This window comes from Mustela lutreola, chromosome 4 (assembly GCF_030435805.1).
Source record: "Mustela lutreola isolate mMusLut2 chromosome 4, mMusLut2.pri, whole genome shotgun sequence".
In the NCBI taxonomy this organism is placed as follows: domain Eukaryota; kingdom Metazoa; phylum Chordata; class Mammalia; order Carnivora; family Mustelidae; genus Mustela; species Mustela lutreola.
The window spans coordinates 112848281-112992459 of record NC_081293.1 but is presented as its reverse complement, the minus strand read 5'-3'; the positions used below and the strand labels follow the sequence as shown (position 1 = coordinate 112992459).

General features: G+C 42.1%; 1 protein-coding gene, 1 long non-coding RNA gene and 2 pseudogenes across 9 annotated transcripts; 1 reads left to right on the top strand and 3 right to left on the bottom strand.

Annotated features, from left to right (window-relative positions):
* Positions 1–81994: 81994 nt before the first annotated feature.
* LOC131830376 (large ribosomal subunit protein uL23-like) lies at positions 81995–82498 on the bottom strand (annotated as a pseudogene).
* Positions 82499–91261: 8763 nt separating this feature from the next.
* On the bottom strand, positions 91262–93425 carry LOC131830375 (WW domain-binding protein 11-like; annotated as a pseudogene).
* Positions 93426–99648: 6223 nt separating this feature from the next.
* On the top strand, positions 99649–132478 carry PIK3CG (phosphatidylinositol-4,5-bisphosphate 3-kinase catalytic subunit gamma). Of its 8 annotated transcripts, none has more exons than XM_059170820.1 (12): positions 99649–99800; positions 101939–103945; positions 107026–107091; positions 107197–107422; positions 109057–109160; positions 112138–112284; positions 113783–113873; positions 114681–114811; positions 115798–115909; positions 117134–117291; positions 124138–124469; positions 129225–129352. In XM_059170820.1, the coding sequence occupies exons 2-11, from the start codon at positions 101951–101953 to the stop codon at positions 124462–124464; spliced, it is 3357 nt and encodes a 1118-aa protein (XP_059026803.1). In that variant the 5' UTR covers positions 99649–99800; positions 101939–101950; the 3' UTR covers positions 124465–124469; positions 129225–129352. The 8 variants fall into 8 exon arrangements, with proteins under 8 accessions (XP_059026803.1, XP_059026806.1, XP_059026805.1 ...); XM_059170823.1 differs by having other exon boundaries at positions 99655–99800; positions 101698–103945; XM_059170822.1 differs by having other exon boundaries at positions 99666–99800; positions 101606–103945.
* On the bottom strand, positions 128381–141994 carry LOC131829251 (uncharacterized). The gene is made up of 2 exons (XR_009352791.1): positions 141861–141994; positions 128381–129577 (listed from the first exon to the last, which is right to left on the bottom strand). It is a non-coding gene; the product is annotated as an uncharacterized LOC131829251 (long non-coding RNA).
* Positions 141995–144179: the final 2185 nt, after the last annotated feature.

Here is a 144179-nt window from a genome sequence, read left to right as displayed (position 1 = left end):
TTTTCTCCTTGGTCACTGATGTGGACACCTGATCTCCACTCAAGCTCAATTCTGTTTACTCTCAGGCCCAACATCTATGCAAAAAGCACTCCCATCTCCCGACCAGTCCCTCACCCAGCTGCATCTGTGGGCTGGCCGTACTCCTAGCCATTCCTATGAACTGTTTGAGGAAGCTCTGGAATTGTCGATCCTGTGTTCCTGTTGCCCTCTTAGTACCAGTTCATTGCCCTGTTCATTACTTTACAAGCTATCCCTGGTTTTCATATTCACTGATTCTGACCAAAGAGCTTCCTGGTATTCCCTGGAAAGAACATATCTTTGGTGTTTTGGCTCTTGTGTTTTTGATGTTGTTGTTCTGGTTTTCTCTATTAATTTATATATTAATCCTATCTAATTTTTATCTTCTAGGAGTTTCCTAAATTTTCTGTTCTGCCAAAGGCATGTTTAATACTGGGCCTTTCAAATACTCTGCAGTAATTGAAAGACCCAGACAAATCTGCATGGCATGTTCTCTTGTTTTATAATGCTATTTGATTTTGTTCCTTTTAAAAAATTATTTTTCTATCCTTTTAATAGTGCCTAGAGAGAAAAGGATGGTCGACGAATATTCTCAGTCTGCCATCTTGATTTCAATATTATAACCTATTGAGTTTTTTAGTTTTATCTTAAAAATGTATACTTAATATATGAATGTTCTTATTGTACAAGTATTTAAACATGTTGTTAGGTAGACTAAAATATGAACTTATTCGTTTGCCCACCCATCCTCAGTCCCAAACCCTTCTTAGGAGAGTACTACTTTTGAACTTAGTAGGGAGTCTTTTAGTTCTTCTCGGTACATACATGTAATGCATTTATATGTTGTAAGACGGAACACATTAGAAGGACTGTTCTGTGACAAACTTTCTTCACTGACAGTACTTCCTACAGATACTTTCATTCATTGCATGTGTGTTTATCTCATTCTTTAAAACAGCTGCATTGGTCTCCATATTATAAATTTCCCACACCTACGTTTATTAGTTATTTTCAGTTATTTTGTTATTAAAGTAAAACAATGGTACAGCACATATCCTTGCACATATGTCTTTGTGCGCATTTTTCCATAGGATAAATTTCTAGAGATGTAAGGCTGACTCCATAGGATAAATTTCTAGAGATGTAATGCTGACTCAGAATTACTCACATTTAAAATTTTAATGGATCTTACCAAACTATCTTCCAAAAAGATCCTACTAAGATATATCCCTCCAGTAACAGGAATGTTCATTTCCCTATATCTTGATCATATCCATGTATTAAATTTTTGTCATTCTTAGAAGTAAAATCATCTCCTTTTAAGGATGTATTGCCCTGATTGATAATGAAACACGTCTTTTTTTGTTTAAAGATTTATTTATTTATTTATTTATTTGAAGGGGGAAGAGCAAAAGGAGAGGGAGAGAGAGTCTTAAGCAGACTCCACACCAAGCACAAAGCCCAGTGCAGGGCTCAATCCCATTGATACTGAGGTCACAACAAGACTTTGGTTTTGAGCCAAAACCAAGAGTATGATGCTTAACTCACTGTGCTACCCATGTAATTTCTGTTCATTTGCCATTTATAGTTCTTCTTCCACAAATTGTATTGTTTACATTCTTTGCTGGTTTTATTAATAATATTGTCCTTCTACTTTATCGATTATGGGAGCTACCTATATATTCTGGGCAATATGTTTTGTGTAAATTGTATGTTAACTATTTTTTCCACAGCTTTCCATTTTTAATTTGTTTGTTCTGTACGAACAGATTATTATTTGTTTCTTTGGGGTTTTGCTTGTTGTTACTACAATGAATATATATATATATATATATATATATATATATATAATGTCAGTATGTTGTCTTAAAACTTGTGATTTTGGGGGGTGCCTGGGTGGCGCCCTGCTTTCAGCTCAGGTCATGATCTCAGGGTCCTGGGATTTGAGCCCCACATCAGGCTCTCTGCTTAGCAAAGAGGCTACTTCCCTTCCTTTCTCTCTGCCTGCCTCTCTGCCTACTTGCGATCTCTGTCTGTCAAATAAATAAATAAATAGAACAACAACAACAAAAAAAACCTTGTGATTTTTTGAACATTATTTTTGGAAAGTCACATCCCCACCTTTAGCTGATTAAAAATATTCTCTTGTATTTGTTTCAAATACATATGTATGTGCTTTTTTGGCTCCTTTTCTGAAATTTACCTGAGAGTATCATATGAAGTGTGAGTCTAATGTGATCCTTTTTTAAAACAGATGGTGAATTTCATAACATGGTGTATTGAATGGTCAGTTCTTTCCCTCACCGATTTAAATTTATCCTTTTAATATAAACTAAATTCACAGGTTGGTTTCTGAGTCTCTGTGCTCTTCTCTTGATCTGTTTGCCTCTTCCTGTGCCAATACCACACTGTGTATATAACCATGGTGTGGTGGCAGCTGCTGAGATGGCTCCCAATGATTCCTGCCTGTTGGCATTCATAATCCCATACAGTCCCCACTACTGTACCAAGATTGGCCTGGGTAATCAACAACATATGACAAAAGTGATGGTATGGCACTTCCATTTTTTACTTCCCTCTCTCTCAATCACTTGCTCTGGGAAAAGCCAGATGCCATGTGCTGTAAACAGCCCTGTACAGAGGCCACTATGACAAAGAGCAGAAGCCTCCCGCGAACAGTGTGAGTTTGGAAAGTATTCTCCAGTCCCTTCTGATGACTGCAGTGCTAGCCCACATCTTGACTGCAACTTCTAAATAGAGCCTGAGCCAGCTCAGCCACTCTGGACTCCTGATCCTCAGAAACGGTCTGAAACTATAAATATTTGTTGTTTTAAACAAAGATGACAACCAGTGCCAAATCTGGGGGCACTTTGTTACACAGCAATAGATAAATAGTACATATTGTTTTATAATTCATCTTGGTATTTAATAGAGCAAGTCTTCCACTAAAGCTCATTTTCCCCCAACAGTTGTTTAGCAATATATGCTCATTTTATGAACTTCACAATTCCCTCTGCAAGTTCCATAAAGAATCCTTTTGGGATTAGAACTGAGACTACACTGATTTTAGAGATTACATTTGAGGTATTGGACAACTATAAAACATTGGGTCTTCCCATATAGGAGCATGGGTATGTCTTCTATTTATTCAGGTGTTTTTCATATCTCCAGAAAAGTTTTATAGTTCTCTTCATAAAAGTTTTTCATGCTTATCAATTTATTTCTAGGTCTTTTATGGGGCTTAATGTTATTGTGATATCTTTTTTTCCCCATCACATTTTTTGAATTGTTTATTGCTAATGTGTAGGGAAATTGCTGAGTTTTATACCTCAATCTTGATCCTTTCTCTTTTATTTTGAACAGTCAGTTCAAGTAGTTCTACCATTGATTCTCTTGAATTTTCTAGGGAGGAAAATATCACCTGCAAATAGTGACCATTTGACTCTTTCTTTCCAAGATTGATTCCTCTTCTACTTACATTTTATGACACAAAGAGCCCCCAAACAATGTTAATTAGAAGCAGAGATAGTAAGTTTGCTGTGATTCTAGTGGAAATGGGCAAGGGTTTCACAATTAAGATTCATTTCCCTGCACTTTTCTAGTAGACAACATTTACCAGGTTGAGGAATTTTCTTACATTCCTAGCTTACAAATGATTATTTTTGTGGTTCTTTTTGTTTTTTCAAATAGTTTTTTAAGCATCTATTCAGATAATGGTATTCTTTTTACTTTAATATTTTATTATGTTCTCAAACTGATAGTGAACCTTTCAAGTACAATGTGATAAATCCATGATTTATTGGCCTTTTAATATTAATATTCTGCTGAAATCTGTTTTCCAAAATTTTATTTAGGATTTTTATTTCATAAGTGAGAATAGATTATAGTCTTTTTGTGCTATTTATTGCATGGTTTTGCTATTGAGACCATGGTAGTATGAAATAGTTAGAAAGCTTCTTTACATTTTGTATAATCTGGAAGAATTTCCATAGTATAAGAATTATTTTTGGGGCACCTGGGTGGCTCAGTTGGTTAAGTGACTGCCTTCAGCTCGGGCCATGATCCCAGGGCCCTGGGATCAAGCCCCACATCAGGCTATTTGCTCAACGGGGAGCCTGCTTCTCCCTCTCCTTCTACCTGCTGCTCTACTTGTGCTCTCTCTCTCTCTTTCAAATAATATATAAAATTTATTTTTAGAAAAAGAATTCTTTTCTTATAGGTATGGGGGAGTTTCACAATTAAACTATCTATATTTTCGACCTATGAAGATGGCGGAGAAGTAGCAAGCTGAGACTGCTTCAGCTAGCCGGAGATCAGCTAGATAGCTTATCTAAAGATTGCAAACACCTGAAAATCCATCGGCAGATCGAAGAGAAGAAGAACAGCAATTCTGGAAACAGAAAAACAACCACTTTCTGAAAGGTAGGACCGGCGGAGAAGTGAATCCAAAGCGACGGGAAGATAGACCCCGGGGGGAGGGGCCGGCTCCCGGCAAGCGGCGGAGCAACCGCGCACAAAATCAGGACTTTTAAAAGTCTGTTCCGCGGAGGGACATCGCTCCAGAGGCTAAACCGGAGCGAAGCCCACGCGGGGTCAGCGTGGCCTCAGGTCCCGCAGGGTCACAGAAGGATCGGGGGTGTCTGAGTGTCGCAGAGCTTGCGGGTATTGGAACGGGAAAGCCGGCTACAGAGACAGAGCCGACAGTAAGCTCGCAGCTCCGTGTTACCTTGAACCGGTCGCAGGCTCGGTGAGCTCGGAGCGCAGCCGGAGGTCAGGCAGACGGGAGTAACTGGGCGCTGTTCTCTGAGGGCGCACTGAGGAGTGGGGCCCTGGGCTCTCGGCTCCTCCGGGCCGGAGACCAGGAGGCCGCCATTTGTATTCCCGTCCTCTGGAACTCTACGGAAAGCGCTCAGGGAACAAAAGCTCCTGAAAGCAAACCCGAGCGGATTACTCACCCCGGCCCCGGGTAAGGGCGGTGTAATTCCGCCTGGGGCAAAGACACTTGAAAATCACTACAACAGGCCCCTCCCCCAGAAGATCAACAAGAAATCCAGCCGAGACCAAGCTCACCTACCAAGGAGTGCGGTTTCAATACCAAGGAGAGCAGCAGAATTCCAGAGGAGGAGAAAGCCAAGCACGGAACTCATGGCTTTTTTCCTGTGATTTTTTTTAGTCTTGCAGTTAATTTAATTTTTTCTTTTTCATTTTTTTTTTTTTTTCTCGCCTTCGGGTAAAATTTTTTTTTTTTTTAACTGTTACCTTTTTCTTTTTTAACGATTTTTTACTAGTTTATCTAATATATATATATATTTTTTTACACTTTTCTTAGGTGTTTTCTTTTTTAAAAAAAAAATTCTTTTCTTTTTTTTTTTTTTTTTTTCTTTTATCTTTCTTCCTTTTTGAACCTCTTTTTATCCCCTTTCTCCCCACTCACGATTTTGGATCTCTTCTAATTTGGCTAAAGCATATTTTCCTGGGGTTGTTGCCACCCTTTTAGTATTTTACTTGCCCCTTCATTTACTCTTATCTGGACAAAATGACAAGACGTAAAAATTCACCACAAAAAAAAGAACAAGAGGCAGTACCGAAGGCTAGGGACCTAATCAATACAGACATCGGTAATATGTCAGATCTAGAGTTCAGAATGACAATTCTCAAGGTTCTAGCCGGGCTCGAAAAAGGCATGGAAGATATTAGAGAAACCCTCTCGAGAGATATAAAAGCCCTTTCTGGAGAAATAAAAGAACTAAAATCTAACCAAGTTGAAATCAAAAAAGCTATTAATGAGGTGCAATCAAAAATGGAGGCTCTCACTGCTAGGATAAATGAGGCAGAAGAAAGAATTAGTGATATAGAAGACCAAATGACAGAGAATAAAGAAGCTGAGCAAAAGAGGGACAAACAGCTACTGGACCACGAGGGGAGAATTCGAGAAATAAGTGACACCATAAGACGAAACAACATTAGAATAATTGGGATTCCAGAAGAAGAAGAAAGTGAGAGGGGAGCAGAAGGTATACTGGAGAGAATTATTGGGGAGAATTTCCCCAATATGGCAAAGGGAACAAGCATCAAAATTCAGGAGGTTCAGAGAATGCCCCTCAAAATAAATAAGAATAGGCCCACACCCCGTCACATAATAGTAAAATTTACAAGTCTCAATGACAAAGAGAAAATCCTGAAAGCAGCCCGGGAAAAGAAGTCTGTAACATACAATGGTAAAAATATTAGATTGGCAGCTGACTTATCCACAGAGACCTGGCAGGCCAGAAAGAGCTGGCATGATATTTTCAGAGCACTAAACGAGAAAAACATGCAGCCAAGAATACTATATCCAGCTAGGCTATCATTGAAAATAGAAGGAGAGATTAAAAGCTTCCAGGACAAACAACAACTGAAAGAATTTGCAAATACCAAACCAGCTCTACAGGAAATATTGAAAGGGGTCCTCTAAGCAAAGAGAGAGCCTACAAGTGGTAGATCAGAAAGGAACAGAGACCATATACAGTAACAGTCACCTTACAGGCAATACAATGGCACTAAATTCATATCTCTCAATAGTTACCCTGAATGTGAATGGGCTAAATGCCCCTGTCAAAAGACACAGGGTATCAGAATGGATAAAAAAACAAAACCCATCTATATGTTGCCTCCAAGAAACACATTTTAAGCCCGAAGACACCTCCAGATTTAAAGTGAGGGGGTGGAAAAGAATTTACCATGCTAATGGACATCAGAAGAAAGCAGGAGTGGCAATCCTTATATCAGATCAATTAGATTTTAAGCCAAAGACTGTAATAAGAGATGAGGAAGGACACTATATCATACTCAAAGGGTCTGTCCAACAAGAAGATTTAACAATTTTAAATATCTATGCCCCCAACGTGGGAGCAGCCAACTATATAAACCAATTAATAACAAAATCAAAGAAACACATAAACAACAATACAATAATAGTAGGGGACTTTAATATTCCCCTCACTGAAATGGACAGGTCATCCAAGCAAAAGATCAGCAAGGAAATAAAGGCCTTAAATGACACACTGGACCAGATGGACATCACAGATATATTCAGAATATTTCATCCCAAAGCAACAGAATACACATTCTTCTCTAGTGCACATGGTACATTCTCCAGAATAGATCACATCCTCGGTCCTAAATCAGGACTCAACCGGTATCAAAAGATTGGGATCATTCCCTGCATATTTTCAGACCACAATGCTCTAAAGCTAGAACTCAACCACAAAAGGAAGTTTGGAAAGAACCCAAATACATGGAGACTAAACAGTATCCTTCTAAAGAATGAATGGGTCAACCGGGAAATTAAAGAAGAATTGAAAAAAATCATGGAAACAAATGATAATGAAGATACAACGGTTCAAAATCTGTGGGACACAACAAAGGCAGTCCTGAGAGGAAAATATATAGCGGTACAAGCCTTTCTCAAGAAACAAGAAAGGTCTCAGGTACACAACCTAACCCTACACCTAAAGGAGCTGGAGAAGGAACAAGAAAGAAACCCTAAGCCCAGCAGGAGAAGAGAAATCATAAAGATCAGAGCAGAAATCAATGAAATAGAAACCAAAAAAACAATAGAACAAATCAACGAAACTAGGAGCTGGTTCTTTGAAAGAATTAATAAAATTGATAAACCCCTGGCCCGACTTATCAAAAAGAAAAGAGAAAGGACCCAAATAAATAAAATCATGAATGAAAGAGGAGAGATCACAACTAACACCAAGGAAATACAAACTATTATAAGAACATACTATGAGCAACTCTACGGCAATAAATTTGACAATCTGGAAGAAATGGATGCATTCCTAGAAACATATAAACTACCACAACTGAACCATGAAGAAATAGAAAGCCTGAACAGACCCATAACCAGTAAGGAGATTGAAACAGTCATTAAAAATCTCCAAACAAACAAAAGCCCAGGGCCAGACGGCTTCCCGGGGGAATTCTACCAAACATTTAAAGAAGAACTAATTCCTATTCTCCTGAAACTGTTCCAAAAAATAGAAATGGAAGGAAAACTTCCAAACTCATTTTATGAGGCCAGCATCACCTTGATCCCAAAACCAGACAAGGATCCCACCAAAAAAGAGAGCTATAGACCGATATCCTTGATGAACACAGATGCGAAAATACTCAACAAAATACTAGCCAATCGGATTCAACAGTACATTAAAAAGATTATTCACCACGACCAAGTGGGATTTATTCCAGGGCTGCAAGGTTGGTTCAACATCCGCAAATCAGTCAATGTGATACAACACATCAATAAAAGTAAGAACAAGAACCATATGATACTCTCAATAGATGCTGAAAAAGCATTTGACAAAGTACAACATCCCTTCCTGATCAAAACTCTTCAAAGTGTAGGGATAGAGGGCACATACCTCAATATCATCAAAGCCATCTATGAAAAACCCACCGCAAATATCATTCTCAATGGAGAAAAACTGAAAGCTTTTCCGCTAAGGTCAGGAACACGGCAGGGATGTCCATTATCACCACTGCTATTCAACATCGTACTAGAGGTCCTAGCCTCAGCAATCAGACAACAAAAGGAAATTAAAGGCATCCAAATCGGCAAAGAAGAAGTCAAATTATCACTCTTCGCAGATGATATGATACTATATGTGGAAAACCCAAAAGACTCCACTCCAAAACTGCTAGAACTTATACAGGAATTCAGTAAAGTGTCAGGATATAAAATCAATGCACAGAAATCAGTTGCATTTCTCTACACCAACAGCAAGACAGAAGAAAGAGATATTAAGGAGTCAATCTCATTTACAATTGCATCCAAAACCTTAAGATACCTAGGAATAAACCTAACCAAAGAGACACAGAATCTATACCCAGAAAACTATAAAGTACTCATGAAAGAAATTGAGGAAGACACAAAGAAATGGAAAAATGTTCCATGCTCCTGGATTGGAAGAATAAATATTGTGAAAATGTCTATGCTACCTAAAGCAATCTACACATTTAATGCAATTCCTATCAAAGTACCATCCATCTTTTTCAAAGAAATGGAACAAATAATTCTAAAATTTATATGGAACCAGAAAAGACCTCGAATAGCCAAAGGGATATTGAAAAAGAAAGCCAACGTTGGTGGCATCACAATTCCGGACTTCAAGCTCTATTACAAAGCTGTCATCATCAAGACAGCATGGTACTGGCACAAAAACAGACACATAGATCAATGGAACAGAATAGAGAGCCCAGAAATAGACCCTCAACTCTATGGTCAACTAATCTTCGACAAAGCAGGAAAGAATGTCCAATGGAAAAAAGACAGCCTTTTCAATAAATGGTGCTGGGAAAATTGGACAGCCACATGCAGAAAAATGAAATTGGACCATTTCCTTACACCACACACAAAAATAGACTCAAAATGGATGAAGGACCTCAATGTACGAAAGGAATCCATCAAAATCCTTGAGGAGAACACGGGCAGCAACCTCTTCGACCTCTGCCGCAGCAACATCTTCCTAGGAACAACGCAAAAGGCAAGGGAAGCAAGGGAAAAAATGAACTACTGGGATTTCATCAAGATCAAAAGCTTTTGCACAGCAAAGGAAACAGTTAACAAAATCAAAAGACAACTGACAGAATGGGAGAAGATATTTGCAAACGACATATCAGATAAAGGACTAGTGTCCAGAATCTATAAAGAACTTAGCAAACTCAACACCCAAAGAACAAATAATCCAATCAAGAAATGGGCAGAAGACATGAACAGACATTTCTGCAAAGAAGACATCCAGATGGCCAACAGACACATGAAAAAGTGCTCCATATCACTTGGCATCAGGGAAATTCAAATCAAAACCACAATGAGATATCACCTCACACCAGTCAGAATGGCTAAAATCAACAAGTCAGGAAATGACAGATGCTGGCGAGGATGCGGAGAAAGGGGAACCCTCCTACACTGTTGGTGGGAATGCAAGCTGGTGCAGCCACTCTGGAAAACAGCATGGAGGTTCCTCAAAATGTTGAAAATAGAACTGCCCTATGACCCAGCAATTGCACTATTGGGTATTTACCCTAAAGATACAAATGTAGTGATCCAAAGGGACACATGCACCCGAATGTTTATAGCAGCAATGTCCACAATAGCCAAACTATGGAAAGAACCTAGATGTCCATCAACAGATGAATGGATCAAGAAGATGTGGTATATATACACAATGGAATACTATGCAGCCATCAAAAGAAATGAAATCTTGCCATTTGCAACAACATGGATGGAACTAGAGCGTATCATGCTTAGCGAAATAAGTCAAGCAGAGAAAGACAACTATCATATGATCTCCCTGATATGAGGAAGTGGTGATGCAACATGGAGGCTTAAGTGGGTAGAAGATTAAATGAAACAAGATGGGATTGGGAGGGAGACAAACCATAAGTGACTCTTAATCTCACAAAACAAACTGAGGGTTGCCGGGGGGAGGGGGTTGGGGAGAAGGGGGTGGGATTATGGACATTGGGGAGGGTATGTGATTTGGTGAGTGCTGTGAAGTGTGTAAACCTGGTGATTCACAGACCTGGGGATAAAAATATATGTATATAAAAAATATATGTTTATAAAAAATAAAAAAAAAAAAAAATAATAAAAAAAAAAAAAAATAAATAAACTATCTATATTTTCAATTTCTTTTATAGTTTTGGAACTTTTTGACTTTTTCTTCAGTCAATTTTGGTTATCCATTTTTTGCTAGAAAAGCATCTCATTTTGTTTAAATATTCATATTGGTTGCCACACACTGTATTAGATAATCTCTTACAATTTTAAAAAATTCCTCTTATCTATATTGGTCTTATGTTGCTCATAATATTTATTAGTTATTTCTCTCTTCCTTTTCTTCATCAGAATTGTCATGGGTTTGTCTTTTTTACTGATATTTTACAGAATCATACTTGGGTATTGATCAGGATTACAATCTTAAAAGGATTTTGCTTGTTAGTTATTTTTTAAATTATTTTCAAAACAAATCAGAGATGAGGAACACAATAAATGAAAATAAAAATATGCTAGATGGAATAAATAGCACACTAGAGGAAGCAAGAGAGTAAGTCAGTGACCTGGAGGACAGAGTAATGAAAAGTAATCAAGTTGAACAGTGATAGAGAAAAAAAAATGCAAAAGGGAATAGACTTAGGAAACTTAATGACACCATCAAGTTTAGTAACATTCACATTATATAGGGATCCCAGAAAGAGAAAAGAGAGGAAAGGGGGCACAAAATTTATTTGAAAAAAATAATGGATGAAAACTTCCTGAATCTGCAGAAGAAAACAGAAATCTATGAGACACAGAGATCCCCCCAAAAAATCAACCCAAGAGATCTGCACTAAGGTACCTAGTAATTAAAATGACAAAAAATAGTGATAAAGAGTGAATTATAAAACCAGCAAGAGAAAAGAAAATGGTTATATACAAGGGAAACTCCATAAGGCTATTAGCAGATTTTTCAACAGAAACTTTGTAGATCAGAAGAAAGTGGCATGGTACAGTGAAAGTGTTGATGGGAAACCAAGAATACTATATCCAGCAAGGCTTTAATTCAGATTAATTAAATCCTTACATATAAAGGAGCTAGAACTAGAAGAACAAACAAAACCCAAAACTAGAGAAGAAAGGAAATAATAAAGATTAGAGCAGAAATAAAATAGAAATTAAATAAGCAGTAGAACTGATCGATGAAACCAAGAACTAATTCTTTGAAAAGATAAACAAAATTGATAAACCTCTAGACAGAGTCATCAAAAGGAGAGAGAGGATTCAAATAAAATCATAAATGAAAGAAAAGACATAAAAACTGACACCACAGAAATACAAAAGATTGTAGGAGAATATTATGAAAAATTAGATGCCAACAAGTTAGGCAACCTAAAATAAATGTATAAATTCCTAGAAACATATAAACCACCAAAACTGAAACAGGTATAAATAGAAAATTTGAACAGACCAATTACCACCAATGAAATTGAATCCAAAAAAATCACAACAAACAAGTCCAGGACCAGATGACTTCACAGGAAAATTTTTTCAAACATTTAAAGAAGAGTTAATACCTATTCTTCTCAAATTATTCCAAAAAATTGAAAAAGAAGGAAAGCTTCCAAATTCATTCTACAAGGTTGTCATTACCCTGATCTCAAAACCAGATAAATACACCACTAAAAAAGAGAACTACTGGCCAATACCACTGATGAAGGTTGATGCCAAAGTCCTCAACAAAGTATTAGCAAACCAAATCCAACAATACATTAAAAAAATCATTCACCACAATCAAGTAGAGTTTATTCCTGGGATGCAAGGATAGTTTAATATTCACAAATAAATTAATGTGATACATCATATCAATAAGAGAAAGGATTTTAAAAACCCATATGATCATTTCAGTGATGTAGAGAAAACATTTGACAAAGAAAACAGAATAAAAGGCATCCAAGTCAGTAAAGAAGTAAAAATTTCACTGTTTGCAGAAGACATGAAAATATATAGAAAACCCAAAAGACTCCAGCAAAAAACTAGTACAACTGATATGAATTCAGTAAGGTTGCAGGATACAAAATGAATGTACAGAAATCTGTTGCATTCCTATACACTAATAATGAAGCAGCAAAAAAAAGGAAGTAAGAAAACAATACCATTTACAACTGCCAAAAATAATAAGATACCTAGGAATAAACTTAACCCAGGCCCACTCTAAAACTATAATACACTGATGAAAGAAATTGAAGATGACACAAACAAATCAAAAGATTTTCCATGTTCATGAACTGGAACATGAACAAATAGCGTTAAAATGTGCATTTTAGTGTTAAATAATGTTAAAATGTCCATACTTCCCAAATCAGTATACACATTTAATGCAATCCTTATCAAAATACCAACAGTATTTTTCACAGAACTAGAACAAATAATGCCAAAATTTGTGTGGAACTACATCAGACCCTGAATGGCCAAAGCAATCTTGAAAAAGAAAAACAAAAATAGAGGTTTCTCATTCCAGATTTCAACCTCTACTATAAAGCTATAGAAATCAAAACAGTATGTAGTGGCATAATAGTAGACATGTAGATCAACAGAACAGAACAGAGAGCCCAGAAACAAATCCACAATTATATGGTCAATTGAAAGTGCCAGAGTACCATATACACTATGGAGTATTATGCCTCCATCAGAAAGGATGAATACCCAACTTTTGTAGCAACATGGACGGGACTGGAAGAGATTATGCTGAGTGAAATAAGTCAAGCAGAGAGAGTCAATTATCATATGGTTTCACTTATTTGTGGAGCATAACAAATAGCATGGAGGACAAGGGGTGTTAGAGAGGAGAAGGGAGTTGGGGTAAATTGGAAGGGGAGGTGAACCATGAGAGACTATGGACTCTGAAAAACAATCTGAGGGGTTTGAAGTGGCGGGGGTGGGAGGTTGGGGTACCAGGTGGTGGGTATTATAGAGGGCACGGATTGCATGGAGCACTGGGTGTGGTGCAAAAATAATGAATACTGTTACGCCGAAAATAAAAAATAAATTAATTAATTATTTTTTTAAAAAGTGCCAGAGTATCCATTTTTATAAACATTAAAGAGTTTAATAGACTTCTTATTTTCTCTTAGATTTTATATTGCTTTGTTTTTTATATTTCAATTTTTAAATTTATCTGAAATTTACTTCAGTATCAAGTGTGAGGAAGATGTTTAACTTTATTTTTATTGAAATAGTTACCCAATGAAAGTAAGACGCACAAAGGTTATGTCACCAAAATACATGGACCCATTATCTGGACTATCTATTTAATGTTATGGCTCCTTCTAGCTCTATACCTCAGTTCTCATTTTCAAAGCCCTAAAATATATTTTAATATCTGGTAGGCTTTATTTTCCCCTCATAACTCTTCTTAAAAACTTCTTGGCTAATCTTATATGCATATTCTTACAGGTAGGTTTTTAAAATAATTTTCTTCAAATTACAAAAGACCCATTGGGATTCTTATGAGATTGCGTTTTTATTACAATTTCCACTAAATTAAGCCATTGATACTACAAAAACTTCCCATCCAGGTTTTTTCTTTTCCTTTGATTAGGTCTTTCTTTATTTCCTTCAGCAAAATTCATAGTGTGTGCTGTTATTTAAGTCCTCCACAGTCCTTATTAAATTTGTTCCTAAGTAGTCTATATATTTTTTTCTTATCTAGCTTATTTTTCATTATGCTGCTCAATTGTTGTTGAGATAAAAATTAGTTATTTAGTATTTATAATCTATCTGACCTCTACTGATACTTTTATTAGTTTGTATGCTCCTCCTTTCTGCTTTCTAGACAAACATATACACTGTAAATAATAATTTTATCTTTCTAATAATAGCGTGTTATTTATTATATTTTTTTGCCTTATATCGACTCAAGCTTAAGAACAATTAAAATGCTTTTGTCAATGATATGTGGCTCAACCATAATATCCCCAAAAGTTTTCCTATACTGAAAAAAGCAAATTCAACTCTGAGCTAAATATTTAATGCATGACTATTTTTGCTGGTTTATGCTATTTCCAAGTTATAGTACCTATAGTATTATATACTGATCATTACATTCCGGCACCCTCACTAGGTATGATCATTTTATACATGCGGTATAAAACTTATAATGTAAATTTCATATTCAAAATAATCACAGAACTTATAATGGTTGTATCATTGTTTTCATGATAAATTATTAGTTGAGCCTAAATGTATCTGATGCCAAAAGCTGGTTTATGAACATAAATCTAATATATAATGTTTCTATGGAAAAATACAGTCTGCTTTTTGACCATCCACTTTATTTTGGTTTCCAGGATCATATTCTAGCAAAAAGCAAGAGCTACACATATAAAGTTAACTTTAGATATTAAAAGCCTTCTATAAACTGTTGGATCTCATGAGGGAATGCTGGGTATGTTGATATTGGAATAGTAAGCTAGGGACCAAGTTAGGATATCCTAAAAGCATGAGAGTCTCAATGATTTCAAACCAATGAGGCCAAACACAATAATACAGCTAACAAAGAAAATCTCCCAGGCCCTCTAACGACGATTGCATACATTAAATATGAACTCAAGAGAGAATTTCCCAAACTGTTTGGATCGTGGTTAGATGGTTTCTGCAGATTGCTTGATCAAGGTCATACAGAGTAAATGGTGTGCAAGTTAGCATTTCCTGATCTCTTTTTTTGTGAGAGTAATTCCTCAACCCCAAATCGCAGAAAATATTTTAACAATTTAATTACCAAATTCTATTAAGGTGGCTTCAATTTAACTCCTTTGTTCTTTGCCTTAACTAAGTTAAGTGACCCATAGGATACCCCAAACCCATCCTGAATCACTCCCCTCTCCTCTTACGCTCTGTTGTGACAGAAAGCAAGCAGCCCCTTGTGTAGGAGGTGGAGCTGAAAATTGGTTCGGAGGGCAATGTTCTAGTTTAGCTGGAGTTGGCAGTCCCCTGCTCAGGGAGAGTGAGTTCTGGAATTGGTCCTGATGGACCTCCAAGCTGTGGGCTATATCATCTCTCTGAAACATTGACAGACATACAGTTCTTGGTTGCTCTCAGCCCTCCTGAGGCACAAAATGGCAAACAGGATTGAGGTGCAGTTTTTATTTTCAAAGAAGTTAAAGAAAATGGCTGCCTATGGCTATGATGTAATAAGATGTGCCAAGAGAAGTCCCAAAATGCCCAAGATTGGCCAATCTCCATGTTGACCTGTTTTCAGTTGTTAGTCAATAACGTCCCCCAAATATAAGGGGTTTATAAAAAATTTAACAATAAATTTTAATCAAAGAGACTATGGTCAAAGAGATCAAATTTCCTTATTTTATTTCTCTAGAAACCAAGACTGTGTTTCATTCTGTGAGCACAGCCAACTGCCCTGGGGAAGTGACTCATTCATGGTAAACAGTCAACCTGCCAAGATCTGTGAAAAGTCTGATATTACACTCAACTTGCAAACTGACAAATTAGCTACTACATTTCATGGATACTGGAAGAAGGGACAAGACTTCTAGATCAGAAACAAAGGACTCTACCAGTCAGCGCACAGAGGACAGCATGAACTTGGGGCTCATGTCAGTTCCCCTGCTCCCCAATCCCACAGAGCAGTCTAGGTGGATGCTGCACGTACAGATTTGCATTACAGCTGAGAATTCCAAGTTTAAAGAACCTCGATCTGTTATAATGAGCTGTAAGCAAATCTGTCTAATCTTTGCCTCCAAAGAGAAATTTTTTTATCATACCAGTCAGTAAACAAATCTGCCCTCTGCCCCATAGGGAGACAATATCTTACTCTTCTAATGCTGTTCACTATACAAACATCCTTGTAAAGATAATCCACAAAATGCCGTACCAGCTAAAGCTAACACAATGTGATTTGTCAACTATACCTCAGTTTTTTTAAAACACAGAAATGAAAGAAGAAACATAAGTACAAATCCCATGGGGTGAAAAAAAAATCCAGAACAAAGACAAACAGCACCTCCACATGCAAAATGTACAGAAATGTTAGAGACCTGTCTTAGTCAAGTCAGGCTGCTATAACAAAAATAGCATATATAACTGGTTGATGTAAACAATAAACATTTACTTCTTACAGTTCTGGAGGCTGGGAATTTTAAGATCAAGGTGTCTTCAGATTCAGTGTCTAGTGCAGGCCCACTTCCTGTGACCAAACTGATGGTCAACTTTTCACTGTATTCTCATCTGGCAGAAGGGGTGAGGGAGATCTCTGGGGTTTATTGTATAAGGGCACAAATTACATTCACAATGGCTCCATCCTCATGACCTAATGGCCTCCTAAAACTCACCTCCAGATATCATTACACTGGGGATAAGGTTTAAACATAGGATTGGGTCAGGGTGGCCCAAGCTTTCAGTCTGTAGCAAGACCTATGAAGAATTTTCCCCTCTCATAACTATGAATCAAACTCTCAGAAAAACCACAGTCGATAAACTCACCGCTGATATCTTACCTCACAATAAGGGTATTAAGAAAGGGTGTTTTCTCCCTCTTCATAAGAGAGTTTCAAAAGAGAGCCATAGCTCAAAAGAAAATAAGGAACATGATGGCAGCAGTGTCCATCTCAGGGCCTTACACCATTACAAGCCCAGCTGTTAACCACATGCATTCACTTGAGCCACAAAGAATGTGAGAATAAAAATATTAGCATTATTTCCATTACACTGGATTCACATGATGATTATAGAAATAATCAACCTCAGCATACTACAATATTCATTTTGCTCTTGAATGTTGTAACAACTTGGGGAGGGGGACTATCCTTATTTGAGAAGAGTTTAAAATGAAAGCACCTGTTTCATATCTTTGCTGGGAAATGATGGGAAATGAGTTTGCTGAAGCCAGATGGAAGGGAAGAAGGAATCAATTAGAAACAGAAATCTAAAAACAGAGAGAGAACCACACTATGGTAATCATACTATGAAGATGGATAACAGAGATCCATACAGAAAATGTTTCCTAGAATTCAAGGTTCCAGATGTCTGCAGCTCATTATACTTTTTTAAAAAAGACTTTATTTATTTATATGAGATATAGAAAGAGAGAGCATGCATGAGTAGGAGGAAGGGATGGAGGGAGAGGGAGAAGCAGACTCCCCACTGACCAAGGGACTCCACATGGGGCTCGATCCCAGGACCCTGAGATCGTGACCTGAGCCAAAGGCAGACCCCTAGTCAACTGAGCCACCCAGGTGCCCCAGCTAATTTTATCTTTGGCTGAGGACATATAGTTCTGACAATTATCTTTAATTTTTCATGATCTGAATTTTTGTTTGCCTTTGGGATGAAATGGAAATAATAATTGAACTGGGAAGTCAGAGGACATTATTGGATGTCTTCTCAGAATGACTTTGGGTCTTAGTTTCCCCATCAGTAAAATGAAAGGCTACACAGCCTGTATCAAGTTGTCCAGCTCTGAAATGCTAGTGCACTCTTCAGAGTAGGGAATTTAATTCATTTTAATACAGCCCCATATTAATTGCTGCATAGTCATATACCTAAATGAACCATGCATGCCTGAAAATTATCATGAAGGAAATCACAGCCTAGGGTGGTAAAACCCAAATAAGGTGAACAAATTCACATGAATTCTTTGAACTTATCTACTTCATCATCCCATTTAATGTTGTATGTGCCTTCCTTTTTCATCAATGTAACTTTAGAAGACTCTCCACACCATCCCGGAACAAAAGTCATCCCTCTAGAACGAAATGATTGAGAAAACACATAACACAAAACAACCAGTCCAAATTCCGTAATACTTTTAAAATTAAAAACCTATTTAGGGCACCTAATGGCTCAGTGGGTTAAGCCTCTGCCTTTGGCTCAAGTCAGGATCTCAAAATCCTGGAATCGAGCCCCACATTGGGCTCTCTACTCAGCAGGGAGCCTGCTTCTCCCTCTGTGCCTGTGTACTTGTGATCTATCTCTCTCTCTCTCTCTCTCTGTCAAATAAAAAAAAATCTTTGAGGGTGCCTGGGTGGCTCAGTGGGTTAAAGCCTCTGCCTTCGGCTCAGGTCATGATCCCAGGGTCCTGGGATTGAGCCCTACATCAGGATCTCTGCTCAGCAGGGAGCCTGCTTCCTCCTCTCTCTCTCTCTGCCTGCCTCTCAGCCTACTTGTGATCTCTGTCTGTCAAATAAATAAATAAATAAAATCTTTTTTAAAAAAATCTTTGAAAAAATTAAATTAAATTAAAACTTTTTTACTTATTGCATATATTTGGAAAAATAGTAAATAATTCACATTATTAACCCACTGAGCCACCCACATGCCCCAATAATTCACATTATTAAAGCAAATACAGTACTTTGGGTGAATATGTTCTCATCACTGCAGTAACAGGTATCTTTTTCCTCTCACCAACTCCACCCCTAAGGGTCTTCACCCCATATGCCAAGACCTACTCATCTACAACATGCCACCATAGACTAATTTTAGAGATAAAGGGACTTCAGTGAATACTTTTAAAGACTGTTAGAAATGGAGAGTCAGAAAATTATCAATAGCAAAACAAGAGCTAAATGTCAGGTGTCTTGATTCTTAATTTCATTTCTATTCTGGAATATGACCAGTCATCCTTTTGTAGTAGGTACTATTGGTACCCTACCCAGATCCCAATTACCCGGCCAATAATTTGGTCCTTCAACTGCTATATTAACTGCAACCAGCTCACAGGAGAGCCCCTCTCCTGAGACTTGCCTCCAACAGAGCTGACTTGTCTGGAAATCCTATGAAGGTTATGCCTCACCACCTCACATACACACATACCCATGGACATTCTACAGGCAGCAGTGGACTGATAGAGGGACACAAAAGACCCACCTCCCTTGTCTCAAGGCAGGACAACTCTGTGATACCACTCATGCTCCAGAACTCCATGGGGTCGGATTGAGGTTAGACTTTAGCTGAACATTGTCTTTGCCAGCTGCTTCCCGTGCTTCTCCTCTCTACAAATTCCTTCTGAGAGTACTCTGTTGATGAATCACTCACATCAAAATCTCTGTTTCAGGCTCGGCTTCTAGAGAATATGACCTAAGACACTCTCCTTCAACTTTTCCAGAAATAGAGCTTACAACCCTATAAAGCATGCCACTCTGTTTTTGGACAGCTCTGGTCATCAGAAGGTGTTGTTGTTGTTATTATTATTATTATTATTATCATCACATCTGCCTTTTCACCCATGAATCTATGTAAAATGAATCTCATTCCTTTTCCACATGACAACCCCTCATATCTGAGAGGAGAAAAAGCAATTGCCCTACTTAAATCTTGTTTTCTAGGCTGTGAGAAAAAAAGTCTTTTGTTGTTTTTTGAATCACAGAATGATATTTTAACTCAAGATAATGTCTGTCTGACAACAAAATTGCATGAAAATAGAACATATACCAGAAGAAAATTTGAAGAAGGCTATGTTCAAATCCACTGGTGGGGCGGGGAGGGGGGTGCCGGTGGAGGATGGGGCTGGGATTGGAAGGAGTGTGGAGAGACCAACCCAGTACAGGAATGAGGGGAAAACCAAATCTCAGAAAAAGACAAACCAGGCATAAACTACTTAAAACCAGACACAGTGGGAGGCTGCAAAGATCCCATGGAAGAGAAACCTTCTCAAGAGGACATCTCATAGAAGTAGGTCAGGAAGAAAACCTAGAACCCAAGTGTCTATATGTCCAGGCACATAACATATATATATTTAAGATTTTTAGGTAAGGAAAGGTAAATACTGCCTCAGAATTATCAAGATTTATTGATGAGATTCATACCTAGACTACAACAATAAAAGAGTATAGGATGCCTTATTCAAAGGGACTATTTCATCAAAAGGACAGGATAGGAAAACTGTGTCAAGAATGTATATATTCTTCCTATCCTATCCTTTCAATGAATCATCCCCTTTGAACAAGACACACTATAGTCTTTTATTGTTGTAAGAGTTGCAACTCCTAAAAAAAAAAAAATACGCACATTCCTATGAAAAAATATACTTGAAGCTTTTGCTTGAACTGGGAAGAAATATCACCAGGTGACTTTTCAGAGTCTTCTGAATCCAAGATTGAATAAAGCAAGTCTTAAAGGTTAAATGGTGTGAAAAGGGGTTCCTGAGAATCATTGACTCTTACAGCTACATGAAAACTTGAAGCCATCAGCATTCCACGTCAAAGAAGTTGTAGTCTCAAGCCTAATTCACATATTTTAATTCTATTAGAAACATATGAAACCCTTGGAGCACTTCCCTTATTTTGTTTTATCTATTATTAGAGTATTTCTTAGAGGTAGAGCAGGCATCAATATCCCTGTTTTATTGACTGGAAAATGGAAGTGATTCCCCAGCTAATGTGTGGCCAGGCAGGATGGAAAGTCATTTCCTGCAGTCATCTGGTGATCTTCCTATATCATCACTGTTTTCCCAGCTACCAGTTATCTCAACAAATCATGCCAAGATTTTCTAAAGTCAAATAAACAAAGTAAAACTAAGTTTTATTCTCTTTAAAACACACACACACACACACACACACACACACATATATATATACACATTTATGATACATATAAGGAACACATTCAGGAAAAAAAAACTGTTAGGGAGTTACAACAGCAAAAAGACTGGAAGTCAATATTTATTCAAGGTATTCAGTCATTCAATATGACTTTGTCAGACGTTTCGTCATGTGACTTGGATCTCCATCCACATGGTTCCATGGAAATTCATTAGAAGCTAGTAAACAGGAGCTGTGTTTAAACGGAATTTTGCAAAGGCAGTCCTGGAAAGCCAGGCCAGAACCCAAATTCCAGGTCACCCCTTGAAAAAGAAACCTTGTACTGGAAATCCAGGATTGCATTCCAGCCTAGCGCTGCCACTGAACCACATGACCTTGGACGAAATCAAGTACACGCTCTGCACCTCAACTTCTTGGTTTCTAAAATTGATAAAGGGCTTCAACCACACTAATCCCTAATGGTTCTTCCAACTTGCAACATCTCTAAGTCATTGCCTCCAAGGAACCTGGATTTACTTGTGATGGCCCTTCCTTCTGCCATAGCCCACAGGCTGTTTTATCTTCTAATCCTCTTGATTTGTCATGTTTTATAGCCAGCTCATGTGGGCAGGAAGCTCGCATATACATTTAGCCCGATTTCAGCCATAGTTTTCTTTTTTTTCTTTTTTTTTTTTTAAAGATTTTATTTATTTATTTGACAGAGAGAGAGATCACAAATAGGCAGAGAGACAGACAGAGAGAGAGATGAGGAGAAGCAGGCTCCCTGCTGAGCAGAGAGCCCTATTCGGGACTCGATCCCAGGCCCCTGGGATCATGACCTGAGCCGAAGGTAGAGGCTTAACCCACTGAGCCACCCAGGCGCCCCAAGCCATAGTTTTCATCTAACAAACTTAACCAAGCAATTATTTCTTGATCAGCACAATTTGGGATAACATTTTTAAAGAGAATATAACTTTATAACTTTCAACTGTACTACTACTATTTTGGTTCAGCCATATGCTTCTTCTTCCCTCCTCTCTGCCTCACCCATATTCAGCGATGTTAAAATATGCTGTCACACTAGAGACTCATGGGGGATTTAATGCCAGACTTTGTATTTTGGCACCCATAAACAGTCAGCCACGGTTCCAATCCGAGAAACATATAGATATGTCTGGAGTCTATTGGCTCTCAGCTGGTAGCTTGTACAAATGTCTCCGTTTCCCCCAGCCCTTTCACACTCACTACCAAGCAAATGGGTAGGTTTCTAGTGAGATTAACTGCTGGGTAATGATTTGAAATTGTGTGTTAGGTTGAACTAAAATAACCTAGATAAAAATAAAAGCCCCATCATTCCCCATTCACTAGCTGCCCCACCACCTGGTTCAGTGGGCCTGAGTTCACAGCCCTCACTGCATCTCCTGCAAAGGAGCCAAAGGGAGCTGAGACCCAGCTCCTCCATCTCCTGGGGGACCTCATGGCCCCCAGTGACCCCCAGACCCTGTCTCTGACACCCAGGACCCAGTGATGGCTGTTTTTCTCACTGCGCTGACCTAAATCCCTGATGGACCCCACACACCCATTGCCCATAGTTCCTCTGGGAGCAGAGTGGGCCCCTACTCCACAGGGCAGGGTTTATTAACAAGAAAACAGTATTGGTTTGCAAAACAAAAAACAAACAGGCCAAAAACATCCCAAAACCCCAAAAATACAGCAACAAAAAAAAAATATCTGTAGTACATATATGCTCCTAATCTTGGACTTTCAGTTTCTTAAAAGAAAAACAAACCAAAAATAGAGAAAGTATATTCATCTCTGTCATTATATCTAATTCTCCACCAACAAGAATAGTCAAGTTTCACTATCCAATTGGGTGCTCAAATTAGGACATCTTTCTAAGGAAAATTTTCAGAATTTCATAACCTTGTACAGTTCATTTTTTGTCCACATTTTGATTTACTGCTATAAATACAAATAAAAATTAAGTAGTCAGAAGTTTGTATCACCTTAAAATAATTTAAGCAACCAATGATTGTATAACATTTTATTTGTATATTTGATATAAATTTTTCTAAGTATATCGTAATATATCAGTGTTTCTTTGGGTGAATTTTCATAAGTTATCAGTTAAAAATTGGGGGAAGGAAGGAACTTGGGGTGGGTGGGGAGCCCAAAAATGTTTCCTTTGCTGCCTTTCTTTATTCACTGTAAATATTTCAGTTAAAAGAAAGTCATAGGAGAGCAGGTGATTGGATCTTTCTGTTTAAAAGCAGAAAACAGTTTTGCTTCCATCACCTATCCTATCAGTGACTGCCTAACCTTGCTTTCTGATATAATGCAGGAAATGGGTGCTTCTAGGTACCAAGCTCTTACACATGTTCACAGTTTTCATCCTTTGATCCCTCACCTCTCTGCTGCTTTGTGCTGTCAAAACACCTCAACGCTTTGACTCAAGTGGTGTCAAAACATCAAGACTCACAGTGTTGAATCAGTTCATGAATCCTCAAAACCAGTTATTCTATCCCAGCTATGTGTCCACCATTTTCAACAGAGTAGTGAATCACCGAGCAGGGAAATGAATCACAGCCACACTCAGAGTTTCCCTTTTTACTCTCCCAGATGTTTCTGAAGAATTGTAGACATCTGAGTTTAACATGTGCCCAGAAACTATTGAGATGGACTTTTTCTCATGTACAACACATCAGAAACTATACAATCAACAGCCTTCAAAGTAGTCTGTTCATTTACAAAAAGAGTAAGCGTGTTTCTTTTTTTTTTTAATATAATTTTTTATTTTTTATAAACATATATTTTTATCCCCAGGGGTACAGGTCTGTGAATCACCAGGTTTACACACTTCACAGCACTCACCAAAACACATACCCTCCCCAATGTCCATAATACCACCCCCTTCTCCCAAACCCCCTCCCCCCAGCAACCCTCAGTTTGTTTTGTGAGATTAAGAGTCACTTATGGTTTGTCTCCCCCCCAATCCCATCTTCTTTCATTTATTCTTCTCGTACCCACTTAAGCCCCCATGTTGCAGCGTGTTTCTAAAATATATTTCCAACAGCTACAGAAAAAATTTTATTGACATTATTGTAGTCACAGCCCATGTTGCCCATGTGTGGTCCTTGGTTCCCTATTTCCTCTTCTCCCCTCCCTTTGTTGCACTAAATTGACCCTATCACTCCCTTTTTACCACCTTGTCCTCCTACTCCTCCTGTGCATCCCTGAGGTGTTGCCCCAGGGTTGCATAATAATCCAAGAAAATAATAATAATCCAAGAAATAACAATAATCCAAGAAAATTCTTGGGATTCCAAATTTAGGGGGCAGTCAGGAAAGCCTAACAGAGAATCTATAAGGACATAGTGATTCCTCTAAATCCATCCATGGGGTCCAAGTGGGTGAGGTATTGGCTGACAAGCATTAATGTAAAATACTAAAATTCAAATCTCTATGAAACAGCCAATTCTGTAAAAGAATTACTCGCTTTTCAACAATTGGTTCATTCTAAATTTGTCCTACCAATCTTTCCACCATTCATGATTTCATCTTTTCACTGTTGTATCCTGACGTTGGGCAAACCTCATGACTTAACACATCCAATAAATGGAAGTAACTTCTCTTGTCCAGTTTTGTATTTGCTGTGGATAGCCAAGATAAAAGAATACCACACTCCTCTTTAGTGCTAATGTCTACACCCATATTTTAGATGTTGCCTTGTACCAATGTTGGCTTTTACAGAACTTCAAATAATATGCATATATGTATATAATGTTTTGTAAATATAAAAATCAGCAACACCTTTTTTTTTTCTAACAGCTCATACTTCCCAAGAAGTGTTCCTATAACAAATAAATGAACAAGAAGTTGTTACTTCCCTCTCACCCTAAATTGTGGCCTCTTGTCATGTAGGACAGTGATCAATTACCAAGCCAGCAGGGCCCTGAAATATCATCAGTGAAACAGCAACTCCAGTCTATAGCATCACTGTCAAGGGACAAGGGCACATGTGTTTATAAAGGTATTTTTTTCATTTAATCTAATTTTATCTCTTTTCAGTGTTCCAAAATTCATTGTTTATGCACCACACCCAGTTCACTTTGCAATACATGCCCGCCACAATACCCACCACAAGGCTCACCCAATCCCCGACCCTTCCAAAACATTCAGTTTGTTTCTGAGTCCACAGTCACTCATGGTTTGTCTCCCCCTCCGATTTCCCCCAACTCTCATCTCCTCTCCATCTCCCAATGTCCTCCATGTTATTTCTTATTCTCCACAAATAAGTGAAACCATATGATAATTGAGTCTCTCTGCTTGACTTATTTCACTCAGCATAATCTCCTCCAGTCCTGTCCATGTTGATACAAAAGTTGGGTATTCATCCTTTCTGATGGAGGCATAATACTCCATTGTATATATGGACCATATCTTCTGTATCCATTCATCCGTTGAAGAGCATCTTGGTTCTTTCCACAGTTTGGTGACTGTGGCCATTGCTGCTGTGAACACTGGGAGTATAGATGGCCCTTCTTTTCACTACATCTGTATCTTTGGGATAAATACCCAGTAGTGCAATTATAGGGTCATAAGGTAGCTCTATTTTTAATTTTTTGAGGAATCTCCACACTGTTCTCCAAAGTGGCTGCACCAACCTGCATTCCCACCAACAGTATAAGAGGGTTCCCCTTTCTCCACATCCTCTCCAACACACGTAGTTTTCTGTCTTGCTAATTTTGGCCATTCTAACTGGTGTAAGGTGGTATCTCAATGTGGTTTTGATTTTATTCTCCCTGATTACTAATGATGATGAACATTTTTTCATGCGTCTGTTAGCCATTTGTATGTCTTCTTTGGAGAAGTTTCTGTTCATGTCTTCTGCCCATTTTTAAAAAATTTATATTTTATTTATTTTCAGCATAACAGTATTCATTATTTTTGCACCACATCCAGTGCTCCATGCAATCCGTGCCCTCTATAATACCCACCACCTGGTACCCCAACCTACCACCCCACGCCCCTTCAAAACCCTCAGATTGTTTTTCAGAGTCCATAGTCTCTCATGGTCATTTTTTGATGTGATTATCTGTTTTGTGTGAGTTAAGATTGAGGAGTTCATTATAGATCTTGGATAGTAGCCCTTTGTCTGTAGTGTCATTTGCAAATATCTTCTCCCATTCTGTGAGTTGCCTCTTTGTTTTGTTGACTGCTTCCTTTGCTGTGCAGAAGCTTTTGATCTTGAGGAAGTCCCAAAAGTTCATTTTCGCTTTTGTTTCCTTTGCCTTTGGGAGCCATATCTTGAAAGAAGTTGCTGTGACTGATGTTGAAGAGGTTACTGCCTATATTCTCCTCTAGGATTTTGATAGATCCCTGCCTCACATTTAGGTCTTTCATTCATTTCGAGTTTATCATAGCCATCCAAACCTCCCTCAAAAAAAATTGAAAAATCCAGAATACACCAGGTCTCTTTATACCTTAAAGAACTGTAGAATCAACAACAAATTAAGCCAACCCCACACACAAGAAGGGAAATAATCAAGATTAGATCAGAAATCAATGAGATAGAAACTAGAGACACAGTAGAACACATCAATAAAATTAGAAGTTGGTTTTTTAAAAGAATCAATAAGATAGATAAACCACTGGCCAACCTAATCCAAAAGAAAAGAGACAGGACCCACATTAATAAAATCATGAATGAAAAAGGAGAGATCATGACTAACACCAAGAAAATAGAAACAATCATCAGAAATTATAATCAACAGTTATATGCCAATAAGTTAAGCAACCTAGACAAAATGGATGCATTCCTGGAAACCTATAAACTTCCAACACCTAATCAGGAAGAAATGACAACCTGAATAGACCAATATCTAGTAACGAGATAGAAGCAGTGATCAAAAACCTCCCAAAAAACAAGAGCTCAGGACCTGATGGATTCCCTAGAGAAGTCTACCAAACATTCAAAGAAGAAATAATACCTATTCTCCTGAAGCTGTTTCAAAAAATAGAAACAGAAGGAAAACTTTCAGACTCTTTCTATGAAGCCAGCATTACCCTGATCCCAAAACCAGACAAAGACTCCACCAAAAAGGAGAATTTCAGACCAATATCCCTTATGAATATGGATGCCAACATTCTCAACAAGATCCTAGCTAATAGGATCCAGCAGTACATTACAAATATCATCCACCATGGCCAGGTGGCATTCATCCATGGGAGGCTCAATCAATGTGATACAACTCAATCAAAGTGATACAACAAATCAGTAAGAGAAGAGAAAAGAACCACATGGTCCTCTCAGCTGATGCAAAAAAAGCATTTGACAAGATACAGCATCCATTCCTGATTAAAACGATTCAAAGTATAGGGATGGGGGAACATTCCTCAACTTCATAAAATCTATCTATGAAAAACCCACAGCAAATATCATCCTCAATAGGGAAAAGCTGACAGCCTTCCCTTTGAGATCACGAACACGACAAGGATGCCCGCTTTCACCACTCTTGTTCAACATAGTACTAGAATGGGGAAGGTATGTGCTATGGTTAGTGCTGTGAAGTGTGTAAACCTGGTGATTCAGAGACCTGTACCTCTGGGCTAATAATACATTATATGTTAATAAAAAAATTTTTTTAAACTAAAAAACATAGTACTAGAAGTCCTAGCAACAGCAATCAGACACCAAAAAGAAATAAAAGGTATTCAAATTGGCAATGAAGAAGTCAAACTCTCTCCCTTCGCAGATGACATGATACTTTATATGGAATACCCAAAAGACTCCACCCCCAAACTACTGGGACTCATACAGCAATTCAGTAATGTGGCAGGATACTAAATCAATGTACAGAAATCAGTTGCCTTCTTATACACTAACAATGAAAATATAGAAAGGTAAATGAGAGAAACAATTTCATTTACTATAGCACCAAGAACCATAAGATACCTGGGAATAAACCCAACCAAAGAGGTAAAGGATCTGTACTCAAGGAACTACAGAACACTCATGAAAGAAATTGGAAAAGACACAAAAAGATGGAAGACCATTCCATGCTCATGGATCAGAAGAATAAACATTGTTAAATTGTCTATACTGCCTAGAGCAATTATACTTTCAATGTCATTCCAATCAAAATTCCACCAGCATTTTTCAAAGAGCTGGAACAAACAATCCTAAAATTTGTATGGAATCAGAAGAGACCCCGAATTGCTAAGGAAATGTTGAAAAAGAAAAACAAAACTGGGGGCATCGCATTGCCTCATTTCAAGCTTTACTACAAAGCTGTGATCACCAAGATAGCATGGTACTGGCACAAAAACAGACACCTAGACCAGTGGAACAGAGTAGAGAGCCCAGATATAGACCCTCAACTCTATGGTCAAATAATCTTCAACAAAGCAGGAAAAATTATACAGTGGAAAAAAGACAGTCTCTTCAATAAATGGTGCTGGGGAAATTGGACAGCTATGTGTAGAAGAATGAAACTTGGCCATTCTCTTATACCATACACAAAGAGAAACTCAAAATCAGTAAAAGGTATCTTTTAAAAGCACCTTTGGACATGGACATACCCCAGCTTACACAGACACTGATTGGGTCTGTAGAGTGAAATAACCAGGACTGCTAGCCCTGAAGATTCTTCACATTAATGCTCCCCCCATTCCTCTCCACAATGGGGTTTCATTGGAGAGGAGGTAGCATCTATTGCTCAGTACTTTCTAAAAGGAACAAAGGAGTACTCAGTGAATTGTGCATAGGAAGAAGCCAATTTAATCCCTTAATTAAGTCACATATCAACCTTTATACCACAGGTTTCAAGTGCCATCCAGACAAAACTACAGGGTGATTCTGGTGTTAGCTAACTTCCTTCACAGCATTCCTAGCCACATCCACCATCCTCCTTTTACCAGCCCATTCTCTTATTGCCAAGTTCTGGGCAACCCTCCAATCAATCACCGGATATTTGCTGAGCACATATTAGGTCCTGTTCTAGGCTCAGGGAAGAAAAGAAGCACCAATAAACATCATGGAACCTGTAGGGGTGCCTGGTCACACAGTTGGTTAAGTGTCCAATTCCAACTCTTGGCTTTGGCTAAGGTCATGATCTCAGGGTCATGAGATCAAGCCCTGCATTGGGCTCCACGCTCAACACAGAGTCTGCTTGAGTTTCTCTCTCCTTCTTCTTCTTCCTCTCCCTCTCCCTCTGTCCCTTCTGCTCATGCTCTCTTTCTTTCTCTCTCTAAAATAAATGAATAAATAATCTTTTTTTTTTAAATCATGGAACTTGCATCTACTGGGTCACACAGAATAACCCACAATCACAGTACTTAAGTACATCACATAGTATATGAAAATGTAAAACATCCTATGGAAAAAACACATCAGGATGGGGGAGAGCCAGGGTGATGGGCAGGGTCTGGAACTTTAAACAGAGAGGCCAAGGAGGCGTCTCTGAGAAGCTGACATCTGAGCAAATACAGAAGATGATGAGGAAAAAAGCCATATCATTACTTAAGGGGAGATCAGGTCAGGAAGAGGGAGCACTAAGGGCTGAGGCTAAAAACAGGGTATACTCTTGGTGTGTTCAAGGAAAAGGAGGGAGAGCGGTCTGGAAAGAGAAAGAAAACCACAGAAGAGGAGGAGGGGTAGTCAGGAAAGTCATGGTGGTTCCCAGATCTGGTAAGACTTTGGCTTTGACTCGAAATGAAGCAGAGATCCATTGTAGGGTTTGGAGAGAGAAGGGACTGATCTGGCTGAAGTATTATACAGATCATTCTGGCTGGTACCTTGGAAACAGACTTCAGAGACGGGAGGCTAGTCAGAGACTGAGGCCTTCATGGGGTGATAGTGGTGGGGGCCAGATGGTCGCAGTGAGCATGGTGAGGGGGCATCGAACTCTAGACACACTCTGAAGGGAGAATCAGTCCAAGCTCCTCTGGGCTGTGAGGGGAAGAAGGCTGACTCCGGGGCAGTGGCCTCAGCAAGTGAAGGGAGCAGTAGAGGTTTGGGTGAGATCAGGAGTGCAGGTTTGGATCTGTTGAGGTGGGATATATTAGATATCCAAGAGGGGGAGCAGAAGAAGCAAATGCATATCAGTCTATAGACCAAAAGAAAGATCCAGGCTGGAGACGTAAATTTGATTTGGGTCATACCTAAACCTGTGAGACTGGCTGAGATCACCTGAAGTGAGTGTAGATGGAAAAGACAAGAGGTCCAAAGTCAAAGCCCTGGGGTTTGCAGAGGCTGGGAGAAGAGGAGGTACCAGCAAAGGAGACTGAGAAAACTGGGCCAGTGAGGTAAGAGGAAAATAGTGGGGCATCCTGGAGGCAAAAGGAAAAAAGTTGTTTCCAGAAGAAGTGAATGACCAACTGTGTCACATGTCACTAATAAATTCTATAAAATGAAAACTAAAATGGACCATTATACATCACAACTTGAAGGTCTTTGGTAATCTTAACATGAGAACTTTGAGAAGGGGGACATAAAGCTGATTATAAAGTACTTAAGAGAATGGAAAGAGAAAAATTGGAGGTAATAGGTATAGACAGTTCCAGAACTGTGCCGTGAAAAGCAGCAGAGAGTAGAGCTTGGGAGAGAGAGCTACCAGCAGATATGGAGTCAAGAAAAGTTTTATTATGCAATTAATACTAGAGAAATATGAATATGTTTATATGGTGAGAGCAACAAGCCAATAGAGAGGAGGATGTTGATGATATAGGAGAGGGTATGTTTGCCAAGCAGCATTAAGAGTCCATTTAGCATTTATGTTCATAAATTTAAAATGAGAAGAGTCAGCATGGTTATTTTTCTCCAGCCACATTCAGCTGCATAGGATCAAGCACTGAGCAGGTGGAAAGCTGGATTTTACCAAGGCTGTAGTTTAACCAAGAAAGTTCAGCAAAGTGAGACCTGCAAAAGAGAAGGCAAGGGAACATTTAATGAGATACAGGGGTATTGGTAAGGAAGGAATGGAAGGCATCAGGGAAGAACACAAGATAAGATTATAGGTCCTAGTGGAGTTGAAGTATTGCTGGAGATGGAGTATGTTGTGGGTTAAATTTGTGTACTCTCAAAATCTCTATGTTGAAGTTCTAGTACCTCTAAAAGTGACCTTATTTGGAAATAGAGTCACTGCAGAAGTAATTAGTTATGTTAAGATGAAGTCATATTGAATATGGTAGATCCTAAATCCAATATGACCGATGTCTTTATAGAAATGGGAGATTTGGACACAGACAACACACATAGGGAGAACATCACATAAAGATGAAGGTAGAGATTGGAATGATGTGTCTACCAGAGATGCCAGCAAACCACCACAAGACAGAGAGGCATGGAACAGATTCTCCCTTATAGCCCACAGAAGCAATTGAGCTGCCCACACCCTTAATCTGGGACTTCTGGCCTCCAAAACTGTGTGAGAATAAATGCCTATTGCTTAAGCCCCACAGTGTATGGTACTCTGCTATGCAGCCCTAGAAATAGGGTGCTGGTGGGAGTGCACTGGAGTAGGGGTTGGGGGGAGTTCTCCAGAGAGTGAGACCCATGCATTGCAATCACAGATGGCATATACAAGAGGTAATGACAGAGTCTGGTATGACCTTGGGAGTAAGGAAAGGTGACAGGCCACACTATGAGAGGAGGGGTAGACAGGAACTGAGAGACCAGGGGAATGGAGGGACAATCTACCTGTAGATTGAAATTGCCAAGATCCCATACTGGAATTAGACCACAATGGTGAGACCAGAGTGCCAAGGAACCTTCTGGAGATAGTAGATGTCAGCGAAGTGAGAGGAACAGGTGGCATGACCTGACTACTTGAGTTTTGATACCAGCCATTTCTAAGGAGGAAAGAGGAAAGAGAATGATGCAGAAGTGACAAGAAGGAGCAAAAAGGAAATGCATCCCACCCCACAAAACCATGTCGGGGGGAGGGAACCACAGCCACCATGGGACAGGAATGCAGGAGAATAGGAAGTCAGTGTTCTCAGTGAAGAGCTGGGTTTTTATTAGAGCAAGATGGTGGTGGGAGCATTCAAGGGCAAGGCTGGGGATATAGATTTTTGCTAACAAAGAACTGGCAGAACTGGGAGAGGGGAAAAAATGTCCTCCTCTATGTTCTTGAGCAATGTTGATCCATATTGGATTAATTACTTTCTTTGCTCAAAACTGATATATTACCAATAAATATGCCATCTCCAGCTACAGTTACTCACTTTATCTTAGAAAAGACTCATCAACTCTCCATTTTCTGGCTCTAGTTAGTTCTGTTCCAAGTTATTACATAGCTCAGAGCAATATTGAAGATTTGCTTTTTTCTGGGACCCATAGAAATCATGGCTGCTGCATGAATATCTATTCCTTCTAGAAAGATACTCTTTTTCTTTGTTGCAAGGACATGGGGGATTGCAAGGGGAAAGAACCCAAATTCCCAACTGAGCATCTCCAAGAAGCCCCCACCATTCTTCAACAAAGGGCATCATCCTGGTGTCCTCTACTGTATCCTGTATCTACCATATACTGTGTCCTCTACCATAAGCATCTCCCCAGGAGACATGCCCTTTCCCACTCCAGCCCAGAGATGATTGATTTCATGCTCACTTAGGGTGGACCATGAAAGTGCAGTCTTTATTCCTCACAGTACATGGACAATACCTTACAGCAAAGGCTGATGGTTGTATCCTTAAGGGTCGCTCATTTATTCATTCAACAAATATTTACTGAGTACTTCTAGATGGTGGCAAGAACTCATTAAGTATATAGTAAATAAACAAATTTATATGTAACATAAGGTCCAGTATTGAAAATTAATATGAAGAAAAATAAAGCAGAGTTGAAGGACAGAAAATGGATGCAGGAGATGTTATGGTTAGTATCAGTTGTCCTTTCTACATGTCTGAAAGGCTGCAATCGATTTCAAGCAGTTTCTTTTTTCTTTCTTTCTTTCTTTTTTTTTTAATATCTTTTTGGTGTTCCAGAATTCATTGTTTATGTATGACACCAAGTGCTCCATGCAATACGTGCCCTCCATAATACCTACCACCAGGCTCAACCAACCTCCCACCCCCCCACCCCTTCAAAACCCTCAGATTGTTTTTCAGAGTCCATAGTCTCTCACGGTTCATCTCCCCCCTCCAATTTCTCCCTGCTCCCTTCTCCTCTCTATCTCCCCATGTCCACGTATTATTTCTTATGCTCCACAAATAAGTGAAACCATATGATAATTGAATCTCTCTATTTGACTTATTTCACTCAGCATAATCTCCTCCAGTCCCATCCATGTTGATACAAAAGTTGGATATTCACCCTTTCTGGTGGAGGCATAATACTCCATAGAATATATATGGACCACACCGTCCTTATCTATTTGTCCATTGAAAGGCATCTTGGTTCTTTCCAGTTTGGCAACTATGGCCATTGCTGCTATGAACATTGGAGTACAGATGGCCCTTCTTTTCACTACATCTGTATCTTTGGGGTAAATACCCAGGAGTGCAATTGCAGGGTCATAGGGAAGCTCTATTTTTAATTTCTTAAGTAATCTCCACACTGTTTTCCAAAGTGGCTGTATCACCTTGCACCAACTTACCACCAACAGTGTAAGAGGGTGCCCTTCTTCCACATCCTCTCCAACACATGTTGTTTACTGTCTTGTTATTTTTGACCATTCTAACTGTTGTAAGGTGGTATCTCAATGTGGCTTTGATTTGAATCTGCCTGATGGCTAGTGATGATGAACATTTTTTCATGTGTCTAATAGCCATTTGTATGTCTTCATTGAGAAGTGACTGTCCATGTCTCTTCTGCCCACTTTTTGACATGATTATCTGTTTTGTGTGTGTTGAATTTGAGGAGTTATTTATAGATCCTGAATATCAGCCCTTTGTCTGTATTGTCATTTGCGAATATCTTCTCCCATTCCGTGGGTTACCTCTTTGTTTTGTTGACTGCTTGCTTTGCTCTGCAGCAGATTTTTATCTTGATGAAGTCCCAAAATACATTTTCGCTTTTGTTTCCTTTGCCTCATGCAACCAGCATATTGTTCTGCTCTGGACATATGAGGCTGAAAAGATTGAAGGTGTAGTACCTTCAACTTTGCTGACCTAGAATGAAGCGGCAGCGCTTCATTCACATCCCCACAAAAAGCTACTGCCAGCTTCTGCTGAGGCCTAAGGCTCAGCAAGGTTCACCTCCTGGATGTCAGACCTGGGGAAAAGCTCATGCAAAAACCTCAGTGCCAGCTCAGTACCATTTGAGAACATTCCAGGGGCCCAGTATCCTGAACATGGTCTAGAAGTTCAGTCCTAGGCTGCAAGCTGGTATATCTCCTTGAGCCCACAGACTCGTCATCACATGGGGAAGGACGTGGCCAGAGCTGGTCCCCTAAACCACAGAGCCTAAACTTGTTCCTCTGATTTGGATCTAAAGATGGTCCTGTCACCAATTGTTTAATTTTTATCTTAGTCACTTCAATGAGTCTTATCTTCTCAAAATGGGGTCCAGAAGTAGCCTGTTAAAATATAAATTCCTGGGGCACCTGAGTGGCTCAGTCAGTGAAGTGTCTGACTCTTGGTTTCGGCTCATGTCATCACAGTCATGAGATCGAGGTCCTCATCTGGCTCTACACTCAGCACAGAGTCTGCTTGTCAATCTCCCTCTGCTCTACCCCTGTCTTTTTCTCTCTCTCTCTCTCTCTTTCTCTCTGTCTCAAGCAAATACATAACAGCTAGGGATTGGACCAAAGGAACCTACTTTTCATGCGGAGTCCACTGATTTTATCCCCCCAAAGCTGGGCCCTTCAGTGAACTGATAAACTGCCCTCCATTCTAGAGAAGTTGCTATCTCGACAACCCCAGAGGCCCTCCAGAAGCTGTGGCAATGGCCTTTGCTCCGGTGTTAGATAAACACTGCGTACATCGTACTCTCCAGTTCCAGGAAACCATTACTTAATTCCTGGCAAGCTGCACTGCAATGTGAGTAGGCTGCAGCTTCTTCAGACCAGTTGCAGTTAGTCAACTTCCTGGGAACAGCACGGTCTCTTGATGAAGATCCTGGAAACAGGCATGGTTTCCCAATGGTAGTGTGGCAATTCTTTATTATTATTAAGCTGTGTATTTTTAAATTCCTGTTACCCTTTCCTTTTACTTACTACTCATCAGCCAGTGGGTACTTTATGTACATACCACCCTCAGGGTAATATCATCCAGGCAGAACACAAACCATGAAAGAATAGATTTATCCTTTTTTTTTTCCTTTTAAATACCAGAGGCTTAACTTTAAATATCAAGATCCAAACACCAAGGATTCGGAGAACCTTATACCATGAACCATTGGTGGGAGAAGAATGTACATATAGATTAAAAGTAGATAGAAATTTAATAAATGGGAAATTAAATTAATTAAATTAAAAATTAAAATTAAATTAAAACTAAATGGGAAATTTAATAAATGGGGAAAAATAGTAGATAGAAATTTAGTAAATGGGGAAAAAATAGATAACACAGAGGAATGAATTCAGGCTCTCCATCCCCTCACATGCAAGTTCTAAAGGGGACATGGGGATTAGCAAGTTAGACATTCAGATAGAAACCCCAGATACATTTGTGGAGGGTTCTAAAGGAGAAGCAAGCTTCCTAGAGAAACCCTAGGTCCAACATGGCATGTGAATGATAGATTGAGCAATGGTGGAGGCAAATAGTCAAGCAGATGGGCCTCATAGAGCCCTGCATACCCCCAGCAGGGCACAGGAAATGGAACTAAGAGCTACTGCATTGCTGGTAAAGGGTACTCAGACCAGAAGGGCTCCCTGACAGAGAAGAACATGGAGTATATGAACATAACAACTGAGGGCCATGACGGCACCAGCAATGTCCATGCAGCAAGAGGATACAAGATGTCCAAGACCAAGAGAGATAATCACATGCCAGTAGAGGCCAGCAGAGACAGAAAATACCTTAGCCTGAATTTACCTCACTCCACCCCACTCACACGCTATAGCCAGAGAGAAATGAAAAAGAGCAAGAAGAAAAGGATCTGACTTCAAACTTGAAGCAATTGTCACCTTTGTAAATTTCCATCATCCACTATTGGCAGAGATTAGAACCAAAAAGGAAAGTTAAATTTCATTACAGAAAAATAAGATTACATTCTTGTACCTTGGGGTTACACAGTGTGACACCATAACATATGCAAAATACCAAACCCACCACAGAAGTGACAAATCTCTCGGACCTCATCTGTTCTGTGTGTGGCTAGTTCTAGACAAGTGTGTGTCAAGTTTGCCAGCCTCCTTTTGTAAGGTCTCTTTCCTGACTCTCAATTCCTGAATTCAGACTTGGGGAACACCCTATTTGAAGCTCTGTATGAGTCCCGTCATACACATCCTCAGACATCTTGCAAGTACGTGTCATTGTCATGTCAGGTCTAACACTGGATTTTATTCTGCATACAAGCACATCAGTTACTCTGTTACTTTTTCCTGGATGCTGGCAGAAGACACGAGGCTTGCAGGCCGATGATAAAGCACTTGATTACTCCCAGCACAGTAAGAAGCATGAGTTTATATTTGCCAAGATATATTTGAGTTTATCCTTATCAGTGCCTTGGTTATGAGTGCCCTCAAACTACAGGGAAACATGATGCGCCCAGATAGATGATAGGTATGCAGGGGGTTTCTGTCATAACTGACTTTGAGGAATCCATACTTTTATAGCAAATAGTAAGGTATATTTACAGCTCACGGTGCTTGTTACCTCATCTTCTCCAGGTTACCAGCTCCAGAAAAAAACCTTAAGAAGTGGCCTAGGTAAAAGAGTGGTCAGGGCCTTGCAAACTTGGTATAATCGCATAATGTGCCAGAACTGAAGAGGCCCAAAGGGGAAAGTCTTTCCCACAGTGCAGAAGAGGAAACTCAGTGACTAAGGCTACAACATGGTCTCATGGGCAAAGTGCCAAAGTAGGTCTTTCTGAGTTCCATCCTGTTCTGCCCTTGAGTAACCACACGGTGTGGTCAAACTTAATCTTTCCAGACCATAGTGTTGTCCTATCAAAAGTGACAGTATTACTCAGGTCTTGTCTTCCACAAAGAGTTGTTGTTAAGACCAAATAAGCTATTTTACGTGAAATCACCTTATAAACTATGAAACACTACAAACATATAAGGAGTGGTTATAATGATGACAAATCCATCACCACCTTCCTTAAAAATAATTCAAGTGACAGGTACTTCAAATATTTTGTGCAGAGAAACATAGGATGTAAATGAAAGGTACTCAGAGCACATTTTCAGTGACTTCCCACTTAAGATGATACTAACTTCCAGTTTTCTTCTATGCCGCACACTCCTTGAGAGATCTTGTCATGTTCATTTTTGTAACTCCAGCACCTAGCACAGTGCCAGGCACATAGGAATCACGGGTATGCTAATGGAGTCTTGGTCTCCAACCTGATTAAATCCATCAGAAAATAGAACCAATTTTAACATAAATCTGCTTTGCGAAAGCTCATCAATAATAAATGAGGCCATGTCTCAAAGATGCCAGCCAAAAATTCAGAACTTTGGGAACTGTGTACAATTTTGTTATTTTTTTTCTTGATTATTTCACCAGCTCTCCTTTTCTGTCACAAGAACTCATATCAACAGCACACCCTTTCTCTAGACTCCAAATTTTTCTGTCCACTTTTCTCCCATGAAGTCTATCATCATTGATTAAAATTAAAAAGATTTGACACATTAAATCAGTGGTCTTCAAACAGTTTTCTCTCATACCTCCTAAAAGAATTTGGAAAAGCTTTGTGTCCTCTTGCACATTTTCAAGTAGACACCTAAAATTTTTTATCATAAACTTGAAGAGCTTCAAAATATGTACTTTCTAACATGTTGTAAATATTGATTTTTTAAATTTAATTTATTTGTTTTCTTTATTATTTTCTTTAACTTGAAAAGGAGAAGTCCCTCTCCCTGTCTTATTTTTTTTAATTTTTTATTTTTTATAAACATATATTTTTATCCCCAGGGGTACAGGTCTGTGAATCACCAGGTTTACACACTTCACAGCACTCACCAAATCACATACCCTCCCCAATGTCCATAATCCCAACCCCTTCTCCCAAACCCCCTCCCCCCGGCAACCCTCAGTTTGTTTTGTGAGATTAAGAGTCACTTATGGTTTGTCTCCCTCCCAATCCCATCTTGTTTCATTTATTCTTCTTCTACCCACTTAAGCCTCCATGTTGTATCACCACTTCCTCATATCAGGGAGATCATATGATAGTTGTCTTTCTCTGCTTGACTTATTTCGCTAAGCATGATACGCTCTAGTTCCATCCATGTTGTTGCAAATGGCAAGATTTCATTTCTTTTGATGGCTGCATAGTATTCCATTGTGTATATATACCACATCTTCTTGATCCATTCATCTGTTGATGGACATCTAGGTTCTTTCCATAGTTTGGCTATTGTGGACATTGCTGCTATAAACATTCGGGTGCATGTGCCCCTTTGGATCACTACATTTGTATCTTTAGGGTAAATACCCAATAGTGCAATTGCTGGGTCATAGGGCAGTTCTATTTTCAACATTTTGAGGAACCTCCATGCTGTTTTCCAGAGTGGCTGCACCAGCTTGCATTCCCACCAACAGTGTAGGAGGGTTCCCCTTTCTCCGCATCCTCGCCAGCATCTGTCATTTCCTGACTTGTTGATTTTAGCCATTCTGACTGGTGTGAGGTGATATCTCATTGTGGTTTTGATTTGTATTTCCCTGATGCCGAGTGATATGGAGCACTTTTTCATGTGTCTGTTCGTTCAAAATCTGTGGGACACAACAAAGGCAGTCCTGAGAGGAAAATATATAGCGGTACAAGCCTTTCTCAAGAAACACGAAAGGTCTCAGGTACACAACCTAACCCTACACCTAAAGGAGCTGGAGAAAGAACAAGAAAGAAACCCTAAGCCCAGCAGGAGAAGAGAAATCATAAAGATCAGAGCAGAAATCAATGAAATAGAAACCAAAAAAACAATAGAACAAATCAACGAAAGTAGGAGCTGGTTCTTTGAAAGAATTAATAAAATTGATAAACCCCTGGCCCGACTTATCAAAAAGAAAAGAGAAAGGACCCAAATAAATAAAATCATGAATGAAAGAGGAGAGATCACAACTAACACCAAAGAAATACAAACTATTATAAGAACATACTATGAGCAACTCTACGGCAATAAATTTGACAATCTGGAAGAAATGGATGCATTCCTAGAAACATATAAACTACCACAACTGAGCCAGGAAGAAATAGAAAGCCTGAACAGACCCATAACCAGTAAGGAGATTGAAACAGTCATTAAAAATCTCCAAACAAACAAAAGCCCAGGGCCAGACGGCTTCCCGGGGGAATTCTACCAAACATTTAAAGAAGAACTAATTCCTATTCTCCTGAAACTGTTCCAAAAAATAGAAATGGAAGGAAAACTTCCAAACTCATTTTATGAGGCCAGCATCACCTTGATCCCAAAACCAGACAAGGATCCCACCAAAAAAGAGAGCTATAGACCGATATCCTTGATGAACACAGATGCGAAAATTCTCACCAAAATACTAGCCAATAGGATTCAACAGTACATTAAAAGGATTATTCACCACGACCAAGTGGGATTTATTCCAGGGCTGCAAGGTTGGTTCAACATCCGCAAATCAGTCAATGTGATACAACACATCAATAAAAGAAAGAACAAGAACCATATGATACTCTCAATAGATGCTGAAAAAGCATTTGACAAAGTACAACATCCCTTCCTGATCAAAACTCTTCAAAGTGTAGGGATAGAGGGCACATACCTCAATATCATCAAAGCCATCTATGAAAAACCCACCGCAAATATCATTCTCAATGGAGAAAAACTGAAAGCTTTTCCGCTAAGGTCAGGAACACAGCAGGGATGTCCATTATCACCACTGCTATTCAACATCGTACTAGAGGTCCTAGCCTCAGCAATCAGACAACAAAAGGAAATTAAAGGCATCCAAATCGGCAAAGAGAAGTCAAATTATCACTCTTTATTATTTTCTTAAGTAGGCTGTGTGTGAAGCCCAACTCAGGGCTTGAACTCTCAACCCTCAGAGGCCTGAACTGAGATCAAGAATTGGATGTACCGGGACGCCTGGGTGGCTCAGTTGGTTAAGCAGCTGCCTTCAGCTCAGGTCATAATCCCAGCATCCTGGGATGAAGTCCCACATCAGGCTCCTTGCTTGGCAGGGAGCCTGCTTCTCCCTCTGCCTCTGTCTGCCTGTGCTCACTCTCTCCCCCCATCTCTCTCTGATAAATAAATAAAATCTTTAAAAAAAAAATTCTAAAAAGAATTGGATGTACCAATCTGAGCACCCAGATGCACTATAAATATCTGTTTTTATATAAAACTTGTTTTGGAGTTTCTATCCAATGGACTGTAAGTGCCAAAGTAATTTGATACCAATTATCACTCATTTAAAAAATTCACAGACAAGTTCTTTTTTTGACAATTGGAAAATATATGTCATTCCTTTTTTTCCTTGATCTTATATTAACCAAAAAAAGGTCTCATTAATGTAATATATTTTTATATTTGAAAGATGTTATCTGATCACCTTATTAACTCCACTACAATAACAAAAATAATTGTCTTGGGTTGAAATTTAAACATTGTAATTTTGTATGATCATAACATTCTAAGTATTTTTAAAGTTTTCTGGGTTATCTGTACAATGATTTCTAGCACATGAGTGAACAAGTAACATAAATACATAACATATTTTGAGAAATAATCATCGAACATATCAAGTAAAGTTTTATTGGAAAATTAGTATAAATGAATCAGGGAATCTTTTTTAACAAGGTCATACATCTTTGGCTGTTACTATTAGAATTAGAGCAGATTCAGCTGGTTCTCTTGCTATTTTTCAATTTTATGTACAAAAGCCGTGAGAAAACTTGTTCGATTAAGTAAGTAATAAGAATGTTAGGCATTTTCTCATGGACATATCACTCTTTCATTTGAATGCCTTCTTAATTGTAAGTCAAAAAATGCATAATGATGTATTATCAAAAATTTTTTATTATCTGTTGACAACTCAGTTAGGTCCTCCTTTAACTTTCTTGGAAACAAAGAATTGGAAACAACCTAATTAAAAAACAAACCCAAACAAATCCATTGTTACCCAGTCTCTAGAGTTCTGCATTTTCTCAATTTCTAGGAAGTATGACCAAAAAAATGTTCAACCCAGACTTACTACTGATTATACTCTTCATATTTTACTTAGTGGCATCTTGTTTATGGACCTAACATAGATAAGACTAGGATTAAAAACAAAATTTAAAATTGTGCATTTTAGGACTTTGCTCCTATGAACAAAGACTTACATACTAATGTCTAATGTCACATTTCATTTTTTAAGGATATCTCAAAATGTGTACCAAAGATATGACAGAAAGATAGACACAGACACTGGAGGATATTTATCTCTATATTAGTGATTTCTGCCCAAAGTTGCTTGAAGTCAATTATGCTTATGTCATCATACATTTCACAGAACTGGAATCACTATGTCAACATCTAAAAGGGAGAAATTAATACTAATTAAATCAAACTGGTTTTCTAAAGCTTAAGTCATTCTATACTACATTTGCACCTGGGAAAAATTATGACTTGTTTTTGAACCTAAATTGCTTTTAAGAATATAGTATAAATATTTTATGTAAATTGATAGGAAGAGGAAAAAACCCAGTCACTAATAAGTAAAAGCTTACAAAGGTACATTAAGAATGGCTGAGCACATTATTTAGTGTATAATTTGCAACATATTCCTGTTAAATTAAACCCAATGTTATGGACTGAATTGTGTCCCTCCATCTCCGATACTACTATAACAAAACCCTAACCCCCAGTGAATTTGGAGACAGGGCCTGTGAGGAGGTGATAAAAGTTAGAGGAGGTCATAATGGTGGAGCTCTAATCCAATAGGTGCCTTTATAAGAAAAGGAAACGACACCACACTTCTGTCTCTCCACTGTAGGAGGAAACTGCAAGAAGGTGGCTGCCTGCAAGCCAGGAAGAGCCCTCATTAGAACCACAACTGTATTCTGATCTTGACCTTTGCTTCCAGAACCGTGAGAAAACCAATTTCTGCTGGTTAAGCCATTCCACGTGTGGTATTTTATTACAACAGTCAGGCTGTCTAATACTCTGGATGAGCACATGGTAGGATTCAGTCTATGAGCAGAAAAGTCATTGGTGAGTGACAGTGAGCTGGAGACTGGTACTTTCATAAACATGATTATAGATTTCGTATTTTGCTAACTTTTAGCAAAAATCAATGCAAATGTTTCTCCTATGAATTTGAATATTCAAGAAAATGCAAAATATTAATTTACCTCTCATATAGGTTTCTCATTACAAAATACAGCATTGATATGCTGGAAGAAATCATGGTCTTTTCATCTTGAAATCATGCAAATTATGCCATTAAGATGAGACTAAAATGCAGATAAATGAGAGTATTCACTGAACTTATCCTCATTACTGAGATGGTAAAATAGTGGAGAGAGTAGAGTTCATAGCAGACTGGCATTTCCCAGGATGCTTCTAAAAATCTTGAACATTGTAAGATAGCTAGCTAGCTGAAGTACAGAAACCTATCATGAGTTTGTCACCTGGGTGAATAACATGCTGCCATCATCAATATTTCCAGGAGATGTTCTTTCTACTCCATTCTCAAGAGATTCTTTCCTCAAGAACAATACCTTCTTTGTCAGAAGTGAAGACACACACTCAAAAAAGCCATCATTCTCCATCGAACTCCAGCCCCCACCTAATCCATTATATATCTGAAAGCCAAACATCTAAATATGTGCCAAACACCTGTTTATGGTATTGTCTTAGTTCAGGATGCTATAACAAATTATCATAGACTATGTGGCTTAAACAAGAAATATTAATTTCTCAATGTCCGGAAGGTCAGGAAGTCCAAGATCAAGGTGCTGGGAGATCTGGTATCTGATGAGCAAAGTCCCTGCCTCCTAATACAATCACTTTGGGTGTTAAGATGTCAATGAATGAATGAATGACATTCATTGAATTAATTCATTCAGTAAATGAGTGGGGAGAGAAATAAACATTCAGTTCTTAACAGTTATACTTTACCCTTAACAGAGATAAGCATAAGACAGGGAAAGACATGATGCCCTATTATGTTTGGTTCCTGGTGCCATTTTGACTAAAGAAGGCTCTCAAAAACCCATGGACTAAGTTGCCTTTGCATGGTATCCCAGAGCTTTCTATACCCATGGCGATGTACCTTAGTATGATTAGGGTTGGATGAAAAATTTGTCTCTCTCTTGAAAGGGAAATTGTTAAAGGAAAGATGCAAAAGGAGAAGCAGCCTAATGAAGGTGTATTTACAAGAAGATGAATAGAATGTAGAACCTGACACATTTAACAAATAAAAACTAAGGATCTGCTGTGGGCCACAACACCAGGAACGTAACATGTTATATTCTTTCATGTCTAGATCCTCAGTTTTTTACTTGTTAAATGTGTCAGGAGTTAGGTCTCAATATATAAGGACATTCACCACATGGCAAGATTGTATTTCAGTTTTGTTGGAGAATGTTGAATTGCTAAATAAATGTGGGCATAAAGGAAAAAGGAACTTGAAAAAAAAGGTAAAATCTGGAAATTGTCTTTCTAAAAATTATCTGAATCTATCTTCCTCTTTAATAAAGTTAAACAAATCTCAATCTGAATTAAATATTACTGTTATTACTAATAATTATCATTGCAATGTACCAAGAGCCTATTTTATTTAGTTAGTTTTTTTTAGAGAAAGAGGGTGTGTTGTCCAGGAGGGGGAGAGGGAGAGAGAGAATCTTAAGCAGGCTCCATGCTCAGCTTTGAGCCTAGCACAGGGATCTCACAACCCTGAGATCCTGACCTGAGCCCAAATCACGAGTCAGCTGCTTAACCTACTGAGCCACCCAGGTGCCACCAAAAACCTACTTTAAACTAAGTATTGCATTGTGTTCTTCAAACACATCAGCTTATTTAAATTGGGTCTTTCATACGATAGGCATTATTAACCCCGTTTTACAGATGAAGAAATTGGGACTCACTCAGAGAAGGTAAGTAATTTGCCCAGAATCTCAGCTAGTAGGTGCCAAAGCCAAATTCAGTCTAGCTCTATCTGACTCCAGAGTCTGTGTTTTGTGATAATCCTATGTGGCTTGTATATGTGTTCTTGATTGACAGCAGCTTAGTACGTCTCCCTCCTGGAGAGGTGGTACTCCCATAAGAATAGTTCTCTAAGAGTGGATTTTCAGGATTTTGTAGCAGACTTTTGAAAGACATTTTCATCAAGACAGGCTTCCTAGTGCTTCCTCAAATCATGGGGGAAAAAGATACACATATTACTCCATTTCTTAATTTTAATGAGGTTGCAGTGGGGAACTCAAATATGAATACACATATTACTCTATTTCTTAATCTTTTTTTAAAAAGATTTTATTTATTTATTTGACAGATAAAGCACAAGTGGGGGGAGCAGAAGGCAGAGGGAGTGGCAGAAGCAGGCTCCCAGGGAGCCCAATACAGGAATCAATCCCAGGATCCTGGGATCATGACCTGAGCCAAAGGCAGATACTTAACGACTGAGCCACCCAGGCATCCCTCTATTTCTTAATCTTAATGAGGTTGCAATGGGGAACTCAAATATGAATAGCAAATAAGCATTCAAATTAAGAAAACTTGAGATTACTCTAAGGTCTTAATGTGGCCCACTATTAAAAATTCTCTCCTCATGTTTTCGTACTTCATTTGTGGTCACTGGATTTTTTTCCCCAAAATATATCCCCCGAAAGGATTCTTATTCTTTAACTTTCAATTTTTTATCTAAACCTGTGAATGCATCTAAAAATACTTTTATTGATTAATCCCATAATTAAAAATGGAAGGCAGTTACTATCATAATGCCCATTAAGAGCAAACCCTTAAAAATACTCTACTGTTATCTGCAAAAAATATATATATAGACAAATTTATGGTACTTAAAAAAAAAATAGTCCTCTCTTCAAACTATTCCACACATGTCCACGCACAGTTTTCCGTGCAACTGTGCAACAAAATGAGTGTACAGTTCTATTTCATAATATTGACCAAACTAATACTCACCAGCTTATTCTTTAAGACAGATTCAAGCTTGGTTCCCTGGGTAGACTTAGGGCCCGTGTTTTTTCAGGCATGAAGACATCTGAGAAGTAGCAAGGCATAGGGTGAATAAGCCAGGTCAGTCCCCTATATTATAGATTTAGAAGAGGAAGCTTAATGATCTAACTAGAAACATGGTAGAGCAGTTACGGAGACAAAGGAGCACCTCTGATAAAGCCAGCCACTTTCTTCAGCTGACACACTGTAAATAAGGTGAAGAGAGGGAACAAAAAACTAAGGCCAAGTTTGGAGAAGGAGATTGTGCCAATTCTTAATGTATATTCCATAAAAAGCGTGAACAAAGATATATATGTGTTACAGTGAAGTAACACAATGTCATATTTTCATGTTTTGGTTAAAGAACTTTCATGTAACTTTATTACAGCCCATGGAGTATGAAGGCCAGACACTCTTTTCATTATGAGGCAGAAAAGGAAACCCAGCCATGGGGAGAGTGGATGAACTGACCATTGTCCCTCAGCTGCTTCTTGGACAAAATAATGACCAGACAGACTCCAGTGCAAGGGAGGCCCACCTCTTTCTAGTAATCTGAGGCACTCTTCACTTCCTCTGTCCTCCTCTCTCTTTTAATGTCTAGTATTTGTAATAGCTTCCTCCTCTCACTTCTAGGAACCTCTTTCTCCATCTAGTCAACCCTCCTATATCCCCATCTTCCTCCTTTCCTCATTTTCAGCAAAGAGACCATGAGAAAGATCCATGCCCCAGTAAACATTCTTTTAGTGGCCCCAAGGGGTGGGAGCCCAGAAGTCCCCACTATGAGAGGCTGAGAATCTAACTGATCCCACACCAAGTTATAAATATGAACTCGGCAATGCCCTTTTTTCCTACCACTGGGTTATGATACCTGCACGGAGATCATGACCATTTTCTAGTAGCTGATAATCTAAAGTAATGACTTGGTTTTGTAAAATGTCAACAAGAATATGAAAAATGCATTTGTGTATCTGTACAATCCTAAACAATGGACTATTGTTTTCACTGAATGGATTTAAATTCCTTATTATTTTGACTCTATGTAAACCTTGCTATTTCTGGAGGAAGACATGTTTATAAGCATATATATTTGGACAAAAATTGTGCGATGATTTAAGTTAAAAATTTCAAGTAAGGGAGGCTCCTGGATGGCTCAGTCAGTTAAGTGTCTACCTTGGGCTCAGGTCATGATCCTGGGGTCCTGGGGTAGACCCCCACGTTAGGCTCTCTGCTCAGTGGGGAACTCTGCCCTCTGCCACTCCGCCTGCTTGTGGGCATGCACTCTCTCTATATATAAAATAAATAAACAAAATCTTTTTTAAAAATTTCAAGTAAGTTAGGTTAAGCTCTCCACTTCTTTGTATATACCAGGATCTTTTCCACATGGACTCCCTCCTTGGTAAGGTCTCCTCTCCCCTGTAACTGCCCATATTTTGTATAATAATAATTTCTCAAGGACAGTTCTAAGTGCTCTGTATTATTTCATTAAATTCTCAAGGCAAGTACTCTTTAAGGCAAGTACTCTCATTAATCCCATTTTGGAGATGCAGAAACTAAGGTAGAGAGAGCTTACCAGAGTTCCCTAGGACTCCCAGGCGGAGCAAGCATTTGAAAGCAAGCAGTGTGGGTCCAGTACCCACATTCTCAACCATCACACTAAACTCTGATATTGCATGCTTATAGTTGTTTGGGTTTTCTTAGAGATGAGGGAGAGGGGCAGAGGAAGAGGAAGAGAATCTTAAGCAGGCTCTATGCCCAGTGTGGAACCCCATCTCAAGACCCTGAGATCATGACCTGAGCCAAAATCAAGAGTCAAATGCCTGATTGAGCTACACAGGTGCCCCCAAATGCTTATAAATTTTGTCTTCCTAGTTTATACTATATTCCAGAGGCCATACTACCCTTGTAATTGTGCCAATTGTGAATAAAATGAGTGTACAGTTGTATGTACAACCTTCATACAACTCTGCAACCTCTTTGACCTTAAAAATTGAGCATATCAACCTTCAACCTCTTTGACCTTAAAAATTGAGCATATCAACCTACAATGGTTTATGGACTTTAATGTAAAACGTAAAATGATAAAACATTTAGAAAATAGGAGAACATCTTTAGGATTAGGTGAGGAAATTTTAAATTTTACACCAAAATCATGATCCATTAAAGGAAAACTTTATAAATTGGATCTCATCAAAATGTAAAACTCCGGCAAAAGACACTGGTAAGAGGATACAAATATCAGTTATACACTGGGAGAAAATATTTGCAAATCACATATATGACAGAGGACTTATATCTAGAATATATTAAAAAAATCTCAAAATTCAACAGTAGGAAACAAATAATCCATTTCAATCCAATTAGAAAATGCACAACGACATGAACAAAGATTTCACAAAGGAGTGTATACAGAGAGCAAATATACATGTGAAAAGATGTTAAACATTTTAGCAATTAGAGAAATGCACATTAAAACCTCAATGAGGTCGGGGCACCTGGGTGGCTCAGTTGGTTAAAGTCTCTGCCTTCGGCTCAGGTCAGGATTCCAGGGTCCTGGGATCGAGCCCTGCATTGGGCTCTCTGCTCCATGGGGAGCCTGCTTCCTCCTCTCTCTCTGCCTGCCTCTCTGCCTACTTGTGATTTCTATCAAATAAATAAAAATAAAATCTTTAAAAAAAAAAACCTCAATGAGGCATGAAGCACTGAGTGTTATATGCAAACAATGAATCATGGAAAGTTACATCAGAAATTAATGATGCACTTTATGGTGACCAACATAACATAATAAAAAATAAATAAAATAAAACCACAATGAGGTATTACCATACACGTATCAGAATGGCTAAAATTAAAATAGTGATAACAGTAAATGCTGGCCAGGATGCTGAGAAACTGGATCACTCATGTACTGCTGATGGGAATGTAAAATGGTACATCTACTTTGGATAGTATTTTGTTAAACTGTTAAAATTAAACATATAGTTATCACATAACCCAGGAGTTGCACTCTCGGGCATTTACTCCACAGAGATTAAAACTTATGCTCAAAAACCTGTATAAAAATGTACAAAAAGCTTCATCAATAATAGCCCAAGCTGAAAAGAACTCAAATATCCTTTAGCAGGTGAATGGTTAAACTGTGGTATGTCCATACAATGAACTGCTACTCAACAATAAAAAGCAACAAACTACTGATACACACAACTTGGTTAGATCTCAAGGAAACTATAGTCATCGAGAAAAGCCAACCTCAAACATTACATAACATATGATTCCATTTATACAACATTCTTGAAATAAAGGAATTAATAGAGGTGAAGAACAGGTAAGGGGTTTTCAGATGAGGGTGAGAGATGGGGTGTGGACGTGGCTATAAAGAGACAGCAAGACAGAGCTTTATGTGACAGTTCTAGGTCTGGATTGTGATGGGGTTACGTGAACTCACACATGTACTAAAGTTGCACAGTTACACATATGCATAAAATATTTCATGTAACCCTAGGTGAAAGCTGAATAAACTCTATAGATTGTACCAATACTGATTGCCTGGTTTTGATATCACACTATAGTCATACGAGTGTTATCAATAGAAGAAATAGAGTAAAACATACATGTTTCTATACATTTTCATAACTTCTTGTGAATTTATAGTAATTGCAAAATAAATCATAAAAAAATAAGTTCAACAGTCAGGCCCAAGAACTTGACCCCATGGCACTCCACTCATTCTAGGAAGATACCTCATTCTAGGAAGAAAAATGACATGATCAAAAACTATTTGAACAAAGTTATTTCTACCAGCTGAAATTAGCCTAATAGTATGATCAAGTCTTCATTTCATCATCTCAACAACAACAACAACAAAAAAAAAAAACCAAGGGAGGACTTTAATTGCTTTTCTGAAATTAAGATAGGTTTTGTTCACAACCTTCCTCTGACCTACAAGTCTGAAGACTCTACCAGTGAGATTACTGGCAAGACCAGTGCTTGATGAAGCCATACTGGGTCCTAATGATGACTCCTCTAAATGTTAATAAACCATCTTTAGTCAAGTTTTTTTATTTCCCCATTTCCCCTTACTTATTGGTTGGTCTTAACTTCCTTTCATTCTTTCATTTATTCAAGCATTCATCACACACTTAGTAAATGTTCATCTTACATGCGCTGCTGTTCCTGCACAGGACCCTCTGCCTTTCTTCTATCTCTTGGCTCCAACTTGCTTTCTACCTTTCTGTGGAAACAGAAGACAGAGCAACTAATGCAGCCTAGAGGAACCAAGGATCTTCCCAGTTAGGGGCATTTAAGTTGGTTTACCAGGATTTTTTTCTCCCTCTTCCAGAAAACTGAGTGGAAAAGCTTTCTTGATCAAGGCAGCAATTCTTCTGCCAAACAAATTCTTCTCGGTCTTTGAAAGGGTCCACTCTGTTATGTTTGGCTAAGATTCAAGAAATGTAATCTACTTCTCTAAGCCAACAACAAAAGCCAACTAACGCTTCGTTTCCTGAGTTCCTTCCTTCCAAAATCAACTGCAGAGGAAAAAAAAAAAAAAAAAGAAAACTCTTATCTATGCTCTAAAGTTCTATTCAAAACTCCAACAACAGAGATTAAATTCCAACCATTTCTTACAGTCATGGAATTTTTTATCAGAAATGAATGGTAGAAGCCAGCCTTCTCATTATAGAGAAGAAGAATGAGCCTCGGAGCAGGGTGGCATGCCATGAGTTGGGCAGCCTAGAGAACAGACTCTCTCCCAGCCAGTGCCCCCTCCATTCTGCCATGTTTACTAAATCTTTTCTTCCCAATAGTTCTTGGTATCACACCGTAGGATAGCTGCTCTTGGAAGAGGGCTCATCCCCTGATGGACAATATCCTACTCTCCACTACTCGCTTGTGTTCCTAAGAAACAGGAGAGGCTTCTTGAAGGTAACATCTGAGCTTCTTTCTGTCTCTCTCTCTCTCTCTCTCTCTCTCTAAATGCTCATCAGGGGCTGAGTCTCAAGAAGTCAACATTTACAAAGCTCCACCTGCCTGACAGAGGGAATCAGAAGGGAAGCCCACCAACATTCTAAGCTCCAGATAAGATCTTGGAACCCCTCCCAACTTTCTCTTCCACACTGCCTTTGGCAGGAGACTGTTCATGCTTCTGGCGAGAGCCTAGTCTATCAACTCTCCAACCCTCCCACTCCACACCACTATCCTCCTTGAGACCATCAAGACTCAACTCAGCATACGTTTAAACCATTTTGTGTCACCACAGGAAGCCCAGAGTTCCTTGTCCCCCATATAGCTCTATGAGCAGTGAGCAACCATCTCCCAACACACACAAACACACAAACACACACACACACACACACACACAATCCCTATCAATCTTCTTGCCCTGTTTTTTTATTTAGCATTTTTTGGTCATCTGGCAGATCATATGCTTTATTTGCTTTTCCATTCTCCTCTCCTGGGATAAAAGCTTATAAAGCCAAGAATTTTTATAGTTTTATTCACTGCTCTACCCCAAGTGCTGGCACTTTGTAGGAGCTTAAATTTGTTTAACAAATAAATCCCTAAGACCATTTTTTAAAGTCTGAAACAGACAATATGAGGACCAAAGTTTGTCAGAAGTCTGAGAGAAAAACAAAGATCCTTTGTGACAACCAGAAAACATAAAGAGAGGAAGGCGTGAACTCAGGCTGAGACCCTGGGTGCTGTCTTCCTCTCTCCTCTTTTTTCAGCTCTACTGAAGTATAATTAACAAATAAAATCATATGTATCTGAAGTGCATGACATGATTTGATATATCTACACATTGTGAAATGTCTGCCGCAATCAAGCTAATTAATATAACCATCACTCTCATAGTTATCCTGTATGTGTGCGTGTGTGTGTGTGTGTGTGTGTGTTGAGGACACTTAAGATCTATCTTAGCAAATTGCAAACAGACCATGCAGCATTATTAACTACAGTCACCATGCTGTATATTACATCCTCAGAAGTTACTCATCTTATAACTGAAAGTTTGTAACCTCTGATCGGTGTCTCATTTCCCCAATCTCCCAGCTCCCAGAAACCACCATTCTATTCTCTGCTTCCATGAGCCTAACTTCATTGTCTTTTTTTTTTTTTTTTTTAGCTCCCATATATATGCGATACCATGCAGTATTTGTCTTTTTCTCCATGACGTTTTTCATTTGGCATAATGCCCTCCATTTATCCAATTGTCATCAAAATGGCAGAATTTCCTTTTATTTTTGTACGGCTGAATAATATTCTGTTATATTTACATACACACACACACACACACACACCCCACATGAGATAAACTAGAATCCATTAGAAAGTACTTTTAATGATTACATATTTTTTCTTAAATCAATACAGCTTTTACTGCATCTTTAAAATATCACAAATAGGGCAGTCTACTTCTCCCTCCCCCTGCCCTTGTGTTCTCTTTTTTTTCTCTCACTCTTGAATAAATAAAATCTTTTAAAAATAAATAAATAAATAAAGTGATGCCTGTGTGGCTCAGCCATTAAGTATCTGCTTTCCACTGAGGTCATGATCCCTGGGATCCTGGGATAGAGCCCCGCATCGGGCTCCCTACTCAGTGGGGGACTATTTCTCCCTCTCCCACTCCCTCTGCTTGTGTTCCTTCTCTCACTCTCTCTCTCTCCCTGTCAAATAAATAAATAAAAACTTTAAGAATAAACAAATAAAAATTTAATAAGTAAATAAATATCACAAGCCACCCCAAAATTTTCTGATGTCCATGATGGCTTGTCTGAATCAAAGCAGCAGGGCTGAGACAAGTTCAATGGCATTCCCTTCAATAATTAACTCATCTTTCTGGGCTTGAGCTACTGAACAAGGAACTTCTGGCCTCATCCAAACCCTGTGGATAGAGTTTCCACCCAAGGAATTTCAGATTTCAACAAGAGAACCATTCTCCTGAATAACAACGTTGATGGGGAAGTGAGTGTACACAGACCTGATCTTGTAACAGAAGCCAAGTGTGACGCCCTTGATCATGTTCTGTACATGCTACGGAGCGTGCAAACAGCAGCTAGTTCTTTTCTAGTTCCCCACCATTTGTCAACTCTGAGCCTCTTCTTCTTCTTTCCAAAGAGACTGAGTTCTACACTGGTGTGATTACAGTCCCTTCACAGTGTATATATAATTATATTATGTTATAAAATATAAATAAAACCAGGAGAGAAAACGCTCCTTAAAACTAGGAGAGTTGCAAGAAAGATGCTTCTTAAAGATAGACTCATCGAGGAAGACAGAACAATTATATTATAATTACATTATATTATCATATAATATATATATTATATATAATGTATATGTATATTATACTACTGCCTAATTCTAAAACTCTTTACTACTATACTATACCACATTTAACACCAGTTAAGGGCTCACTCCGTGCCAAGGAGATAGTTAGAATATAACCTATTGGTGCATTTTGTAAAGTTTTCATGAGTAGAATTTGACTAATCATTTCTGAACCTTAGGAGAACAAACAAAAGAAACTTTCAGATAAAGGGGAGGGATGGTTCTGTAACACGGCCACAAGAGGGTGATGAGACACTTGGATGAATTTTTACTGGGGTCATGATTCCCCAGAGAACGTGGAAAGAATTTACCACGTTCATGGTGGGTGATTCGGTCATCTTGGAGCACTTTCCATCCCGATCAGAGGGGGTCTGGCTGTTCCCACCAATAATCGAGGAGGAGGAGGATGCTCCCCATACTCTGGACCCACTTGACATCAACTGTTCACAGCTGTGGTGCTTGCAGAATTAAGGTCACATTTAATGAGTGTGATTATTGTTCATTATTAAATGGTAAATATATCTGTGGAATGTGATTAAAGGCATTTCGGGCTTTTAACATGTTAACTGGATGAAATCATCAAACCCGAGAGACCTAAAATCTACTACAGACCTTTACTTCTAGTGGGAGAAGTGGGCAACAAAAGCTTGAAACTAGTTGCAAGAAAGACGCTTCTTAAAGATAAACACGTAGAAGACACCAGTCGCTAAGACACCAGTGTGGCTGACACCGGTTCTTTCCCTACCTGCCCAGCAGGTGTCAGTGTAAGACAACGATCCTACAACGGACCGCGCTTTGGAGCAGGAACCAAAAAAAAGTATCAAGTTCTAAAACAAAAGACCTCATAAAGATGAGGCTACCAACATTTCACACAAGCCTTTAAATGTCCTCATGTAAAGAGAGCTGACCTTAAAAAAAAAAAAAAAAAAGTTTTCTCATGACTAAGGTGACAGAGTTGGACCACAGGGCCTCAGAAGACCCCATCTGGCTCTCGAAGTCCTTGTCAACTCCACAGGAATTCCTGGAGCATCTCACAGGGCTAGACAGGAGTTGGCATTGTTGTAAGAGTCAGTCACCGTGAACTAGTGCAGTAACCGATGAACACTCCCGGGAAACAAATGTTCGGCCAAGTGTAAAAAACAGTTTGAAAAAACAGGTATAATCCCCACTCCCCAGAGACAATATTAACATAGAACTCCTATCATCCATAGGAATAGATCATTATAAGGTCTACAAAAGTGGAAAAGAGAAGGGAGTCCACATTTGTGAGTTTGGCGGAAGGTGTTGAGTCAGTCAGGATGAGCTTCCCAGAGGAATGGCCTTTGAGCTGTGACAGAAGAGAAACAGGCACAAAACCCGAGCTGCACCCTTGCCCCACCTTTCTGCTTTGTGTTTAGTTTTCCTCCTCCAAATACAACCACCCTATACTCCGTTAAAGAGCAACCAATGAAAAGAAAGAAAATAAACAGGAATTATTTTTAAAATTCACACGTAGGGGCGCCTGGGTGGCTCAGTGAGTTAAAGCCTCTGCCTTCAGCTCTGGTCATGATCCCAGGGTCCTGGGATCGAGCCCCGCATCGGGCTCTCTGCTCAGCGGGGACCCTGCTTCCTTTCCTCTCTCTGCCTGCCTCTCTGCCTACTTGTGATCTCTCTCTGTCAAATAAATAAATAAGATCTTTAAAAAAAAATTCACATGTAAAGGTACTGTTGGTATTTTGAAGGGAAAATGGTAGAGGGAGGTCGATACCTATTGAGTACATGTGTCACTCAGTACATGCGTCATACATTCTCCCACTAAATTCCTGAATGTAAGTGGTATTATTCTCAGTTTTAGGTAAAGGATCTAAGACTCCGTAACTCACCCAAGATTATGATATTTAATACTTATGAGTGATTAGTCTGCACCAGTATTAAGCTAAGTGCCCTCAAAACAATCTAATGAAGAAATGACTTATTATTCCCATTTTGTAGAGATGGAAATTAAGTCTAACATAAATCATTGCTTCCTCGAGATCACGGGACTCCTAATTAGTTGAAATTCAAATTCACCTGTTGCAAGTTGGGTTCTTTGGAAAGCAAACTAACCATGGGCTAGGGTTGTGGTTGTCTACTAGGGAATACCTTTAGGATTAGCACCTGTAGAAGGAAGGGACTAGAAACAGGTATGGGAGACCCTTCTTTTTTAATTTTTTTAAAGATTTTATTTATTTATTTGACAGAGATCACAAGTAGAAAGAGAGGCAGGTAGAGGGAGAGGGGGAAGCAGGCTCCCCACTGAGAAGAGAGCCCAACATGGGACTCGATCCCAGGACCCTGAGATCATGACCTGACCCAAAGGCAGAGGTTTAACCCACTGAGCCACCTGGGCACCCCTGGGAGACACTCCTGAGTCGTTCAGCACAGACTGACTAGCTGAACTTACATACACCTGCCTCAGTCAGTCATCGGATATGGACATGACCCCGGGGGAGCCCCTGAAGGGCTGATGGCTGACACCTTCCTGGGAAGGAACATCTGGGCAGCATATCTCCATACCCTTTGCTCCATGTCCGAACAGTACTCCCAGCTCATCTTTTCCGGCTCTACCACAAGGGTGGGGGCCAGAAAGGAAGCAGCGTTGTCATGGTGAGGTTGCAGAGGGGTGAGCCGGGCCCCAGGCTTCATGGGGGAGATGAGCACAGAGCTCTCATCCCTTACAATTCACAAATAGCATCAGCCAGAAGTCAAAAGAGGGGTGGAGGGAGGGAGCGTGGAGTCAACAGCATGATCAACCATTAAATGTTCCTTGTTTGGTTGATTGACAACTTCCAGGTGGTCTAGTAAGGCAGGCACCAAGCCATGTGCAGACCCAACAGTTGGCAGGGCCACTTAAGCTATTTAGTAACATCTGATCTCCTGTTGCACGCTGCTCGCTCAGCCGGAGGCCACCCACGACGGCAGATCCTTCGGGTGTGCCACGTGCTGGCCGGCTCTAGGTGAGAGGGACACGGAGGGTGCAGTGTTTCCCGTGAAACAGAATCAGTTCCTGACATCGCAAGTGGTAAGAGCGGCAACCTTCCAGCCTGAATGGCAACCAGTTCTCGTCCTTCTGCTTGAATTCAGAGAACAGCTGACTTGACAGAAGGCAGAAGGCTGGTGAGGTTCGTTCGCTCAGTGACAAATGAGCACAAAGCAAAACCAGCTTTCCCGTGGTGAAATGCTTCTCAAATGTCATCCTGGTTGTTCATGGAAGAGAGAAGCTGGAGAGGCTGTTGAAGTACCCGATGCCCAAGGGAGAAGTGTCTGCGGCACGTGTCTGCCTGGAACCTCGGAGCTGTCAGCTCCTCCCTGGGCTGCAGTCAGGGGGCCCCCGTGCATTTCATTGCCTTTGACCAAGCCACTCCTTGCTCTTGGAACATCACCTCCGTTTTCCCACGGGTAGCAAAATCCAGCCAAAGCCTTGGTTCAAATTTTCCTTTGTGCAACTGTCCATCCCCAGCCTCTAGCCGAAAGCAATTTCTCTTACAATTCAGTCGATACCTGCTACAAAGCAGTGGGAGTTCTGACATTTTTAATTGGGCATAAGAATCCCCCGATGTGCTTGATTAAAAGCCAGAGCCTTTGGCTCTGGGCTCCAAACATTCTGATTCCTCAGAAATAGAGAGGCCTGGGAATCTGCACTTTCCACAGTCAGCTCTGACATCCCTGCTGTCCTGGGTCTGCAGAGGATACTCTGAAGAAGACTGGCATTGTGCGTTTGAAAGATTTCTTCCCTCCAAAAGAAGGGAGTGACGGCCGTGCTACAGAGCCCGTGACTTCCTCTGAAGCGCATGTTTTGATGCACTAGGAGGAGAGAGACCCTGGCTTCTTCATCGCTCTCTCGCTCTCTCCTACAGTATGCATCTAGCATAATAATGTGTATTCAGTGGTGTTCAAACATTGTTTGTTGGTCAGCTAAGAGTCTTTCTGATCTCCTGATTTTCTTTTTACTCTTCCAAATGGTGTGAGGTCGGCAGGGAAGCCTGCCTCTCACTCATGTTTCTCACATACTTTCTCCTCCTGCTCCAAGCTCTAGCCCATCCCACCAGATCTGCCCCTCTGTTGGTCTTTTAGTTGGTCTTTTAGTTATTTAACAAAATTTGGGCATGACTTTTTTTAGTCTTTATTTAATGAAAGATCATATTTATTCTGATCTTTTAAATATCCATATTCACTGGGCGTATTTTAGAGAATCGAGTTGAACAAGAATAGGGAATTGTGCAGCCCAAATACACACGAATTATTTTTAATAATTACAGTACAGTACTGTAAGTGCATCTTGTCTTCCTTATGATTTTCTTCACATTTTCTTTTCTCCAGCTTGATTATACGAAGATAGTATGTAATACACAGAATATACAAAATGTGTGTTAAGAGACTCTGTTACCAGTAAGGCTTCTGATCAACTGCTATTAGCAGTTAGGTCTGAGGGGAATCAAAAGTTATATGCAGCTTTTCAACTGCTTGGGGGTGGGCACCCCAACCCCTGCATTGTTCAAGGGTCAACTGTAAAAGTATTAAGAAGAAAACTTACCTGAAACTTACCTACATCCTGAAAAGGTCCATCTTTCTGGGGGCTGTGTCAACAATCTGCTTTATCTTTGGACCCCTTCCTCTTTTCTAAGAAAGCTGGGGTATTATTACAGATTAAGAAGGGGAGGGGAGCCAGGCTGGCTCGATCAGGTAGAGCATATGACTCTTGATCTCAAGGTTGTAGGTTCAAGCCCCACATTGGATGAGGGGATTATTTTAAAATAAAATTTAAAAAGATGGGGGAGGAAGAGATGAGGATTTGGGGAGAGGAGAGAATCTGAAGTTTATTTTAGAAGAACAAAAGTTGTTCTATGATTTTACACCCTCCCCCCCATCAAACGTTAAACAAATACAAAGCTGATAGGCCAACTTTGACCAAGCACATTGCACAAGGGACAGACATTTGAGCAATAGCATTTTAAGGAACTCGGTCTTTTCCTGGCTTTCAGAATCCACTTACTACAGCAGGTAGAGAGGGTGGCCACAGTGTGCATAATAATGACAACACAACAGGGAACACGTTTCCGTCTATGTGTTGGGCATTGAGATACATGCTTCTATGCATTAACTTATCTAACTTCACAATAGCCCTGTGAGGTAGGAATTTTTTGCCACCATTTTACAACTAAGGAAATGAGTCACAGAGAGGTTAAGTAACTTGCCCAAGTTCACACAGCTAGTAAGTGGCAGAGTGGGACTTTGAACCTAATCAGGTTCCAGAATCTATGTTCCTAACCCCTTACTCTAGTTAACTAGTGTTGCCCAACAGTTAGGATGTTTCAGTCATTTGAAAACCTTAAGTAACACTGGACTTGAACTTTTGTCCAAGACTCCAAATATTTCAGAGCCTCTTCTCGGAGAACAAGCCCACACAGCTAAGCCTCAATCAGACAACTGTTCCACTCACAATGATTAACCTACAGTCTTATCTGACAGAGCTTGCATACAGCCTGGCTGAACACCCACACTTTAAGAAGAGGTCTCTCTTATTCCTGAACCTGGTTGTTCTTCTGAATTCTTGTCATCAACCAACTGATCAAGCAACTACTATGTGCCAGGCGTTATTCTGGGTTCCTGACCCAGGAGATCAATAAGCTGTGTTGTTTACCCACCAAGAGAGGATTCAACCTCTACTGGGTCCATGGTGATGGACAGACAAAGAGATGGGGATGGGGGGCATATTCATAACATAAGACAAAGTGCTAGGCCACAGGTGAGCTTGGCTCTAAGACCAGCACCCTATGTAACCAACTATGGCATGTCTGAAGCATAAGAAACCCAAGTACCAGGACAGAAGAACGGGCATTTTGGGGTTTCCTCCTGGTAGGAAGAGCCACAGGCATAACCATAGCCACCAGCCGATGACCCACTCAGCACCAGTGTCCCTGGCCCTCAGAACTGGGTGCGCATGGGCCCTGGCTCCCTGTGTTGATTTGCAAAGCCATCCTCTCTTCCTAGCATCAACTTCTTCCAGCTTCCCTGTCTTCTACAGTGAATAAATATTTTCTCTAATTTGCCTAAGTATTAAATATTTCAGGGGCTGTCACTGACACACCCAACTAGAACAACCAATGGACAAAACGAAGATCTCTGACCACATAGAACTTACATTCCAATGGAGGAGGCCGGCTGTAAATGAGAAAGATAGGTAGAGAAATATGAGGTAAAAAATACATTGAAAGGTGACAAGTGCTATGTGGAAAACAGGTTAGGGCAGAGTAATGGGGATCAAAAGTGCTGAGGAGGGAAGGGGAAAGGGGTCAGGGCCAGCTTCCCTGAGAGGGTGGTATTTGAGCAAAAATGTGAAGCAGGAGTTTGATCTGAGGCTCTCGGGAGAAAAGCAGGCTCCGCAGAGAGAAGCACGAAGGTGAGAAGTTGGCTGCTGCTGAGTAGAGGAAGATCGAGGAGGTGAGTGGGTTCAGACACACCAAGCACGAGAGAGAATGGGGTCGAGAAGGAGAGAGGTGACCGGCACCAGCCATGATAGTTCATGAAACGAAGAGCCATTGCAGGGTTTGGAACAGAGACATGAAACGGGTTTTTACAGGATTTCTCTGGCTGCTCTCCCGAGAACTGACCATAGGAGGCTCAGGAAAGGAAGAGGGAGTCCTGCTGCTATGGTAATCCAGGCAAGGGAAGACAATGGCTTGAACCAGGGGTAAGAGAAGAAGTGATCAGAGTCTGCATACTTTCTGAAGGGGAAGGACACTGGTATTTGTGCTGCAGTCACAAGAGAACCCCCCACCCCAAACCAGCAGCTCACAACACTTCATGGCCGGTGCAAGGTGCCAGTTGGCCGTGGCTCTGCTCCTTGGGACTTGGCTCTGGGTCCAGGTCCAGGCTGGCCAAGCAACCTCTGTCTGGAACACTCTGGACTGTTGTGGAGAGGAGAAAAGTCACCCAGGAGAGTGAAAGAATAAATGCAGGAGAAATGCATGGCATTAAAGGCTCATTTGAGGTTTTAATTGAGGTCATTAATTCAATTAACACCGGGGGTGAGGGGGTGGGGAAATAGTGCCGCTGCACAGGTGCAGGGCAGCCTCAGATGGATACAGGGCTGTGGTTCAGCCAAGCAGGTTAGTGTGATGCAGAAGAGCTGTGCAAGGGGGTTTCATTACGATCGATCACAGTGATTATGGTTTTCAAAATAGAGCTTTCTAGCATGGTCTGGACATCAAATCCATTAGCAGTTTATAATAGACATCATGGCTATCAAGGTAGACACATCCAGGTATTTTAGTGAAAATACTTTCTTGTTGATCTATCAACATCACCAATCCTTTCAATCAGCTCTGATTGCCTCTTATTCTGTTAAATGTATTCATGTGCTCTTTGAAGAGCCACTATTCCAGGGAAGAGGTCCTCCTTTGAAAGGACAGGCAGAAATACATTATTCACCCCATGCACATTTCCTTGCTATCCACCATGCGGGCCAAGGACTGCAGCTATCTTTGCCTTTCTGGGTTACAAGTAGTAAATTCTGCCATTGTCCTCCGCCAGGGCTGACTGACCTCATGGTAGATGAAGTGAATAATGGCCCAGAAGATATGAGTCCAGAAATACAACTACATTTTTTTACTCCCAAATACATTTCTTTTTATTTTTTTTAAAGATTTTATTTATTTATTTGACAGAAATCACAAGTAGATGGAGAGGCAGGCAGAGAGAGAGAGAGAGGGAAGCAGGCTCCCTGCCGAGCAGAGAGCCCGATGCGGGACTCGATCCCAGGACCCTGAGATCATGACCTGAGCCGAAGGCAGTGGCTTAACCCACTGAGCCACCCAGGCGCCCCCAAATACATTTCTTGCCTAACGTCTTGGGCAATGTCTGAATGCCACCAGAATTATAGTCTTTCAGCGTGAGGCTTCAGTCATAAATTACAACTCAAGTGATCTTGTTATCAGTAAGTTATACTTCACACTTGAAATTTTCCTGTCCTGTATTTTGCACTTCTACAAGGTTTTGACAGAGGGCTGAAGGGTTGAGAAAGTCCGAAGACAAAGAGTTCTATCTTAGGACTGACAGTCTCTGTACCTATCTCTCTGCTGAGGACCCCACTCATGGTCCCACTGCTCCAAGGCAGGGTCCACAGACACAGAAAAACACCCTCTCTTTTGCTGCCTTGACCCTGCAACCCAGTTCCCCCAATTCACCTATACCAGCCTGCTTGGGACAACTTCTTTACCATAGGGTCAAGGAAATTTTTTTTTTTTTTTTAAGCTAAGTGCTAGACTTGCCTTTCTTCAGAATCCAAAGTCGACAAGAGCCCAAGCTGTAAACTCTGCACAACAGGGTCCCCGATTGGGTTCAGAACCAACCTCTTCACATCCTGAATCCAGGGCCCTCATACCTAAATGTCTCCCTCAGAGAGATTCTTGCCTCTGGTTTTCAGAAGGAAAAGCTCCACAACTTCTGGGAAATTGTGCCCCTCACCCAGAGGGATCCATTCTCACCCTAAAATCCATCCCCTGCCGCCCCCCGGTAGAATACATCCCACATCTGGGCCTTTCAGGAAGGGTTCCTGTGAGACGGGCAACAATGTCTATTGATGTCCCCATGTGCCTTGACAATTGGGAGGGCAAGGGGCTGTTCAGAGTGGGTCCCTCGGGGGTGAGTTAAGGGTGCTCACCTGTTTCCGTAACACCCATTCATTACAAGGTAGACCCATGACACCAGCTCCAACCACACATCCTTCAGGGACAAACATTTGTGCTCATGGACAGTTTAAAGCCCTAACTCAAGAAGAAAATATTTTCTGAAATCATTGTAATTTTTCCTGCCATAGAGTCAGGAAGTCACATTATTACACAGAAGAGACTCTAGTTTCTTTCTTACACCCACATTCTTGGTGGACACTTCCTTGGTTAAAACCAAAAGGCCTGAGGTAAGCATCTGTGGAGGGTTTGCTCTCATTCCACTCAGCTCTCATCTTGCGTAAAGTAAGGCCGTGGTCAGTTTGGCTCATCTCCACACTGACGATGTCCGAGGGTCAGGTGATATGACTTCCCAGGTCCTCCCTTCTCCCTCCTCAACCGGGCTCCCCACTATTACACTGAAAAGATTGCTGTGGGCCAAGAAGCGTTCACAGCATGGCAGCACAGAGGAGGCATGAACTTTACAGAACTCGGATGGGGACCCGAAACTGGGGGAAAGCCTGTAGAGGAGTGACAGGAGTAAGCTTTAATGGCACACAGAGTTAGGTCATGAACAGACTGACAGGCCACACTGTTCCTAGTCCTTTGACAATAGAAGAAAGGAATTCTGAGGCCTAGCTTTGCAGACTGCTAGCCTGTCGGTGGCCCAGAAGGCTTTCACAGAAATAAAACTTTGCACCCTTTGGATTTCCCAGTATGGTTTTTGTTTCTGAGTAACAAAAAAACACCACAAAAAAATTTTTTTAACTCTTTGTTCAACACAGAATTTTCTATGAATATTTTCTATGTTCAACATAGAATATTTTCTATAGAAAATAGAAAATAACAATGACAATTTTTCAGAAATATTGATAAGCCTGCTGAACAAAATGGAGAAGCAATCAGCAGGAAGTAAATTGGTGATGAACCATTAGTCCATAGTATGGCAAGCGACTGATGAAACAACATACCCAATAATGAAAATTCAAAGAGTTACTATAAAGCATCAGTATCTTGACACTGAAATCCTGATTCTATGAAAATTTTTTCACCACTAATTTTTTCCTAAATTCTAGTTGTTAATAATACTACCCGACATTTGTCCAGAAAAATGCTTTTGCCTACACTACTTCAAAAAATTTAAAAAAAAAAAAAAAAAAAGCAAACAAACCTTAAGCAGAGTGTTATCACCATTTCTCTCTGTGAGAAAAGAGCTCAAAGAATCCAGTGGCTTGCCCGAAATTACACCACAAAAATGAGACAGCCGCCCACATCAAGGGGACTCAACCAGTTCCTGCCACAGGACCTTTGACCTAACCATTTCCTCTGCTTGGAATGCTTTTCCCCATGCTTCACGGGGCTGGCTCCCCACTGTTCTACTTTCACCCCAAATGTTGCTTTCTTAGAGGAGTCTCCTCTAATGACTGGGTCTCAGGTCACCACCCCAACTCCAAGGAGCACTCCACTTCTGGAGGCATCAAACTATATTAGCAGGCCAAAGTTGACCCACTTGTTGTGGGTTCGGGGTTGACTGTTTGTCTATTTGTTTCTGTAAACCAGGTTTTATTGGAACACAGCCATGCCCATTCATTTCCATATCACCTCCGATTGCTTTCCCATTATAGCTGCAGACTTGAGCAGTCGAAACAGATCATACAACCTGCAAGGCTAAGATGTTTGCCATCTGGTTTTTCACAGAATAAGTTGGCCAACCCTTGTTCCATCCTGTCACTCCATTTATTTTCTTCAGCACACTTCTCATCATGTGTGTGTGTCTCCATCCTGCCCCTAGAAGGTAAGCTCCATGCCTATGGTCTTCACCATGGTATCTCTAGCACCTAGATCAGTAGATGATCAATACATATTTTTTGAGTGATAAATGGCTCTTGGCATACCCTAATTTCATAGTCCCCAGGCAGTTTTCTCTTAATGGTTGGGCTGACCAAAGGAGAAAAACTGCCCCCTTTGCTGTTACAGATTTCGTTGTCCATTACCAGCACTGTTTTTGCTTTTCAAACAGGTGTCTGAAGAGCACTACCACATAGTTCATTTCCATATTCTTACATTGCATTATTTAAATTAATTGATTACTGAATCATTTTTAAATTATAATGAATACTGGCATTTTGATAATGATACTAATGCTCATTAATGATGTTTTAATAGCCATAATCCACTTAGTTTCTTAACATGATATATAGTTTTCTAACAAAACAAAGCTGGGAAGCATTACCTACTAAAAATGACACAGTGTGACCATAATAATCCATGTTCTATCTTCTCTCGTCCCTACTAGAACAGCCCTGAAACATTTATTATGGAGAATAAGAAAGGAAACTATTCTATTCTAGCGAATTCTATTTGGTGCCTTTCACCATCATCTCTTGACATCTCTGGCCCAAGAGACCAAAGTACAGTGAGGAGTCGAAAGACAGGAGGCAAATGAGATCTACCAGAAATTTCTTCAGGTGAAACACTCAGGAGAAAGAATTTCTAAACCAGCTTTCCCCAGTGAGATCCCCTACCACATAATCCCAGACATTAATAGATTGGCAATCTCTTAAATTTTAGTCTGAGTCAGGCTCAGAAGTCCAGTCACCCCTGAAGCAGAACAAAATTCAGTCCTTCACCTTGACTATCTTCTCTGCAACACTATGACTTCAACACTCACCTGTCTTTCAAAGGTTTACTGTGTCATCTAATTTTTTTTAAGTTTTATTTATTTATTTGTCAGAGGGAGGAGAGGGGCAAGCAGAGGGAAAAGCAAGCTCTCCACTGAGCAGGGAGACCCCAATGTAGGACTCCATCCTAGGACCCAGGATCATGACCTGAGCCACCCAGGCCCCCCATACGCTGTCATTGAGATTCTCTGGGATCTTCAGTTTTAAACATCAAGTCTATCTTTATGTTCTAAGCCAGATGACTGTGTTTTCCTCTTCTCTACTCATTATCCCCCAAATAAGTTGGATTTTTTTTTTAAAGTTCTCACTCAGAATGGAGGTTTTTTCCAGTGTACATTATCAGACTTCTTAACATCCAGAACCAGTTTTCTTTTTCCTTTGCTTCCCCAAATATTTGCCTTGAAAACATTTAAAAATAAATGCAGAGGGGAGAAAAAAATTTTAAGGCATTTTATTTTATGTTTGCTGTTCCTTTGTCAAGAATACCTATTGTGATGGTTTTATTCAAATAGAAGGCTCACTTCCCTTCTCGGAGCTCCCTGTGAAAGAAGTTCCCAGGGTTAGGGAGAAACAACACACAATGCCAGCACTTCCCAAAGGACAGTCCCCTGGAAACTCAAATACATCTCCTATATAATTTGTTCATTTAACTTCCCCTGACGACCTTATCTCATCGAGTGCCCTGAGTCAAGGTCAGTTCCCTCATCCTGCTTTATATTCTTCCTAACATGTTTCACCATGTGACTGTCATTCATGGAGGACCTGACTTAAATTCTTTGTCTCCCTTCACTAGCACAGAAGCTCCAGTCTTAAATTCCACTCATTACTTGGGCTCCAAACAGTATCTACCAAAAAGTAGGTACTCAGTAAATATTTGTTGAGTGCAGCAGATGCTTTTGGGTTCTCCTTCCTAACCACATCCTTTTTATTCTTGTGTTTCTGTGCATCCTTATCTTTTTCTTAAGATTTTATTTACTTATTCATGAGTGAGAGAGAGAGAGAGAGAGGCAGAGGCAGAGGCAGAAGGAGAAGCAGGCTTCCCATTGAGCAGGGAGCCTGATGCGGGGCTCGATTCCAGGACCCAAGATCATGACCTGAGCCGAAAGCAGACGCTTAACCCACTGAGCCACCCAGGCGCCCATCTTTGCATCCCTTTAAGTGCTTTTGATTTCAATGACCCCATTCCTTGGGTTCATCTTCAGAGCATTGCTCTGGGGCTCTCATACCTGTTTTGCCACCTCATGCAGAGGACCTGAGTGTCTGGCATTTACACGTCCCCTGGGCAGCCCACGGCTAAGGACTGACGGATGGCACAAGTATACGAGCCCAGCTCCCCTGCCCACGAGTACTCAGCTGAGTATCTGTTTCTAAGGAACCCGACCAAAGACACTGAGGGATCGAGTGAGTGTGCTAACATTTTTCACGAACTCAGCATTTACATGAACTCAAATCGTTCCTTGAAAATTTCACAGTAATAAAAAAATATCAACCACACTGCTCTGGATTCTCCTCAAAACAGTAAGGGATGGATATGTACCCCCTGAATCTATGGTAAAATTAATGCCTGGGGGAACTTTAGAAAAGGCTCGGTTTCAAAAGTAATTTCCCAAATAATAACTATACAGCATTGGAAAAAAGAAATGGCTGAGTCAGTCCCTGTTAACCACGCAGAATTATACATCTTTGAATTAAGGTATGATTTGAAAAGAAAAGCATTGCTCCTTTAAAAACAACAGAACAATAACAAAGAAGAATTTTAAATGTGTTTGCCATCAGTGCTGCCTCCTTCTCACAACTCCCTGCTAATATGCTCATGTCTCGGTCCAAATGTGGATAAAATAAGTTTATTTTTCATTCTCCAGAGTATCATTAGCAAAAACAATAGCATCTTTGCATGAATAATTTTGATCAAATTGTGCTTCATCTAAATAACTAAAATGCTAGGTTTGCTTTCCAACTGTCTTTTACGTAGCTTGCACTGCCTCCCACGATTCCTTTTCCTCTCCTCCGGTGGTGAAAGGACACCACATCAAAGGCCATATCCCAACCATTACTGGCAGATCTGGAATTAGATAATGATAGTATTTTTGAGTCCAGGTAAATAATTTTCTGAAATTCTAATAAATTCTAATAAAAAAAGACAACCAGTTACATTTCCATTTCCCTGCCCTCTAGATCTTGCTACGCAGGGAACGAGTCTTTTTCCGTAATGCTTTTAGGATCATGACTCACATTTAAAGAAATGAAGCATGACACTTTTTATAAGCAGTAGCTGAACTTAGCTCTAGTAACAAAATACGCATACCTCCATTTTTATACGTTCTGTTCTCGTCTATGTGGTTTCCTCAGCTTCTGTCAGCTTCTTCCGTTAGCAAAATCTTTCTCTGTATCCCTCCTGATGCTGAAAGTACACGAAGTAAGAGTGACTCTCAATAAAAATCCACAGTGGCTTGGGGGTGCCTCAGTCAGTTAAGCATCCAGCTCTTGATTTTGGCTCAGGTCATGATCTCAGGGTTGTGAGGTTGAGCCCCAAGTTGGGCTCTGTGCTCAGCAGGGAGTCTGCTTGAGAGTCTCTCTCCCTCTCCCTCTGCCCCCCACCCCCACTCATTCTCTCTCTCACTCTCTTTCTCTTTCAAATAAATAAATAAATCTCAAAAATAATTCATAGTGTCCCATTTTACCATGTACACGTTTCTCCAAAAGTCCAGGCTATGAGCATAATACCAATCTTCACAGTTACTTTTATGAGAGAACACAACGTCACCTCTGTCCCTCCGAGACAGAGATTTCTGTCTCTGGTGTCAGCTCCGAGGAAATGATTTTAGAGCCTAAGTCTCAAAAGACTTTGTTCACTTCATGGTTTTTGCTTACATGGATTTAGTGTGGACCCAAGTTCACCACAGTCACTTCTGGGGCCCATATCGAAGACAATAGGGTGTTTCTACAAAAGCCTTAGCCTCCCCCCGACACCCCGACCATGGCTTTATACCAGCACTACTTGAGGGGACCCCAACTAGATCTCCAGGGCATGGCCTAGTTGGTCCATTCTCAACCACCTCATCAAAATTTCTGTGGAGAAATATCTATGGAGATAAACCAACATCAGGAACTTCGTGGAGTCACATGAAGAACATCAAGTACACCCTCTGCTTTAGGTAGACAAGCGTGTGAACTGTGCAGTAAACTACAATACTTATGTGTGTGTGAACTGAGTTTAGTGTCACCAAAACCGTGCAGGAAAGCTCATTCAGCCCTTCCAGGGATGCATCTAACATTTTGCTGCAAAGTAATTATGACTAAAGGGTAAGCAGTTCTCCTAAGCAGCCAGGATCACTTTGTCCAGACCAAGTTTGATAGTTCATGTTGTTGGTGTGTTTGTTTTTTCTGTGTATGTTTGTGACTGGATAATGTTTGTAAATGTCAATATCAGCAAATTTCCCTATTTTCCCATCACATAAATCCAAACAATAAAAGACACCCGTCCAAAGACTGACTCCCCTCCCTCATCCCCATTGCTGGGGCTCACAGCAGACCTCACCCACTGACCCTAAAACCAGATATTGTGTTCGTAGCTTCATTGCGCTCTTATCCCCTGGCATGGTCATCTCCCAGCCTATTCACACCAGTGCTTACTCAACTTGAAAGCAGCATTATAGAGTTAATTAACACTCTTCTGTCTTTCTTCCAAAAAGCTAGGCTCCATTCTCTAAAGGCCCCACATTGTTACAAAAGCTCAAAAATAAATAAATAAATAAATAAATAAAAGTATCAGAGGGGCACCTATGTGGCTCAGTTGGTTAAGCCTCTGCCTTCAGCTCAGGTCATGATCCCAGGGTCTGGGATCGAGTCCCACATCTGGGACTCAGCCGGGAGCCTACTTCTCCCTCTACCTCTGCCACTGCTCATGTTTGTGATCTCTCTCTCTCTCTCTCTCTCTCTCTCTCTCTCTTTCTCCATTAAATAAATAAATAAAATCTTAAAAAAAATATTATCAGAGAACACAACGTCACCACTGTCCCTCAGAGTCTTGTACTCAGAACTGACACATTATAACCCATAATCCTAAACATCCATTCCCAAAGCTCACCCTCAGAGTCCAGGACCATATTTATTTCATAGGGCTTGTCCTACGCCCTGTGATCTCAAAATTAAGGCTGATTGCAGCTGAATGACATGAAAGTTCATGGGATATATCTTTGCTGATGACAGAGACACTGCTTTGACTTTGGGGGAGATCTGAAACACAGAGGCACTTAAGAGAAAAAACAAATTAATTCATTCTCAAATCTTTTCTCTCCAAGTGAATACAATATATTCTTGTATTAGCCAATGATGTCAAAGTTTCTCTTCATGTTCCAGCTCAGAGGGATTAGTTCTGGGGTACCCGCAAATTACCATTGTACTGGCAACACTAGTATATTGGCCTTAGGAATATATATCTAGTAATATTAACCAGCTCATGTTACTCTTACATGATATGCATGCAGGCTTGGATGTCACATTCATGAAACACGACACTATTTTTTAACACTGATTCATGACTCTAGATACTGCTTTAAGAGACTAATAAATCACAATTATATGTAATAGTTACTTTTATGATGCAGAATGTGATATTTTGTGAACCTTTGCCAACCCCAACAAAAACTATTAGACTGTGACTGTAAAGAACTTTTAGCAATACTTCTGATAATTTCACTTCTATTTTTTTCATGCACACAATCAAATGGCTCTCTCAAAGTGTGTCTGTGACCCCCTGAGAGTTCCAAAACCCTTTCCTGAAACCCAGAACATCACATTTATTTTCTTAATAATACAGAAATAGTATTCTTTACATGGTGCTAATGTTGGCCCAAATGGCACAAAAGCAGTGATGGATATGACTGTGGGTGCCTCAGCACAAATTAACGGATGGCATGAAATCTAATAGTAATCACTGTATTCTTCACCACTGTACACTCACATTTTAAAAAAAAAAAAAAAAAGAGGAGTCGCCTGGGTGGCTCAGTCAGTTAAGCATCTGCCTTTGGCTTGGGGTCCTGTGATTGAGCCTCAAGTTGGGCTCAGCAGGAAGCCTGCTTCTCCCTCTCCCTCTACCACTCCCTCTGCTTGTGCTCGCGCACGCTCTCTGTGTGTGTGTGTGTGTGTGTCAAATAAATTTTTAAAAATTAAAAAAAAAAAAATAGGAGCACCCACAGACTCAGTCCATGTAGGGTCGCTACACTTACCACAACGAATTTCATGTCGCTCTACTGAAGAATATAAAGAACCATTATCTGTTCTGAAGTGAAGGTGAGAATATTAAGCCCTAGTGCCATTAAGAATTTCTTTAATATTAGATTACCTCAATTTTCTACAAATGGTAGAGTAACAAAGCGTAACAATTCTTAATTCTTTTTTCTAATACCAGAAAAAAGCAAAGGTCACAGACTGTGGGACTGCACCAAATGTTACCTGCCAGTGCTGACAGCATAGACGGCTGAGCTTATAAACTGGTAGAGTGGGCCTTGAGGACCCAGAAGGGCCCTGTTTGCCCCTTTTCCTTTACCACACCACCAGACCTAAAATTCCAAGACTAAAGATTGATGGGCTTAACTTTAAAATAAGAATCCCCCTGAGAGAGGTGAAACATTTGAGTTCTTCTGCCTTTTGCAACTAGTGGAATTGAGTTTATTGACTTCTTTCCCAAAGACGTGGGGCCTAGGAAACTTTGCTCCCTCTGCCTGGATATCCTGAGCAGTTTCACTCAGGAGTCCTATTGCCTCCCCACGTACTTGGGGAAGCTGAGTCTAGGCCCTTGTACTCTATACACCAACCTCTCTCTTCTCTCTTCCCACCAAGCCCTGAGACTGGGGAGAAATGGCAGGCGGTATTTTTAGTCTAGGGTAGTGTTCCCTGCTATCATTTCTGACCAAGACAAGTTTTCTTTCCCACAATCCACTTCATAATCTATTCACAAAGCTGTGGGAACAAGATCGAGAATTTTCATTCTCAGGGCACCTGGGTGGCTCTGTCGGTTAAGCGCCTGCATTTGGCTCAGGTCATAATCCCTGGGATTGAGCCCCGCATTGGGTTTCCTGCTCAGTGGGGAGTCTTCTTCTTCCTCTCTCTCTGACCCTCCCCCCACTCGCACGCGCGCGCGCACACACACACACACACACACTCAAATAAATAAAATTTTTTAAAAAAAGAATTTCCATTCTCTTGTCTTCTATATCCCTTCCTTGAAGCAAAGGACACAAAACAAAACAAAAATCCATTATAATGTGCTCTATGATGTCATAATTCATCTATAACATGACTGCCATGAACTCCAGTCCTCCATCTGCCCCCTGTTATCAAACAAGGAAAGTTTAATTGTAGCAGCCTCCTAGGAGGGGCAGAGGAATGACATGAATGTAAGAGTAAGGCTGAATGGGAAGATGGTAGGCAACCCCAGATCAGAGAGCAGTAAAGAAGTCAGACCTCCATCAACATACCTGGACATTTCCACCATCACCATTTGTAGTCCCAGAAGTCCTAGCCAGGAACAGGACTCAGTATGGCCCCCACTGAGAGATCAGCTATAGTGAATCACTACCATCAGGTTGTATAGGCAGACCCGTGGAAATCCTGGGGAGCTAGCCAAGCAGACTCACACCAGGCATTTCCTTACTCATGAAACAACTTTATCCCACAGTCTGTTACTGATGCTTGTTTTTGTTTTGTTTTGTCTTGTTTGTTACTTATGCTTTTAGGCCCTCCTCCTCTTATTCTTTGTGGTAGATATTCACAGTAGATATCACTGATCCTGCCTCATTAGGGAAAGGGGAAAGGAAAGATACAGGAATAAAATAAATATATGTCTTTATCACAACTAATATCCTCCTGCAGAGAATGTAGGAGATCGGGTAGCATCTGGTCACTCAGATACCACATGGCCATGCCTTGGACTATGGTTGCGGCAGTGGGATAGAAATGACCAGAGATGTAAACCGAGCGTTATATTGGAGTTAGACTCAACAGAACCAGAGGTTGGTTTGATAGAGCTTGTGAGAAGCAGGAATGGTCAAAGAGAACCCGTGGGTTTCTGGCGTGTGCATCTGGGCAGATGGTGGGGTCATTTAATGAAATAGGGAACACAGGGAAAGAGGGGGTTTCAGCTGGGAGAATGATGTGTTCCTCTTTGGACAATTGGTTTTGAGATGCCTGTGGGCCATCTTAGTAGATTTCGAGGACACAGCTGCCCATCAGAAGAGGAAGCAGCCAGCTGTGTCGGGGGTGGCAAATGGGGCCTTCCTGAGTTCTCTGCAGCCAGGCTGATGCCTCTTAAAGATGGGCCCCGCTGATTGGTAATTAAGTAAATCAGAGTGGAGGCATACATTTCCTTTACAGTGGCTGCAAGCCATTAACACGCCCGGCAACACACTTTACTTAACGCTGCTCTCAAACAAATAGCACATCTGGCAAGTTAGTGCCAATTCCATGGCCACTGGGGCCTGCAAATCAAAACATGTCTCTCAGTAACGTGCAGAGTGAAACAAAATGGCATTGAAAGGGGCTAAGTGATGCTGTTTATGAACCTCATAAACTGTCTGATTGTCATGGTTCATTAACCCACCCGCCTTGCTCAATCCATAATTCCAAACCCTGGGTGAGATTTGCTAGTGTCATGTTCCAGGGGAAGTCACAGGACCGATTTAGCAGGATGCTCATTAATAAACCCGTAGTGATGTATTGTCCATCACTTCATCAACAGCAACTACCCTCAGGGGACACAGGGCTTGACAAAAAGAATCTCCTTTTTCCCAAAACTGAAACCCAAGGTAAGCTGAAAAATATGTTGGTCCCTGTTATAGGGCAGGGATAGAAGTATGTCTGTATTGCAAAGTAACCTAAGCTAATTAGATCAATCAACAGATTGTCAACAGATTGTCAAATTAGAAGGAAGGAAGACTATCACTCCACAAACTCGCTACAATGAATGATACAATAGAAATCTCAAACGCAATGTTGCCACACATTCGAATTTATTAGTCATCAGAAGCAAAACATGTTCACCCCAAGAGATCCTGGGATTAAGTCAGGCATCCGCTTTCTGCTCAGCAGGGAGTCTGTTTCTCCCTCTGCCCCTCCCCCTCCGTATGTGCGCTTGAGTGCGTGTGTGTGTGTGTGTGTGTGTGTGTGTGTGTTCTCACTCTCTCTCTCAAATAAACAAAAAAAATCTTTTTAAAAATTAAAAAGCATAAAACACTAATGCTAACCTTCTTGGAATGTGGATTTCCAGTTAGTGGGCTCAAAGTGTTAATTAAACTATCCTGCCTAAAATGTGTATTCTTGGAGCGCCTGGGTGGCTCAGTGGGTTAAAGCCTCTGCCTTCAGCTCAGGTCACGATCCCAGAGTCCTAGGATCGAGCCCCGCATTGGGCTCTGTGCTCACCGAAGAGCCTGCTTCCCTTCCCCTCTCTCCGTCTGCCTCTCTGCCTACTTGTGATCTCTGTCTGTCAAATAAATAAATAAAATCTTAAAAAATAAATAAATAAAATAACATGTGTATTCTTCATTAAAGCATCTCAAAATGTTAATTTAAGGCCCAAGGACTTAGATTTACGTTAACTTATACCCATATATTTCACATACTGAAATTTTTTTGAGAGATTTTTTGAGAGAAATTTTTTGCAAGCAAGGAAGGGCAGACAGAGAGGGAGCAAGAGAACCCCAAGCAGGCTCCACGCCCAACACAGAGCCCATCGCAGGGCTTGATCTCACAACCCTGAGACCACCCAGATGCTCTTCACATACTGAAATATTTTAAAGTGAAATCGCATGTGGACAATAAGGTATTGGGGTTTTTATTTTTGTCCTTGCTTTGATGTTAAAAATAAAAACAGAACTTGGAGCGCCTAGGTGGCTCAGTGGGTTAAAGCCTCTGCCTTCAGCTCAGGTCATGATCCTGGGGTCCTGGGATTGAGCCCTGCTCTGCAGGGAGCCTGCTTCCTCCTCTCTCTCTCTGCCTGCCTCTCTGACTACTTGTGATCTCGGTCTGTCAAATAGATGAATGAAAAAAATCTTTAAAAAAAAAAAAAAAAAAAACAGAACTCACAGCATGGGCTCTGTTCTAATCATCTTTTACTATGTAACAAAACTTAAAACTTAATAGAACCTAATGTCAGGCATGGTGATTACAGTTAATAATACTGTATTATATACTTGGAAGTCACTAAGAGACTAGATCTTAAATGTTCTCACCACAAAAAGTACTGGTAATCATGCTGTTTGAGAAAGTGTTAGCTAATAGCTCTGGAGATGACCATCTTGCAACACACTAGTGTACCAATCAACATGTTGTGCCCCATAACCTTACCCAATATTATATATCAGTTATATCTCAGGGGAAAAAACACTAATCACTATCTATTTTGTTCACAAATCTACAAAATGGTCATGGCCAGTTGGAGGCAGAAACTCAGCTCTGTTCCACAGCACCTGGGGCCTCAGCTGAAGGATTTGGAACAGCAGGAGTCAGGTCCAGAATCCTAGAAAGACTTCTTAACTCAACTCTCTGATACCTGGGCGAGGAAGACTCAAACACAGGCTCAGCTGACATGTCAATCTGAGCATCTATACATGGCTGCTCCACTGGTCAACATTTTGGGAATCTGACAGGGTGGTGGCTGGGTTTCCAGAAGGAACAATCCCCAGAGTGAGTGTTACAAGAGAATGGCCTTTTCAGACCTCCGCTCAGAAATGACACAGCCTCACCTCCACAATGTTCTAGAGTGACAAGCCACCCCCGATTCAAGGAAGCAGAATGAGACCTCACAAGCCTCTAGAAGGACAGTGGTTGATCACACTGCAGAAGGACATGGGGAGGGGATTCGGTGGCACAGTCAACCAGTGGGAAAAGCAATCTGCCTCAGGCTAGGACTAAAAATGATTACTATGTGGCCACTGGGTCTTTGTCCCGAAAGAACTCGTAATTTAACTGTGGAAACAGAAAAAGAATGAATAATTACAATACAAGATGGTGGTAGATCAGGGATCAGCAAACTGTGACTTGCCTCCTGTTTTGTAAATACATTTTCGCGGAACATAACCATGCTTACTCATTTACATACTGTCTTTCATACTATGATGACAAAGCCATGTAGTTATGACAGAGACCATATGGCCCACAAAGCCTAAAATATTTCCTTTTTTGGTCCATTAGAGAAAAAGCTTGCTAACCCCCTATAATAGATTCTTTTAAAAAGGAAGGAAGGAAGGAAGGAAAAAAAGAAAGGAAGAAGGAAGTAAGGAAAAGAAAAAAAGCTTTGGCAGTGTTGAGGAGGGGAAAATTAACTTTTGTTTAAGGTTTTATTTATTTGTTTGTGAGAGAGATAGAGTGAGAGAAATCATGAGAGGGGAGAGGGTCAGCAGGAGAAGCAGACTCCCTGTGCAGGGAGCCTGATGTGGGACTTGATCCCGGGTCTCCAAGATCATGACCTGAGCCAAAGGCAGTTGCTTAACCAACTGAGCCACCCAGGCACCTGGGAAAATTAGCTTTTTATTGGAATGTCAAAGATACAAAAAGGGTAAAATTTAGACTGAATTCTATTCAATGATTTCTTCCTATTTGCCTTGTCTGGGAAAAGATTCAGGGCGGTTGACAAGGATGTGGAAAGGATAACTAGGTCTTCACCAGCAGTGGTGTTGGAGAAGGGACATTCCAGGCAAAAGGAACATGCACCTACCACGTGTCTGAGGAATGAAAATGTGCTCTGTTCAGAGAACTATAAAGATTCAGTGCAGTGGACCATGTGAACTATAAAGATTCAGTGCATCGGACCAGTGGGCTCCAGGGCCAGAAAGGAGTGAGAGGTCATGTGATACCAAGAAATAGGAAGTCTGGAGCCCAAAAACTCTCAGGAGAACCATGATGAAGACTGGACCCAGGCGGACCAACAGGAATGCAGAAGCAGGGTTATGTCCAGACACTCGTGGGGATCATTCCCTTATATCCTCAGCTTTCTCATTTGCAACCTCATCAGAGACATCTTCTGTAATCAACGTGTCTAAAATAGCAACTCCCTTCTATTAACCTGTGTTCCCATACCTTGCTTCGTTTTCCTAGCCATTAATACCAGTCACCACTATGCATTTACTTATCTGTTGCCTTTTTCCCCCATCAGATATAAGTTTCAAGAGCATGGTCTTTCTCTGTTTGTTGCTATTACCCAATGTCCAGCAGCAATAGACTAATTTGTTGAATGAATGAATGAATGAATGAACGAATGACCAAACAACTAGGAAAATATAGAAAAGCAGAGTGACCACAATTCAGAAACTAACTGGATGTGGGAGGTGGGAAGGGGAAAGCCTGAGGGTCACTCCAAGATTTCTATTACGGTTGGCTGGGTAAGATGTTGATGCCATCAACTAAGGGAAGTAAGAAAAGGTATGGTGGGGAATGAGGCATTGGGTAGGAAGACTGCAAGTTTGGTAATTTGGTTTTAGACTGTTGAGTTAAAGGAGCCTCATAAAACCATTCAGAGTAACTATTCAGTTGGCAACTGGGAATTTGGATATTAAGCTTAAGAGAAAAGAAATGAGTGTGAAGATCTGAGATCACCTGAGTATAGGTGATAGGTGATACCATGGCAGGACTTTTTTTTTAAAGGCAAAAGAGAGGAAGAGAGATGGTGACTATATTTGGGAAGAGAAAATATCCTTTAAGAGGTTGGTGGAGAAAAAGGAACCAAGGAGCCTTAAGGTATAGTCAGAGAAGAAGAGAACCAGGGAAAAGCTAGTGCCAGGTGGGCCAAGGGAGCACGTTTTCAAGAGAGAAAATAGCCAACAAATTCAGATGCTGGAGAAGGCTTCTGATAGAAGGATGAGGGAGAGGATCTCCAAAGAGATCCAAAATGTTCCATGGTGACTCTTACTGTTGGGATATATTTCTCATTTAGAGATTAAATTTCTTCTGTCATCCTCAGAGAAATAAGATTCCTCAATCTAGAGACCAAAATTCTACCTCTGCAGTCAACAGCCTATGTTGTCTCTGTGACCAGGTAAATTCTTGGTAAAGGGAATGTTCATTCAAATCATGTTACTAACACAACTCCAACCACGTGGGCTGTCCACATCAGGGTGTCCACTCACTGGCTAATGAGCTCCTGTCTTGGGTAATTTAAAAAACAATATGGAGTCATGGTTTTGAGTATGAATCACAGCCATGAATAGATTTGCTTCAGTCCTTAATTGATGTAAACAAGGTATTTCAAGGGACCCAGCTGTGAGTTCTTGGCTAAAGGTGGTAATCTCCTCTCTGAATCTCAACCCATGTTTTGATTTTTAATTAATTTTTTTTATTTTTTATAAACATATATTTTTATCCCCAGGGGTACAGGTCTGTGAATCGCCAGGTTTACACACTTCACATCACTCACCAAAGCACATACCCTCCCCAATGTCGATAACCCCACGCCCCTTCTCCCAACCCCCCTGCCCCCAGCAACCCTCAGTTTGTTTTGTGAGATTAAGAGTCACTTATGGTTTGTCTCCCTCCCAATCCCATCTTGTTTCATTGATTCTTCTCCTACCCACTTAAGCCCCCATGTTGCATCACCACTTCCTCATATCAGGGAGATCATATGATAGTTGTCCTTCTCTGCTTGACTTATTTCACTAAGTATGATATGCTCTAGTTGCATCCATGTTGTCGCAAATGGCAAGATTTCATTTCTTTTGATGGCTGCATAGTATTCCATTGTGTATATATACCACATCTTCTTTATCCATTCAACTGTTGATGGACATCTAGGTTCTTTCCATAGTTTGGCTATTGTGGACATTGCTGCTATAAACATTCGGGTGCATGTGCCCCTTCAGATCACTACGTTTGTATCTTTAGGGTAAATACCCAATAGTGCAATTGCTGGGTCATAGGGCAGTTCTATTTTCAACATTTTGAGGAACCTCCATGCTGTTTTCCAGAGTGGTTGCACCAGCTTGCATTCCCACCAACAGTGTAGGAGGGTTCCCCTTTCTCCGCATCCTCACCAGCATCTGTCATTTCCTGACTTCTTGATTTTAGCCATTCTGACTGGTGTGAGGTGATATCGCATTGTGGTTTTGATTTGTATTTCCCTGATGCCGAGTGATATGGGGCACTTTTTCATGTGTCTGTTGGCCATCTGGATGTCTTCTTTGCACAAATGTCTGTACATGTCCTCTACCCATTTCTTGATTGGATTATTTGTTCTTTGGGTGTTGAGTTTGATAAGTTCTTTATAGATTTTGGACACTAGTCCTTTATCTGATATGTCATTTGCAAATATCTTCTCCCATTCTGCCAGTTGTCTTTTGATTTTGTTAACTGTTTCCTTTGCTGTGCAAAAGCTTTTGATCTTGATGAAATCCCAATCGTTCATTTTTGCCCTTGCTTCCCTTGCCTTTGGCGATGTTCCTAGGAAGATGTTGCTACGGCTGAGGTCGAAGAGGTTGCTGCGTGTGTTCTCCTCAAGGATTTTGATGGATTCCTTTCTCACATTGAGGTCCTTCATCCATTTTGAGTCTATTTTTGTGTGTGGTGTAAGGAAATGGTCCAATTTCATTTTTATGCATGTGGCTGTCCAATTTTCCCAACACCATTTATTGAAGAGGCTGTCTTTTTTCCATTGGACATTCTTTCCTGCTTTGTCGAAGATTAGTTGACCATAGAGTTGAGGGTCTATTTCTGGGCTCTCTATTCTGTTCCATTGATCTATGTGTCTGTTTTTGTGCCAGTACCATGTCTTGATGATGACAGCTTTGTAATAGAGCTTGAAGTCTGGAATTGTGATGCCACCAACGTTGGCTTTCTTTTTCAATATCCCTTTGGCTATTCGAGGTCTTTTCTGGTTCCATATAAATTTTAGAATTATTTGTTCCATTTCTTTGAAAAAGATGGATGGTACTTTGATAGGAATTGCATTAAATGTGTAGATTGCTTTAGGTAGCATAGACATTTTCACAATATTTATTCTTCCAATCCAGGAGCATGGAACACTTTTTCATTTCTTTGTGTCTTCCTCAATTTCTTTCATGAGTACTTTATAGTTTTCTGAGTATAGATTCTTTGTCTCTTTGGTTAGGTTTCTTCCTAGGTATCTTATGGTTTGGGGTGCAATTGTAAATGGGACTGACTCCTTAATTTCTCTTTCTTCTGTCTTGTTGTTGGTGTAGAGAAATGCAACTGATTTCTGTGCTTCGATTTTATATCCTGACACTTTACTGAATTCCTGTATAAGTTCTAGCAGTTTTGGAGTGGAGTCTTTTGGGTTTTCCACATATAGTATCATATCATCTGCGAAGAGTGATAATTTGACTTCTTCTTTGCAGATTTGGATGCCTTTAATTTCCTTTTGTTGTCTGATTGCTGAGGCTAGGACTTCTAGTACTATGTTGAATAGCAGTGGTGATAATGGACATCCCTGCTGTGTTCCTGACCTTAGCAGAAAAGCTTTCAGTTTTTCTCCATTGAGAATGATATTTGCGGTGGGTTTTTCATAGATGGCTTTGATGATATTGAGGTATGTGCCCTCTATCCCTACACTTTAAAGAGTTTTGATCAGGAAGGGATGCTGTACTTTGTCAAATGCTTTTTCAGCATCTATTGAGAGTATCATATGGTTCTTGTCCTTTCTTTTATTGATGTGTTGCATCACATTGACTGATTTGCGGATGTTGAACCAATCTTGCAGCCCTGGAATAAATCCCACTTGGTCGTGGTGAATAATCCTTTTAATGTACTGTTGAATCCTATTGGCTAGTATTTTGGTGAGAATTTTCATCAAGGATATTGGTCTATAGCTCTCTTTTTTGAAGGGATCCTTGTCTGGTTTTTGGATCAAGGTGATGCTGGCCTCATAAAATGAGTTTGGAAGTTTTCCTTCCATTTCTATTTTTTGGAACAGTTTCAGGAGAATAGGAATTAGTTCTTCTTTAAATGTTTGGTAGAATTCCCCTGAGGAAGCCGTCTGGCCCTGGGCTTTTGTTTGTTTGGAGATTTTTAATGACTGTTTCAATCTCCTTACTGGTTATGGGCCTGTTCAGGCTATCTATTTCTTCCTGGTTCAGTTGTGGTAGTTTATATGTTTCTAGGAATGCATCCATTTCTTCCAGATTGTCAAATCTGTTGACGTAGAGTTGCTCATAGTATGTTCTTATAATAGTTTGTATTTCTTTGGCATTAGTTGTGATCTCTCCTCTTTCATTCATGATTTTATTTATTTGGGTCCTTTCTCTTTTCTTTTTGATAAGTCTGGCCAGGGGTTTATCAATTTTATTAATTCTTTCAAAGAACCAGCTCCTAGTTTCGTTGATTTGTTCTATTATTTTTTTGGTTTCTATTTAATTGATTTCTGCTCTGATCTTTATGATTTCTCTTCTCCTGCTGGGCTTAGGGTTTCTTTCTTGTTCTTTCTCCAGCTCCTTTAGGTGTAGGGTTACGTTGTGTACCTGAGACCTTTCTTGTTTCTTGAGAAAGGCTTGTACCACTATATATTTTCCTCTCAGGACTGCCTTTGTTGTGTCCCACAGATTTTGAACCATTGTATTTTCATTATCATTTGTTTCCATGATTTTTTTCAATTCTTCTTTAATTTCCCGGTTGACCCATTCATTCTTTAGAAGGATACTCTTTAGTCTCCATGTATTTGGGTTCTTTCCAAACTTCCTCTTGTGGTTCAGTTCTAGCTTCAGAGCATTGTGGTCTGAAAATATGCAGGGAATGATCCCAATCTTTTGATACCGGTTGAGTCCTGCTTTAGGACCGAGGATGTGATCTATTCTGGAGAATGTTCCATGTGCACTAGAGAAGAATGTGTATTCTGTTGCTTTGGGATGAAATGTTCTGAATATATCTGTGATGTCCATCTGGTCCAGTGTGTCGTTTAAGGCCTTTATTTCCTTGTTGATCTTTTGCTTGGATGATCTGTCCATTTCAGTGAGGGAAGTGTTAAAGTCCCCTACTATTATTGTATTATTGTTGATGTGTTTCTTTGATTTTGTTATTAATTGGTTTATATAGTTGGCTGCTCCCACGTTGGGGGCATAGATATTTAAAATTGTTAGATCTTCTTGTTGGACAGACCCTTTGAGTATGATATAGTGTCCTTCCTCATCTCTTATTATAGTCTTTGGCTTAAAATCTAATTGATCTGATATAAGGATTGCCACTCCTGCTTTCTTCTGATGTCCATTAGCATGGTAAATTCTTTTCCACCCCCTCACTTTAAATCTGGAGGTGTCTTCGGGCTTAAAATGAGTTTCTTGGAGGCAACATATAGATGGGTTTTGGTTTTTTTAATCCATTCTGATACCCTGTGTCTTTTGATTGGGGCATTTAGCCCATTAACATTCAGGGTAACTATTGAGAGATATGAATGTAGTGCCATTGTATTGCCTGTAAGGTGACTATTACTGTATATGATCTCTGTTACTTTCTGATCTACCACTTGTAGGCTCTCTCTTTGCTTAGAGGACCCCTTTCAATATTTCCTGTAGAGCTGGTTTGGTGTTTGCAAATTCTTTCAGTTTTTGTTTGTCCTGGAAGCTTTTAATCTCTCCTTCTATTTTCAATGATAGCCTAGCTGGATATAGTATTCTTGGCTGCATGTTTTTCTCGTTTAGTGCTCTGAAAATATCATGCCAGCTCTTTCTGGTCTGCCATCAACCCATGTTTTTATTTACTCTCCATTCACCCTTTTGGATTCACTGTCACCTCTATATGACATCTATTCTCCCCATGCCCCCAAAACTGTTTTCTCCACGTCATGACCAAACACTTCCTAATGAAATCCAATGACCTATCAGCACCTTCTTCTGCTACTTCTTAACCTGGTTGGTCACCAGCCACCTTTATCCTCTCCTGGAAGGCTCTCCTCCTTTCGTTTCTCTGCTGTCAGGGTCTCCGGGTTTTTCTATTGCTCTGTGTATTTTTGATTTCTTTGAATGGCTGGATTTCTTCCTTTTGCCCCTAAATGTCTCCTAAAATCCAGTCTTCATTTTTCCAGCCTTCTACTACACTCATCCTTGTCTCCTCCACTTCTCTATTCTCCTTCTGCTTTCCAGCGGGTCATATAGTTTATATTTCCTGTAATGGTCGTCATTGTATGGGACATCAGTATATGTATTTATATACAAAATATTTCCTACAATGTATTGGTAAGAATGCCGTCTGTTTAAGACTGTGGCCAGCTCAGGTCGTCTTTTTTTTTTTTTTTTTTTAAGATTTTATTTATTTGAGAGAGAACGAGTGAGAACATGAGCTGGGGGAGAGGCAGATGGATAGGAGGAAGCAGGTTCCCCAATGAGCAGGGAGCCCGATACGGGACTTGATCCCAGGACCCCAAGATCATGACCTGAGCTGAAAATGCTTAACCATCTGAGCCACCCAGAGGCCCCTGAGGTCATCTTTTTATATTAAAGTCAAAGATGATATTCTGACTTATGATATAAACAAAGCATTTTGAGACAATATCCTCTCATCTGAGGATGAGATTGGGCAGAGTTTAATTCACCCTGGGGACTAGAAAAGTTCAATTAAGAAAGCAGTGACTCAGAGGGAAAATTGTATTAAAATTAAATAACTTTAGGGGCGCCTGAGTGGCTCAGTTGTTAAGCATCTGCCTTTGGCTCAGGTCATGATCCCAAGGTTCTGGGATCAAACCCCACATCTGGCTCCCTGCTCAGCAGGAAGCCTGTTTCTCCCTCTCCTGCCCTCTCTCCCCCACTTGTGTTCCCTCCCTCACTGTCTCTGTCAAATAAAAAAATAAAATCTTAAAAAAATTAAATTAAATTAAGTAACTTTGGGGCACAATGCTAGGTGCTCATTTACATATATTAACAAGGGAATTGTATGAAGCTAATTAAAGTTACTTCTGCAATAGAATTCACAACAGAGATTAAAAGTTCATTATTTCACACATTTTCTTTTTTTTTCTTTTCTTTTTTTTTTTTTAATCATGAAAAACCTTATTTAGATTTAGCCAGCTAGACTCAGTTTAGATGATCCCAATTTTGTTGGCAACATCCAAAGCATCATAGTCAGGGGCCAGCTGAACATATGCCTTCTTCTCTCCATCAGGCCTGATTAAGGTGCTGACCTTGGCTACATCAATGTCATAGAGCTTCTTCACAGCCTGTTTGATCTGGTGCTTGTTGGCCTTGACATCCACAATGAACACAAGTGTGTTGTTGTCTTCTATTTTCTTCATGGCTGACTCAGTAGTCAGGGGGAACTTGATGATGGCATAGTGATCAAGCTTGTTTCTCCTGGGGGCGCTCTTTCGAGGGTATTTGGGCTGCCTTCAGAGACGCAGAGTCTTGGGTCGTCGTCGGAAGGTAGGTGATGTGCGGATCTTCTTTTTTTTTGTGACTGTGGACGCCTTTCAGCACCACTTTCTTGGTTTTCAAAGCCTTTGCTTTGGCTTCGGCTTTGGGAGGGGCAGAGGCTTCCTCCTTAGCTTTCGGCGCCATCTTCATAAAAGGGCCACACATTTTCTTTAATAAGAATTTAATTCACTTAATGCTACATATGTTTATTTTGCTATGTATTTAAAGTTTATCTTTTGTCTGTACCCTTTAAGGCTTTTTAAAATAAATCTTTTCAAATCAAAAGTGAATATTAGACATTTACAATGTCACCAAATTTTCAGTCATTCCTATCAGATATTAAATTTATCTGGCAAAATAAAACACATATTTGTTTAAAAGGAACAGAAGGAAGGGTGAAGTCAGTAAACTTGAACCCCAAATATAGTAAGTGATGTTCAAGATGTTGGTCCTTCAAATGCGATCTTTTCCTAGTTTTCCCATTTCTGCCAAAAGTAACATTATTTTCCTGGCCCACAGGCTTAATGTCTTAGAGATCCCTTTACCTCTGCCCACTCTTTTCTTACTCATCTCCAGCTTGTCTGCAGTCATTACTCATTCTTCTTTATTTTTGGAGCTACTATCCGGTCTAGGCCATGGGTACTTCACAAGGGGAATGAAATAGCTTCTCCCTGGTCCTCTTGCTCCCAATCTCTCACTAGTACTTCTCACCAGGTACCTCTTTCGTATGAAAAAGGGCTCGAGGAATTTTTTTTAAATATCATTTTGAGGTAAACTTTTTAAAATCCTCTGAGATAAAAAAAACTTTGATGACTTTATATGAGCAGGTAGATACACATCAACATTATGTTCTTTGGATTCATTATATGTAATTGGAGATAAAATCTGTCTCCATTTTTGCCTCCATCTTTGTAACATTTGGCTCTTAAACTTCTGAACACTTCTATTGTTTAACTAAAAATTCAATCTTAAGTTGAAGATGGAAACAGGTGGACCACTTCATGTACTTCTAGGAATAGAGACGTGAAGATAATCAATTATCTTGAGAGGTAAGTAAAAAATATAGATTCAAAAAGGAGTTAGATACACTTGAGAGCAAGGGATCCATAAGGAGTTAAACACACATTCAGAGGCTTATTCATAGTCATCAGGATATTATCGTGTGCAGCATAACAAAAGATGTCAGACAAGTTTGCTGACATGAACTACTGGCTGTTTCCTGGGCAGTGTGCTTCAAAGGCTCTCTATGGCCCGTCATATAAAATCCAAACTGAGAATCTGTGCTTCAGTTTCTTTAATTATGAAATAGCCATGCTGGTCTTGAAGAGTGGTCTTCAAAATTCTGAGTAACCCAAAACATAAACCAGATTAAAGTGGAACCATTAGAAGAAAGCATTCCCAGGAACCAGATCCTACCACTCCCACCATGCCCCTCCCCCCTGCCCAGCACTCCCCACAGATAAATCGCTGATCTGGAAGATCTCCAAGTTTCTTCCTTGCTGCTGGGATTCTCTTCTGAACTTAGATTTCAACGTCCTCCATTAAACGGTCTTGCCTTCCAAACTCAGTTTTCTCCATTCCCCCTGAGGGTTCAGGATACAAACCCAAATGCCCACGGACAAGGTGGAAATTGAGGCAATCCTGAAGTCCATCCCTCATCTAAAAAAGTTTACCATCCAGAGTTGCCAGATCTTCCCATTTGTCCGAAGAATCTAGAAATCTGGCTCTTTCTTTTAAAATCTAGAGATTTTTTAAATGTTGGTAGCTATGATGGTTACTTTATGTGTCAGCTTGCTAGGTTATGGTGCCCCATTGTTTAGTCAAACACTAGTCTAGGTCTTGCTATTAAGATATTTTGTAAATGTGGTTAACATCCACAATCAGCTGACTGTAAGCAAGGGAGATTACCTCTGATAATGTGGGAGGGCCTCATTCAATCAGTTGATGGACTTAACAGCAAAACAAACAAACAAACAAACAAACAAAAAACTGAGGTTTCCTGGAGAAGAAAGAGTAAGGAATTCTGTCTCAAAAATGTAAATAGAGGGGTACCTGGGTGGCTCAGCGAGTTAAGGGGCTGCCTTTGGCTCATGTTATGATCCCAAGTTCCTGGGATAGAGCCCTGTGTGGGGCTCCCAGCTCAGCAGGAAGCCTGCTTCTCCCTCTGCCACACTCCCCTGCTTCTGTTTTCTCTCTATCAGGTAATTTAAAGAAAAAAAAAAATGTAAATTGAAATCCTATCTGAATTTCCAGTCAGCCAGCCTACCCCAGTGATTTCAGACTACACACACACACACATTTTCTTGGTTCTATTTCTCTGAAGAACCATGACAGATAAAGTAGCTAACCCAGACTTTTGTGAATCTCTGTAGGCCAGACAAAAGACATGCGCGAACCCAGACTGTTCCTGCCACCAGGATGTGGCCTCAGTGCCCTGCCTTCCAGCCCATCTTCTTGGGAGCCCCTGTTTTATGTGCACCTCCTCTTGGTACCATCATGCCCTTTCCCCACACGGAAAGCCTTCCCCATTTTTTATTCCCAGGAAATTCAATGCTACCCAGATGCACCATGCTCAAGGCTCTCCTCGCTTTCAGGAAGCTTCCATAATGATTTGATGCCATGATGACCTCTAGGCCTTACTTTCAATTCCATCTACATTTAATGTTCACAGATAGAATGTGCTATGTGATGCCATCGTCGTGATTTTTTAAATCGCTCTCAAAACATTGTTCACCTTGTCTCTCAAGGACTAACAAACGTCTCACCTTTAGAGATTTTCTGTCATCATTCAACAACTTGTGCCAAAAACAAATTGTTCTAGAAATTAGAAAACAGGATGAGTTCCAGTCTCAGCTCTGACACAAGTTAAGGGCATTGCCTTGGAAAGGTCTCCAGGCAGCTCTGTGAAGCAGGATACAATTAATTAATGGCTAAAATTTACCCACTGCTCACCACTCTCCAGTACTATGAGCTTTACATGCTTTGATTCATTTAATCCTTAAAATGTTATGACATAGATACTATTGTATAGAAGAAACTAAGACACAGAAATACAAAGTAATTTGCCCAGGGCTAGCTTGCAAGCAACAGAATCAGCATTTGGACCCAAGCAGCCTGGTTCCTTAGCCCACATTCCTTTTTTTTTTTTAAGATTTTATTTATTTATTTGACAGAGAGAGACACAGTGAGAGAGGGAACACAAGCAGGGGGAGTGGGAGAGGGAGAAGAAGGGTTCCCGCCAAGTGGAGGGCCTGATGCAGGGCTCGATCTCAAGACCTGGAGATCATGACCTGAGCCAAAGGCAGATGCTTAACAACTGAGCCACTTGGGTGCTCTGCTTAGTCCACATTCCTAACCAGTACACAAAGGAGACTCAAAATACATATTGCATAACTCCCAGCAGCCCTAAAATTCTATGATTTTACTTCTAAGATCACCTTCACTCAGTATGTTCTTTTTTTTTTTTTTTTTTTTTTTTTTTTTTTTAAAGATTTTATTTATTTATTTGACAGAGAGAAATCACAAGTAGGTAGAAAGGCAGGCAGAGAGAGAGAGGAGGAGGAAACAGGCTCCCTGCCAAGCAGAGAGCCCGATGTGGGACTCGATCCCAGGACCCTGAGATCATGACCTGAGCCGAAGGCAGCGGCTTAACCCACTGAGCCACCCAGGCGCCCCAGTATGTTCTTTATTAGAAGAAACAATAAGGACTCACTAGATGTTTGTTAAAATGAGTCACCTACTTTTCAGTTAATTTCCATTTCCTTTCCATGATGGCAGGTCAGGTTATGTGAGTGTGGGGGATGAGGTTTGACTGAGCTCCTAAGTCACTAACAATAGGTTCTGATCACAGGACTGACATGGCCACTAAATTCCCTATCTACACTTTATCCTATCCTTAGACTTATAGTCCCATGAGATTAGATTATACTGAACATCATTTGTTTCCTGTAAAGCAGGATGAAAAGATATCTCCAGAATTGGTGTGTAAGGCAAGCCTTTACCCAAAGAAAATGAAAACACTAATACAAAATATTGTATGTACTTCTATGTTCATTGCAGAATTAGTTACAATAGGCAAGATACAGAAATAAGTCAAGTCTCTGTAGATAGATAAATGGGTAAAGAAGATGGTGCACTGGAATATTATGCAGCCATAAAAAAGGATGATTTCTTGCCATTTGCAACAACATGGATGGACCTAGAGGGTATAATACTAAGGGAAATAAGTCAGGCAAAGTCAAATACAATATTCTATCACCCACATGTGAAATTTTTAAAAAACAAACAAAGAAAAAGAAAGAAAAAAACAGACTCTTAAATATGGAGAACAGGTGGTTGCCAGAGGGGAGTTAGATAGGAGGATGGGTGATAAAGAAGATTAAGAGTACACCTACCCTGCTGAGCACTGAGTAATGTACAGAATTATTGAATCATACTGTAAAGGTGAAACTAATATAACACAGCATGTTAATAATAATAATACTTTAATTTTTAAAAATAAGTAAATAAAATTTTTAAAAATCTTCAATTAGGGGGTGTCTGGGTGGCTCAGTGGGTTAAAGCCTCTCTCTTCGGCTCAGGTCAGGATCCCCAGGTCCTGGGATCGAGGCCTGCGTCGGGCTCTCTGCTCAGCAGGGAGCCTTTTTCCCTTTCTCTCTCTCTGCCTGCCTCTCTGCCTACTTGTAATCTCTGTCTGTCAAATAAATAAATAAAATCTTCAAAAAAACCCCTTAAATCAGTGCCACACCTGAGTGGCTCAGTAGGCTGGGCATCTGCCTCTCAATTTCAGTTCAGGTCATAATCTTGGGGTCATAAAGTCAAGTCCTACATCGGGCTCTGTGCTCAGCATGGAATCTACTTGAGAGTCTCTTTTTCTCTCTCGGCCCCCACCACTCATACTCTCTAAATGAGTAAATAAACAAACAAACAAATAAAATCTTCTTTAAAAATAAGTAAATAAGGGCACCCGGGTGGCTCAGTTGGTTAAGTATCTGCCTTCAGCTCAGGTCATAATATCAGGATCCTGGGATTGAGCCCCACATTCAGCTCCCTGCTCAGTGGGGAATCTGCTTCTCCCTCTGCCCCTCCCTCCTGCTCATGCTCTCTATCAAATAAATAAATTATATAAAATAAATAAATAAAATATTCAATCAATCAAAAAAAAGTACATTACATGCTATGACTGATCATACAGTTGAGGTCAAAATAGGCAGTTCCAGCTGGTGGCACAACCACAGAAAAAGAGTTAACTATTTGCCAACAGGGGCAGAAACAATGACCTTAAAAGATGAGAGTTAGGCTGGTTATAGCAGATCCTGTCAATAATCCATCCGTATGCCCTTGGCCCAACACCCCCCCACCACCCAGGTCTTCAGGAAACGGTTCCCACAATACTGACAGCTTCCAGCCTCAAGCACTTGTGTCTCTCTGCTGAAGGGCACACTTGGGCCAAGCCTGAGAAGGGTCAGAAACGTGGAAGGATTTATGTGGCCAGGAGTAACCCCCGACCAATGAAGTGTAAGTAATCAACTTCCTGCTCCCGTCAGTAGGATGTTCCTGGGGCTGCTGCACATATTTTTTTGGAAGCATCCCAGAGGGATCGAGCCCTGTGCTCACCAGTGGTCATTGACCTTCCCCCACTTTCTGTGTCTCCATCTGATTCTATCACTATGCTTCCTGGGATCATTTCCCAAATCAAGTTCTGGCACCCAAATCCTTTGTCTCAGTTTGGAGGCTGTGGTTTTGGAGAAACATAAATGAAGACACCAAACCTTCCATTCCCAGTTTTTTCACTCCTACGTCTCAGTTTCTACAGCAGCAGTCTTCAGATCCACACGACATCCTACTTCCCAGTGGTCTGAGTCCGCCATGGGGGGAAGCCACCAAATTGTGCGTGACGACGCTTTCTAAGACTGTGTAAGTGCACATGTGTACACGGGCACACGGAGAAGCATCAAAATGACGTGGGTTAACATTTTCCAAAATACATCCCAGGGAATGGTTTTTAATAAATTTTGCTTGAAAAATAATCTTAATGTCAAATTAAATTTTTTAATGTTAAATTTGGGGCTGGGTTACTTAAAGGACAAAGAGGTCCATAGTGTACATCCGTATGTACCAATCCGTATGATTCTGTTGTGCAAAGACAAAAAGGTGTCCGTTTGCTCTGACTTCTCTTTTTCTTGAGCCTCTATCCTCACCAACTGGGAAAAATTACACTTGCCAATTAAAAGTCCCTCCATCTTGTCATTTTTTTTTTTTAAGATTTCATTTATTTATTTATTTGACAGAGAGAGATCAGAAGTAGGCAGAGAGGCAGGCAGAGAGAGAGTTGGGGGGAAGCAGGTTCCCTGCTGAGCAGAGAGCCCGATGCGGGGCTGGATCCCAGGACCCTGAGACCATGACCTGAGCTGAAGGCAGAGGCTTCTACCCACTGAGCCACCCAGGCACCCCAGTCTTGTCGATTTTAAAACGTCTCTTTTGGGGCGCCTGGGTGGCTCAGTGGGTTAAGCTGCTGCCTTCGGCTCAGGTCATGATCTCAGGGTCCTGGGATCGAGTCCCACATCGGGCTCTCTGCTCAGCAGGGAGCCTGCTTCCCTCTCTCTCTCTCTCTCTCTCTCTGCCTGCCTCTCCATCTACTTGTGATTTCTGTCAAATAAATAAATAAAATCTTTAAAAAAAAAAAATAAATAAAAAAAAAATAAAACGTCTCTTTTGGGGGTGGCTGGGTGGTGCAGTCAGTTAAGTGGCCTACTCTTTCTCTTGGCTCAGGTCGTGATCTCAGGTTCATGCAACTGAACCCAAGTTGGGCTCCCCACTCAGTGCAGAGTTTGCTTGAGATTCTCTCTGTCTCTGCCCCTCCCTTCTGCACTTTGTCTCCTTTGGGGTACATATTTAGTTAACTCAAAGTTCAAACGTTCTATCAGAAGTTTCTCTCCCTCAAAGGATCTCACCATCTCACATCGTAAGTGGTTTAGGGGCCCAGAGGCCAAGAAAGGATGGAGAGGGCACGCTGCCCACTGGAGGTGGGCCGCACTGTCCACCAGAATCAACTGGAGAGATTATAAAAATGCAGATTCCCAGGTCCTCTGTCTGGATGTTTTGATTCAGGGACAATGGAGTGAAACCAAAAATCCTGTGTTTTTAACCAGTTTCCCAGAGGGCTCTGACATAGCCAGAGCAAAGCCTGGCATTTGGGAAATGCTAGCGTGGTCTGTCTTGTTGCCCACCAAGTTTTGAACTTCCTGCCATACTGTAAAGTAGGAAAGACTCACAGCCTGTTGTCTCACGCTGAGGTGTATGGTGTAGCACTACCCTCGCCTTTATTCATCATGAGGCATATTGGGGCAGAGGATAATAAGGTTTCCACGTGAGTATTGGCACTAGTGGTAATATACACTGATGCCGCAATTTAAATATGGTAATCATAGAATTTTTAAAGCAGAACTGAGGAAATAAAAGGAGGAGAAGAGCCTCTGGTATTAATTCCAGTCATTTCAATACCACAAGAAGGAGTAAGTTTTGGGGCGCCTGGGTGTTTCAGTCAGTTAAGCGTCCGGCTGTTGCTTTTGGCTCCAGTCATGATCTCAGGGACATGAGACAGAGCGTGGGCTCTGTGCTCAGTCAGGAGTCTGCTTGGCAATTTCTCTCCAACTCCGTCCCTCCCCTCTGCTTGCATGCATGCTTACACGCGCTCTCTCTCTTTTTCTCTCTCTAAAATAAATTTTAAAATCTTAAAAAAAATTAAAAAGGAATAAGTTCTAAGAAAAGCCACACAAAAATCCCTGAAGAAAAAGAGGAACAGTTTTATGAACAAAGACAAAAAAAAATTAATATATAATTTACTTAATAAACTCTACATCTACAACTCTGAAAGTAAGATCTCTTTTAAAAACTGCTGGGGGAAAAAAAACTGCTGGAAAAAGAAGTTAGAGGTTATTTTTCTATAATTGTGTACTTTAAAAGCATTAGATAAAATGCTCTTTCTGTGGTATTCTTTATAATAAAGAAGTTTATAGCATCACTTTTGAAGTATTTTCAAGATGGCTATTGTATCTTAATGAATACATAGGAAGGGTTTATACCACTTCAAGTTGATATCATTACAATCTTTCACCCAAAACAGCTTTGCATTTCAAATTCCCTAGAGTGAAATTTAACCTTCTAAAATCTGATCCAGAATATTACGTCAGCCTGTTTCTTCAAAGAGAACCTTTACCCGACATGGGAGTCAGAACATAGTAGGTTGGATTTTGGTTATAAACAACAGCAAGATTTCAGTAACTTGACCCACCAATAGCGCATTTCCTGCCCATATGCAAGCTCAACGTGAGTAAACTGGGGAGTTCAGCTGGTCCCAGCCTTTCAGGGGCCGTGTTGACATCTCAACATGGGCTCAAGTTCTTCAAGTTTCCCACAGCAGAGGGGAGGAAACATGACAGCTTGTGACACAATTCTGCTCACCTTTCATAGGTCAAACCAAATCAATGATCATCTTAACTTCAAAGAGGGTTGGAGAATATTGTCTTAGCGCTCGCCTTCTAGAACTGGACAATTTGTCACCAACCCTACCGGGTATCACTTCTGCTTGACTTCTTACTCCTCTGTACATTGGCATCAGGTAACAATCCACGCTATCTATCCCTGTCTGGGACTCATTTTTTTTTTTTTAGGTGAGTGGGAAATAATTTTAATCAAAGAATTGTACATTTTCTTCCCACATATCTTGCTTTATATTAGGAGATGACACTGCAATCCATTTCACTAAAATATTACAAAGTATTTATAAGAAAATATTAAAATAACTCAAACACAAAAGGCAAGCTGGGGTAAAATAAACTGTTTTTTCGGAAATCTCTACTCCAGTGCCCACTGCACACAAGAAAAAAATCAAAACAAGTAAGTAACAAAGATCCCCCTGATCACAAGTTTCCAAAGAATTGGAGAAGGGGAACAAACAGGATGAACACGGTGGTATGAAAGGGAATGTATATTAGCAGCACTGCTTCAATAACCCATCTATTCTGAATGAAATAATCCTCTCTTATATGCAAGAAATTCTAAACCTTAGGATATTCCTTGAACTGAAATTTAAAAATACCCTGACAGTGAAAGTCGCTCTTTCACTAAGTTTAGTAAGAGCCTCTTTCCCCACCAACCACTGATATGAACAGAAACCTGCTCTGGCATTAAAAGCTGCTACAGGAGCCCTTCCATCTCTTTCATGAAAGCTTCATAAACATCATCCTTAGTCTGCACTGAGACAGGAACAGATGGACCAGACTTGGGAGCTTCTTTGGCAAGAGGCACAGCAGAATCATCCTGTGACTTTCTTTGGGGAGCAGCAGTGGCCCCTTTATCCTTCCGACATACCCTCAATGCAGTGGGCACGAATCGAGGGATCTCTGCCTTGGGATTAGTCATCTGTGGCTTGGCACTGACAGTTGCTGGTGCTTTCTTCTCAATGGAGGCTGCACTTGTATCATCCACCTTGGGTCACTGAATCAAGTTGGGTGGAGCACATAAAACCCCTGGGTTCGGCAACAGAGCTGGTGGGAAAAGCCTAGATGGGGCAGGTCCAAGTGGAGGCACCAAAGGTGGGTGCATCATGCCAGGACGAGGAGGAGGGATACCTGAAGGAGCAGGGAGATGCACCAAGGAGCCTTGGTGGGGGTCCCCGAGGAGGAGGGCCAGGAGGCAGACCTGGAGGTGAACCTGGGGGAGGGCCATGAGATCGGCCTGGTGGTGGGCCTAGAGGCAAAAGTTGGGGGGTAAAGGTCCTCAGAGTCCCGACATTTCAGGCAGTCTCAGGAATGGAGGAGCTCCTAGAGGTGGTCCAGGAGTAAGGCCCGTGGGAGGTTGAGGGTGGAGCCAGGGGTGGTCCAAGAGGAGGCAGTCCCAGCATGGGAGGTGCTTGAATCTGAGGAGGAGGGAACAGACTGGGGGGTGGGGGGTGCTGCTGTGAAGGAGCAGTAGATGTGCCATCAGAAGGAGATTCCTCTTTATGCTGTTTTTGTGATTGCTCTTCTGCTTCAGAATCATCAGAATCATCTTTGTCATCATCCTCTGAAAATTCTTCTACTTCTCGTCCCTACTCGGGGATTTCCTGACCTGCCCTTCAAAGCATCACGGCTTGAAGGGGAGTCAGTTCCTTCATGTTCTTCTTTTTCTTCCTGATTTTCCAGGCATATCTACAAATCTCACACTCAGACCTGACTTTTTCCCTTCGTTGTTGTCTCTCTCATTATCATCACATCCACAAGGTCATCCACTTCACGTTCTCCATCTGATCTGTCAGTGTCACTGTCATCAGTATTGTCATCATGCTTATCTTGATCCATGTCCTCAGGATACCCATCATCTTCACTGGAGCTGGAAACATCATCATCATGACCCCGATGAGCAAGTTCTGGGCTATATAACAAGTCTTCATCCTGCCTACGAGGGGGAAGATCTAGGGCAAAGCCCAATTTACAGCCATATATTTGCAAGGCTTTAGGAGGTGGTGGGACCAGGAGGTTTTCTGCCAGGGGGCAAACATGGCACAGCAAACATGGATGAAGTCTTTTTAAGGATGGAGGGTGGCTGGGCACCAGGCCTGTCCTGGATTAAGATGTCGGAAGGAGCATGTGGCATATCTGGCAAGGGAAAGCTCTCCACTTCCACACGCTGAGCATTCTTGACAGTGTCAAAATATCAGCTAAGTTGAGCCCTTTTCTGTTCATATTCTACTTCTAGCTTTTTCAGCTCTTTGTAAATACCCGGACTGTCTTTTTCAAAGAGTCGTAGGTTACGTTCAAAGGTTTCATGCAGCTTTTTACACTTGTCTTTCAGCACCTCCTCATTTAACTGTGGTTGCTGAACCGGGTTAAACTCCATTTCCTCCAATTTCTCCATGTCCTGGATAATCTTCTTAAGATCCTTCATCTTCAGAACTGCAGCTCGTACCATCATGTACTGGTTTTTTGTTCTTCTTCAATTCTCTCTTCTGGGCTTCTTTTTGGGCTTGGTCTGTGGGGTTCAAACATTTTCCACTCTTGGTGGATGATGTCGATCTCCATCCCATCTTGACCATTTGTATGGTTCACTTGTTCATTAAAACAAAAAACCAGAAAAACCTCGTAGGGGCCTTCACCTCTGTGTACCGGTCAGCCAGCCAGCCACCGCCATCTTGAAAGCTTACGCCCCTCCTTTGGGACTTATATTACCAATCCCATAAACTTACATTATCAATCGAACAACAAAATATTTCATCCTTCTAGACCCATCGTATTAAAAGCAAAATCTCCTTTTATTCTTAAAACCAACATCCCTAGTATATCACATTTGGGTAGAGCTAAGGTAGGTAGGTTCATTTTTTAAAAAGAGGAGATGCTGGCCCCACTGTGGCAGAGATGACCAGCTGTGCACCAACCCCATCACTATCTCTGGGTGGTCACTGGTGAACTGCAACAGAGGCTCAGACCCTTACAGTAGGCGTAGTTATACGACTCCATTCTGGTCAACGAAATGTAGATGGAAAGGTCATTTCCCACTTTCAGGCCCAGCCCATCAAAATTGACCGTGTCAGGGGCACCTGGGTGGCTCAGTGGGGTAAGCCGCTCCCTTCGGCTCAGGTCGTGATCTCAGGGTCCTGGGATCGAGCCCCGCATCGGGCTCTCTGCTCAGCGGGGAGCCTGCTTCCCCCTCTCTCTCTGCCTGCCTCTCTGCCTGCTTGTGCTGTCTAAATAAATAAATAAAATCTTAAAAAAAAAAAAATCGACCGTGTCACATGCCACTCGCACCTTCTGGCTGGATGCCAATGCGGAAAACCAGAAAGCCACATGTTGAAGATGGTAGACTTCCCTCAGCCTGGTCTCCAAGGGACCATGTGACCCGAGCCTTCCTTCAGTGCTCTATACTGCTGCTGATACATATGTTTTAGTAAAAATAGGTTTTCTTAAGATCATCAAAATAAACTTGGATTATGACTGATAAACTTTGAGATGGGGTGGTATAATAATTCACAAAATACTCTAAAAGTGTGACTTAAAAAGTGTTTTGGTTGGCCTCGATTCTGACAAGATCAACTAATGTACTTGCTCAGCTGTTTAGGAATCTCTGTTCTCTAAGGCAGATTCTCTGGGTAACTGCGCCGCCTGATGAGACCATTTCCCAGCAAAAGCAGGAAGAACTGCGCTATTCTCGAAGATCGGGAAAAGGCAACAGAGGGGATGGCCAGTGTCTGGTTCCGTGGAAGCCTCTACTCATCACTGACCCTTCCGCATAGACAGGAGATAAGATACAATCATGTCAGTGACGGTCTAACGCTGATGGGCCACATTCTAAGTGTCTCATGACAGAAATAATCCAGAACACGTGAACTCAGATAGATGATGTTACTTACATTGTATCACGCTCCTCAAAGCGCTGACAACGCTCCTATGTTGCTGCCAACAGAACGCTCCATTTCTTCCCCTCCCCCACAGGGCGGGGGGGGGGCACCCAGAGAGGCTGCTCCCCAGTCCCCGGGCCGTTCGGTGGGTCACGTGACAGAGTTCTGACCAATGAAGTGACGGCACGAGAGCCACAGGCAGTTCTCAAACCCAGTGGAGGCCTCAAGGGCCAAGCGGAGAGCAGAACCTCTAGCTGGAGGGAGCCGGTTCTGGAGTGAATGCTTGGAACCCCCTGTCCCCAACCCACCAGCTCTAGAGGCCAGAAAGCAGTAAACCACTGAGATTTTGTTATGCGATTAGCTCAGTTAGGATACCCTCATGACTGCATTAGGACTGTGGCCTTGGCCCCAGAGGACCAGGAGCAAGGTTAAAGCTAAAGGGAATGGTACGTAAAGTACATCTCAGGAAAGCCGTTACTTTTTATGAAAGAAAGTCCAGGGGTCCCGAGGGTCCGGCACTGCCCCCACCCGGAACATCCAGATTCACAAGGCAGGGGGTCTGCCAAGAAGGCGGCAGAAAACCCTCTTAATTAAGAAAGTATGGAAAGTTGCTTAAATTTCAGACATTTTTAAAGTAAAAATGACTTTAGGTAAATACTATGGTTGATCCATATTGACGTATAACGCACTCGCAGAAAAGTGACCATCGAGGGTGCAACTCGATGAATATTCAGCAAAGTGGTCACTCCACGCCGCCCCTACGTCGTCCAGAAACAGTGTTCTCAACAATCCAGAAGCCCCTCCCCCGCTCAAGACGGTAAATACTATTTTAAAAGAAAAGGAAGGAAGGGGAGGGGGCAGATATCCACTATAAAAGAAAATGAGAAACCCGGGGGGGGGGGGTGACTCACACCCTCGTGGAGCCACGCCCATTGGGGCTTTTCCGGACCCGCGGAAAATTCTCACCGGATTAAACAGAACCACGGAATGGGTAATCGCAGAGCCAGAGGCCGGGCTTTGGAGGCGAAGAAGATTCCCCCTAGATACCCGAAGGAGCGAGGCTGTGGGGTCCGCCCGGCCCGCGCGCCCCGCGGGGAACGGAGCATGGGGCCGGGGCCCTGGGGAGGCGGGCAGGTGGCTCACGGCCCCAAGTCCAGTCCGCCACTCCAGGAGGGCGGCGCAGGGCGGTGGCCTCGTCGCGTCCCCAGCCCCGCAGGGCTTGGCTCGGGGTCCGCGCTCCCTTCTCACTTCCCATCCCCCCGCCCGCACTCCTGCGCTCTTTTTCTGGAACCTGGAGAAGCAGGGCATCCTCTGGGCTTCCTTCCAACGGGATGTGCCTCCGCCAAACTCTTAAGCAGAGAACCCAGGGCTTTGAAAGGTTCAAAGTCCCACGTAAAGGCCTGAGAAGCCGCTTCTGTTGCCATCGCTCCAGGTCTGGACCAGAGCTCTGAGAGCAGGCTCCATTTAAGCCCGTTGTACGTCTCTGCTATGCCCTAGAACAGGGAAATCAGGCACCATCTTTGGTTTGGAAGCTGCACTCGCTGTTGCAGTTCTGTCTCTGTCAGGATCTCGGTACCTGAGATAGAGACAGTCATGTGATGAGATAGTAGATAGGTGTGTAGGTAGATAAAACTTCTAGAGTGTCTGCAGGTAATTCTGCAGACATGGTCCCAGGGCTGGGTCTTAACATCCGTGTTGGGCGGGGGCGGGGGGGGGGGCGGTGGATTTCGTGTTTACAAGGATGGGTGGTACAGGGAGTTTGGGGTTTTATATTTCAGTTCCTTATATTAAGGGAACAACAAAGAGAACTAATAAATTGGATCAGGCAGGGGGGCTATAAAGGGGATGTTTCTAAACATCCTTACAGTTCCTTATAATCTTACACTGAGTTTCTTCCCACCTGCCCCAGTCTACACAACAGTTTCCTCCCGTATTTCCTGTTCTGAAGTTTCCAGAGAAGGCAAATTGCAGGGCTTTGGGTTACATGGTTAGATGGGAGGGAGGGGATACCTGGGTTTTGGTTGATTTGGGAGACTAAAGGGGGATCACCCCCATATTCCTGTTGCTTCCTGTAAATGCAAGGAGATCCACTGATTTTTTTTCTTTTTTTTAAGATTTTATTTTTTTGTCAGAGAGAGCACAAGTAGGGGGAGTGGCAGGCAGAGAGAAGCAAACTCCCTGCTGAGCAGGGAGCCCAATGCAGAACTTGATCCCAGCACCCTGGGATCATGAGCTGAGCCAAATTCAGGCGCTTCACCAACTGAGCCACCCAGGCGTCCCTCCGCTGATTTTCAAAATGGAGATATCCTACACAAACTATCCATTTCACAAATATTTATCAAGGCCCTTGCTTTGTATGTACACTGTGTCAGGCCCTGGGGGATTCGGTGATGAGCAGACCAGTCACTGTCCACAAGAACTCACAGTCCAGTGGAGGAGACAGCCCAGTAAAACAGCTATGGTCCCCTGGAATAAACACTGTGACAGCTGCCGCTTCCCGGCTGTGGGACCCCGGGGCAAGTCACCCAACTTTGTGCATTATTTTCATGACCCGTGAATGGGGATAACAGGAGTGCCCTCCTTGGGATATGATGAGGATTAAATCAAGTAATGTATCCAAGTGCTTGGAACAATGTAAGTCACATAGAAAGTGCTATGGGAGAGTTTGTTCTTGTGGGTGATGATAGTATTATTCTTGGGGTGATTACTGATGGAAAGAAAAGCTTCCCTCACCCTGTGCTTTCCTAAGCCAGAAAGCCCACCAAAGTGATCTCTTCCCTCAAACTGTTGCATTTTTGTAGCAGACATCATATAATGTACTTAATCGTACCTATACGTACTATCACATTGTACATCTTAGCTTTGTTTCTGCACATCTTATCTCCAACTAAACCGTAAATAAACTCTCTGAAGGCTAGCACAATGAGCTTTCCTCATAGCAAATGATTCATTCTTAATCTGTTCACTAACCACTGACAGATCTTACTGGGTTATTTTCTGATCTGTCCTACCTTGTCATTCTTATGATGGTTGGGAGTGATACAGAAGGTCTTGTAGATCTACTGATAAGAAAAACGTGGTCCTAGATGCGTGGAGATCCACAGAATGGGGTGGGGGAGAAGAAAAGAGAAACATATCAATAAAGCAGGTTAATGATGAAGTCCAGGGGTCTTCTGAAGCTGAAAGAGGCCCTAACTCGTAAAGGATTCTTCTGCAAGGAGGAAGTATCCACAGAAAGGAAGGAGACATTGACCACAACTTCTGCCTTGGAACGCTTATGACATATAGTCAAATTTTAGCAGCTATATTAGGATTTGGGGAAGGGCAGAGTATTTTTAATCTCAAACCACCAATAAAGCCTGAACCATTTGCAAGTTTAGTCATAGAACAGACAATATTTGTATAATTGGACTTAGCTGAGTAGTTCCTTCAGTGGAAAGGAGACCCAAGAGCCAGTGTCTAGCACTTCGGAATAACTAATGTAATGGGAAGTGGGGGGTGGGGGGGTAATCAGGTTGGGATGTGCCCCCGCCCCGCCCCGAGTGTGATTAAGCCAGGGCTAGGAGGGGGATCTGCTGAATAGTCTGGGAAGAGATCTGGCCAAGTTCATGGTCCCTCTGTGGTCAGCTCTCCTGCCCCAATTAGCCCCCCTTCAACAGTCGGTGGGGAAGCACATTCCCCTCATTCAGAATCCACCAGGAGGACAGCTCTGAGGCTTCTAAATCCACCATCCTCCTAAGGGAGGATTCCTAAGTAGGAATATACTTTGGGAAGCTGATGAGGCCCCTCTAAATTTTGGGGAGGCAGTCCTCGCATCAAATGGTTTGCAGGCTGCTGTCCATGATTACAGGTACTATTTGACTATTTGTAGAAACTATCTGCAGAAAGCTAAGACCCAAGGGGTCCATGTGAAAGGAGACTGATCAGATCAAGGATAATTTATCTTGATGTAAGAGTAATTCAGAGAACCTCTCAATTACATACCTCCAAGAAAGCTATGAGGCCAGCACCATCCTCCCTGTTGTTCCTGGGGCTCAGCTAGAGTCCAGGAGAACCCAGATTGGGGATGAACTCTAGTGTAGGAAACCCTGGAGCAGAGGAGAGGGGACACTGCTTCAGGATCTGAGTGGGTTTAGGGGTTCCAGAAAGAACTGAGGTCACCTGGAAAATATAGAACTCTCTAAAAATTATTTAGGATGGTTTTTCTATGGATTCTCCACTCCCATGGGACTCAGAAGCTATCTCTTTGTGACTGTCTATCTGATGGTGTGTCAGTGCTCAGCTCCCCAATCTTCCCATGACAACCATTTTTTCTGTAGACAATATCGGTCACAGTAAGTCTCCCCCAACAGCACACATGGATACAAGCACACACACATACACACACTAGTGATATTTGGACCCTGAATGCTCTGAAAATATAGAGAAATGTCTTAGCAAGGTAAAGAAGCAAGCTCTCAGAGCTTATCTTTGAAAATGTTCATTCAGCTTGGTAACTCGGGCCCCTAGAACACTAGGTTTCTCCCTACCCTCCACCCCTCAGTTACAGCTGATGAGCAAGGGTTCATTTGAATTCCGGGGGGTGGGGGGAATAATTCAATGAGCTTTGCAGGGCTAATGGGCTTACCTGGGCTCTTAAAAAGCTTCCTACCAGACTGTTTCTCTAATATTGCAGCTGTTAGGCCTTTCCTTCTCAGGACTATCTAGAAAGAACTATTTCTGTCTCGCATATTTATGCCTTATGAATGTATATTTTAATTTGTTTCAGTCTCTGCCCTTCTAAAGCATTCATTCAAAGGGGAGAATATACATACCGTAAACATCGTTCACTCTCGTGCTTCCCTCTGTGCTATAACAGGAAATGCATTTCTGACACTTTTAAAATGAGCAATCACACGTATAATCAACTTGGTTAAAACTTCCTTCCTGGTAACTGCAACACTTCCTCTGCATCTGGATATGAAGGGAGACCCAGAAAAGCGGAAGAGCTTAGAGGCACACGGGGTCGATTCGAATTAGTTTTGTTTGCAAAAACTAAACAAATGATCCTTCAGCATCTCCGCCTCGCTCTTGGGGCGGCTTTATCAGGTATTACTTCCTTCTATTTTTTGCCCTTTGTCGGGTCTGACTCAGAATAGTGACACTTCCGCCTCAGCTCGAATATTTTTATCTGGAAGGGTTGTCGGTTCTCGAGATGATTCCACCGCTGAATGGCTCCGGTTCACTGTCTAGTCCAGCCTAGACGTGTGGATATTCACAAGGTTCCGGCCAAAGCGTCTGCAGGTGCATCTGTCCTGTTTTGTTTTGTTTTTGTTTGGGAGGAAGCGGGGAGGGCGCGGGGGCTTGTGCCCACCGGGCTTCTCGGTCTTATAAGTGCATGCTCACTGCTTGCTGCGCGTAAGGGTGTTTCTGACGCCTTCCCTTAATAGGAGAAAGCCTGTGGCCTCGGCCATGAAGGAGAGCAGTGAGTACTTAGCCAGCCTGTTTTCTTCTGCGTCCGGTATCTCGTGAGATGGTTCGGTATCACTGAGGCAGAAGCGATTGCTGTGCATGTGTCTGTTGCCTCAATGTGGACCGATTTTATTTCAACTCGTGTCAGTATAAATGTACCTTATGGTTCTCTTCTTCCACCGTTAATCTAGGACATAGGCACAGACCAAAGAGTGAATTAAAAGCTGGGAGAGAGAATCCTCTGGGACAGTTAATTTCATGTCTTTACTAAATATAACTTCATCATATTTAAAGAGAGGGAATACTGACTTTAAAAGTAAGTTCAGGTCAAGATTTGAATAGAAGTTTGAATCTAATGAAACTTGTCTTGCTTATCTTTTAATCAAACTCCTTTCGGTATATATCAAATGGTCTGCTCTTTCTTAAGGAAATAAGTACTTATGAATCTCACTAACATTAGTCATTTAAGAGAGTAGATGATATTTCCTGAAACATTAACTTTTGTTTCGATATTTGATTCTTATTTAGAATATATCTTACAATGTGGTGATACTAAATGTTAAAATCAAAACACCTCGTTTGTATTTCAATTTTAATATTTTTACTATTTATTGGAAGTGTTTCCTATTGCATTCTGTCACATTTGTACTCAAATGTTTTGTGAAGAGGAGGTACTTATTAAAGATTTGAGGAAAGAGTGAAATAATGAAAATGAATTTGTGAATTCTCATCACAGAGATGAAAAAATGAAGGCCAAAAAAAAAAAAGTTAAATAATTGACTGGGGTCCACCTAGCAGGTCACTAGAATCCAGAAATCCTTGCTTCCAGCCTGTGGTTTCTCCACTGTTGGAGGCAGAGCAGATGGAATGAATTGGTGCAAAGTGAAAAACATCTGAACGCTCCTACTACAGGAGTACTGCCTTGGGTGACTCCCCTAAGATCCTCCCTTAATGTAGCAATGACAGTGGCAACGTGTACCCATTTCATAATTCAAAAACTTAAATACTTGCAAATGTTCTTACTCTGGAATATCACCCAATCTGATGGTTTTGAATATTATCAATGCAATTACTACCTTTTCTAACTAGAAAGGAAAAAAAAAAAAAAAAGACAGACAGGAAGTTGGCTAGGAAGTAAGATACCTGATCCAGACAGTTTGAAAAATCGAGAATGTGCAGCGTGGCTGGGTGAGGTGTCTGGGTCCCAAGGAGAAGTGTAAGACTGAACAAAGACGAAACAAGTCAAAGGCCCATTTTCAAAGTGGGAGGGGGAGTCAACATCTCACACTGCACCTTGTAAATTAGAACTCGGCCCTTTAACTGTGTGATTTTAGTCCTCTATCCATTTCAATATGCTTAAGAACAGCTATTACCCTGGAGCCGTTATAACACGTGAGGGACCGTGGGAGATGAGTGCTTTACGTCTCTTTTTAAATTTTCAGATGTAAGTACAAGATAAATGAACCCCCATATGCCTATCGCCCATGCTGAACAAGGATATCACCTAATTTAATCACCTCTTTCACCCTCTGAGGGATTCCTAATCCCAGCTGACAGGTGATAAACAGGCGCAGAGATCCCTGAACTTGCTCGAGGCCCCCAGATGCCAGGGGCGGGGTCAGGATTCCCACGCCCGGATTCCAAACACCAGCCCTGCCCCCACGACCTTTCGTCCCTTCATGCGCGCGTCATTACCATTCTTCTCCCTTCTTCTGCCACCTCGTGGGACAAAAGTGCCTTTCCCGTGACAAAGCCTCCTGTGTCCCCGCTCCCAGGTCGCGTAGGGCATGGAGCTGGAGAACTATGAACAACCCGTGGTTCTGAGAGAGGACAACCGCCGCCGGCGCCGGAGGATGAAGCCGCGCAGCTCCGCGGCCAGCCTATCCTCCATGGAGCTCATCCCCATCGAGTTCGTGCTGCCCACCAGCCAGCGCAACAGCAAGACCCCCGAGACGGCGCTGCTGCACGTGGCCGGCCATGGGAACGTGGAGCAGATGAAGGCCCAGGTGTGGCTGCGCGCGCTGGAGACGAGCGTGGCGGCGGACTTCTACCACCGGCTCGGCCCGGACCACTTCCTCCTGCTCTACCAGAAGAAGGGTCAGTGGTACGAGATCTACGACAAGCACCAGGTGGTGCAGACGCTGGACTGCCTGCGCTACTGGCAGGTGCTGCACCGGAGCCCGGGCCAGATCCACGTGGTGCAGCGGCGCGCGCCCTCCGAGGAGACGCTGGCCTTCCAGCGGCAGCTCACTGCCCTCATTGGCTACGACGTCACTGACGTCAGCAACGTGCATGACAACGAGCTTGAGTTCACGCGCCGCCGCCTGGTCACCCCGCGCATGGTCGAGGTGGCGGGCCGCGACCCCAAGCTCTACGCCATGCACCCGTGGGTGACCTCCAAGCCCCTCCCGGAGTACCTGCTGAAGAAGATCACCAACAACTGCATCTTCATCGTCATTCACCGCAGCACTACCAGCCAGACCATCAAGGTCTCGGCCGACGACACCCCAGGCACCATCCTCCAGAGCTTCTTCGCCAAGATGGCCAAGAAGAAGTCTCTGATGGATATCCCCGAGAGCCAAAACGAACAGGACTTTGTGCTGCGCGTGTGCGGCCGCGATGAGTACCTGGTGGGTGAAACGCCCATCAGAAACTTCCAGTGGGTGAGACATTGCCTCAAGAATGGAGAAGAGATTCACCTGGTGCTGGACTCGCCTCCAGACCCAGCCCTGGACGAGGTGAGGAAAGAAGAGTGGCCCCTGGTGGACGACTGCACGGGAGTCACTGGCTACCACGAGCAGCTGACCATCCACGGGAAGGACCACGAGAGTGTGTTCACCGTGTCCCTGTGGGACTGCGACCGGAAGTTCAGGGTCAAAATCAGAGGCATTGATATCCCTGTCCTGCCCCGGAACGCTGACCTCACGGTTTTTGTGGAGGCCAACATCCAGCACGGGCAGCAGGTGCTTTGCCAAAGGAGAACCAGCCCCAAACCCTTCACGGAGGAGGTGCTCTGGAATGTGTGGCTCGAGTTCAGCATCAAAATCAAAGACTTGCCCAGAGGGGCTCTACTGAACCTCCAGATCTACTGCAGCAAAACTCCAGCCCTGTCAGGCAAGGTGGCCGCAGAGAGCCCCAGCTCCGAGTCCAAAGGCAAAGCGCAGCTTCTCTATTACGTGAACCTGCTGCTGATAGACCACCGGTTCCTGCTGCGCCACGGGGAGTACGTGCTCCACATGTGGCAGATCTCCGGGAAGGGAGAAGACCATGGGAGCTTCAATGCCGACAAGCTCACGTCGGCGACCAACCCAGACAAGGAGAACTCCATGTCCATCTCCATTCTTCTGGACAATTACTGCCACCCCATCGCCTTGCCTAAGCATCGGCCCACACCTGACCCTGAAGGGGACCGGGTTCGGGCGGAAATGCCCAACCAGCTTCGCAAGCAACTGGAGGCAATCATTGCCACGGATCCACTGAACCCTCTCACTGCAGAGGATAAAGAACTGCTCTGGCATTTTAGATACGAAAGTCTTAAGCATCCAAAGGCCTATCCTAAGCTGTTTAGCTCCGTAAAATGGGGACAACAAGAGATTGTAGCCAAAACATACCAACTGTTAGCCAGACGGGAGGTCTGGGACCAAAGTGCTTTGGATGTTGGGTTAACAATGCAGCTCCTGGACTGCAACTTTTCGGACGAAAACGTAAGAGCCATCGCAGTTCAGAAACTGGAGAGCTTGGAGGACGATGACGTCTTGCATTACCTGCTACAGCTGGTCCAGGTAGGACTGCTGCTGTGCTCCCCAGAGCACTGTCCTTCGAGAGTGTATTTGCATGTACACAGTCTCCCCATGCAGTGGTCATCAAATGCCTTTTGTCCATGGTGTCACAGTCAGTCACAGTAGATCTGATGAAGCCACATCAAAAAGCGGCAAACTGTCCCATTTACTTGTGTACTCTCTTGGAGGGGCCGCCAATAAGCATTTTGAAGACCTGAGCAATTTTGCTTTTTAGGAAAACTGGCCCTACAGGAGTCCTTTGTTCTCATTTACTGTATGAGTGACAGATCTGACTTATTGAATGCTCCCTTTTGCCCAGACTGGGAGGCTCCAAGTGATTTGCATGCTTTTCCTGTATTCTCACATTGAACTCTCCCAACAACTATGATAGAGGTCAGATTAACATTTGCATTGTATGTGTGAGGGCACAGAGGCACGAAGAGTCTAAGGAATGTACTCCAGGTCACATAGTTGGGAAAGAATCAAACCAGAAATCCAACTCCAGGCCCTGCTCTTTGCATGGCCTCCAATACCCTGCAACAATCAATCCCATGGCAGGAGAGTGTGTCCTAGAGAGAAAAGATCAGCCTCTCTGATCGCACCCATCACCGTCCATAGAATAACATCTCCTATCTGGGTGGCACATTGAAAGCCCCCCTCTTTAGACAGGTCTGGTCCAGGATTTCCACTCCAGTTCTCGCACCTTTCCCTGTAGTCCAGAGAAGCTAAGCGATTTGATTACGGTTTACCTAGGAAGTTGAAAAAAAGGAGGCATGGTTCCAGGCACCACAGCAGTTCCCAGATGGTATTGTGCTGCTTAACAAGGAAGAGGAAGTAAAGGAATTAGAAGAGAATTGTTTATTTAGAGTGCAGAGATGTCCCTACATTAATTCAGTAACATGTACTGAGTGTTTCCCGCATTTTGGATGGTAGATACAGACCCATGATCACAACCGGGTCTGTCTCTGCCTCCTCATAACTTGTGGTGCTGTGGAGAAGATTGACAGCGAATGCATACACATACAAACAGATATTTAATAACAAATTGTGCACATGCTTTGGGGGAAGCCTGCAGAATAGTATAAGAAAATCGGCAGGGGTCCTGGAGATACTTAATGTAGCTAGAGGAAACCAGGGACAGTTCTAAATACGTGATGTTTTGACCCAAGATCTTTAAGATTAGCCAGGCCAAGTGTCAGACACTAAACTGTCAAATCATTAACAACCATTAGAAGAAGACCCCTGAGTTTTCTGAGGAGCATTTTGGATATTCTCAACTTTAACTCTGAATCTTCACCTTATGATTAGGCAGATCCTTGAAATATGATATTCAACCTTTGCTTTCATCTATTAAATGTACCTAATCTTTCTCTCAGCCGACTAGTTCAGATCCTGACATAACACAAGTGAAAATTAATGAAATTTAATTCACTGATGAATTATCTTTTATTGTCATTTTCACAAGCAAATTGTGCAGAATTGAAAAATGAATGATATTCTTCTTGGAACTGTTTTAAATGAAAGAGGTCAGTAAGTAACACTACCATTGAATCTGTGGTCGTAAATGTGAAAAAGAGTCGTCATTTGTAAAACTATTTGAGACATTTTCCGATATGGGGGAATGACTCATTCCTGATGAAAATGGTCTCCTGGTTCAGACCAGCATCATGTTTACAGAAGTGAAACACGAATAAGGTCAAAAAGACTCACGTTCAAGCCAGAAACATACAACTGATTCTGAAGTCGGTACCATGGCTAAATAACCACATTCTCAGAATTCAGACCCTCATGGCAGCTACAGACAGATTACTGGCCCACACTTGAGAGGCGCCATTGACAGCATGGAGATAAGAGAGAGGTTATCGTGTCAGAATTGATCATTTCCAACCTGGAAAACCAGAGTAAGAACTGGATGTTGTACCTAGAAACCCACAGGCCTGCAAACATAAAGCGGAATGGGAATTTCTTTGGTTCCTTGGGAGAAAAAAGATAGACCATTTCTATTTGTAAAGGAAATACTAAGAGTATTGCTAATTTCATTGTAAGCCTCTCTTTATGCATACATGCGATATCCACCCTCTTTTTGCACCCATCTTATTTGCTAGTCTTGCAGCTGTTAAAAAGATGAGCTACTGTAAGTACAGAGAATGATATTGCAAATATGTATACACCCACCATTCTTAATTATTTTTTCCACTTTACTGGTGCTTTTCCTTCCGTCATAGAGCAGTCTGCCCCCTGAGTCCATATCTCTGTGATAGCCAAGGGATAGGAAAATGACTAAACCGGAAGGAGCATCTAAAATCAGAGACTTTTCTGCCTTCAGTTCAGGTCATGATCCCAGGGTCCTGGGATCGAGTCCCACATCAGGCTCTCTACTCAGCAGGGAGCCTGCTTCCTCCTCTCTCTGCCTGCCTCTCTGCCTACTTGTGATCTCTGTCTGTCAAATAAATGAATAAAAATAAAATAAAATAAAATCAGAGACTTTTCAGACAAAAAGCTCTATCTACACTGCTCCATGGCAGAGGGGTAGTGATCACTCTGTGTGGACGGTCCAGGCCTGCTACTTACTTGCAGTAAGGCCCATGAGGCAGCTCAGGGAGATGCCAAACACAAATCTTGAGCAAAAGGGAACCGACAGGATTTTTAGGATTTCCACATCTAATCTTTTTCTCCTTATATGTACTGTTATCTCCACTGTCCATTTCCTTTCCAACAACCTCTTTTACGTATCACTTTTGCCGATTTGTTGTAGCCATCCCCATGTGTCCCCTCTGTCCTTCCAGTAAAATCAGGGGAGCCCTTACCAGAAGCTAAAGCCTGACAGCTTCACCTTTGAGGTTATCAAAAGCACGTAACAATGAGTCGAGAGTTCTGGCTTCTGATCCCAGGCCCTAAGCAAGTGGTTCGCTCTGGCCCAAAGTGTCCTTGAAAAGAAAGGGCTGACTGCAATGGCTGGTAAGAGTCTTCTCACCCTAGCCCGGAAAGACCCAGGAAGACAGACGATTTTCCCTGCAACCCCTTTTTCCTGATTAACCCACACAGAGTGCAATCGGACAAGTGCCCATGTGTTCTTCCTTCAGGCTGTGAAATTTGAACCTTATCATGACAGCGCCCTGGCCCGATTTCTGCTGAAGCGAGGCTTAAGAGTAAGTCCTTCCACTTTGATCATAGTGGGGCATTTCCAAAGTGGAGAGAATTGGCTGCGGGAGCCTGAGTCACAATAATTTCATCCTTCTCGTTCCCACCCTCAGAACAAAAGAATCGGTCATTTCTTGTTTTGGTTCTTGAGAAGTGAGATAGCCCAGTCCCGGCACTATCAGCAGAGGTTCGCCGTGATCCTGGAAGCCTACCTGAGGGGCTGCGGCACGGCCATGCTCCACGACTTCACCCAACAAGTTCACGTGATCGAGACGCTGCAGAAGGTCACCATTGATATTAAGTCACTCTCTGCTGAGAAGTATGATGTCAGTTCCCAAGGTACAGTGGCTGTGTTTTCATGGTTCCCTTTCCAAAGGCCTTCATCTCCAAGTGCCCTCATCCTTGTGATTCTTCTCCTTGAGGAAGGCAAGTCGCACCTTCTGAAAGGGAGCCAAAGACAGGTTTTTTTAATCCCCTTTCTCCTTGGAGTAAGCAAATTTAAAGCTCTCTTTTTACAAGATCATATTTTTTTGAACTATACACATATACATGCTAATGATGAATTTTTGAAAATAGACATTAAACTCCATGAAAAATTAAAAAAGCATTATGCCAATGTAAGATGTATTAAGAACAATTGTTTACACCCATCCAAAGATTAGTTACTTGCAAATACTTACCTATTTCCTCCCTTTCAATATGTGCATAATTTTCAAATTTTCAGTCATTTAAAGAAATTATTAAGAAACTAATTTAAAATGTGTGTGTGTATATATATATATACACACACAAATACATTTATTTATTTATTTATTTATTTATGTCAGTGGATTTATACATCTCCTCTCTGAAGTCATTTCCAAAATGATCTTCTTATCCCTAAGAAATCCTGCCCCTGCCTCTAGGAAAATTAATCACTCTTTCTCTGTATATAGCTTTGGGTTGATACTGTATTAAATTAGAGTCATTAACATGTCTTTCTGGTCTGGTAAATTTCATGACCCTTGAAACAAGAGGCTATGTCTTACTCATTTGTGTATACCTAGACCCAGCACTATGGCCCCAGGTGGACACACTCTAACATACTCAGCCAGTATTTTAAACTTAATATTCCAAATTTCCACTTTTTCCCTTTGATTCTTTTCCAATACACCAGTAGTACTCTCCCCTAAAACATAATAATGGTAATAATCATCTTTTTGCATTGCAAATAAGAAAGGGAAACACTTGTTCTGGCCTCCAGTATGGTATCCAGGAAGTCATTTTAACCTACATATTTTGACTTAGACTTTAGAATTCTGAAGAACTCTTGAATTTTGAGGCTATCACGTTGTCTCCACATAACCTAGCTTCCTCTTTTGAAAAGAATCTACAGAACCCTAACCGAATGGCATTTCAAACAGTCTTCAAATGTCTGTTCCCCAAACCACATGGCAGTTGAGAGTTTCACATTGGAACGAAAACTACAGTATTCATTCCTTAGCATTACCCTCAAGGTATCCTCCCTTACCTGACTGGCTTGGGATCCCACAGAGGCACTCCCACGCTTCTATCCTCTGCTGTATCACGCGTCACGGTCACATTGCTCACAATAAGCCTGATTTAGGGGTGCCTGGGTGGCTCAGTGGGTTAAGCCTCTGCCTTCGGCTCAGGTCATGATCCTGGCATCCTGGGATCAAGCCCCCCAGGGAGCCTGCTTCCCCTCCTCTCTCTCTGCTTGCCTCTCTGCCTACTTGTGATCTCTGTCTGCCAAATAAATAAATACAATCTTTTAAATAATAATAATCCTGATTTAACCCGCCACCTCTTATGGTTAGTTCCTCAAAGACAGAAACCCAATGCCCTGGGTTCCGGCTCCACACCAGACCAAATGGATAGAATGTTATGAAGAGATGTGGCCTCAGGAAATGTTCTAGATAAAACCGGTGACTCCCTGAACTTACGTAACTTTTGTGTGCTTTTGGCAATTACAGTTATTTCACAACTTAAGCAAAAGCTTGAAAACCTGCAGAATGCGAATCTCCCCAAAAGCTTTAGAGTGCCGTATGATCCTGGACTGAAGGCGGGAGCCTTAGTGGTAGGTATCACCTTGATGTCCCCAAGTGTCTTTGTGTCTTGAAGCTGTCTGTGCACGCTTTACAGGGCCCAGTAGGTCAGAGCTAACATGTATGTAGAGACAGAGAAGCTGGAAAGTCCCCAACAGGGTTCTTGTCAAGGTGTTCTCTACGTACTAGCTGCTCGAAACCTCCACACCAGGCGTTTCCCAACCACTTGGTTTTAAATCAGCTCTCTTAAGGAATCATTCACGTACAATAAAACTCACTCATCCAAAGTGTACGTTGCAATGAGTTTTGACAAATCATATAACCACCACCACGATCAGGATAGAGAACATTTCCAAAGAGATGTCGTAGGAAGGGTCCTTTCATGTGCCTTTTGCAATTAGACCTTCCCTCCTGCCATCCCCCATCCTAGACAGCAAATCTGCCCCTGCCACATCGTTTTACTTTTCCTAGAACTTCATGAGGTGCAATCATACACTGTGTGGTGTTTGTTTCTGGATACTTTTCCTTTGCATAGTGCTTTTGAGATCCATCCACGTCACTGTGTGTGTCAACATTCTCTTCCTGTTTTTATGACTGAGTGGTATTCCCCTGTCCAGATATACTGTGACTTGTTTTCCATTCACCTCTTGAGGATGTATTTAACAGCAAGGCAGTGGAGTCATGGTACATGTGTGTTTCATTTTATAAGACACTGCCACACTGGTTTTCCAAAGTGGCTGTACCATTTTATTTTCCCACCAGCATTGTGAGATCCAATTGTCTCTCATCCTTGCCAACACTTACTATCACCAATTTTTAATTTTAGCCATTCCAATGGTGAACTGGTATCACCCTGTTGCTTTTATTTGCATTTCTCTAATGATGTGGAGTATCTTCTTGTGTGCTTATTTTTTTCCCCAAGTTTTTTTTGTTTGTTTGTCTTTTATTAACATATAATGTATTATTAGCCCCAGGGGTACAGGTCTGTGAATCACCAGGTTTACACACTTCACAGCACTCACCATAGCACATACCCTCCCCAATGTCCATATGCTTATTTATTTTTTTGAGAAGTTTCTGTTCCCACCTTTTTTTTTTTTTAAATGTGGGTTGCCTTCTTATTTTTGAGTTATTTATATATTCTGGCTACAAATCCTTTTTTCTTTATCAGGTATGTATTTTATGAATAATAGTCCATGGCTTGCCTTTTCATTTTCTTAGTAGTGTATTTCAAAGAGAAGAGGGTTTAGTTTCAATTAAGCCTAACTTGTCACTTTTTTATAGTTTTTGTGTGTATGTGTCCTATGAAACATCTGTTTTATCCAGTAATTCTCAACCAGGGGTGACACCCCCCAACAAAAACACATACATGTGGTAATGTCTGGAGCTATTTTTTATGGTCACAACTGGAACAATGCTGCTGGCATCTAGTGGGCAGAGATCAGGGATGCTGTTTACTATCCTACAGTGCACAGAACAGCCTCCCAACAATGAATGATCTAGCCCAAAATTGCAGCAAGGCCAAGCTGAGAAATACTGCCTAATTCAACATGACAAATCCTTTTTTCCTAGAAGTTTCATGGTTTTCGCTCTTATATGTAAGTCTTTGACCCATTTTGAGTTAATTTTTGTGTAGAGTTGGAAGTAAAGATCAGGTGTGGGTTTTTTTAGAATCAAATATCTGACTTTTCTGGCCCCATCCATGGAAAAGACTAACCTATTCCTGTTGAAATACCTTGGCACTTTTGTCAGATATCAACTGATCATATTTCAGAGGGCCTATGTCTAGATTTTCCAATCCACTTCGTTGATCTAAATATCTATCCTTGGGGAGCCTGGGTGGCTCAATGTGTTGAGCTTCCGACTCTTGATTTGGGCTTAGGTCATGATCTCAGGGTCAGGAGATTAAGACCTCCATCACGCTCTGCACTCATTGAGGAGTTTGGCATTCTGTCTCTCCCTCTCCCTCTGTCCCTCCTCCCACTTGCTCTAAGATAAATAAATAAATAAATAGATATCCTTCTATCAATACCACGTGCTCTGGGTTACATTCAGATGATAAACCACTCCATATCTGCCTAAGAATCTTACAACAGTGTATTTCCATTACCTTCCTCCCATCCTTTGCACTATTCTGTCATGCCTTTAACTCCCACATGTTATAAACCCAATAATAATAATAGCTCTTGTTATTATTGCTTTAAATAGTTAAGAATAGATTGAGCAGATTTAAGAGATTAAACATTTTTTATATTTACCCACACACTTAACCACATTTGGGACTCTTTATTTCTTTGTATCAGCTCCTGTGTCCCTCTGGTATTGTTTTCTTTCAGCCTTAAATACTTCTTATAAGGCAGGTCTTCTGGCTAGAAATTCTTTCAGCTTATGTTTGTCTAGGAAACCTTTTTATCCCACCTTCATTTTTTCGGAAGATGTTTCCCCTAAATATCAAATTCTAGGGTGATTTTTTTCCCTCCCTTTCAGCAGCATTTTCTTCTGGCTTGCATATTTTCTGACAGTAATTCTCCTATCATTCTTATCTTTGATTTCTGTACATGTCTTTTTTCCCTAAGATGCTTTTAAGATTTTCTGTTTTAGCACCGTGAGTTTCCAGCAATTTGATGATGATGGGCCTTGGTATGGTTTTCTTTACATTTCATCTACTAGTATTTGTTGGGCTTGGATAAATGGCACATGGGAGTACCAGGGCCCTTGGAGGTGGGTATACAGATGGCATCTGCCACTGTTTCTTGGGTACCTCCACAAACTCTGAGGGTTCCTTGGAACACAGTTTGAGAACTCTTGCTTTCAGGTACTATGACTTGCTCTTAGAGAGCATTTCCAGATTTGGTTGGAATCCTTTCTGTGTTTTCACCCAAATCGTTAAGCATCATTTTCCAGCTAGGATGCCGTACTGGTTGTTTGTAGTGGCGCCTTGCAAGAGGATTTGTATCTCCATAACATGTATTCATTATGTGTTGGAAACACATGACCCTTTTCTTACAGATTGAAAAATGTAAAGTGATGGCCTCCAAGAAGAAGCCGCTGTGGCTTGAGTTTAAATGTGCCGACCCCACAGCCCTATCCAGCGAAACGATTGGAATTATCTTTAAACATGGTGATGACCTGCGTCAAGACATGCTGATTTTACAGGTACGCCACCGCTAAGGAAATTTTTGCACAGTTACCTGAAAAAAGAATCCCGTGTTAGAGCTAAAAAATGCCCCCACGACTTCCATTCCCACTCTCCTATTCCATCCACACACGGTGAGCCAGCATTCCGTAACAGTTTCCACAGCGGGGAGCATGGCTGCAGACTGTTCGATGCGCGATCAGGGAACAGCCCTGTTCCATCCATCCGTGAGAAGATGCACAGCCAGCCTCCGCATGGGGCCAGATGGGTCTCCCTCCCCGTGCCCTTCTTGTGCACACCATATTCCTAACGCGATAACATAAAATACAGACCTCTTCGGCCCCCCTGGCATCCCCTTTATGTATATTTATAGACACAGATGTGCACCCACAGGTGCTCTCCTTAGAGACCCATAGACTCTGATACACATCCACATCTGCAAACCCAAGTGAAGGATTTGACAGGAAAGAGAGAAGAAGAACAGGCAGGTGATGTCAGAACTCATGCAGTTAAACAGCAGGAGTGAATGGATTACTAGAGCAGGAGGCAGATGGTAATCGATGTTGGCCATCTTCCATATTGTCTAACGTTTCTGGATCAACTTTAGGTTTGCAAACCGGTAAAGTAATATTCTCCATATTCTAGCTCACCATTGTAGAAGTAACATAAGTTCTAATCTTTAGTGGGTTTTTTAAAAAATAGGCAGACCTCATTGAGCTAAATGTGGCCTGCTTAAAAACTGGTCGTGTTTCGTTCTCTCCGTTTCTGCTCGGACTTATTTCTGATATGGAAGCGATAATACCTTTTGCTCTCTTTTTGAGAATCCTAGGTGTATTGTCTCAGAAGTATTCAAAAGAAAGAAAGGAAAAGAAATCCTTCAAACCTCTTGGAGGTTTGTTGCATTTCCCATAAATCTGCAGACTCCTTTGAATTATTCGAAGACAAGAACTCGCATCACTGTGCCATTCCTCTCAATTTGCGGGGAGGTTTGCACTTGCCTTTTCTGTTTTGTTTTGATGCTGAGGCATGCTGCTTACAAGAGCTCAGGAAGCCTTAGTCTCTCCACCTGCAAAATGGAAATGAGAATCATACCCCCGTGAGAGGGTAAATGCAAATGAAAGACCTAGAACAGCACTCAGTCAATTTGCCGGCATTTTCAGCGCTGCTCCTGTTGTCTTGGGTTAGCCCAAGCGTGCCTTATGGATAAAAACTCGTAAGAACAGCAGAGCAGACCATAACCCCAGAATAGCTAAAACGTCATTACCATGTCTCCCCACTCAAAATCCATTCACCCTCTTCCCCAGAGGACATCTCAGGGACTGAACTTAAGAGGCCCCCAAGGAAGGGGAATCTCAAAGCACCCCTTATAAATAAAGTATGGCTGTTATTTATAGAGTGTACGTTAACATACATATTTCATGTTACCAGATAAGATTGTGGGGCTTTTTAAGGGAGAAGAAAAAGACATTAAGCAAATATAGATTTCTAATGGAGACTTTTTTTGTGTTCACTGTCCAGATTCTACGAATCATGGAATCCATTTGGGAGACTGAATCTTTGGATCTGTGCCTCCTGCCATATGGTTGCATTTCAACTGGGGACAAAATAGGTATGTGGTCACCTCGGGAGATGAATGTACTGCTCAGCTCGCTTCACGGGATCCTAAGCCCTTTGGTGTAGGCATTTAATACCTGAAAAATTACACACATAATACATATATAAAGGAAGGCAGTGTTCCAAGGCTGGTGCATGTGACTCGAGTTAATGTGGATCTGTTGGAAATACACAAGTGTGGGATTCCAGTCCTGTGACTATACATGGCAATGATTTTAGTAAGAACTTATTCCCTCCTCTCTACTTCTCCATGTCTAAACTGTAACTCGTTTCACTGCACATTAAACGTCTCTCTCACAAATAACATTTAAAAATAGATGGAAAGATCTGTCACTTACTTTAGTATCTTAGAATTCACATTATTGAAGTGATTATGTAGTCATCTCTTCGGTGCTTTTATAGACATTTAACATTTTTTTTTGAGCCACACATATTTTTATTCAAGCTTCTGATCTGAGAACTGTATAAAACCACTTCCATTTGACCCTGGGATTAAAAAAAGGAAAAGGCACCATTTGCCAAACTCCTATGCTCAGCACATAAGTGCTTTTTACTTATGACTTTTCAAAACCAGCTTTCCTCTTTTTTCATTCAGGGACACCAAAAGCAGGTCCCACACAACTTCCTCCCTCCTCCTCCTTTACTTCCTGTCCTTCCTAAGAAAACCAAAAGCACAAACCTGGAAAATAGCCCCCTGGTTGAAAAGCCTGCTGCCCCCAACCCCCATCAACAAAGACAGAACCATTCACCCCGGGGTCAGGCACCAGGTCCCAGTTTACATCAGATTCTGTGCCTCCTGTAGGAATGATCGAGATCGTGAAAGATGCCACAACAATTGCCAAAATTCAGCAAAGCACAGTGGGCAACACAGGTGCATTCAAAGATGAGGTCCTGAATCACTGGCTCAAAGAAAAATGCCCCATTGAAGAAAAGGTGAGCTCCTGCTTTTTGCAGCGCCAAAGGCTCCTTGCAAGCTGGTCATTTATGTAGCAATAATGGGTTCACATTTTCAAAGCATCTACCAGTGTCACACCTCCTGATGTTGGGCAAAATCCTGTCCTCATGAGGCCAAGAGGGTTTTAAGCACCTTCCCGTGGGACACAGCAGATTGGTGTCAAACGCTCCATTCAGAATGCTGAGAGCATTTGTTTCTCCTTTGATTATCAGGCACACTTTGCATCAAATTTGGTTCTATGAAATGATGTGTTGGCACTTTTTAGGACAGTCCATTGTTGTTGTTCAGCAGAAACATGTAGTCACTGTGTTATCAACCCCTTCCTCCCTGAGAAACGCCACCTATCCTATCAGCGAACTTGTAATTTACACACCCGCCCCCGCCCTCCCATCTAAACGGTGAATTATGGATGCGGCAAATGTCAGTTCCAGCATCTTTCTGAAGGACATATGCTGCGTCCTTCACAAGCTGCGTGCTGGGGCTGCTTGGCTGTCGCTTCAAGTTCTGCTGCGCCAGATTAGCCCTTCTCATTTGCATGGTTAGCAGCCTTTTGGGGAGGAAATATAACTAGCAGCACTTATTAGGCGGCTATACACGTGGATTTGTGAACCCGTGCCTACTGGGAGTGGTCACAAGCAAAACATACGTTCACGGATGAAGGAGGAACCATTATGGGTTCTGTGGAGTTGCTGGCAAGCGGTGCGGAAATGAACCCTTCGATCAACTGTTGCTCCCTGACTCTTCTTTCCTCTCCCCGCTCTCGTGAGTCATCGAATCTTCACCTAAATTGTAAGGAGAGCGGTGACCAAGTTGGCAGTTCGTAGAACGTTAATGAAATCAGGGGCAACCCATTTGCTCTCTGAAAACAGTTCCCAGAACTGTCCTTTTCGGAAGTCACCTGTCGTTGGGGTGCGCTGTTCTTTGTGGTTAGAACACAGCTAATGCCCGGATGCCTTTGCATTAGTTTCAGGCAGCCGTGGAGAGATTTGTTTATTCCTGCGCTGGCTACTGTGTGGCTACCTTTGTTCTTGGAATAGGCGACAGGCACAACGACAATATTATGATCACGGAGACAGGTGAGTTTATTTATTATCATTTTTCTATCACGGTAGAATATATATAACAGAATTTAGCATTTTGACCAGTTTTAAGTGTACAGTTAAATGGCATTAAATACATTTACACTGCTGCACAACCATCACCACCCATCGCCAGAACTTTCTCGCCTTCCCCAATGGAAACACTGTCCCCACTGAACTAGTACTAACTCCCCTCCTCCCCTCCCCTCGGCACAGAGCAATATTTAAGCAGAGGTCCGTGTGAGAGCACACATCCAGAAGTCATTACCATGCAGGGACATAGACACCGTGATCACTCCCAGACAGAACCCAGGAGTGAATAACAGAAGATGCCAGAAATGTGACTTCAGAAGGAAAAGCCAGAGAGTAGCTAGAAAGCTTGGGTGGGGACATATCCCAGAAGCTGGTGACAGCGGGTGTGATCAGTAGTGCCAGACACAGCAGGGAAGTGACGACAAGAACTCCCAGATGTCCTTCCATCGGAAGCGCTCTGCCTTCCTAACCTACCCCTCGTCACCAGTTCGCTGACTGCCCTGACAGTGGTCAGTACTGGCTACCGTGCCAGGAAAGGGTTCTCTAAGAAATCTGGACCAGTTTAAGAATGGAGCCTGGAAAAGGCACCAGATGGGGGTAAACTGCTTCCTCTCTGTGGGAAGCAAAAGACATCACGTACTTACGGGCTACGTAAATGAGAGGAGATGGTGGTCATCGTGGTGGTAATAGTGACAGGGGTAGAAATGGACCCAAAGTAGAGTCAAAATGGTTTATTTCTGTGGGGCTACTCCAGAGTAAAAGGTGAATGCCCTTCCCCCAAGCAGCACCGACCCGCCTTCTCTCCCGAGTCCCATAAAGGGCATAAGAGGGTCCCGGTTATAACGATGGCAGATTAGCCAGAGAGTATAAACTTCCATTTCTAAGAATAATTCTGAGACAAGTCAAGGATTTTTTTTTTTTTTTAATGGCATTTGGCTGTCATTTAAAGAACACCAGAGGATATCAAAAACACACTTGGTTCAAAGAGTGCTTTGTGGTTACTACTACGCACACCTGCTAAGCCGAAAAAATATCACAAGCCTCTAAAACAGGGTAAAAATAGCTCTCTCACCCAAGATAGCTCATTTTCAAGCAACTTGAAAAAATACTCCAGGAAATAAACAAACCAGAGTGTTGTTACAAGCCATTGTGCCAGTGTAATGATGTCCGACATTTTCTTCTCCGAAGGAAACCTATTTCATATTGACTTTGGACACATTCTTGGGAATTACAAAAGTTTCCTGGGCATTAATAAAGAAAGAGTGCCGTTTGTGCTAACTCCAGACTTCCTGTTTGTGATGGGAACTTCTGGAAAGAAGACAAGCCTACACTTCCAGAAATTTCAGGTAATTGGCCTCCTCCTGCGTGGCCTCCGGAAACACCAACCGGAGAGTGCCTGCCCGGCCCAGCAGCCCTGCCCCCTCAGCTCCACTAAGGCTTTTCTGCCCACCCTCTCCGGCAGAGGCACCCGGTCCTCCCTGTTTCCTGCGTTCCATCCCCACGTACACGATCCCATTCCTCCGTCACCTTCCACCCCAAACCAAACGGCAGGTGAAAGCATTCCGTAATCCAGGGACAGGCGGATCCGGAACACCGGGATGGCCCCTGTACTGAAGGGGGGCTTGACCGGGGAGCCCCTCCGAATATTTCTTTCTCTATTCAAGCCAGGGCCTAGAAAATCCAAATCTTGCGTGTCCCTTTCAGGACTCTCCAACAATCGGGAGCTCCTCTTGATGTCTGCGACAGGTGTGTCTTTTTCAGAGTACTGACAGAGGGCATGGTGGCCACACCTCTGGACTCTTGTCTCATGTGTGTGAAGGACAGTCCCTTCTCTCATTCGAAATCCTGTCAGTGTGTGTGCAGGGGGTGCGCCCAGCTCTGACACGGCCTACTCACTGGTCAGCGGGCTCTGACACGGGTCAGCCCGTCTCCCCGGGGCGTTCACGTCCTCCTTGCTTTTATATTCCTTCCTGGTCTCCATCCATATTTGACTAGCAAATATTTCAAGCACCCGAGGAGGAACATTTTGGCACTTGCAAACTTAGTAACTGTGAAGGAATAGAAGTGAAAATGACTACGCGACGGGCTGCATGAAATACATGCACGGTACCCCCCACAAACACGAAACAGACCAGGGAGGTCGAGTGTGACTTGACCGGCAGCTGTGCTTGGGTCCCCTCTAGAGACCCCAGCCCCGTCCCTCACCCCCAGCCTTAGGGCCTCTTCAGCACAGCCTGGTTTGCAATTAGCATTTCAGGAACAAACCTTTTTTCCGGGCGTCTCTTCTTGAGTACCCTGGGATCCTTGGGAGGTGGCCCAGGCCCCACAATTCAGCGCAACAGGAACTGGGAGATACGCATTGTTTTGAAAGCTGTCTGTTCTTGTTTGTTCTCCTGGCTGATTTCGATCTGATTACAGGACTTAATTCTCCCATGGTTCCAGGAGTGTTGTCAGAGAGACTGAGATCTCTGCGGCCAGATGTCTTAGGATTTGGGGGGTGTGCGTGCGTGTGTGTGTGTGTGTGTGTGTGTTTCTGTGTGAACTCAACTGGGTTTCAGACTGTTTCAAGGGATTTGACACATCTCAGTCCTGTTTTTCTTTAACGTTAAAAACCATGTTTTTTGACAACTTCCTGGAAGAGAAAAATGGTTCCCAAAAAAAACCCCAAACCTGGAAGACCTTTACCATTTAAAGAAGAGGGGGACCCCAGAGGAGGGGGCGCCCCAAGGGGCCTCAAGCACAGCTGCAGTCATGCCACTGAGAGTCAGGCACACAGGAGTCCGTCCTCTCTGACAAGCTTTCCTGCTGTCTCTGTGTTTGTTCTCTTTCTCTTGGTGAGCGGTTTTCCCCAGAATGACTGCCCGTCTCTGATGTTCCTATGGACCCCACAGTGTCCATGCCACCCCTAAAATCCCAGCAGGACTTCCCCCTTTCCTCTTATTCATTGTTATGCTTCAGAATAGTCTTTAATGAAGATTTGGGACATGGAAGGCCAAGGAAAGGTCACTCCTCGTCCAGGCAGCTTCTACCCAAAGCAACAAAACTCTGCAGGGAGCCTTGGCACTAGTCTCTCGGTCCAGGACCACTGCGCCACCTGTTGTGACTAAAGCTGTCTTCCCAAACCGCTAAAACCTCCTTCACCAAAGTGACCTCTAGGCGGTGTGCACTGCTAAAAACACACCTTTGTAAATTTTACGGAACTGACGTATCTGTGTTCTAGAGTACTGGCCTACGGTTTAAACCACAGTACTGTGGCTGAAGGATGGCTTAGGAGCAGAAAAATGAGCTTGAATCCTAGTCCTCTACTTAGTATCTCTGCGTGTGATACAGAGAACTCATCTGTTCAGAACCTGGGGTTCCTGTTCCGTAACAGCAGGAGCAGGAAGGGATTATCTAAGCAGAATGGGTAGAATGCTCTTCCCAGTGCCAAGACCACAGCCGAAATCCAACACCCGGCAGCCCCCAGTGGGACGTATATATTGCAAGGGGTCTGCTAACTTGGAAAGCTTTTAAGCTGAGAAGCCCTCTTAGACATGAGATCACAAGCACAACAGCAACGTACAAAACACAGAAGAGTAGCCTTTTTCTGGGGAAAGAGCGGGGGCGGTGGGGGGTCCGAGCTCTGCCTGCTTGCCCCCCACCCTGCCTCTTTATCTGCTCATCCCCCGCACCTCACTCACAACAGGGAAAAAGCTGGCCACAGACACGTGTGTATACCATTATCTCATATCCAGGCTTCCTGACGTTTCAGCCTGAGCAAGATGAGCAGCAGGTTTTCATCATTTGACTCGGGCCTTGTGACAATTTATTTTTTTTAACATACTGCGAAACCCTCCAGAAGTTTTTCTGTTTCTTAGTTTTATGTTCCCCTTTTGACACAAAGTCCTTCAGGCTCTGGGAGGACGTCTCTAAGCTCTCGAAATAGTGCTACAGGATCTCGTATAATAAAGCCACCATTTTTAGGTAGGCTAGAAAATGTTGTATATATTTACATTTTGAATCAAAGGTGTCCTCGTTTCCAGCAAACCGCTAATTTAGAATGGTGAGGTTAATTAACGCACACAGCACGTTTGAGTAACCTGTTGGGGAGGGTGGAGAGAAGCTGACCCACTTTTCATTAAGGGTGAGGCAAGCCTTCTCCATAAGACCTGAAAACATGCCTAGCTCCTGGCTGAAGGCTCGAAGGCCGGAAACTGAAAGAGGAAGGTGCTGCTTTATTGCCCCTCTCCCTTTTTTCCAAAATACTTGTTGAGCCCAGGACCATCTTGATAAATTATTTCTAGAATCGGGTCGACTTCAGGAGCAAGCTGTGATCACACAAAAGGCACAAAACCAAGGCATGCTGACTGTTTTAACCCGAGGAGCCCCGATGGCCTTCGGAGCAGCGTCCTGGACATCACATGTTAAACAGAAACATTTCAAAGATGACGGTTTTGATAAATAAATTCTCTTTGGGAAAATCTCTCCCTTACTGAAGGGTGAAAAGGAAAACCACGTTTTACTCAGACAATTGATTTGAGAACCACTGTGCTTTAAATTTCACTAAATGGTTTTAGAACCTCTGTGACCTACAGATACATTTATATCATTAGCAAATGAAATTTGGCTCCCTCTTTTCTTAATCTAAGAACGTGGGGGCTTTCTCCTAATTTTAAAGGTGGTAAATGTGGTTTTTTTTTTTTTTAAGGCCAGTGAAATATTAAAAATATCAGAAGATACTGAAAACCCACCTTCCAAAAAGAACGCTGTCCGCATTTGAGCGTTTTGCCTTTATTCTACTCTTTGGCCTCGGAGAAGATTGTAAATTCATCAGAATTTGGTTAAAACCTGAACTGAAGCAACAGATACACTGCTACTCCCTATAAACTGTTCAGCGGCTTCTCACCTCACTTTGAATCAAATCTGATTATCGAAGCCTGCCCAGGAGGCTCCATTCCGGGAGCCCACTACACACCCCCCACACTCACTTCCGAACAGAGCAGTCGCCCACTGGTGGGGCCCCCGGCCGTGTGCTTTGCCCTGCACTGTGCCTTCATGGCACCTGGGACCACATACTGCCGTCTGGGCAAGGCTATGGCAGCCGGGCCCCGTCTGACCTGAATCCCTCTTGTGGGGCCTGAGATGTAGGGAGTGCGCAGGAGGTATTTGCAGAGTGGAGAGGAGAGGGCGGAGGGTCAGTTCCTGCCTGCTCTTGGCACACAGTAGGCACTGAGCAAATGCATGTTAGATAAAGCAAAAGAAAGCTGGGGAGCCAAATAACACCTTCTCGGGCACATCTATGCAAAGCAGGCAGCTCGAGGAGCACACTTAAAAGGCATTTGCCCCTAGATGTCACTCTTAAGAAGCGTTTTATAGGAGAGAGTTCTGGAACTTATTCATGGTGTTACTTTAATCTTGGGGGCCGGCTTTACCACCCCTGGCAGTGAGGTCCCTGCACCCGATCTCCGTGCGGAGTCCTGACTGGGGTTAAGAACGATCTCAGCTGTCGTCTTGCTCTCCTCTTGGCCCCAGGTTCTTTTAACTGCCTCTGCCTCAGTTTCCCCAGCACAGCCCTGCTTGTTAACCTGCCTTTAGGAGCGGGGCCCTGCCCCCACCTACCAGTTGCCTTGCTGGAAACTTAAGCACTGTCCTAACCCCCGCCACAGGGACCCTAGCGCTTGACACTTCTGAGGACTGTGGCCTCCTCGCCGGTATTCCCCATTCCTGCTCTCTGACCGCCCTTCCCCACGTGGTAACCCTGGGTTTGTCTACACTGAGAACCCCCTGTACTTAACGGGCTGCCAGCCTGCACCTTCTCAGCCTCCTGCTCCGCCCTGTTGTGGTCACCAGGCCCTGTTTTTCCCTAGTTCTTACCAGGCCCTGATGGATAAGATCCATTGCACTTTGCGGGCAGATACAGGAAGGGAAGGAACATCCAGGCAGAAAGAATAGCATTAGCCGGGGCATGAAGTCAGTATTTAGTATCCGTATTTAGGAACAAAAAGTACAGGCGCCCAGTATGAAAGCCACACAGGTATAGACAGAAATGTGGGGTGAAATTTGGGTCAAGGAAAGAAATTTGCATCTGGTTTGGTCTCCAATAGGGAGACCACAAGCTTATCTGTCAATATCTCAGATGTGCCCAGAACACACTGAGTTGAGAAAGGATTCCCTCCTGGGACCTGCACCCTGGACCATAACAAGGTCAGGCTCAGCCTGCTCTCTCCCCGCCTGAGGATGCTCAGTCTATACTATCCACCGGAAGACAGCCTCAGAGAAGGGTCCAGCATCAGTCATCCGTAGGCATTGGGATTCACGGGGATTTTGGATCCCCGTAACTTTTAAACATCTATCAAGAATAGCCTTCCGACTGGCATCTCCTCTCCCTGTTTAGTTTCTTCTAGAGAATTGTTTCGTCTACCCGAAGAGTATTATTGAGGCTGTTACTCCCCATGTTACAAAAACGTGTACTCTTTTTATAGAGATCCTCTTGCAAAATCTCTGTTAGGTCATAGTCTCCAGAAAGACTGTGTTTCTCCTACACAAAGAGTTTCTTAAAATCATCTGACCATTGGGTGAAGTAAGGGGTTTGATTTTCCTTTTGGCTACAGAAACATTTGAAGATGGCCCACGGCAAGTACATAGCATTTGTGATGTATGGCCTTGACCTGGTCGTTATCCCAACCCCCTGTGATCATGTCCTTTGTCCTTCCTTTCCTTTTTCTACTCACTTCAAATTAATGTTATTTTGACTTCTGTGTACTCAGTCCCTTCTGAAACAGGCTAGAACACGCACACATACAGTCCATTTAGAATATCTGACTAATAATGCAAGGCAGTGTAACCGGTAGGTTTCTAATGAGCTTCTAAGTATTTGAGAACATGGCAACACAGCCCTTCGCCTGGTAGATGGAGCTGGTCTGAGATTCATTTTTAAGAGGTCCTTAGAGACAAGATTCCTAATTCAAGCTCAACAAATGCACACCCAAGTGTCAGACACACTCTTCCTTCAGATTATCCAGAAAGTGCTTCCTCCTGCGTTATTGAGGTCTGCTAGCCGGTGTCTCTCCGTTTTGCCAGAATAACTTCTAAAAGCATAGCCTGGCCAACTCATTGATTATTTTGTTGTTGTTGTTACAAAACAAAATAAAATCCTCTCTGACAGGAATGTTTTTTCTCTCCACTGTCTCCTTCCTCTAGCGGACGGAGGCACCCTTACTATTTAGAAAAAGTCAGCGGGTACGGACATTGCTTTTCATTGATGAATCTTTGTGAGGTTTTCTCCTCTCTCTCTTCTCTGCCCTGGAGTTCCTGTTTTGTAGGCCTGAGGTCGCTTCCTCATTTTTGTAAGTATGTGTGTGCAGTACTAGTTCACTTCCACTTTGTTTTAGACGAAAATGGAGGAGTTTGTTTTAAGAAAAAGGAGGCCTATTCCCTATGACCTTGGACAGCCTAAAGCAGCCAGAGCTCATTGGTGGTTAAAAAATTAGTAGACGGGCACATGGGTGGCTGAGTCGGTTAAGGCGGTAGGCTCAGGTCACGATCCCCGGGTCCTGGGATGGAGCCCAGCATCAGGTTCTCTGCTCAGCAGGGAGCCTGCTTCTCCCACTCCCTCTGCCCCTCCCCCAGCTCATACTTGAGCTCGCTCAGGCATGTTCTCTCTCCCTCTATGTCAAATAAAGTCTTAAAAAAAAAAGAAAAGAAAAGAAAAGAAATTAGTAGACTGTATACAGAAAGCTTTCAGTTTAATGAACGAGTTTGGGCCCAGTTAACAAAATGACTCTAAGTCTTAACCCTGAAATGATAATGAAGTCCTTTGTTTCCAAGGCTTCCGGGAGTGGTAGCTTTGTAAAAACAAGCCTTTCCTTTGGTACTGGATGCTATAATTAAGGCACTTGAATCAACGATGAAATTAGGAGCTGAGGTGCTGTGTAGGCTCAGTCTATCTGTTAACGGCTCCTGGGTGGTGTGCCGGCTCACAGTAACAATACTACTGCGTTCCCCACACTCGTGCTCATTAACAAGTGCATCACGCCAAGTTCCCGAAATCAGAGTCTTTCTTTACCCCTTCTTCTCCACTCAGCATCATACAGCCTTCACCAGCAAGCTGAGAAGGAGAATGAGGATGTCTGAGGTCATGCCAAGCAGCCTGGGCGGAAGGGAAAATTCTGCTGCTCCAACCAGTCACTTCTGTGTTCTGTGTTTCCCCCCAGCTCCGCAGGCCACATCCTCAGCCCCTCAAACCACAGGCCTCCGGCCCAGGGCAGCCCATAGCCAGGGCGCTCTCACACACGCCCCAGTGGCTGAGTACAAGAGCAGAACTGAAACTTCTGGGGCTTGAGGGGGGCGGGGCCAGTGCCCAGCTGAGCCCCTCCCCCACCAAGAGAACCCCCTGCAGGAGCTGCCAGGCCACTGTCTGCTTCCGACTGGCTCCCCACCTCCGCGTCGAGAAATGGGCGTTCGAGAATGCAACTTGGCGTTCTATTAATAATAATCGCCAACCACCCACACCACCCTTAAATCTCACCACAACCCTATGAAACAGGTCAGTGTATTATTCTTGTGCTACAGATGAGGAAACTGAGCTCCGGGCAGGTTAAGTGATTTCTCTGATGACAAAGAGCTTGTCTGTAATAAAGCCAACTTTGAATCCAGGCTGCGAAGTGCGACCGCACGTCTAACCCCTACTCTGCACGCTCGCTAAGCCAAAGACCATTAAATCTCTAACGAAGGTTCAGTGTCTGCTCGGCCAGTCAGAGTGTAGACACGGTGTCTGCCCCATACGGGGCAATTGGGGGTTAAGATTTCTCCCTCACAGACATGACCCTTCGCACACAGTGACAATCAGAACTGAGTAAACTCAAGCCAGCAGAGATGCCTCATGTAGAGGAGATGGCCCGAGAGGGAGAGACGCAGACAAAGGACAGTTCTTTTCCTTTAATACATTTCTGTGTGCCACAGTGAGGAGTGAACCTCACTGGGCTGCCGCTTTAAAACATACACAGCACCTACGGACTGGTGTTCAAATACCTTGGCCCCACGCTCATTTTCCTTCTCAAAGATTTTCTATTAAGGAGTTTGACTGCACAGTGAGCTCAGACAGCAAGGGGTGTGCCTGGAGCCCCCAGTGTACAGAAGGCTGGGAAATAATTAAAAATCAGAATATACTCCAATTCAAAACCAAAAGGCATCCCCATCGACGCCCTTGTGAAAATCGTGTGAGCTGACAAATTAATGAGCCAGTTGCCTGGGGTGAAGTCTGCCCTTCACCTGTGTAATTACCAAGAAACGAAAGCGACATCGGTGTGTCCTCTGGATGAGCAGAAGGTAGTGATTTCCGGCCATGAGCGGAGTCACGAAGGACGCAAGAGCGCTAATGCACTGGGGCCAAGGCAGGAACAGCCCAGGCCCTTGGGTCTAGGAGCTTCCAGCTCCAGGGCAAGCAGGCAGGCAGGAGACACAGAGTGATGACCCCTCCAGACAGGGACAGGAGGTGAGGAGCGTTTACTGAAGGAGCGCTGTGTACCGCCCCCTGGACCGGGCATTTTATATATATTTTCTCGCTTAATGCCAGAATCATCCATGGGCTTTTCTGCTTAGACGGGGTGATGTGTCCATGGTCCAGCCTTGCTGTACAGATGTGACCGCCATTACCGTGGCTCTCAGTCGGCCACATGCAAGGGACACAGACAAGACCATCCAAGAGCAAAAAAGGAAACTCACTACCTTAACATTTTGGCCTGTTAACCTTACAGTCTTTTTTCTCTATAAATATTTTCTGTCCATTTACCAATACGGGCTTACGCTGCATGTGTTGTCCAATGACGCTGTTACATGGCCATTCCACATTCCTGTCCAGTCTCACTCCAGCACTTACAGAGCCCACAGCTGGAGGGACTCCCATCCACCCTTTTTATCAACCCGCACTTGTAAGATGTCTAGGTCCCCTTTAAGCTCCCGTGTTTTAAAATAATGTTCTGCTGAATATTCTTATAGACCGAGCACTTGAAAAGTGATTGCAATTTTTTTTTAAAGGTAAAAATCTAGCATGGAAATTGCCGGATAAAAGGATAGACACATTTTTAAAGTCCAGTTTATTGAGACATAATTCACCTACAGCAGAACTGGGCCTTTTCACGCGTACACTTTTTTTGATTTTGGATGAATGGCATCGGTCACTTGATCGGTCACCGCTGCAGTGATGTTCTGTAACACTTATTAGTAATTTAAAGCTTTTGATGCATGTTACCAAATTGTTCACTAGTAAATTTACACCTATTCCCACCTTCTGTCATCCCGTGAAAGGTGAACATTGGATTTTATTCTTTTAAGAAAAAAATTTAAGATTTCCCAATTTGGTAGGTGAATGCTTCCATCTTGTTTCATTACATTTATTTGATTACTAATGAGATGGTGTATTTTTTCGTGTTTATTTTCTGGTTGTCTTGTAGTGTGAATTCGCATTTATATCATTGGCTTATATGTCTGCCAACTACTTAATTCTTTCTTACCTATTTGTAAGAGCTATTGGGGGCCGGTAATCAAAGAAGTGATTTGTCGTGTTGCAAATGTGTCTTCTCTTGCTGTTTGTTTTTTCTGGTGTTGGTTATAGCTTCCCCACCTCCAGTAACATTTCCATAATCTCTCTACCTTTGCTTTAGAAGACTGCACCTTGGAAAGTGATCTTCATAAAGGCCTTTCCCACTCCATGATTATTTACATGTTTGCCAATTTCCTAGGAAAGAAATTGACCTAAAAGGTAGTGTAAGCAAAAAGATGAAATGTAGCATATTTAATCTTTAATGCATCGGGAATTTATTTTCGCCTATCACACAGGATAGGCTTTGTCACCCAAATGTTGAGCTGATTGTACCAACCCCTTTTATCCAATAATAGATCTTCTCCTCACTAATTGGAGAAGTCAACTTTGATAGATATTACATGGACATTTAGTCAGATCCGTGTGCTGAACTTTTCCATTCTCGTCTACACAATGTCTTCTCTTTTTCTGAGGAAAAGAATAGGCGCTATTTCCCACAGTTTTAAATACCATAGTTTTAGAATATGTTTTAGTATCTGGCATGCCAAGGACTGGTTTTCATTAACGTCCTCGTTCAAAATGTTCTCTCTGGGCCTAATGGTTCCAGATAAACTTAAAACCATATCTAGGTTTTAATATCCAATAGGAATTTTTTTTTTTTTAAAGATTTTATTTATTTATTTGACAGAGAGAGATCACAAGTAGGTAGAGAGGCAGGCAGAGAGAGAGAGGAGGAGGAAACAGGCTCCCCGCCGAGCAGAGAGCCCGATGCGGGACTCGATCCCAGGACCCTGAGATCATGACCTGAGCCGAAGGCAGCGGCTTAACCCACTGAGCCACCCAGGCGCCCTCCAATAGGAATTTTTGTTGAAATTTCATCGTAGATGAACTTGAGAAGAATTTGTGTCTTTATAATAAGCAGTTTTCTGAGGATCATGCTACATCACTCCACGTGTTCACGTTTTCTATTTCTCAGTAAATTTTCGCATCTTTAGAAACAAGGGGCTCTGCGGGTTTTGTGTATGCATTTATCCCAGGAGTCATGGGGTGGGGGGTGGTTTTGCTGCCATTATTCACAGCATTTATCTTTTCACTCTACTTTCTAACTGGTGGCTCCAATTTATAGCATCCTATGTATTAAATTTATCAAAAGCTATTTTTTTCTTTTTTTCAAGATTTTATTTATTTATTTGACAGAGATCACAAGCAGGCAGAGAGGCAGGCAGAGAGAGAGGGGGGAAGCAGGCTCCCTGCCTAGCAGAGCGCCTGATGCAGGGCTCGATCCCAGGACCCTGAGATCATGACCTGAGCCGAAGGCAGAGGCTTAACCCACTGAGCCACCCAGGTACCCCTCAAAAGCTATTTTTTAAAGATTTTATTTATTTCTTTGACAGGCAGAGATCACAAGTAGGCAGAGAGGCAGGCAGAGAGGCAGGCAGAGAGGCAGGGGGAAGCAAGCTCCCCGATGAGCAGAGAGCCCAATGTGGGGCTCGATCCCAGAACCCTGAGATCATGACCTGAGCTGAAGGCTCAGGCTTAACCCACTGAGCCAATCAAGTGCCCCCTCAAAAGCTATTTTGATAAAAACTAGTTGCTACAGTATTTTTGTTTTTTCCCCTCAGTGTTCGCGGGAGACAGTGAAGTTATTTGTAAATACTCACAAGTTTACCTTCCACATTACATTTTAGTTACATATTGACATGTGAATTTTAAGAAATCAGAAGCAGAGGTCACCTGGCTGGCTCAGTCAGTCGAGCATGCAGTTCTGGATCTTGGGGTTGTGCATTTGAGCCCCACGCTGGGTGTTAGAGATTACTTAAAAATGAAATCTTTTAAAAAAATAAGAAGTGGGTTTTAATACAGTACCTTACGATGATCCTTGCAATTTGGGAATAAATAGTCTTTGGAGATGTATATTATTCTTTTAGCATTTTACTCTATTTTATTTGAAATATTTCTATCTGTAATCATTAAATCCTGTTTTCTTTAACACGGTATCTTTGCCAAGTTACGATATTAGGACTGGGTGGTTCTCATACTGCAAAATTGAGAACCTCGCAATTTCTTCTCTACTTTGGGATCCTTTAATTGGCATAAGCCCTTAGCCTTGCTTCCCAAGTGGACCCAACTCACCTATCTCATCTGCTCAAAGGCTTTTGAAGGAGGTCTAGACAAAGCATTGGCTTAAAGCCCTCTCTCTCACTCAGTATCCAGCATTTGTACTAAAATCCCCACATTTATTCAACATTCTGAGCGTCAGCAAAACGCTAATACATCTGTTTTCTTAGACTAGAACAAATTGTAAAATAAAGATGAGAACAAAAATTTCCCAACACCGCATTGCCTTCATTTCTCTGGATTCCGTGAGCCATTGCCAAACACTTAGGCTTACATCAAGTTTACTGCTTCCAGTATGGTGTTCAAAAACGGACTCACCCCTGTGCAGAGCCTACAGACATTTCTACCCTCAATGTCCTGGGACAGAAATGGACGTAAAAGGTAGAGTAAGAAAAAAGATGAAACGTAGCCTATCAGTTAATTTTCCTGGAGCCCAGCCGGACCCTGGGTGATGACACCAGCGTGCTTCAGAGGGTATAAACACAGTCCTACGTTCTCATCAAGGCTTCCATCTGAGGCGCGGGACCTGCCCTCTTCGTGACGGCTTCCATCCGAGAGGATAGGATAAGGCCGTATAAATGGGCCCACTCAGTTACCGCGACAAGGCTAACAGCGCTGTCTTTTCCTTTTTCCTTTATGCAGGACGTGTGTGTCAAGGCTTACCTCGCCCTTCGTCACCACACAAACCTGCTGATCATCCTGTTCTCCATGATGCTGATGACGGGAATGCCCCAGTTAACCAGCAAAGAAGATATCGAATATATTCGGGATGCCCTAACCGTGGGGAAGAACGAGGAGGAAGCTAAGAAGTATTTCCTGGATCAGATCGAAGTTTGCAGAGACAAAGGGTGGACGGTGCAGTTTAACTGGTTCCTGCATCTTGTTTTGGGCATCAAACAAGGAGAGAAGCACTCTGCCTAATTCTCCAGGCTAGAACGCAGAACCAGTGCGGGTCCTAGAGCTTTAGGTCAGCACGTCCGTCATCAAACTCGGATCTGAAAGGTAACAGGACATCGTGAAGGTTGGCATTTCAGAAAGACAGACCTGTTCCTAGCTGGACTCTTCGCTGCAGGAAAATACTGGCATGTCACATTGTCTAAGTCACGTTGGGTTTTAGGCTTATGCCCAGGTTTGTTTTTTCTCTCATTCGCCTCAGTGATGTCGGAGAACAGTCTAAGTTTAAACAAACTAATTACTTCCTCGTGGTGCCTGCTGATTTGATTATCTGGTCACTAAGTGCTTCTCGAGAATAATTGGTGACATGTCTTTTCATCTGGTTTTACCCTCAATTTTGGTTATTCTTGCATGCCTCAAGCCCTTGAGAGAAAATGATGTTATCTCTGTACCTTTCTCTCATTCCCCAAAGGACACTTCCAAACACCCCCTCCTTGTCTGTAGAGGTTAGTGATTTGCTGAAAGCAAAGGCGAGCTGGCCTTTTTAGTGTCTCTTGTAATTAGGGTCTTTTTCAGCATACAGTTGAGACGCACGGACACACTGGAAAACCTGAACCATTGGACCCTGGCCCTCCCCTGTGGGTCTGGCTGCAGGGTTACGAAGAGAGTAACAGAGATAAGACCCTTCGTCTCAACTCCACCCAAGAGTCAATGGTCAAGTACAGTTACACCAGCCTTCACTAGTGGAAACAGGAGGAAACTAAAGGGACCCCCCCAATATTTTTTTAACCTTTTAATCTTCCTCCCTGCCTCCCTTCTTCCTTAATGGCTAACCCTCCAACAACTTGTTATCCAAGTTGTGATATCCTCAGAACAGATCTACCTTAGAATTCGAACAGTAGTTGAAAAACAATTTCTCCTCTAGGGTTACTGAAATTTTAGGTACTTCTTTGTAGAAATGTTTGGAGTTTTTGGTTTTTTGTTTTTTGGTTTTTTAAGTATATTAATAAAGAGGACATTCTAGGAAATAGGGGTTCGTTTCCAAATGCCTTAATTTTAAATTTTAGCCTAAGCAGGTTTTTTTTTTTCTTCTTTTTCAATGGAAGAAGGTCTTTGAGCTCTAAACAATACATCCAGCTAGGAAACACACTACGTGCTCTGGCCATCTCTCAGTTTAGAGGACTTTGAAACTCTGACGTATTCTTTAGATTTCCTAGAAGCTGAAATGTCTTCTCTAAAAACCATTTTCATCTCCTAAATATTCTATACTGGAAGCGTTTAACCTAGAGAAAGATCGTTAAATTATTTATAAAATATTTTAAAACTACCTATAGTTGGTACTTTACCTAGAAATAACTCTGGTCACAGTGCCTACATTTTTACATGATCACTTCTAAATAGATACTTAATTTAAAATTTTTCTGAAAAGATGTCTGTTTGACTTCAGTGGAGCCTAAACTTTTCTTTTTGTATATGCAAAAGCCCTTTGAAGGTATAGGTAACACTGCTCCCTTGCCCGCTGAGCCTTTGCCTTGCTCACAAGGGGTCTAGAACGATCTCTTCCTTGACAAGCTATCCTTTTAAAATCACACTCTATCCTCCTATAGAGAGGACCATGCCCTGTAATGAAATGTTTAATCCTGTCTTAATGGAAGATGGATGTTTTATGACATTTTTCCAACAACTATTCCCCACCATTCTTTTGAAGAAAAATAGGAAGAATGATGCTTTCTAATTCAGAAGAGGCTGTATTCATTATTCTTATAAAGAACAGACAAACTTGGCCTTGCCACAGATTCTGCTTTTTATTTAAATTGCTGAAATAATCGTCTTTGACAGAAGAATCACAGAGGAATGTATTTATATTTAGCTTACTGGCACATGGGCACACCTATTTTCACTTCAAACGAACAGGTTCTTACGCTGGTACACATCACCTTGGGCTTGACTCCTCCATATTTCGCTGAACTTGAACTCTTCAGACTTGCCGATAAAAATCACCTTTACGTGTTTCCTTCCTTCGTTCCTCCCAGGGCATCACATGATCCACAACTTTTAGATCTTTGAAAACGTTCTAGAACGAGGGCCCGCTCCTCCTGGGAGGAGATTTGGGGGAATGACCCACTACTCAGTCTTCCCTGACAGATGAAAACAGAGATTTCAATTCAGAGGATTCTGGCCAAAGCAGCTTTTGTGTGTGTCTGGGACTGGCTACGTAATTTGCAGAGCCCAGTGCAAAATGAAAACGTGGGGGCCTGCCACTCCAAAATTGTTAAGAAGCTCAAGACAGCAAGAGAGCATGGAACCAAGCCCTGGGCTAGACCGTTCACAAGCCCATGAAGCTGAAACTGTATATATCTGAATAATGGCTTTGGTGCTCACTTTTCCATGTGGACTATGTGCGAGTTCCAATAAAGTGCCCAGATCAAAATGTTATTTCTGTTCTAATTAAAATACCTCATCTCTATGGCTGTACATTAGGACTTCAAACACTGACCCATTGTTTTGGACTGGAACCATAGCCACTAAAAGTAGCACAAAGTAGGTGTTCGAGCCCTAGCCCTCTAGGACTGTATTTGATTAGCTTTGGTGAAAGTGTAAGGGAGTGCAGACATTATAGATAAAGTATGGAAACCCCGAGAGAAAACTCTTGACTTCTAAAAAAATATTAAGTATATATTTTACAGGAGATGAATTATTTTTTTAAAGAAAGATTACATATAGGAAATCTGCAGGAAAATTTGGAGGCTGTGAGTCCTTTGTAAATGGAACATATTTTTGGAAATGAGCCAAAAATGATCAAGGAAGTAAATTTCTGGAGCAAATTCTGGCATTTGGTAAACCGAGGCTCTGTTTGCCATAGCCATGAAATAAATTGCCAATTGTGTTTTATGATACAAAAAAAAAAAAAAAAAATGGGGTGATTTTTAAGGGTTCTGCCATCTTATTTCTGTTTAACTCAACCTAAAAATTCCGGTCAATAAATGTGGTTCTAGTCTGTGTTCTTGTCTGCGTACTTGTCTGCACATTTGCAAAGACTCATTTTTAGGACAGATGCTGGGCAAACCTAGAGCATGCTACTTGGCAAACAAACTCATTCAGAAAGTTGAGACATTTCCTCTTCCGGGATGGTCTAGGTCTCCCCAATTATATTTGCATCTTAATTGTTGAATGTAAATTCAAATGAAAGAATAGACATCTTGTGTTCTCTGTACACATCTTTTCAATTTCTGAAAGGCCAGAGATTCCTGAGAGTTAAATTCTTTAAGAAACCCATGGTGGGGCACCTGGGTGGCTCAGTGGGTTAAGCCGCTGCTCAGGTCATGATCTCAGGGTCCTGTGATCGAGTCCCACATCGGGCTCTCTGCTCAGCAGGGAGTCTGCTTCCCTCTCTCTCTCTCTCTGCCTGCCTCTCCATCTACTTGTGATTTCTCTCTGTCAAATAAATAAATAAAATATTTAAAAAAAAAAAAAAGAAAAAGAAACCCATGGTGTTCCCACAACATACTAGTCTCTATGCTAAGGACTGGGAATTTGAATATAGAACAAAATCAACCCAGCCTCAGTCCTTCCAGGGTCTATAGTTTGCTGGCAATAGCAGACACTTCAAAATGGGGAGGGTCCTCTTGTGGGTTGAAATGTGTCCCCCCAAAAGATATGAAGTCAGAATCCCTGGTATCTGTGAATGCAATTTTATTTGGAAATAGGTTCTACAGATGTAGTAAAGTTAAAATAAGGTCATAACAGTGGGCCCTGACCCAACAGGACTGGTACACTTAAGAGAGACTGTAACAGAGGTAGAGATCATAGTGATTTAAGCCAAAGAACACCTGAGGCTACCGGAAGCTGGAAGAGATGAGGACAGAAACAAAGCGCCCTCCCCTAGAAGCTTCCAAGGGAACACAGCCCTGCCAACCCCTTGACTTCACCTTTCTAGCCTCTAGAACTGTGAGAGAATTAACTTCTACTGTTTGGAGTCACTCAATTGGTGATATTTTGTTATGACATTCCTAGGAAACTAACAGTGTCAACAATCATCAGTTTTGTGGGGGTTTCTTTTTTCAGGGCCGGGGGGTAGAGACAGTTTATGTAAGTAAACTTGATATTTGATATTCTCTGCTGTTACCAAAAAGGTTCAACTTCAGGCAAAATACGTGACAAAGTGCGAATATACTTAATATATAAAAAGCGCTAATAATTCAATAAGTAAAAAATAAGCACCTTATCAGAAAAAATATTGAATTCACCCAAAAAAATGCACATGGCCAATTAGCATATGACTGTAGACCCCAAATTACTGTGGATTAAACAAATGCAAATTAAGATAAATTGAGCTTCTTTTCACCATCAGATGAAGAAAGAGTGGCCAAACCTAGAGTTGATGATACTTGGGGAGAAAGAAAGCTCTATCACACTGTTGAAAGCAGAACAAATTGATAAATTTATGCACGACATTTTGTCAAATTTTATCAAAATTAAGAAGATATCTATTCTCCGGCCCCTCAAGTCCACATCCAAGAAGTTATCCTTTAGCAATTATTGGACAAACGTGCAAAGACTTAGAGGCAGAACTAGCTACCAGCTTTCTCTCTAATACAACCCCAAATTGCAAATAGCCTGAATTGGTTAAGTCATATTCATAGAATGGACTACAGTGAAGACCCTGAAAAGATACGATAGATGAAAATGTATTGATGTCCATGTAGATCTACGACCTACTGAGGAGTGAAACAAGGTAGTTATAAGCCAGTATTACAGTACAGTTCTAATCAAGTAAAAATGGAAGTTTGTAGCAACATAAAAAGGCTGGGAGAATATATTCACACCAAACTTTCAATTGTGAATTTTTTTTTTGACCTTGTGTTTTTTTTCTTTTTCTCTTGAGCGTGACTTGATAGTATCTGAATTTTTAATTTTTTTTAAGATTTTATTTATCTATTTCACAGACGGAGATCACAAGTAGGCAGAAAGGCAGGCAGAGAGAGAGAGAAGGAAGCAGGCTCCCTGCTGAGCAGAGAGCCTGATGTGGGACTCGATCCCCGGACTCTGGGACCTGAGCCAAAGGCAGAGGCTTTAACCCACTGAGCCACCCAGGCACCCCTGAATTTTATAAAAAATGGGGGAGAAAAAGTCTTTTAATTTTGGAAAAACAATACAATCTGCATAATAATCCTGCCTTTTCACTTATACCAAGCCTCACTAAAAGTTCAGAAAATGTTCTCAAAAGAAAAAAAAAAAAAATCATGTGAAATCAATAATTATCGAGTGGTGACATTCGAGCTGTTGCCAGAACCTTCTGGCATATAAATGACTATGTCAAGGTTTCCTGCCTCACTGTGATCTTTTGCCCCTATGCCCACACCGAACTCTCTAGCTCACAGGTGAGGTCTCCTTGGAGGTGCAAACCACCTCATTGTCCCTTCTCAGGAGTGTCCAATTTTTTTTCTATACATGCACTCATTAGTACAAGTCAAATCTCCCTGCCTGCTCCTTTGTAGGACTTTTTCCTTCTGGGATCCAGCTTCTGGGTCTGGGTTCAGAATGCACAGGTCACCTGATTGGGAGGATATAACAGGGACAGGGGCACGGCCAGGAATACAGAATCCATCGGCAGCCCCCCAGCGACACTTCTCGGACCTCACAGCAGAAGGACAGTCCTCTAAGAAGTTTTATACTCAGAGATTCAACCTGAGAATTCTTTTGATTACACTTAAGTGTTGAAATGGGTCCCTACTCTCTTCAGAGATGCACACCCCCATCCCCCAATTACCCCTGCCATTTCTAGCCACGTCCAAGGTTGTGGCAGAACAACATCTCCCATTACCAGAGGTGTGTGGTGGCCAGAGCCACAATGGTCCCCAGCATCCCCACCCCCATCCCTATGTCTTTTTTTTTTTTTTTTTTTTTTTTGGCATCATCACCAAACACCTGTTCTATAAACTAACCCGGGCCTCCACTGGGAAAATCCCATGACCATAAACCACTGCCAAATCCCTGACCTCCCCCTGGCTCTGCTCTCCTCAGTCCATGGTTCTGGAAACCAGAAGAGAGAACTCCTCAGTTTTGCAGCAACTCATTGCTTAATAATCGCTCATCGTGGCAAAGCACATTCTGCAGGAGTTGGACTCTTTTCATTTACAGAGATTGAAAGGAGTCTGAGACTTGAGATACCCTGATGGAATTGCAGGTAAGTGTGCGTGTGGCTGTAGAAGCAGAGTGGACCGGAAGCCGGTGGTGTAGGGTAACCCACATCAGAGTCTAGGCCAGATGCCATAGGAGCAGTTTAGACGAGGCGAGGCAGTAAACACAGCATTGGATCATTCCAGATTCAGTACAGACTTCCACTTGAAAGACTTGTCTAATCTCGCTAAGCTTTGGCGCTCTCCTCCGTGAACTGGGAAAACAGACAGGAGTGCCTCATTCACAGAACTGTGGTGCGGATTAAATGAAATCATCAAAGTGCAGCTGGAATGTCTGAAGTCATTGTTCAATAAATGAAAGCCATCATTTCCATGCTCCTGCTCAAGGCTGAAGAAGCTCCAGAAATCAAAACAAAAAGTTCGAAGGCAACACACTTGAAATGTGACTTCTCGGAGTCTTTTAACTGGTGGGAATCTGAACAACTTTCTCAATATGTCGTCTTCCCAGAAGGACTTCAAAGGAGAAATAATTTCCACTCTAGGTCAATGTCAGATACCAAGGATATCTTTTAAATAACATCCTACGCTGACGAGTTCGTCTAATCAGTGCTCTGGGCCTACAGAAAGCTAGAGGACCCAAAATCAATTCAGAAGACTCCTAACTCCTTTTGTTGTTGTTTGAAGCAAAATTTATTTATTTATTTTTAAAGATTTTACTTATTTATTTGAGACACAGAGAGAGAGTGCACAAGCAGGGGGAGTGGGCAGTCAGAGAGAAAGGGAGAAGGAGGCTCCCTGGCAGCCCCATGAGGGTCTCAATCCCAGGACCCAGGGACCAGAACCCAAAGGCTACTAATTCCTACTTAACATTTTCTCCCCATCAACTTTACAGAAAGTTAATTTGTATAAAATTCAGCCATGTAAATATATAATGTGGTGAGTTTGACAAATGTACACATACAGTATCTACTACCACAGTCAAGAGGTAGTTCAGTCCCATTCCAGAAAGTTCTGTCAGGCCTCCATGCAGTAAGTTTTGGTCCGTGCCTCCACTGAAATGCTTTGGGTCACTGCAGTTTTGCTTTTCCTAGCACTGCACAGAAATGGAACTGTGCCATAATTGGTCTTTTGTGCCAGGCTACTCTCACACAGCATGATGCTTTGGAGATTCATCTAGGATGCCTAAATTTAAGAAGGCTCACTCGCTGGACAGATTCACGCTAGTTCACCCCAGAGCCAAACGCCAACTTTCACGTTCGTCCACCATCTCTGACAATGCATGCCGGTGGTTCCTGTTCTACCTTAGATTACAGATAGAGACCTTTCTTTCCTCTTCCCTTGTTGGTAATACAAGACAGTAGGTGCCTTCATTTCAAGGGCTTCTTTTCCTCTGATTCTCAAATTAGTGCAGTGATAGATGGTAATATTCTCCACTACTGCTGAGGGGCAAGCAAGGAGCAGCGCCAGCAGACAGAGGAGCATGGGAACACAGAGGTCATCAGAGAGTCTAGAAAAGGGACCTTCTAGAGCAATATTTCTGCAATGTTCATGTGCACGCAGCTCACCAGGCATGCCGATTCTGATTCCATAGGTCTGGGACAAGGCTGGAGGGTCTGCATATCCAGCAAGCTCCCTGGAATAGCTAATGCTGCTTGGCCCCAAACTACACTTCTCATAGCAAGGTTCTAGAGGACACAAAGGCAGATTCTGTGGGCTGGTGGGGAAAGTCAAAGCTATAGGAGGCTGAAACGTGTACCAACCTATGCTCAAGAAATACAGCTCAGAGACATGATTTTTCATCAATACATATATATATACATCATCAATCATCTCTGTTTTTTTCTAACGGCATCTCAATTTTCTCATCCGTAAAATGGGCGTTAAACTATTTACTTATTAAACTAAGTAAACCTCCAGTACAGTCCCCAGTGATCTTTGACTCCTGGCATCATCCCCTTGTGTGATCTCCTCCCCTTGAGTACAAACTGGGCCTTGCAACCTGCCTCTAACAAATAAAACAGAGCAAAGATGATGCGATGTCACTTTCAAGACGAGGCTGCAAAAGCCTGTGAGTTTTATCTTACCAGCATTCTCTAGCTTATTCTTTCCCACCTGTTCAGCTCAATGAAGCCACCTGCCCTGTCAATGAAGTCACTCTCCGGAGAGGTCTATGTGGTAACGAACCCAGGGAGGCCTCCGGCCCACAGTGTGAATGCTGTGAATTCTGCCAGCAACCACCTAAATGAGCTGGGAGAGGGGTCTTTGCAAGTCAAGCCTCTGAGAAATCCAGAGCCAGAGGACCCAGCTAACCTGTGCCTGCATTCCTGATCCACGGATACCGGTGAGATAATAAATGTTATGGCTTCAAGCCATAAAGTTTGAGTAATTTATCATGTGGCACTAGATAACTAATACATTTCAGAGTTGTCTCAAAGATTAAAAAGGACAAAGGGATTAATGTAAGTGAAAGAACTTAGCACAGTGCCTGGCACAGAGTGTCTGCTTGGCAATGTTTGTTGAATCTAAAAACAGCAGCGTCATAAACATCACCAGGATCTGTAAACAGCAGCGGTAGCCACTAATCTAAGAATACTTCATGTGTATAAACTCTGCTACTTTCAGCCTTGCCAGGGAACCTGCAGACCCGGAAGTTGGACGCATCCCTGTAAATGCCACGCGTGTTTTACATATTTATGCAGGTATCTCACTTCTATATGGTAAGCTTGTTGTTTCATGGATCTTAGGGGCATGCTCATGTACCCCAGCAGGGAGGAAGAGGAGAGAAGGGGGTCACAGGAACATCAGAGGTCATCAGAGACTCTAGAGACCTTCTAGAACAGAATTTCACTCTAGAAGAGGAGGAGGAGAGAAGGTGAGCGCCCACCGAACCATGACCTGTCAGGGGGCATTCCCACTTTTTTTTCTCATCCTCTCCCTCCTAGCTTCTAGTTGATTCAAAGATGCAAGTTCAGCAGCGTCCCTACAGCCAATGGAAACTGTTAAGAACCACGTGTGGGTCAGCCCAGGTCCAGAACCTCCACTCCAACAGCCATCAGAGCCCTTCACCAGAACTGGAAGCTCAAAACTCTCTGATGAAAATCACTGTGAAACGTGTGAGAGCATTTCAGAGCGAGACCAAGTCCACCCTGTTTCACAGACCTCTATTCAGTGACAGCCCTGAGCGCCTGGCATTCAGCCCTCCGTGATCCCGGGAAAGAAAAATAAGTAGAGCGCCATCTGGTGGATGGGAACAGGCACAGTCACGCTTGACCATCCAGGAAACCGGGAGGCGGAGCATCATCTACTGCGCTTGCTCCTTGGCAGGGAGTAGGGGTGGGGAGGTCAGGCTGACCTCTTGAGAGCGAAGACGGGTTGTGGCAGTGTTGTAATAGAAGTGTAAACAGTCAAGAAAATACAAAGATGCCCAAAGTTAATTCTGACTCAGGGCTCAGGAAAGGCTTCTTAATGAAGGTAACATGTGCGTGTGGTTTTGAGGAATAAATAGGATCTTACCACGTGGGTAACAGCATTCCAGATGGGGTGCGGCCCAGACAAAGGCAGTGAAGTGGGAAAATGGGAGGTACGTCCAGAAATGCCGACGAGAGCGTCACCATAGGAGTATCGGCTGTATGGCAGCAGAGTGGGAAGCAAAGGCTAAAATGGGGATGATCATAAAAAGCCCGGGGAAAAGAGACTGGATTTATCCTGCATGTAACAGGAAAGCATGAGTACCTTTTAAGGACAGTAGAAATTTGGCCACACGTTAGCCAGTATGCTTTGGGCTGCCAGTGACTGAAACCCAATTCAAACGGGCTTAAACAAAAGAGTGTATTGGTTCACTCAACTGGAAAGTGAAGAGGTGCCTCTGGCTTCAGCTAGTGCCAAAGAATAAGTGATACCACCTCTCAGTACTATTTCCCCCTTCTCGACTTCTTTCTCACGGGACTCTGTCCACACTGTGGCAAAGATGGCAGTCAACAGCTTAAGACCTACATCCCATGGCGTAGGGTCTCCTGTAGGAAGAGAGCGCTTCTTCCCCAATTGTTCCATCAACGGTCTGGGAGCTGAATCTTTCTGGATAATCAGCATCACCCATTACCAACGTAAATGCTAGGCCAGGGGAATGTAGTGCCCCTCTTTGGAGACTGAGTGGGTGGGGGAGGGTTGGCCCTATCCAAACTCTATTCACTGAAGGGGGCTGGATCCTCAGGAAAATTCAAGGGCTATTTTCAAAAGAAAGAGAAATAAGTGTAAAGCTGACCAAAAACAAACAAAAAAAAACAAAAAAACAAAAAACAAAAAACCACAGCAACTTGAAAACCAATACCCTGTCCATTGCAAAATAAAAGAGGAATTCTAGAGACAGTCTTTTGGAGAAGATGCAATACCGCCCCTCCCCCACCAAGGCCAGAAAGCCTCTGCAACAGACCAGGCAAGACAGTGGTGTGAACCAGGACACATCAGCACAGGCATGACAGGAATAAAACAGTGGCTCATAACCTCACACAGAGTACTGATGGGCCCAGAGGGAAACGTTTTAAGTGAATCTGGAAATCATGTGTGTAATCAATATGATTTAAGGGGTTCTGCGGTACGAAGACAAAACTTAGATTTTATTGTGTTTCTACCCATGTGAAATGAGTTCAGGTTATCGTGGCTTATTTGTTGTCAGAACAAACAGAGGCTAAGATAACTTAGTTTGAAGTTAGATAAACACCATATATACAAGTCTACTTTGAAAAAAAAATTTACTCGTTTGCATTACCTGTGGACTCATATTTTTCTTCAATTTGCTTTAAAAATTAAAATAATTATCTAATTGCATTACAAGCACCATAAAAATTCCTAGTTATATATGTCATATAAGTACTTTATTAGATACATGCACATTTTTTAAAAAGTGCAGAAGACAAGATCTCAGGTGAAGGAGTTCAGAATGTGCACCCCAAAATATGCCACTTTGGCTTACTGATTATTTTTAACTAAAAGCACTTAAGAACCAGCAGATGCAAGAATGCTCCGAGCTCCCCTTTTCTATAAAAGCTTCCATGAGAGAGGTGCCTGTCCTCCCTGCATCAGGAAGAAAAGTACATTCTTATCCCCGGAGACTTGGAATTACCACCAAAATGGATCTGGACAAATACACAAAAATAACTCTTCTCTTTCCCTAGCTTCCCTCACCACTATATCTCTTAGTAACCTCTGCACAATGTACTGTCCCTAACCCAGACCCCTTCATCTTGCCTTTTCTTCCCAAGTGTATCATTTCCTTATCTAAAAGATCTGAAAGCTTTCTGTTCTGGTCACTTCTTTGGGTCCTCATTCTCCCCTTAACTGTGAAAATTTAATAAAACTTGAATGCTTTTCACCGTTAGTCTATCTTATGTCATTGTAATTCCAAGGCCCAGCTGGAGACACTCAGAGGGCAGAGAATGTTTTTCCTTCCCTACACAGGAATCTAAACATAATTTTCATGAAGAAAGTGCTAGAGGCAGCGTGGGGTTGGGCAAGGAACATGGGGCTAGGGGGTGGGGGTGGGGGTCCTGATTCCACCCCAGGGCAAACCAATCAGCCCCCCTGGGGGTCAGGATTCTCATCTGGGCAAAGAAAAGTTAGAGCTGGACTCTGCGGGATAAGGTTCCTTCTCCACCTAATCTGCTGTGTTTTTTTTAATCAGAAAGTTCCCCTACACCCATAAGGCTCCCTCCCGGGGACAATTCTGAATCTCCTGAACTCTAGACCTTTTCTGGTCAGCCTGCTGGGTGGCAGTTCTATAAAAAGTCTCACTGACACTTCCACCAGAGCCCATCACATGAGCATGAAGCAACATTTCTGTGCGGATCACCCAGCCACACCCCATGTAAGCGCATGACTAAAGCCACACACCCACCCCTCAGATGGCCAGTGGAGGAGGTTGGCGTCCTTGCAGTACCACAAAAAGGACACCTGCCACAGCACCCAGGCAGTCAGAAATGACAAGACCCAAAACTCGGACCAGGGAGAGACATGTGGTAAAAGTTGATTCTAGCAAAGCGGATTATTTTATGAGAGGCCTTCTAATTGGAAGGAATAGAAAACCACTCTAACTTGAGAACAAAGTGGGATTTATTTTAAGGATATAAATCTGTCTCATAAAACCTTGGATCAAGAAGTACATCCAAGCTTCCCCCCCCCCCCAAAAAAAAGGAACTAAAAAGCATCAAAAAGACTTTACCATCTCTCTCGCTCGCTCCCTCGTCCTTACCTTTTCTCCTCTGTGTGCTTGTGCCTTCCTCTCTCCCTGCGGAGCCCCTCTCCTCCCCTTGGTTGAGCAGGTCGTGAAGCACGGCCACATCTCAGCCCTCCTCTGGTTGGAACATCTAATTTAAACCTCCAGCATCTTTATGTTCCAATTAAACTACACTGAAGGTTATGATTGGCTCAGCTTGTCCACCTCTAGGCCAATCAGTTACGATCAGGGAGGCGGGGCCATGTGGTGGAAACATGGTTGCCAGGACCTACCCCCCACTACGCTGGAAACCTGGGCAAGGTAGTACACCAAATTCCTGAAGATCTTCGGCCACGAAAAAGGATATGTAGGTGTAGAAACACTTCGGCCAAGTTTTCCGTAATTTTTTTCCTTACTTAAATATTTCTTTGCATATTAGACAATATACAGAAAGACATCCTATTGTCTACATAGTCTAATGTACAGAGGATCTAACTGCAAAGACACAGCTGCTGAATCGGAACATGACTATCATTTCTTAGTACCCATCATACTAACAGAGAAGAAAAGCAATTCAAGCAACTGGAGTTAATCTTCCCTATCTTTCACCCCAGAGATGAACCCAGGTCACTTAATTCTCCCCAGCTGAGTATGCAGCTGACATTTTAGTGAAGGAAGCATAAAAATGATTTCTGGCTATGTAGGTGTGTTTCATGCAAACACTCTTCAGCAGCTCCTGACTTCAAACGAGAACTCCAAGCACTAGCAGGCACGTTTAGTGCTTAATACGTTTAAGAAAAAAGAACAGGAGTTATATGGTTTCCCTGGAAACCTCTTTCTGAAGAAACTCACACAAGCACCTTCTCCACAAGCAGGATTCTTCCCCACCGGGGCAGTTCACTAAAGGGTCAAGGCCAAGGCTCTGCTGGCTGGAGCTGCAGGAGCAATGGCTGACCTTGTTTTACTTAGAGTTACTTAGTATCAAGTCTCTCTTCACTACCTGCTTTTAGGAGAAAAGCTCCAGTGGCTTTTGGCATCTTTAAAAACATTTCCAAGTCCTGGCTGATCCAAGGGAAGTGGAGGAAGTCCTATCATGTTTATCAGAATGGGTGATGGGGATTTGTCAGGGAGTCAGAGGAGATAGCTCATCAATTACTGTAAGGGATTTGAATCTGAATTCCCAATGCAGGCATGTTCAGATTCTAATAGAAATGACCTGGGGAAGAGCAGTGGAGATCAGTATCAGGTTCAAGGCCTTTTTCAATAGATTTGGTCTTTTAGAGTTTGGGGGAGAGGTTACCCCAAAAAAAGAACTATCAGATTTGTAAAATGTTCTGGAAATTATTGATACCTTGATTCCCAAAGTGCCATGGGAGCCAGGTTGAGAATGATTCCTACCTAGCTTAAAGGAATATTATGAGCCACCAGCTTATATAAGTAACCCCTTCTTCCACTGCACATTTCACAATCCTCCTGTTTCCTCCCCCCCCCCCATCTCCATAACAACCAGGGTTGTTATCAGAAAGAAATCAGCCTGCTTCTTTGACTTTTGTCTCTAATTTAGGATGCTTAACTTGGGAGGTCTACTTTATTTCTTTCTTGGGAACTCTCCACATTTTAAGGCATCAGGTCAATATCTTGGTTTCAACATCCTCCCCCACACCCAGCATCAATTGAGAAGATGTAAATCCAGCAAATCACACTGGGAAAGGGGATATCATTGTAAGATATGGAAGAGACTGCGTGATTCCTTTTAATAGATTAGGACAGGCAAGACAATTTTAATATTGACTAGCCTTGTATAGGCAAGGAAAAGCAATGTTAGCCAGAACAACACTCACTCCAGATTCCCGTACTAAGCAAAGCCTCCAAATTTCCTGGATCTCTCTTAAAATATTATATTTATCTTAATGAAATATGTAAGGCACATTTTGGATTCTTGTAATATTTTGTCTTCACCAAACATGTCAATTGACTTGAGAATATTTTGAAGTGATACAAATCTGGATGGATATAGAAACTGCAGAAGAGAATAAAAGATTTTGAGACCTCTAACTAGACTTAATCAAATGAATAATATTGTGATAATTAGAATTGCTAGAATCCAAAATACTCAAATTAAAAGAAAATCCTCTCATGGACTTTCCCCAGACAGCCGCAGAATGTACCATGGACACTTGCAAATCTAATATCCAAGAGTTCAGGTACTGAAAGGCAACTCCAAAGGTCATTTTTTGTAGGAAGCCAACTTTGAACCCAAGCTTTGAGGCTCATGTGAGGAGTTGAGGCACTTAGCTAACGAGTGAGTCTTTCTGACCCATCTTATTCATATCTCCACAATTCTTCAGGGTGTAT

What these genes read in the sequence shown, in the direction of transcription:
- PIK3CG (XM_059170820.1), top strand. Translation starts at nt 101,951, where the DNA reads ATGGAGCTGGAGAACTATGAACAACCCGTGGTTCTGAGAGAGGACAAC. An exon ending in TTCAACTGGGGACAAAATAG is followed by an intron (nt 113,874 to 114,680) that starts GTATGTGGTCAC and finishes TGCCTCCTGTAG; the next exon opens with GAATGATCGAGATCGTGAAA. An exon ending in TACACTTCCAGAAATTTCAG is followed by an intron (nt 117,292 to 124,137) that starts GTAATTGGCCTC and finishes GTTTCCCCCCAG; the next exon opens with CTCCGCAGGCCACATCCTCA.